This window comes from Vicugna pacos, chromosome 12, assembly GCF_048564905.1.
Source record: "Vicugna pacos chromosome 12, VicPac4, whole genome shotgun sequence".
NCBI lineage: Eukaryota > Metazoa > Chordata > Mammalia > Artiodactyla > Camelidae > Vicugna > Vicugna pacos.
Window position 1 is genome coordinate 21,715,995 of NC_132998.1, and position 134,033 is coordinate 21,850,027.

Consider the following 134,033-nt stretch of genomic DNA (forward strand, 5'->3'; position numbering starts at 1 on the left):
TTATATATGTGGTTGAATGTTTTTAATGGGGCCAAAATACATGCCTTTTAATTCCTGTCATTTTTCCATGACTTAAAAAATTTTCAATATGCAAAAATTTACTATGACCAAAATAAAAAAAAATGAAGGTTATAACACAGGGAATATAGCCAATATTTTATAATAACTATAAATGGAATATAGCCTTTAAAAATTATTAATCACTATGCTGTACACCTGAATCTTACATAATATTGTATATCAACTATACCTCAATAAAATTTTTTTAATAAAAATAATAAAAAATAAAAAACTGAAGGAAAAATTAGAAATAAGTATGCTGCCTATTGAAAAACAGTAAAAGAAAGTATTCAAATAATACCAAATATGTTAACGGAAATCAAAGAACAAGGACAACGTGGGGATTTAGGCTGGAAGTCAGTTCTCTTTTTCACTTTAGAAGTGTCACAGTCATCAAAAAGTTAAAGACGACACTCCACAATTAAAGACTAAAGATGGCAGTCCTGTAGTTAGGGCTTTCCCACGTGCTAGTATTGCTTCAACAAACATGAGTATGATTTTAAAACACTTAGGGGCGCTGTTTTGGATCAACAACCTTTTTTTCCCATGAAGAAAAGATGTTCAAGACTTAGGCTTGCCCTGTAATAATGCATTCTACGATGATCTGGTGAACATTAACCTGGTGGCTCAATTCTTCCCTGCAGAAAGAAAAGGGGCCAAGATAGCACAAACACATTCAGTAACTACTGTGTTCCACCATGATTACTTTGTAGACATAAGCCCATGAACCTGACTTTCAAATAAAGGGGAAGGGGCATCCTTGATTTCATAGTAGTGTTGACAAGGAAGACAGGTGGACGAACACACACACACACACACACACGAAGCAAAAGCCCAAATGCACTGCAAAGTTTTGAACTCGCTCTAGACTATTCATTGCATATGAAATTTAGGGTTTTTAAGGTGATCTTTCTAATGTGTATACTATTTAACCAGAGTGCTGAAGTGAAAGCTAAAATATTATGAGTTTAATCTCATCTTTTGATGTTAATTTCCTCTGTAGCTTGTGTAAAATAGTTGAACGAGCTGATAGAAAGCCTCAGTCCCAGTGTCAGTTCAGCTGTGAGCATGGACCCATCTCTGAATTTCTCCAAGACTTGGCGTCCCACCTGTGAAGTGGCAGTAATTACAGAGCCTGTAGGTGAAGCTGAGATAACTATGTGAGAAAGTGCCATGAGCATTTAAAACGGCATGGCCCAAGATACATCAAGCTAGTATTATTATACTCCTGTTGCTTAATTTCTCCATGTAGAAATGCATCAGTTAACTGAAATACCCCTCAATGGCACAGTGAAGCTCTACCTTTAAGATTTTTAAAGAGCTTTGAAGATGAAAGGATGCTAAGAGGTTTCTTCATAGGAGTTCTGATCTGAGCTGAATTTGATTTTAAATAGTGTAAGGAGGTTGGTGATTATAGTCAAGTGGAGTTACTAAAAATAGCGTCTTTAAAAATTTTTATTATTATTAAACTTAGCTTGAGAATGAATTATATAATGAATTCCCATATACTCATATCAGAACATTCAACAACTGTCAAGATTTGCCACCCTTGTTTTGTCTGTTCCCCTTTTTCTTTTTCTCAAGCAATTCCCAGACATCTTGTCATTTCATCCATACTTCAAAATCCATTTCTAAAAAATATGAACATAAGAAACATTGCCATCATTATCAATTACTTTATCCTACAAATATTCCTATAATCATTTAAAAATAACAATGCCATGATAACACTTTTGCAGCTTAAGATTACTTGGTAAATATTTCATACTTAACATCTCACACTAAGGGACATACAGTCAAAATACTATTTTAAAGACATTCAGAATGATTTTTTTTTTTGCTTGTCTGTGATGCTGAATGTTCAGTTTCATTTATTTCATTTCATTTATTTTAATGTGTTTTCAATTTGTAGGGGTTGTAACCCCCTTTTTGATTTAACTTACATTTTAATTATGTAAACATTCACGTAATTTCAAAATCCAAACCATATACCAAAATATGTTCACATAGTTGTGATTTTATGCCCCCTGCTCTCCACTAATTTCCCTCCATCCCTCTAGAAGTAGCTAATTTTTATTACTTTTTAGTTTGTCTTTCTGTTGCTTCTTTTTAAAAAACATTCTCCAAGTAGACAGCACATGACAAACTGTTCTGCACTGTTCTATTGGAATGATTAATCCTGGAGCTCATTCCATGTCAGTGTGTTGAGACTGTGCTCATTCCTTTTTATAACTTAGATAGTATTATTTAGCCCATTGCCCAGTTGATGGATATTTGTGTTGTTTCCATTTTTTAATTGCTATTATAAATAATGCTACAGTCACAACCTTGACCATTAGACGCTTTGTATTTTTTGTCACTGCTTCTTTGAAATTGTTTCCCACAGAGGAAATCCCTGTGTAATTTTGCTAGGTATTGCTAGATTGTCCTCCCCTGGAGTTGTACCCATTTTGCGCTCAACCAACCACATGTGATGTACAGCATGGGGAAAAATAGCTATTATTTTGTAATAACTTTAAGTGGAGTACAGCCTATAAAAATACTGAAACAGTATGTGGCACACCTGAAACTAATATAACATGGTAAATCAACTATACTGCTATTTAAAAAAGAAAGAAAAAGAGGATTGTATCCTTGAAGACAAAATATAATGACAAGAATTAATTGAGTAAAAGACAAAATACTCTCACACACACACACACAAAGTCGCTGTGATGGTTAATTTTATGTGTCAACCTGACTGGGCTAAGGGATGCCCAGATAGCTGGTAAAACATTATTTCTGGATGTGTCTGTGAGGGTTTCTGGAAGAGATTAGCATTTGAGTTGATACACTGAGTCAGGAAGACCCCCTCAGCAGTGTAGGTGCGCATTATCTACTCCATTAAGGGCCCAAACAGAACAGAAGAGTCAGCTCCCTCTGCTTGAGTGGGGACATTTATCTCCTCCTGCCCTCAGACAGCGGCACTCCTGGTTTATTAGTCTCAGACTGGGACTTACATCATTGGCCAACCTGGTCCTGAGGCTGCCAAACTTGGACTGGGACTAACCGCTGGCTTTCCTAAGCCTCCAGCGGGCAGACAGCAGATCATGGGACTTCTCAACCTCTGCAATCTTGTGACCCAATTCCTCATAATACATCTCTTTTTTTATACCTAAAGAAACAAAACCCAAACCAAAACAAAAACCAACCATATGTGAGAACGCCTATTTCCCTGTAACCTCAGTAACAAAAATGGTCTGATTGGGATTTTTTTGCCAATTTAATAGAAAAGGAGTATCTTGCAGTAGTCTTAATTTGCTTCTTTTCCCTTCCAGTTTTATTGAGATGTAATTGCCATACAGGCCTGTGTAAGTTTCAGGTGTACAGCATGATGATCTGACTTACACACATCATGAAATGATGACCACGGTGAGTTGAGTGAACATCCCTCATCTCATACAGACACCAAATTAAAGAGAAAAAACGTTTTTCCTTGTGTTGAGAACTCTTAGGATTTACTCTCTTAACAACTTTCCTGTATAACATACAGCAGTGTTATTTTTATTTATCGTGTACATTACATCCGTGGTATTTATTTATCTCACAACCGGAAGTGATGTAGGAAAATGGGGCAACAGAGGATGGCCCTGTCCCAGGTCTCAGATGAGTTCACGGGACACGCCCCATCAAGTGAGGGTTTTTGGCTTCACAGTTAAGAATTTAAGAGTGAGCCTTGTGGAGTAAAAGTAGATTTATTTAGAGAGATGTACCCTTCATAGACTGAGTGCAGGCCATCTCAGAAGGCTGGAGAAGCCACCAGGCATGGGGGTGGGTGTTTAGTTTAAAGTACAAGCGGATACACACTCCGTAGACAGAGTGCGTGCGAGTCGCCTCGCTTAGAAGGGAGAGCGGCCACAAGGTGTGGGGGTTGTTAGTTTTTATGGACTCGGTAATTTTATATGTTAATGAGCGCGAGGATTATTTTAACTATTTTGGGGAAGTAGCAGGGATTCCCAGGAACTGGGCCACGGCCCACTTTTTGACCTTTTATGGCCAGCTTCAGAACTGTCGTGGTGTCTGTGGGAGTGGGAGTGTCACTGACCCTGCTGGATATTACAGTAAGTGTACAATGAAGCTTGAGGTCTACTGGAAGGCAAATCTCCTGCCATCTTGGGCCTTAAGGTGTACTGGGAATTGAGTTTTCCACCATCTTGGAGCTAATTTCTGTGTCATTCCTTTAATGGCTGTGCCCTGCCCCCTTCCTTCCTGTCTTAACTTTGACCACCTGTGTCCAATTCCCTTGCCTCCCACCCAATTTACATTTTTATTCTGAGGTTGAGTATCTGTTGCTGAAAGATCGGCCCTGTCCCTGATGAGCCAAGTAACTCAGAGACCAGGCCCTGGAGCTTAGAAGAAAAAAGGCAGCTTTATTACTTTGCCGGGCAAAGGGAACGCACAGCAGGCTAGTGCCTTCAAAACCGTGAACCCACTTTGGGGATGGGGTAGGGTGGTTTTATAGCCATAGCTCAAACAATAAAGCATGGATAACAATCAACAGAATCATTCTCTCATCAGAAGATTTAGAATGGTGTTGTGATGCCTCCAGGCGACCAGTTCCGTAGAGGCTAGCAGTTAGCTCTCTTTATCTAAGCACTCGAGGTGTGGTCTTCTTGGTGATTCAGGCTGTTTTTGTAAGGTGTCAGTCCTGTGACCTTCTCCTTGGAGAACGACTCTGAGACCAAGCATGATTACTACTTTCAATTACTGGAATAAAGTAGAAACAGTAAGATCAATAGCTTTAGTTTTAGCAATGGGCCTGGAGCTGTAAGTAGCAACCAGTCGGTCAGGTTTGTTGATCGTTCTAAGGGCAAGCATAAGAATAAGCAATCTGTCAGCCTAAATGTGGCCATTTTATTATTCCTCCTTCACATCTTTTTGTATGTTTAAGGGTTATTTTCCTCTATTTTTCTGTGAACCATCTGAACTTATCTTTTGCCCATTTTTCTGTTGGGTCATTGCTCATCCTGGTGGTTAATAGTGCTTTACAGATTATGGGTATTTGCTGTTTGTGACAAAATTTGCATTACTTTTACCTGGTTTATTAATTACCTTCCCTTCATTTTAAAAATTAGGGCACAATTTATATACAGCAGAATTCGCCCTCTTTAGAGCACAGTTCCACGAGTTTTGACAGACGTAGGCAGCTGTGTGACCCACCCTGACCATGGTCAGGGTTTAGGACAGCTCCTGTAGTTTATCTTTGACTCTGCCCACTGTATTCTATTTTGCCGTAATTTTGCACTTTTTTAAAGCCACTACAACCATGACTTAATGTAAATGGTTTCTTTCAACAAATATCTCATAATTCTCTTCTGGGTTTTAAATAAACACCACACAGGCTGAATGTACATTCTACCTGGGGCGGGGGGGTGAGGACACTTCCCCTAATGAAATGCATTTTTTTCTGTTAAAGCAAAGCTGAATAGGATGGCTCTTTCTTCCTTCCTTCCTTCCTTCCTTCCTTCCTTCCTTCCTTCCTCCCACAGGGACAAGCAGTAGGTTGAAGATGCAAAAGGAATACGGTAGCCTTTAAAAGACTTTTGGTAGTTTTGCTATTTCCAGCGTGCTACCCAAGGGGATCAGGATATCCCCCCCAAAAACTTGCCCCTCTGGCATCAAGATTGTTTTGAGTGGACGGCAACTGAGGAACAGCCAACTCGGCAACAGCTTTACAACCAGAGTATACATTTCCCTTTTGTAAAGGAAATTTACATTTTTATAAAGGAAATTTCCATCTGTAAAGGCACCTTCCTCTCCGGCACAAGAGAGAGGAGAGTGACCAGAGACTCTTACCATCTGAGATGACTTGAGTCAGTTTAACAGACCTTACTAAACAACCCTTGTTTACCAGACATTTCCTGGTGACCTTCCTACAAGGTCCCCCTCCTCCCCAACCCAGGACCCCAGCCCCCTTCTGCACACTGATATAAAATTAAATCCTGGCTCTATCCGTCTCTTTGGGCTTTCACTCCTTTTCTGGGAAGCTCCCATAAACCTATGTAATAAGGTTTTCCTGCTAATCTGTCTTCTGTCAGTTTAATTTGTAGGGACCAGATCCTGGACCCAAGAGGATAGAGGAAGGAGTTTCTTCCTCCTCCATTACTTCCCCAGGTAGAATGCACATTCAGGTTGTATAATGACTGTTTGAAGCCCAGAAGAGAATCATGAGATACTTGTTGAAAGAAACCATTTACATTAAGTCATGGTTGTAATGGCTCTTTTTAAAAAAAAGTACAAAATCATGGCAAAATAGAATACAATGGACAGAGTCAACAATAAATGACAGGAACTGTCCTAAATCCTGATTGTGGTCCTGGTGGGCGACACAATCATATACGTTTGCCAAAACTCATTGAGCTGTCCATACCACGTGCATTCTTTGAGTTTAGCAGGAGATTGAATTTTGCAGGAGGTTGTTTTTGACATGCACCGTCAGTGATGTCAGTGATACAAAGTTCAAGGATTTGGAGTCCTGTTTCTCAATGCCCAACCAGTACTCATCCTCTCTGCACTGTGTGAGTCCCTCACAAAACCACAGGAAGTTTCACAAGAGATTGTCAAGCTTGTTTGTTTCTCTCAGGTTGTGTTACAACACGAGCCCCCCGCCCCACCCCTCAACACTACCCCCAACTACCCAGACTGCCGGTTCCCAAGGTCCTGGCAGATAAAGTCGTAACTTCTGGACTTGTTTCTTTTTTTTTTTAATTATTATTTTTTTAATTTTTGGGGGAGAGGTAACTTATTTATTTTTGGAGGAAGTACAGGGGATTGAACCCAGGACCTTGTGTATGCTAGGTGTGCGCTCTATCTGCCGCTTGAGCTATACCCTCCCCCCATGGACTTTTGTTTCAACACCTCAGCCCCTCACCTCTCTGGTCAACTTTTCTTCTAAGTATTCAAGCCGTGAATAGGCTGTGCTTATGTTTTTGCTGGTGACCTTTCCTCTTGCCCCTGAACTTCCTCTGCTTGTCTCTCTCCTTTACGACTCACCAAATCTCTTCACCTTTTCTGATCTTTGGTTTATATGTTGACACATTCTTCGTGGATTTGTTGATGGCTTCGGCACAGTCTACCTGTCATGATTACATTCTTCTTCCATGGGGTGTGGTTTTCTCACCAACCAAAGTATAAGCTGTTGGAGGGCAGCGAACCTCTCTAACCCTTGTGTTATGCCTTACCTGGTTCCCCCGGTGCTGTACACCTAGTGAGAACTGACTTAAGTATTTACTGTACCAAAGAATGGAGGTTACAGAGCACCAGAGGAGAACAGGGGAGGGCTTTAACTCTCCTCCAGAAACCTATCCTTATCAGCAATTCTTCCCTTATTTTCTATGGATAATGTAAGCAGCCCAGTTTAAGCTGCCACTCAGGCCTCCTCCAGAGAAATTCTGAAGCCACCATTAGGTTTCTATCTGTATTTAAGGTGGATCAATATCTTGCTGGAATGTCTTTCCTGAACAACAACAACAACAAAAATTGATGTTCACCTAAAGCAGTTGTCCTAAGACACAGATTTCAAAGTCAGATATTTTGGGCTCTGTGTACGGGGACTATTTATTGAAAAACAATCATCAGATCTCTGCCTTGTGTTTGTGATAAATGTTCCATATTTAGCCACTGTTGAGGAGAGTTTTCTTCTACCTTTCAAAGGTTGTTTTGGCTGGTCTAATAATCAAATTGACACCAGAAAGTTAACAGGAGAAAAGCAAATTTAATTTCCTAAGTATGCGATCCCCAGGAAAATGGGGCGGGAAGAGGATGGCCATGTTCCTGGGATACATACCATCAAGTGAGGGTCCTTGGCTTCTTACAGAAAAGAATTCAAGAGTGAGCCACAAAGGTGAACAAAGGTACATTTATTCAGAGAGATACACACTCCATAAGACAGAGGGCAGGCCATCTCAGAAGGCCAGAGAGGCCATGAGGCATGGGGGCGGGTGCTCAGTTTAAAGTAAAAGTAGATACACACTCCATAGACAGAGTGCGGGCCGTCTCTGAAGGTGAGAGAGCAAGGGGCTGCAAGGCACAGTGTTGCTAGTCTTTATGGGCTCAGTAACTTCATATGCTAACAATGGGAGGATTATTCCAACTATTTTGGGGAAGGAACTGGGATTCCTAGGAACTGGGTCAACCCCCACTTTTTGACCCTTTATGGCCAGCCTCAGAACTATCATGGCACCTGTGGGTGTGTCCTTTACCAGGCTGATGTTTTATAAGTGTGTAATGAAGCTCAAGGTCTACAGGGAGTTGAACCTTCTGCCATCTTGGTGCTAATTGCTGTGTCATTCTTTTAATGGTTGTGCCCTGCCCTCTTCCCTCCTGCCTCAAAATGAGGTGTATATGGCCTCCCGAGCTAAAGAATGGGAAGGGAGCCTGGGTCTTCAAAGGGGAGGAGGGCAGTTCACAGGGCAAGAAAAAGAAGAGCAGATGCTTGGTAATTGGATGTTTGTCCTGCTGTGCTGATTTAGGTCCCTTAGATAAATTTCTTTCTGGTAGGAATTCTCATTCTGGGAAAGACCCCCAATTTAAATTCTTGTAGCTAGTTCAGGCAAGGGCAGAAGTGTCTCTTGAGCCCACAGGGTCTCGATTGCCTTTAGCTCAAAATAACCCATATACCAAAGTGGCACATTTTGGCGAGGCTCGTTCTGAACCCCTTCATCCCAGAACACTCTATTTCCCTGTTGCTCCCTCCACCTCCCAGCCCCCTGAGACTAGTTAAAGCCCAAGCAAAAAATAGCAGGAAAAAAAGTTCTTTTATTCTTCATAGTTGTAAAATGAACATGTCTGCAGAGGGAACATTGCTTGACAAGTAGGCTCAGCAGTGGATAGTGGCTCCTTTCTTTTAATCTCCCATTCAGCTCTGCTTTTAGAGGCCCGGGAAAGAGATGATGCCCATGTGAATGGTCCACAATAATGTTGATGAGTGCGTGGCAGAATGGTGTTCTCCCTCACTGTACTCAAAATAAAGGATGGACAGCTACAAGCCCTTGGCAGAAGTGTGGGGGTAAGGTGGGGACTTCAATTAGTTGGAAAGACTGGTAAAAATAATCATGGGAAAGTTCAAAGACTCAGTCAGTAGAATAAAAACAATCTTTTCTCTCATTTAAAGACTTCAAATAGGGGGGAGGGTATAGTTCAAGTGGCAGAGTGCATGCTTAGCATACACAAGGTCCTGGGTTCAATCCCCAGTAAATCCTCTAAAAATAAATAAATGATAAAATGATTATAACTCAATAAAAAATGTTAAAACAAACAAATAAATACATAAAAAATAAATAAATGAGTAAACCTAATTACTTCCCCCTCCGACAGCAACAACAACAATTCAAATAGCAAATATTTTTCACATAAATACACTCTACTGTAATGTACTTCAATGTGTCAGTTTCTGGTGTACAGCACAACGTCCCAGTCATGCATATACATACACATATTTGTTTTCATATTATTTTTCATTAAAGTTTATTACAAGATATTGAATATAATGACCTGTGCTATACAGAAGAAACTTTTTTTTTTTTAAATATGATAACGTACTTCAAATAAATTCACAGCAAATCATTTCTGGCTGGTAGAAACCTGGTTTTTCTCCAAGGCAGTCTAAGTAGACTGGCTAAGTCCCGAGGGCAGTGTAGTGCAGTGGTTAGGAAGGGACCGTAGGCTCTAAGACTGCTTCGCTGGGGTAGCTATAATAGTTACTCCACGCTTCTTTTTCATCAGAGGTTAACAAGGAGCTGTTTGGGGAACTAAATGACTTAATTTGGACCAAGCATTCAGAATAGTGCCTGGCACAGAGTAAGAACTCAGTAAATGTTCAATGAATTTTATTTATTTTTTTGCCTTGTCTGAGGGATCCTCTATAGTAATAATATCTTAGAAATTAAAAAATAAGACATCCATTGCTTCAGGGTTTTTTTTTTTCCCTACAGGACTTCTTTTGTTGGACATGATTAAACTTGTACTTTAATGAAGGCAAACAAAGTGTGTTTACTTAGTAAAATTCCCAGCTATTTGAGGAACAACCCACTTAATTAAGTTTTAGTTTCAAATGCCCTTTGGAAGTCCTGTACCTTTGCCCAAATGACTCAATTATGTTTCATTTTGTTTACATTAATGCTTTGTTTTGGGTTTTTGTTTGTTTGTTTTTGCTTATTTGAGGGCCACTGGAGCTTTTGTTTTAGAATTTTCATTTACCATGTATGCATCCATCTTTTTAGCTTGGCTTAGAAGAATTTTTAACTGACCCATATGTAGTTAATAGTAAGTGGAAATTACCAGCGAACGTCTTAGGCCCACGTGGTTTTGTGTGGTGTTGGTTTTTTTTTACAATTTATGAAGCTATAACTTAAACAAAATTTTATTGTTACTGTGTTTGGTTTTTCAATCTTAAACTGATTTTTGCTCTGGAATATTTTTTGCTTATTTTCTGCTGAGATTTCCATAAAAAAAGAAGTTTTTTAGACATAGAAGTGCTAAATGTCTTTCCTCCTGTTTTCACAATTGTGTTTTAACACCATATTGCAGTCCCTCCAAAGTGCCTAAACCAGGGTCATATTAGATTTTTTTATCCACACAGGCCTTATTGAAACTACTCTAGTATTTACTGCCATTTTAAAATAAAATATTTTTTACAAAATTGTTAGAGTCTACTTCACTATCATGACTTAAGTTTTCAGAGGCCACCTCCTCTCATTCCATAATACATGAATGAAGTTCTTTGCGGTATAAAAATGTAAAAGCTGCAGTCATTCTGTCTTTTAGTTTCCTTCTGATTTTAAAAAATTAAGAAATAGTCCGGGCATACAAAAAATACAGGCAATACCATAAAAAATTCTTTACAATATCTAGATAAAGTACTTATTAACATTTTGCCATACTTGCTTTAGTCTTTTCCTTTTTAAAGAAATAAAATGCCACAACTACAGTTACAGATTGCTCCCCATTTTTCCTCTTCCCTTCACTCTGCCAAATTTGGGGTGTAGCCTTCCCATATATCTCTTTTGTTTATCTTTTAATGGAGACAAGTAATTATCACTTGAGAGTTAGTGCTAATGTCAAGGACTTTGAGGGTCCGAGATAAAAAGTAACACGATAAAGTATCAGAATGATGAAGGACTTTTTTCATCAGATAGGTGCTTTCCCTTGGCCAGTTCTTATGAGAGTAATGAGGAAATGCAGAAGCCTAAGATGGAATCTACTTAGACACAGACATCAAACTATGGGTTTAATTTTAGAATACTCACACCAGCTAGCATCCTTTGCATGAAATATTTTGGCTCATTCCAGTAAGGTACAAGATACGTTGGGCCGGCAAATCTAGAGATGGGAAAGACTGTTTCTGTTTTTCCTCCACCTTGTCCTATATACCTGGGAAACCTCCAGGTTCATAGGTAGTGTGCTGTTTCCTTGGGCACTGGGAGTGTGTCCGAACATGAAAATTTTATCCTTACATGTAATCATATTAGCTAACGTTAACTGAGCTTTTATTATGTGCCGGGCGTAGTGTATTATAAGCCTTATTTTTTTGTTCCCTGTAAGAACTCTTCAAGGTATAAGGACTATTATTCCTCATTTTCCAGACATGGAACTGAAGCTTAATCAGGTTAGACAACGTGCTGTCGGTCACACCATCTTAGCCTGCGTTTCAACACAGGGCAGTCTGATCCCCAAACCCACATACTAAACCACCAAACGCAATAGCCTTCCAGGTATTAAACTGTTCATCTCTGTTGTCATGAACAAAATGGAAGTAACAAGAGTGATAGTTGATGACGCAGGCCCTGTTTTTGTTGAAACAGAAGAGATATTGATTGTACTAGTGTCGCTACCCTGGTGTACATCCTCTGAGTATCAGCTCTGAAGTTACCAACTTCTATCATCTTTGAGTGTCATAGAATTTTTCAGAGAAATTTTAGCATATCTCTTTTTCTTTTTTTAAAGCCATTTGAAAGACCAACACTTTGGGACACGTTCTGTTTGTTCCAAAGTAGAGAATGACCTTTAAATTATTATCAGGGGAATAATTGCTCCTTTTGACAATCTTATTTCTGATTCTGTGTCTCTATTGATTCTACACAATGTTGACAAAAGACAACAGAACTTGGCAGAAACATGATGAGAGGGACTTTTCCAGCAGGAAAAAAAAAAAATCAATGATGGAACTGTATCAGGATAGTATGGGTTGACTCAAATGGCTTAAACAATTAAAAAATACATTATCTCACATATCAAGGAGTTCAAATTACAGCAGCCTCAAAGTTGTCTAATTCAAGGACCCATGCCAATTCTTTGCATCTTCTGCTTTGCCACTTTGAGCCTATCAGGTTTTTTTTAAATTTTTATCTTTTATTTATTTATTTATTAGGGGGAGGTAATTAGGTTTATTTATTTGTTTGTTTTAATGGAGGTACTTGGGATTGAACCCAGGACCTCGTGCATGCTAGGCATGCACTCTACCACTGAGTTGTACCCTCCCGCCTTAGTCTGTCAATATTCTTCACAAAACGGCTACGGAATTCCCAGGTACCACATTCAGTTCTGACAAGGTCCAGTGGAGGAAGAGACAGTCTTTTTGTTGAGTCTCTTTTCAAGGTGAGGAAACTTCCCAGAAGCAGACTTTCCCTCAGGTCACAGAGTCTCAATGGCCAGGTCTATAAGACCAGTTCACACCTAAAGCCATGCCTGGTGAGGGCCATGGGGCCACTACAACCTCCTGAAAATCAGGCCTTACTCCCACACTGGGGTTAGTCTTCCTTTGCTGGGGGGGGAGGATTCCTGAACTAAAGTCCTTGTTTGGTTAACAAGAAAGTGAGTCATGAAGGTTGAATATGTAACAAGGTCTAATATTTAGGACACGAAAGACTAATATTTGCTTGGCCTTATTCTATGCCAAGGGCTTTGCATGGATTCTCTTGTTTAATCCTTACAGTAAACAGAAGAGACCAAAACCAGACCATTGTTATTTCCATTTGACTCATGATGAACCTGAGGCACAGAGAGGCTAATTAAATTATTAAGGGTCCCAGAAGAGGAAGTGACAGTGTTATTCAAATTCAGATCTGCCTGACCTCCAAGGCCATGCTTTTTCCATTTGACAAAGGTATTAAAGTCACAGCTGTTTGTCAATGTGACCTTGATTATAAATCTCCCAGATAAATTATGTTACTTTTTAGCACATCTTAAGAATACTACCTATGGCTGTAGTTACACAAATGTAATCATAGCATGCACGCTGTTTTATGACCAGCTTTAAAAAAAAATTTGCTAATCTCATGAGTGAAAAATGTACCTTGTTGTGGGGAGGGTATAGCTCAGTGGTACAGCACATGCTTAGTATGCACGAGGTCCTGGGTTCAATCCCCAGTACATCCATTAAATAAATAAATAAATAAATAAATAAATAAATAAATAAATGTAATTACCTCTCTTCCCCCAACAAATGTACCTTGTTGTTTTCATTTGCTTGAGCTTTCATAAGCCTTAACAGTTTATTCTCTGCCCAGCAACCAATAGGGTCCTTTAAAAAGATAAGTCAAATCATGTCATTCCTCTGCTGGAAACCTCCAGTGGTTTCTCATCTCAGAATGAAAAGGAAAATCAAAGTCACTATAATTGCTTTCAAGGCATTATAGGACAGTAACCTTTCTGCCCCTTTATCTTTTGTATTGCAATTCCTGTGACCCTGTCTTCCACTCATTCTTGTCAGACACCCTGAATTCTTTGCTTTTATTCAAACATGCCAGTGTACTTCTGCCTCAGGTCCTTTGCACTTGCTGTTCTCTCTGCTTGAAATGCTTTCCCCAACGATATCTGCATGGCTAGCTCCCTTACCGCCTACATATCTTTGCTGAAAAGTGACCTTCTTGGTGAGAGCTTAAATAACTAGTGTATTAAAAACATTCTTTATCTTTCTTCCATGATTTTTATGTGAGAGTACTTACTACCTTCTAATATACTATGTGATTTCCTTATTCATTTTGCCCGTCTCCTCTAACCTGTACTAATGCACATGATCTACTAAAAGATTTTTGTGTTTTGTCCAGTGATGTACCCTGTGCTGAAATCAGTGTTTACCAGATAGCATGTACTCAGTAAATATTTGTTGATTGAGTGAATGTTTTAACATATAAATAAGCGATATGTTATTTCTGTTTCTCCTTTTATTAACTGTCATGTTCCTTGCTTATTTTTCCATTTGGTGTTCAAAGTTTTCATTGATTTATATGAGCTCTTTGTATTTTAAGGATACAGTTATGCAGCAAATATTTCCCCCAGTTTCTTACCTGTCTTTTGCCATTTTGTGTGTTAAATTATTAAAAATTTTACATAGTCAAATCTAGAAATCCTTTCCTTTATGATCTTGTATTTTATTAAGACAAGTTGACAAAAGAAAAATTTTACCTCTAAATATATTTGGTCAAAGGGTGAGCTATGACTAAATTTTTTCCTACATTTATTATATCTAAGTTTCTACTATTTGTGAATATATAATACTTAAAGAATCTGAATAATGATTTAAACTGATTTATAATCATATTTATATGATTTATAATATTTATATGAATTATTTTTCTCATGGGTAGTTTATTTGGTGAGCAAGAAGGGTTGAACTGTTACTAAAGTCTCTCCTTTTACATTAATTCAAGGAAAAAGATTTGAAGTACAGGATGATTAAAACTATGAAACATTTGTGTGCATTTATAATACTTGCATGTATTTTTAAAGTTTTAAACATATTTTCCATTTAAGATCAAAATAAAAGGTTACTAAACAAACAAAAAGAAAGAAATAAAAGGTTACTAGGCTATTTCTAAATCATTAGGGTCTTGTGTCAGTAGAACATTTATGGTAACGGAGTTCACTTACAAATTCTACTCTGTATTTGACAGAAGTCCATTCATAACAGCACTTGGTTGCATACATTTTATTTATTCCATCTGCTTCTCTGAATTTTAAATGTTAAAAATATCTAGTTGCTTAATGTGACTTTTTGGGGTGGGGAGAATCAGCTTTACTTATTTATTTACTTTAGTGGAGGTACTGGGGATTGAACCCAGCATCTCATGCATACTTAGCATGTGCTCTACCACTGAGCTATATACCCTACCCCTCTTAATATGACATTTTGAAGTTTTACAAATTTTAAATTCATAATATTTTTTATCATGAATACTATCAGAAAAATATAGATATATGATTACTATGCTGCTTTTAGGAAAAAGAATGCCAATTCTTCCTTTATTTATTTACTTATTTTTTGCTTTTTATTGTTTGAGAGGGGTGCTTCTACTTAATTCATTATTCAACTATGCCTTTTTATTATAACTGATTCTGATGATGTGCTGACAAGTATAAAAATTAGTTCAGTCCTTTGGAACTTCAAAATAATACCATGACCAAAAAATCCTATTTATGGTATGGAGGGTCACAAAGCACTTTAAGGTATTTTTCCTTTCAATATTTTTCTTCAAAATATTCAGAAACTTTAAAATAATTTGTTCTGGGTGGGGGAATTTCCTTCTTTCCATCCATAATAAAACAAGTTATTTAAATTCTTCAACCTACACATTACTCTTGGAGTGTTTAATAAGGATTATGTTAATGAGATAATGGAAGCCAAAGTACAAACATCTATCATAAAATAAATAAATCATGTTATTCCTTTACATTGGGTTATATATGTGGCACACACAGGGATACCTTAGATTGGGTGAAACAATATAGAATTAAAATTCGTAGTTTCTAATTGTTCAGTATTTGTGAGGCTGGGAAGAAATCTTTAACGTTGCAAGATCTTTAAAATGGGCTGTAACTCCAAGGCCTGCCTCCTGGAGTTGCTGCGAATCACTTGGGTTAATAGACAACTTTGTAAGCTGGAAGTGTAAACCTGAAGGATGATACAGCAGGTTAGCAAGCCTTTCTGCCTGGGTATAGGGTGACTCAAGAGCCAGTTCTCTCCTGTTCTGTCATCTCTGGGCCAGCTCTCTCTCCCACTAGTCCACAAGTGACCATCGTTGACCACGGACCAAGCACAGGACTTAGAAGGGTATCGGAATGATCCCAGCCCTGCCACCGACAGCTCCCTTGCTCTTTCAGCCTCAGCTGCTTTAGGTTTAATATGAGCATAAAATAGTATTAACTACCTTACAGAGTTGTTTTCAGGATTATAGGCGATAATGCAAGAAAGTCTAGCTATCGTAGGTGAAAATTTTGTTTTCTAACCCTTCTCCAGCCCTTCTAATGAACCCTCTCCTAAAGCCGGCTTACTAGCAGGGCTGAAGCTTCAAAACAATCTTTCAGTCAGGATCTCTGCAAGGAAATTAGTTTGATTTAAATCAACTCAATAACGCCAAGGTGTAAATAACTATCAATCACCCACAGGTGGCTTGGAGGAAAATTCTGCATTTTAAGAGGATTAGCTGACTGGAAGGATTCAGAAAATAGGGAACTTTTTTTTTTTGAGGAGGGCGAATAGAGTTCCCTGAACCCTTCACCCCAACACTAAAACCGTGCCTTGTAAGTTTAAAGCGGATTGTGGAAGGGGACAATTAAAAAGCACGTTTAATTAATCAGTACTCGAACTGCATAACTAGATCACCCCCCTTCGCACCTGGTGGCCTCTAATGTCATAATGACCTTGGCCGTCCTCATCTGGGAATGAATCCTCACTAGAAAGAAGGGCGAGAGGGAAAGACCGAAGCTCAACTTAATTTCCGGAAAGGATGTTTTCATTTGAATAAACTCGACCCAGTCGTTACCTCCCCACTCATCTCAGCTAACTTTAACCCTCCTGGAGGGCCGAACTGCCGGAGGTCAGGACCGGGCGAAACGGCGGTAGGACCCCCGAGGGTCTGGGGGTCCCTCAGCCGCGCTATCTCCACCGCCAGCCGCTGGACCCCGGGAGGGGGCGAGCGGGGCAGGGACAGCGGAGAAAGTTCCCTGCTCAGCTTGGGCCCGCCCCCAAGCCCGAGCGCCGGGCGGGGGACGACGGGTGGACTGAAAGCTGAGGAATTGGCAGTTTCCGGGAGGTGGGGGAAGCAACCCGGAGCACAGCCGCACCGGACGCAGCCATCGAAGTGGGATCCTCGGGCTCCCCAAACTTGCTAGGGAAGAGCAGCGCGCCTAAAACCGTCCCGCCCCCACCTGCGTCCGCGCAGGGAGTGCCACGACCGCGTGGAGAGCGTCCCTGGCCTCAGGGGGCGGGGCCCGCGGGGTGGGGGCGGGGCCCTGGGGGGCGGGGTCGCTGGGCACTTCAGGGCCCGGGCAGAGCGGGGAACCGGGCGGGGAAGCCGGGAGGCGGCGGGAGGGGCCGGCACGGCCGGATTGAGCGGCGGCCGCAGCTGCAGCAGGAGGACCCGCCGGCGGCTCGGGGCCGCGCGCCGGGAACCTCGCGGGGCGGGCGGGCGCGGCACCCCCTGCCTGGCCGCCTGCGCCCCGGGGAGGCGGCCCGCGCGCGACGGGACCAGCAGCATGAGCAGCGGCTACAGCAGCCTGGAGGAGGACGCCGAGGACTTCTTCTTCACCGCCAGGACCTCCTTCTTCAGGAGAGCGCCCCAGGGCAAGCCCCGCACCGGCCAGCAAGTGAGTGGCGTTTCTGGTAGGCGCTGTAGTCCGCGCCGGATCGCTCCCGGGGGATCTTGAGCGGCGGGACCCCAACTCCACGTGTCTCCGCGGGGCGCGCGGGGGATGTTCGTGGGGAAGGAGAAGGGGCCCGTGGAGAAGGGGTTTCTGCCTTTTCGGATCCCAGGGTAGTGCCCTGAGCTTGTGCCTGCCGGCGTGCGCTGGGCGTCCTGGGGAGGGAAGCTGGAGGAAGGGCGGGGAGGCTGCGCCAGATGGCCACTGTGGCTCCGCCTCGGGCGGCAGGCGGCTGGGAAGCAGTTCTGAGAGCCAGAAGGCGCCCCTCGGCCACTCCCCGTTTCCCCTGCGCCCCGGGACGCCCTTCGCGCCCCTGCAGAGTCAGTGATCCGGTCCTCACGCCGGCCCCCACTATTAGTCCGTTCACTGGCCTGTGGCCCCCTAATTAGTTTGGGGGCCATGGAACAGCTAGGAGTGGCCGTGGAAACCTGGCCTCCGCTACCTTCCCGGTCCGGGAGCCTCTGGAGGCGGGGGTTGGGGGTAGTGCTGAGAGAAACGCGGAGCCTGACCTTAGCAGGCGCTAAATCTTGGTGGCGGGAGTCAAAGTTGCGTTTCCAGTAAAGTCAAGTTTATAGGAGCCTCGAATGTTTTGCAAACAAGTTCCGGTGCTAGGTAGGACCAGCCGGAGAAAGCTGAGCCTTAACGGCTGGTTTCTTCCTTTTTTGGAGGAAGTGTGCGGTGAGAAGCATGACTTGGGAAAAGATGGGAAGGGAGCTTGGGCCGGTTTTACCGACCGTGACAGTGTCTTTCGGGGAGGCTACTCCGAAACGGGACACTTGGGCAGACTTCTGAGTCTGGAGCTTGAACCCGGCGGCCTCCTGGCCCTGGAAGCCACACCGAGGAAGCCTTGCCAACCCAGACGTGCTCGTAACAGATTAGAGAAGGCTGGAATGGAACAAATTGGGTGCTCTTCAGAAACAGCAGGCGCACGCCGAACATTGCCGTCAAACTTAGTTCTGGATACTAGAAGCAAGGAAAATCGTTCAGGGCCGGATGATGGGTTATGGGAGTGGTGAGGACAGAGTAATATGTCAGAGTTTCCTTGCCAGGCCTTTTAAGTTTATTTAAGTACTTTCTGAGGTCGAATTTCAAAATTTTTAGGATTCGGAAGTTCTAGTCGTTTGAATCTCTTAACTACCAAAGCAGAAGGAGGGGGAGGGGGATAGGGAAGGGCAAGAGTGAAGTCAGGTGCCCTTACTCAGTAGCAGATAATCCCGCGTGAAGTCCTGGTTCAATAGGCCTCCCCTCTTTGTTGTTTCCAAGGCTTAAGGCCGTACTATTTACTAGTCACTTTAAATGCTGGCTTAGTCAGCCGTGGCTTCTATAACAAATGCCCAAGGCTAGGTGACTTAACAACTTTGTATTTCTGACAGTTCCGGTGGCTAGAAGTCGGAGATCTGGGTGCCAGCATTTTGCGTTCTGATGAGGGCCACTTCCTGGCTGGGAGACAGCTGACTTCTGGCAGTGTCCTCACATGGAGAGAGGGCTGCCTCTCTTCCTCTCATCCTCAAGACCTGATAACCTCCCAAAGGCCTCAACTCAAATCCTATCACATTAGGGCTTCATCATGTGAATTTAGGGGGGCGGGGAGCACCCCCCATAGCAAGTGACACTTTGTATTCAGTAGAGTGTATTCTAATGACATGAGTTTGCTGTGAAGTTTGGAAGTCAGAAATACCTAGCCTCCCCCCACCCAGCCCCTCGCCAAATTATTCATTAGAAGAATTGTATTTCCTTATGCACTTTGCTTTTCTCTGTCTTTCTTGGCCTCCCCTTTCTTTCCCTTCTCTACTTTCTGTTTTCTCCTTCCATTTATGTAGCTGTTAATTTTTGACACTCTCAGTAGACATTGTCAGAGATGGTTGCGCTAGTTTGAAGTCTCTTCCAAAGGTGACTAGCATCTCCAGAAAAACTGGCTGGTCTTGGATTCTCCAGGTGTGAGATGCTTCTTGACAAGGGCCAAAGTATCCAGGTTAAACTTGTATGAGAGTGCTTTAGTGCTTTAAAAAGTAAGTATTTTTTTCTGGATTGAAACACATACAGTGTTATACTCATTAATTTATGTAATATTCATCTAATATGTATGATACTTATGTTACTTATTTAGCATTTAGAATTAATTTAACATCAGTATGAAGTCTGTGCTGAAAATCAGGATGGTTAAGACCTAGACCTTTGCTTAAAGAGCTTCATGGTGTTTTGTGAAGCTTTATTGCCTGTGTGTTTCCCCTTCTAAACACGGTACTGCACGGTACTGAGGTAGAGGACTTAATTTGCCAGTTGGAGAAAGTGTTCTAACTGAATTTTTGTGGGCATTTTGGTTTATTTAAAGAGTGAATCTGATAAGATTTGTGAGTTAAGGAAGTAAAACTTATCATAATTTAAAGCAAGGAACTCTTAATACCGAACATTTCTTTTATCTAAAGTTAGAGAAGCCTTTTTTTCAATTTCTGTACTGGTGATTCTGAGAATTGGGTAAACACATCTGATGTATAGTGTGCAAGTGAAATTTATCATTTCTCTTAGAGGTGTTGCCATAAGGATGTACTGATAATAGTGGTATCTTTGGTTCTGTACCACCTGGTGCAAAAGCCAGGAAAATGTGGTTTCTAGAACTCCCGACAATATCCGGAGAAAGCAAGATGTTTGTGGTAAATGCAGGATGGAGAGAAAGCAGGAGGGAAGGTGAGAAATTTCTTTCTTCTCTTGCCAGGCAAAGGAACATAGCCCAACTTCTTTCTGTCTCCAACAATAACAAAAATATTATCATTTTCTTTCTTATTTTGTATTGGTACCCTCTTTAAGAAAAAAAAAAAGAAAGCAAAGGCTTAAAAACCTGTCTGAAGGATGTAAAGGGAATGAATGCATTCCCCTTTTTGTGAGAGTTTGAGTGAATGTCATGCTTACTGCTGTATCCTCAGGGCCTCCCTCAGTGGTTGGTCAGTGAACGTTGAATGAAAATGGAAGAGGGAACCATAGCTGGGTATAGCTCAGTGGTAGAGCATATGCTTAGCATGCGTGAGATCCTGGGGACTAGTACCTCTGTTAATAAATAAATAAATAAATAAATAAACCCACCGTCCCCCCTCAAAAAGGATGAATGCTTTCTTGGTTTGATAATTATTGGCTCTTTACGGGTTTTCATTGTACCCTGTCTTATGATTCTCCCAAGAACCCTCTATCAACATTAACCTAATGAAGGGTAAGGCCTTGTTAAGTGATTCGCCAAAGGCCCACACTTATGTAGGAGAAAGGCAGAGCTCAAGTTTTGCTGACTCAAACTGTGCTCTCCTTTTTGCTGCTTCTCAGCTGTAAAATGTAATTTTAAAATTCCGTTTTTCTTTTGCAAAATGGACACCTGTAATTTAGGAGTTTCTTAAAATTTTGACCCCCCTGTCCTGCACACATCTTCATTACAGTGTTCCTAATTCATACTTGTGGGTTCACTTTTGTTTCGTGCAGAAACAAGAACGCAGCAGTTCTGTAATTCATAATTTTCCTTTTCTACACATTCAGGCTTCCAAAAGTAGAAATGGACTAAACTTTTAATGTAATCTACCGGAGCATGCCTGACTCTGTTTTTTTCTGTAAGCTGAGGGGTGATCAGGTTTCTTCTTGAGCCTTTGACAGTTAATAGGAATCAGGAAATGACACTGTGTTCGCTTTAGAAGTTGAATAGTCAAGAAGTATTGAAGAACTTGAAATTTTTCTGAACCGTCCCCACCTTTAAAAAAGTTACGCTGAAGAATGGTTTAAATAGGCAAGACTGAGATTTTTCATATAACAGGACTCAAGTTTGCCCACGGGTTTTTTAAAATTATAATTGAAATATTTTTGTGGTTCTCTGTTTCTGTGTCTTATTGCTAGAATCAACAGTAATGAGTTGCACTATTTTATTCAGTGTTTCCGTTAGAAGTTTTGGCTATAGATGGCTGGTGGGGAGGAGCAAAGAATAGTAGTTTAAAACATCAAAGGTATTTTGGATCTACTTTTATACTAACATTGCATCCCTATATGTTTATTGAATATAAACATTCCCAACAGTCATTTTGCCGGGTGCACAGTCACTTGCACATCTTGTCGCCATGTCTGATGTATTCTGTTCTTACACAGTATTAATCCACTGGAATTTTGTGTTTGTGTGAGCAGGACTCACAGAGACTCATTCCTTTAACTGAATTTCAAAAGAAAATTAGTCACCAGTCTTATATACCCACATACATAAACAATACACTCTCTGCCCCCATTTCTCCTTCTGGCCAACTTGCAAGATTTGGAATTATTTGGAAAGCAATGACACAAAACATTTATGAAAAGAAAAGCTAAAAATATCCAATAATGTGGTTATTCTTTTTAGACTTCCTTTGGCAGTCAGTGCATGTCATACTGTAAACATTCCTTTTTCTGGGATGAAAAAAAAAAAAACCCCAAAACCAAAAACCCGAGGCTGACCGAGTGCTTTTAGTGTGGCCTGATCACCCTTTCCTAGCCTGGAGCATCAGGGCTTGCTTACTCTCAGCCTCTCACTTGAATTGCTGTCTTTTGATAAAGGCCCCAGTTTGCGGCAAGCCTTTCACTTCTGATTTGTCCCCGGGCCATTAGCTAGCTGGGCCCCTCTTCAGAAGGGATGGTGAAAGACAGCATAGGATGTTATAAGATAGATACTTGCGAAGATACATCTTGGCTAACTTGGCTGGTTTGCATCCTGGTCTCATTGAAGAGCTGATATATACGTTGTCTGGTAGGTTTTAATCTGGCTAAGCAAGCATTGCCTGTACCACAAGGCCCGCCCGCTGTTCACTCTTTGATGCAACAACATTTAAATAACAGCCCGTATGAGGACTCTAGTCAACATGTTAGCCTTCTTCAGTTCTTTTCAGGATCTTGGTTATTCCCCATCACAGAACCTGGGCCTGGAATTGCTTCCCTCAGTTCTTTTTCCCTTGTCAGCTTCCATGTCACCTTCTCAGAGGCATCTTCCCTTGCCACCAACCCAAAGTAGGAACCCTTCCCTTTTAAAGTCTTCTGCTCTTTCCCTTCATAGCAAGAGATATAATTTGTTATTACACTTTGCTTAGGACAGAGACTAGCCTATTCACCCAGTGTGTAAAAGAAATGCCTGGCACTTGGTAGGCGCTTGAATGAATGAAACCCTACTCATCATTTTGGGTGGAAGTCCTAGTACTTGGTACTGTGAGTTTTCCTTTATACACAGATGAGCACTATTTCCCCCTCTCCCAACTGGGCCATAAACCTCCACAGTATCTTACATATGGTAGTCATTTAAAAATGGACAATGATGGTGATATATCTGTTACTATTAGTTTAAATATGACTCACTTTATATATATTTTCCCCTTATTTTAATAAAGCCCATCATTCATTCATTCATTCAACGACTGAGGTTATTTTTGGAAACTATTTTCATTATGAAAGGCAAGAGCAGAGAGGTGAGGGGATGGCTGCCTGCTTGGAATTGGTGATTCAGGAAGACTTCTCTAAGAAGGTGACATGTGAGCAGAACTGCCTCACACCTACAGAGCAGTGAAAAAAACAATGTCCCTAGCCTCATTTAGTAATATTTTTAGGGTTTTTTTTTTGGGGGGTGGTGGTGATAATTAGGTTTTGAAAATTTATTTGCTTATTATTTTAATGGAACTCCTGGGGATTGAACCTAGGACCTCGTGCATGCTAAACAAGCACTCTACCACTTAGCTATACCCTCCCACTTAGTAAAATTTTTTAAAAGCTTATCAAATAGACAAAGTAAAAACATCTCTCATTTTTCTTTACAGAGTTTGCTCCTTTAGTAAAAGGCAACTTCTATCTGTGAACGGTTTTTCAGGAACACTCCTAGTGTGCAACGTCTGGTAAAGCTATTCCGTCTATTTAGATGGAAATGTTGACAGATGTGTATCCCTGTAAAATAAAACACATTTCTCTGTTGACATCTGTCTTAAAATTGGGGATGACTGTGTTACAGCAGAAATGTAATCATCCTATAGTTCTGGTTTGGCTATCAGTGGCTAGTCAAGTGGTTTTTGTTTACTTGTTAACTTTTTATTTTTTTAAATAAGGTCAGATACCCACCAGGAAAGAGATGTCAGAGCCCATTAAAAAAAAAAAGATTAAAATGTGAAATAAATGTAAAGATGTCACAAAATAGAAGTTACCATTATTCTAAAACTGTGTTGCCCACATAGGGGTAGTTATTAGCCACACATGGCTGTTGAGCACTTGAAATGTGGCTCACCTGATTTGAGAATTGCTGTAAGTCCGAAATACACACTGGATTTCCAAGACAAAGGGAAGAGAATGTAAAATGTATCACAATGACTTTAAAATACTGATTACATTTTGAAATATTTTGGCTATATCGAGTTAAATAAAATTAATTTTTACCTGTTTATTTTTTAACGTGGCTATTGGGAAATTTAAAGTTAGTGGCTCACATTATATCTCTGTTGGACAACGCAGTTTGCGTAAACAGCGCTAACTCTTGCCAGGGGTGTGAGGCTCCATCCTCTAGATGCCTGCAGATGGATGGTGGGGTGCAGCTGGGCGCCCTGGGAGGAGTTTTCTGTGTGGAGGGGAACTTGCCCTTTTCTCTCGGGAATAGTTTCAGCCTGGCTTGGGTCACACACACCAGCATTTTGGGGTTGTGAAACTTGTTTGTGTGGGACTCACCTTTCTTCACTTATAAACTGATAGGATAAAACCATCCTAATGGCATTCTAGCTGCAGCTCCGCCTTCAGTGTGTAGAGGAGAGGGCTCATCCTTTCATAGCGTATAAAAACAACTAGAGTAATCTGCGTTTTATGGGCTGTAATTGCTCACTGCTGCTACATGATTCCATCAGCTAAGATAATTTACTAATTATATATTGCAGCACTCAGTTCTTTTTCCAAATACTAAACAAAGTGAGGTAATTAGAGGAGGAAAAAGGATGAACTGGGGAATTGGAGACCAAAAGAATAGCTTTAGAAGATCCTGGATTGAAAGTTTACAATGTAATCAGCAAAATGATTTCATGAAATTAGTGCAGTTTGGGTAAACTGTTTGTGTGTGTTAAAATTGTGAAAGGAGTTTTCTAAATTCATTTCTCAAGTGTTTACTGAATATTCACAGTGGGCTAGACTGGTGCTAGGGATTTGGTGAATAAGACCTTGAAACCTCTTAAGGAGTTTAGTTAGATCAACTCTCATCCATAATAAAGAGCAAGATCTTAGTTCAAAATTTGGCACCATCTTTGTTTTGTATATGCTAAAATTAAGTAATTTCTCATAAGCATGTTGTTAGTAATAGAAGGATTTTAAGATTTTATAGGTAGCTAGAGCAATAAGTTCTTACATTTTTAAAAAATAAGAGTGCTCAAAATCACATCACAGATATTAATATATATAAATATTATTTTGCAGAATTGTTTTCCAGTTTTTAAAATTTGTTTTGCACGTGTATAATCATACTGTACTGACATCTTAAAAAATTGTGATGTAATACACATAACATAAAATTTGCCATCGAAACCATCTTTACGTGTTCAGTAGTGTTAAGTATATTTACACTGTTGTGTATCCAATTGTCAGAACTTCTTCATCTTGGAGACTGAAAGTCTGTCCCCATTAAACTATAATTCCCCATTTTCTCCTCCCTGCCAGCTCCTGGCAGTCAGCATTCTTTTTTCTCTAAGTTTGACTGTTGTAGATGTCTCTCACAAGTGGAATCATATCATTTGTCGTCTTGTGACTGGCTTATTTCACTTAGCATAATGTATCTGAAGTTCATCTATGTGTCAGAATTTCTTTCCTTTAAGTCTGAATAATACTCCATTGTGTGTGTAGATCTCACTTTGTTTATCCATTAGTCAGTCCGTGGATATTTGCTGCTTCCACCTTTTGGTATTGTGAATAGTGCTGCTATGAACATGAGTGTACAGATACCTCTTAGAGACCCTGCTTTCAGTTATTTCAGGCATATACCCAGAAGTGGCATTGCTGAGTCGTATGATAATTGTATTTTTAATTTTCTGAGGAGTGCTGTACTGACAGATTTGAATCCTGCTATTTCAGCATAGAATTATGAGATACTGCTGCAGGATTTCAACCATCATTTTATTGTCTACGTTGTATTTTGTTGAATAGGCATTATTCCTCAAGTGAGGGCAAACATGGATGTTTCTAACTTTTGCTCTTATACATAAGACTCCAGTGAACATCTTAAGCAAGAAACCTTTACCATTGTGGATTTTTTTTTTAAGGATAGATGTGCAGAATGGAGGGAGCCTGAGGGACTAACCATTTTTATGGCTCTAGTTATTTGTTGCTGATTTAAGGCTATATTTTGATCTAGTTTCATTGCATCCTTAGCTCCACTGAATGTAGTCATTAAGATAGAGGAAAAATTTCCTAAAGACATCCCATTGTTATTTGATTTGCATTCCTTTAACTAACAGTGAATTTAAATTTTTTTTTTTTGCACTTCTGAGTGGATCTTCCTCTTGCTGTGAACGCTGTTCGTGGCCTTTGACCATTTGTTGGGTAGGTGGAAATCTTGAGCGAGCTCTGTGAGTCTCATGCATATTTAGCTGGGTAGATGCTTCCCCTTTTTTGTGGTCAGCTGAACTTCAGGTTATTTTTGACTTTGTTTGTACCAAAGGGACATTGCATATTCTGGCCTTTTGAAATACTTTTAAGAGTGTGTTTCAGGCTGACATCACTGAAACTCAGAGCAAAATACTTTCTATTCCTATAATTACAACACAGGAAAGGCATGGCTAAGAAAGCATCAGCGTCCTGTGAATACACTGTGGAATACAGAGGATGGGAGCTGGATGATGATGTGTCGCTTACTAACCATGTGGCAAAGGGTGACTGGGAGTGCTTGTTTCTCTTTGAATTTCAACAAATGTAGCGTCAGTTTTCCAACCATGATGGTAGAATTTGGAAGAATCCAAGTTCTTTTATAAATAGACTAGGAATTGATAAAAGTTTAGGACAAACTACTAAAAAACTCCACCTACAAAAGAGGGTCTTTATACTGTTTACTTATAAGCTGTTGTCTTCGGTTGAAAAACTGCAATTGGATGAGATCTGGCCTCACAGTCTACATTAAGGTTCACCTGTGTCGAAAATGGTTGCTTAATCTCTTATAATCTGATTAACAGCTAGTTTGCCCTCATTTAATTTTTTTCTTCTTTCAGGATATCTTAAGTGAATCTTAATTAAATCTTTTATAAAAGGATGCGAGGAGTTTGACTTTAGGTATGTTATTCTTAGACAACTCAAACTTACCCTGAAAATTTCCCCCAAATGATTGTTTCCAGGAATATTTTTTGATAATTTGCTAATTAAGCCATAGAAATTTATGTGTCTCTGGTATAGTTCTCAAATGGCAAAACAAACAAACCAAAAAATTTTTATGAAAATAGAAAACAACATAGCTACACACGTTACATAGGAGAAAAAAATACCAACACCAAAATGAAGTTGAACATTCCATAGTGTTTTACAGTTAAAGGAGCTTTCCAAGGGAATAAAAATTGAATTGGTTTATTTGGATTCCAGTTTCAGTGGAACTTTGAGAAATTAAACAGGAGTTTTATTGGTTTAGGCCGTAAGCAGATCCAGGTTTAATAGCATGGCAGAGGTGAATTCAGGGGTTACTTGGCTGTAGTCAGTGATTTCCCAGCTATGGGAAAATGTAAATATTATGTAGGTGGTTTAAAGAAACAATAATATTACTTTTGTCCACTTAAGGCCTGTTTCTGTTTGTTTAAATGGGCTCGTGGACTGCTCTTTCTTGCCAGTTTTCCTTTGAGGGGAAGTACTGCCCTTTCAGATCTTTCTGAAGTTTGAAAATTCCTTTCTTGCTTTCCCTAATGGCCTGTGCTGGCCATGTGGTGCAGGCGGTTGGATTGAGCGGGGTGGCGCTGCTGTGCTGAGGTGTGGGGCCTGGTCCTCTGCTGCCCTGTGGGTCTTAGCTGGAGGAAATGTGTTCTGTAAACTGTACCCAAAGCATAATTGTTCCTGCCGTTTGTTGGAGAGGATTTGGAGGTGGGTCATGTAGGAGGAGTACCTTGCAAGAAAGGCAGACCTAGCAGCAATATCAGCAAATCAACGTGAAATCCATTCTCACCACGTGTAGTCCTGGGCAGTTTTAATTAAAATGGATCTTAGGGGAGAAGGGCCATATAGGGATAGGGGGCAATGTAGGGGTAAAGGAGGGGCAGTATAGGGGTAGGGGACTAGGAGGTGCAAACTTTTAGGTATAAATTAAGCTACAAGGATATATTGTACAATGGGGAATATAGCGAGTATTTTATGACTATAAATGAGTATAACCTTTAAATATTACGAATCACTACATGTGTACCTGTAACTTTAGAATATTGTACATCAACTATACTTCAATAAAAATAAATACATAAATCTTTATAAAAAAAATAAAGTGGATCTTGATCTTTTCAGGTGAGGCTATTACTATTTAGGTAAAAAGGGACTGGATTTTGTTATGGGCTGAAAGGACAGTGTGTTCTTGATCGATTTATAGATTGATTGGTTGATTGATTGCAAGCAGTTGTATGAGGCAGCCTGAGTTCAATCAGTGCTACCTGTGTTGTCCTGGGCAAGTCATTGCACCTCTTTAAGCCTCAGTTTCTTCATCATGGAGCAGTAGTGTTCCTGGCACATAATTAGCAGTAATAAATATTAGCAATTATTAGTTTTAAAAGCTCTTACTGTACATAATCATGTACTTTGAAGGTACTAGGTTGAGTGGAGAACTGACAGTGGTTGAGAGAGATTTGAAGTGAACCTAATAATTCAACCAAAGAATGAAAGATGGCAGGAAATCAGGTTGTGTCTCTTTGATTTTATGGACCAAAATAAATGGAGAGCCTCAATGTAATTGATCAGGAAGAAGCTTCAGTCATTCCTGGACGTTTCATTTTTCTTTTTCTTTTTTTTCCCCTTCTGTATCACTGTAGTGCCTTTGTTTGCTGGTAAAGGGGCTGATTCCTCCTGACCAAGCCTGAGGCTACCTATCAGAGTCTTCACCCACTTCTTTTTCCTTTAAAGCAAGCCACCCCAGTGGAAAGAGAATGAGCAGGCATATGACAGTGGAGTTCTTTGGCCCACGCCTTTATGTAAAAGTTAACATATGGTGTGAAAGCTTTTTTCTTTTCAGTTTCCTCTGTTCCCCCCTCTCATCTGCCTGTGACTGCCGGATTCTAGCTGCAGTTTTGCTCAAGGCTGCTGGATTGACCCGGTGACCACTGCGGGACTAGTTCTTCCTAGGGGCTTTCCTTTTTCTTCCAGAAGGTCTAAGTCGCCTGGTGCTCATTGTTTAGGGACTTAGTCACTTCACTGTCTTGTTTCTGGTTTTCATAAGGTCGAATCGGATGAGATAATTTATGTGAACTGTGTAATGTGTTGCAAGGGCGTTGCTGTGGCTGTTGCCGGGTCCCACTCCACGCAGGGTGGCCGGCTCTCCCGCCCGCTGCGTCATCTCCTCTCCAAGGCATTTCAGTGTTGCTGGATGCATCCGCAGTTTGGAAACAAGCTTGCTTATGCAGAATTTGAATGCACCCATTAAAGAAGCTCAGCGAGTCATGTGGTCTGCTTGGCTAACCCTTCCGAGGTCATTTATGCCCTGTGAAACTGGTATGAGTTTTGGAATCTGATGGGAAACCTCTTCCTTTGGGCCACGTGAGCCTCCTGGGGTTTGCTACTCCCTCTCTGCCCCCAACCTCCCCTCCTTTTGGTTGTGTGTTTCTTGCAATAAATTGATTGCCTGAAACTGGCTTTATGTTAATTCTGAATACTGTCGTAAAGACTTTTAATCACTTTAAAAGCTTTTAATTTGGGACAGTAAATGGCATTTGAGTACATGTTCAATAAACTAATATTAACCAGTATTATTTCTACTGTTATTAGCATGATCAGTTTAAAACAGTTCGGTAGGAGCTTTTACTGAGACAGTGGCTTCAATAGAAAGGTCCAGGGATCTAAGATTGGGAAGCTATTGCTTTCTGATCTGTCATTTACCAGTTCTGAGAGCTGGAGCAGGTTCCTTAACTTCCTTGAGTGTCAGTTTGGGACTCTTTAATACAAAATATTATAGAGGGGGTTAAATGAGATAATGTGTGGGGAAAGTTCTCCTAGATTATAAATTGTTACAATAATTGCAAGTATGATAATGTCACAGGTATGTTTAGAGATTACTGTAAAATTATCTCCCTTTTTAATATATATCTTGTCTCATATAAACTGTAAGTTCTCAGCCTATCACAGTATTGGAGGTGACACTTGATAATTTTGAAAAGTGAATTTATTCCCTCATCTCACTCATGTATGTCTCTTTTTATCTGCAAAGTGGTGATATGTGTTTGGGGACTTGAACAGTTATTTCTAAGCAAGTTTAAATTACTTTATGAATTGATTGTGGTGTTTATGAAGTGCTTGGATGCTTTGGAAAAAGATGACATCCTAGTTCATTATTGGATGCATCAGGGACCCGAGTAAATTTGGTTTTAAGCCTTCCAGATTGTCCTGTCTGTGAGCTTCCCGAGGGCAACCACGTCTGTCCTGCCCACCGCTGCGTCTTCATGGCTCGTGTGGTGCTTGGCTCAGGCACAGGGGGGCCTGTCAGTGTTTGTTAATTGACCACCTGAGTTTCATTTGATCGGACTTGCGTCTGAATTATAATCAAGAAGAAGAACTTGGGTGACGGTAGTGAAACAGATTTTTATTGGTTTCAAGAGGAGTAATGATAAACAATGGTCGTAGGTTCTGTATCGTGTGAAAGTGAGACATTTAGGTGAAATGGAAAGTACCCGGGGCTGGGGACGGGGAGACCTCAGCCTGGCCCTTTGCTAACTAGCAGATATAACGTCGGGAGTTACTTAGCTCCTTTGGGCTTCAGTTTTCTTCCTCAACGGCCCTGTCCAGTTCTGTGACAAATAGTTAACTTAGTCTAGCTCTAAATTCCTCATTGGAAGGGAAGGTAACAGAGATAAGGCTTGAAAGAGAGTCCATGAAATGTCTCGAGATGCCAAATGAATTTGTTTGGAAACAGTTATCTTAGGTCATATCTGGTCGGGTGGGGTTGAAGTGAAGTGAATTGGCTAATCATTGTTTGAGAAATGTGTAGACTATGTGGAATTATTTCTTTCCTGATGAAGGAACATCTTGGGAAAGAATCAGAGAGGGTCCGTGTATGGTGTATTTCATTTACCCATATGTACTGCCGACAAAAACGGGCTTCATGCAAGCCAAAGGGAATACTTCATTGTTGTGAACGTCTGTATTGCAGGAGTTATAAATATAGTGTCAAGAACTATTTAGGAAAGAGCCCACCAGCAGTGCCGCATTCCTCAGAGACAGGGCAGGATGAATGTGGGAGAGTCATCTGCTCGCCGAGACTGCGCGGGGTCGGGCCCCTGCGCTCCCTGAGGCTGAGTGCTTGCGGGCTGGTGCTGCGTTTGTGGGTGAGGAAGTGCGAATTCCTTTCCTTTGGAAGAGTTAATTTTTTTCTTTTGTTTCTAGTATCTCCTTTATTCCAACTGCACGTATCCTTGCCAGGCATGTTCCTGGAAAACTTCTGGCAAGTTAAGTCCTATCAGAGTATTGTCCACTACAACATATCCAGATGCGAGGCTTCCAGAAACTTCTATCCCCTTGTCCACACTCATAACCAGCCTCTCCATTCGCTTATCCTGAAATACCCAATTCAAGCTTCATTTCTTACAATCTCTCAGCCTCTGATTGCTCCAGGTGTGTTTAAGCACCGCTGTCCTGACAAGAGGAAAATTCTTGAGGGATGGGGGGGTCTTTGCTTCCTAGAGGCCATGTCAAGTGATTCATGAGTGTGAGGATTAACTTGGTTCATTATTGAGACATTATCTTTCCAGAGAAGAATTATTTTTAATCTGGGCAATTTAGAACCTTCCTCTCATATGTTTCTAATTTCATACATACTTTAGAGGGTATTTCAGCAAGACCCTTTGGGGGAAGATATTTCCTTAAAATTGGACTTTTACATTTGAGGGATTATCGGTAATTTAGAAGGATATATATATGTCTAGGTGGGGTGGGAGTGGTTCCTTTTAACTTAAGGAAACTCGGAGATTTTGGCTATTTTAGCTGGAAGGAATACGCTCAAATGCATAATTACATCAAGTTTTGCTTTCTGCCATGGAAATCATAAAAACTTATTTTTCTAGCAACAACTGTTCTTTTCATTAAACGTATCCTAGTATCCCTGAAGTTTTTGTGATGCGTTTTCAGTTTGGAAAATGTGTGATGTGATGATATGAAAAGATGGCTGATTTCATTAACTGCTCACATTTTGTGTTTGTTTTGATTTTAAACGTTGGCCTTATAAAAATGAGTATTGTGTCAAAAAATTTTAATTTTTTGTTGAAGTGTAGTCGATATACAATGTTAGTTTCAGGTGTACAGGAAAGGAATTCAGTCATACATATACATACATACGTATATCTATTTTCAGTTTCTTTTTCCTTACAGCTCATTACACGAAATTGCATATAGTTCCCTGTGCTGTCCAGTAGGTCCTTGTTGTTTATCCAAAATGATTTATGTGAACCAAAATGTTTGCATTTTGTGGTCAGAAAGCACTGAGTCTCCAGATCCTAAGTATCACAGTCATTAAATACTGTTTGAAGTGTCTCTGAATTTACACATAGGCATTCCATTCATTTAGACACTTGCTAATTTTAACAATTTTAGTGATCAAAAGGGAAGATGTAGGCTTCATTATAAAGTAATAGATTTCTCCCAGATGTATAATTTATGTTTCCCCCAAAGACAGAAATATAAAGTTAAAAAGCTGCTTGGAAATGCAGAACCGTTCTTGGTGGCTATCAGTACATGTTGCATCCAGTCACGTCCACCTCAGGAGTAAGTTCTAGCTAGTCCCCAGTGGCTGTTGAGTTATTGAGGAGGAACAGGCAGGGAGAGTGGGGAGAGAGAAAGGAGGTGGGGCCAGGCTGGAGTTCTTGCTGACTTGAGAGGGTTTGGTAGCACTGAATGTGGGTGTCAGGGATGAATCGGGGGCTGCTGGTGTGGGTGACTGGGAAGAAGATGCCGTCATTCACTAAGAAAGGGGATATAGAAGAATGGTCAGATTTGGGGGGGAGGGTGAGTTCAGACAATGAATTGACCCCATGCAGTCAATAAATGTTGAATGGATGAATGTGGGAATGTGTGTTGTAAGATGCCTGTGGGGTGTCAAAGTTTATTTGGTTTGTTGTCCGTAAGATCTGGAGAAGATAGATGGTGCTCTGGAGAGAGCACTTTGGGATTTGTTGAAGCCATGGGGTCTTCAGACAGAAGCATGGAGGACACCAGTGCTTAAGGGGTGGGTAGGTGAAGCAGAGTGTGTTTGCTGAGATGAATCAAGAAGGAGTGGCTACAAACAATAAGTGCTGGGGAGGGTGTAGAGAAAAGGGAACCCTCCTATACTGCACTATTGGTGGAAATGTAATTTGGTGCAGCCACTATGGAAAACAGTATGGAGAGTCCTTAAACTAAAACTAGAGCTACCATATGATTCAACAATTCTACTCTAATTCAAAAAGATATACCCACCCTAGTGTTCACAGCAGCATTATTTACAATAGCCAAGATGTGGAAGCAACCTAAATGTCCACCGACAGATGACTGGATAAAGAAGTTGTGGTGTATGTGTGTGTGTATATATATACATACACACACATATACATATACATACACACACAGACACACACAATGGAATACTACTCAGCCATAGAAAAGAATAAAATAATGCCATTTGCAGCAATGTGGATGGGCCTAGAGATTATCATACTAACTGACGTAAGTCAGACAGAAAGACAAATACATACCACTTATATGTAGAATCTAAAAAAAGTGATACAAATAAACTTACAAAACAAAAAGAGACTCACAGAGGTAGTAGACAAATTTATGGTTACCAAAGGCAAAGGGTGGGGGAAGAGATAAATTAGGAGTTTGGTGGGGGGAGGGTATAGCTCAGTGGTAGAGTGCCTGCTTAGCATGCACACGTCCTGGGTTCAATCCCCAGTACCTCCATCCATCAAGATATAAAAATAAACCTAATAACCACCCCCCAATAAATTAAAAAAATAATTTAGGAGTTTGGGATTAGCAGATACAAACTACTATGTATAAAATAGATAAACAACAAAGTTCTAATATATAGTACAGGGAAATACATTCAATATCTTATAATAACCTATAATGAAAAAGAATTTACATATATATAACTGAATCACCCTGCTGTACACCAGAAACTAACACAACACTGTAAATCAACTATGCTTTAGGGGAAAAAAAAGGCTAGAGAGATAGGAAGAGAATCCGGGAGCCGAGGCAGGGTCCTGCCTCGAGGCCCCTTGGTCAGTAGGACAACTGCAGAAGAGCCAGGAAGGACTGGGGGAGCCTGTAGGAGGTCTGTGGAGACCTGGAGGGGTGCCTCTTGCCTCCTGGGGGAACAGGGTGTGGGGATGCAGTCAGACCGCAGTGGGAGGAGGAGAGGATCCTTGCAGTTGAGCCGGGGAAAGTGGATGTAGGCTGCTGCTCCCTGAAGCTTGGCAGGGAGGGAGAGGACAATGTAATGAAATGAGGAGGCCGCAGGTAGAGGAAGCTTGTTGGGGTGGTGTTGTCATCAATTTTAGATGAGAGACTTGAGCAGAAAGAGTCTGGGCAGTGAGGATGCAGGTGAGGAAGAGGGGATTGTTGAAGAGGGTGGCTGCCCTCGCAGTTGAAGGGATGGTATTTGGAGCAGAAGTGGAAGAGGACTGCTTAGAAAGATGGCTTCTTGGAGAGCTGGGGAGGAGTGAAATCTGGAGACATGTCCGTGATTACCACAGGTGTCTAGGAGTTTGAGTTGGTGGCAGATGGGCTTGGATGGAGGAGGGGGTTTGCGTGGCTGGCTGGCGGGGCGTGGAGAAACCCGCAGAGGCAGAAGAGGGAGTGCTGTGTACCTGGATGACTAGCCGGTGCTGTGGGCGGGGCAGGTGGTGTCACCCTATGGGTGTGGTGAGAGTCAAGGCTGGAAAAGGAAGGTTGGCTGGTTCTGAAGGGCTTTGCTTCCCAGCCTGAGGACTTGGGCTTTTGTTTTCTGGGAAAGGAGGTGCTATTCAGGGAGGAGTAATGGAATGTGTTCTCTGATTTTGAAACCGAAAGCAGTTTATGGCAGAGTTGAGAGAAGCAGTGACCTTGTCTGGTAGGCTGCTGCAGTGACGTGGGTGAGGTCATCAGGGCTAGAGGTTGGGCAGTTGCGGTGGGAGAGATGAGGATTCCAGAAGTTGAGTGGGCAGATTGGCACCTGAGTGACCACACTGGGGAAGGAGAGGAGGAAAAAGGAGCGGGAGGTGTGGAAAGCGGCCGAGAGGATGGCGGCGCCGTTGTGGAAACAGCACAAGAGGAAGAGAAGCAGGTTTAGTGAGAAGGTGGGACAGTTGAGTTTTAGGCACGTTTATAGAAAATTTAAGTAGCCATCCAGCTGACAACAAGAGCCAGGCGTCTGGTGCTCAGGAGAGAGGTCCAGGCAAGAGACAAAGATTTAGAAGCATGAGATCATCATCCTTGAATTGGAAGTGGTTAAGATTTATTTGAAAGAACAAGAGAAGAATAAATCTTGATGTGAATGTGGACTGTAAAAGTAAATTTCTCAGATCATTGCAGTATATTTTTAACTTTCTTAGAATAAAGCCTTTGATGACCAGAATGTGGACCTGTCTCCCAAAGAGCTCAAAATTAACATGACAAGAAGACGTTAGGAAACACATTTAACCAAGTTTCAGTAGAAATGCTGTTGTCTTGATAGTTTTTTCTTCTCTAGTTAAAATCTGTTTCTTCAGTGCTTTTTTTTTTGTTAATTGAAGTATAGTCAGTTACAATGTGTCAGATTCTGGTGTACAGCATAATGTCCCAGTCATGCATATACATACATGTATTCATTTTCATAATCTTTTTCATTAAAGGTTATTACAAGATATTGAATATAGTTCCCTGTGCTATACAGAAGAAATTTGTTTTTTATCTTTTTTTAAAGTTTTTTTTTTTTTAGGGGAGTAATTTGGTTTGTTTGTTTATTTTAAGATGCGGTACTGGGGATTGAACCTAAGACCTGTGTGCTAAGCATGCACTCTACCACTTGAGCTATACCTTCCCTATTTTTTAATCTATTTTTATATATAGTGGTTAAGCTTTGCAAATCTCTAACTCCCAAATTTATCCCTTCCCACCATCTTTCCCCTGGTAACCATAAAATTATTTACTATGTCTGTGAGTCTGTTTCTGTCTTGTAGATGAGTTCATTAGCGCCCTCTTTTTTCTTTTCTTTTTAGATTCCACATATGAGTGATGTCATATGGTATTTTTCTTTCTCTTTCTGGCTTCACTTACAATGATGATCTCCAAGTCCATCCATGTTGCTGCAAATGGCATTATTTTATTCTTTTTATGGCCGAATAGTATTCCATTGTATGAATATATCACAACTTCTTTATCCAGTTTTCTGTTGATGGACATTTAGGTTGTTTCCGTGTCTTAGCTATTGCATGGCTTTGCTGCTATGAACATTGGAGTGCATGTATCATTTCAAATTAGAGTTCCATCGGATATATGCCCAGGCTTGGGATTGCTGGATCATATGGTAAGTCTATTTTTGGTTTTTTTGAGGAATCTCCATACTGTTTTCCTGTAATGGCTACACGTCAGTGCTTTTGTTTATTCTTTTTGGGGAGAGTTTAGAAGACTGATGGGGACTAGCTGGTTGCATTTTTGAAAAAGTCTTTGAAGGTGAGATATACTGTCTTGTGTGTGGTAATATTGCATTTTATTCCCCGGCTTTGGCACCAGTGGATGCTTAATAATTAGTCTAATGCAGTGTCCAGAGATGGATTAAAAAAAAAAGAAAAAACAACTAAAGTGGTTTATATCTCTTTTCGGGAAATAGGCTGATTAGTTTGCATTTAGCTAAATACTAATTTGTAGAGCCTTGCTTTGGGATCTCCCATAAAATCCACATTTCCTGCTCTCCTTCCTAAAATGTATAAGCAGGTAATACTGTTGTTCTGTAGAAATGTTAGTGACGCAGAAGTTAATTCTTTAAATCTCTGGGATCTCCAGCAATGTGGTGGGCGGTCTAGAATTTGTGTGGGGATGTGAGTGATTGTTCAACCCCTGGCTCCTCTCTGTCGAACTATCTTACTTCCATTTTGATTTAATGCCTCAGAAGAGAAATTACTTTGCCTGCTTCTGTGGTATCAGCAAACAATTTACTGAGGGCCTGCTTTATGCCCAGTGCTGTGTGGCTATGGGGATTCAAAGAGGAGTAAGCCAGTGTCCCTCCCCCCAAGAACACCATGTCTAGTGGAAAGTCGAAAAGAGCTGTTGTGATAATGTGACATAAAAAGAAATGTGTATTTGTTCCTGGTACAAAACTTCTAAAAACCCTTGGAATTTCCTTAAGTGTTAAGAGGGATAAAAGTGAAAGGAGTGTCTTTCATTATTCATAATAAGCCCCTTTCAACCACACCTGAGTTTATGTTAATGTGGTGGCTTCTGAAAAGCCCCTAAGTTTTGAGGGGCTGGTTGCCAGGGGCACCAGGCACCTGATTAGTGGGTCTGGGGAGGGGAGAGGGGCTGGAGATTGGGTTCAGTCACCAGAGGCCCATGAGATAATCAGTCATGCCAACGTAATGAAGCCTCCATAAAAATCTTAGCTGAAATGATTTGGAGAGCCTCCCGGTTGGTAAACAAGGGCTGGTGCTGGGAGGGTGGCAGGCATGGAGAGGGCATGGAGAGGGCATGAAAGCTCTGAGGCCCTGACCACATACCTTACCCTGTGCCTCTCTTCCGTTTGGCTGTTACTGAGTTTGTGATAAACAGGTAACAGTACATAAAGTGCTTTGATGAGTTGTATGAGCCAGTCTAGCAAATTATCGAACTCCAGCTGGGTGTTGTGGGAACCCCTGATATACAGCCAGTTGGTCAGAAGCACAAACAACCTGGACTTGCCGTTGGCATCCGAAGTGGGAAGGAAGTCTTGCGGTCCTGAGCTCTTAACCTGTGGGGTCTGCGCTGACCCCAGGTAGATGGTGTCAGAATTGAATTGTAGGACACCCAGGTGGTGTCTGCGGAGAATTGCTTGGTGTTGAGGGGAAGCCCCCACATGTCTGGTGTCAGAAGTGAAGCGCTGTGAGCAGTGGAGCAGACAGTGCAGAAGAGGTTTCCTTTCAGAGACCATTGTTGATGGACGTGGAAGAGGCACCCTGACTGTTGATGACCACGATGGCTCGTGGTTGTGGCCTGCTTACAGTGCATTTCACTTTTATTGATTCATTTCATCCTCACGCGAACTCAGTAAAGTCGGCACGGTGGTTCTCTTTGTACAGGAGAGGCACAGAGAGGTTTAGTAGTAGCGGATGAATAGAGGAACCAGGAATGGAAACTGAGCTGTCAGGTGTTAGAACCTGCACTTTAAAAAGGTGGTGAAGAGAGTAGGGGAAGCAGCAGCCTAGTTAGGGGGCCTCTGCCATATTAGCAAAATCAGAGGAGGCCTGCGTGGAGCTTGGGCTGAGGGTCTGGGACCGAGGGACGGGAAATCTCATAAGGTTAAGGTTAACCCTGGATGGACCAGTCTGAAGTCAGGCGATGTGGAGGGGGGACGGATACCAGATTGTGAAAATGGGCAGTATCTCCTTTTATATTAAGGTTTACCATGAAACTCCTAAAAATATATTTATAGTTTTGCATCTATTGCACATTTGCCATGAACATTCAGAAGAAGCTTTTTGAATTTATAGCGTTCTTGTCTTCATACTGATTGTACTCATTGTCATCTTAAAAAAAATGCGTGTACCACATGGGTGGAAATGATCACGATCGTGATGGTTGCTCACAACTCCAAAGAAGCTGGGGATGTCTGTGGGTTGTTGTAATTTAAAGAGTAGCCTGTAACTAGAAGGCTTTGGAAATTTGTTTCAAGGAGTGGGACATGAAAGAGCTCTAGAGGCTGGTTGTATATGGCTCAGTGTTTATTTTCCTTTCAGGTCAGAAAGAAAACTGAAAGGATCTGGGTGAGCTCCAAGCATTAAGTCAGTCACTCACACCCTTACTGGCACACTGAGATTGCTCAGATGTTTGCACTAAGGGTTCCTGAGCACAGAGCGTGCGTGTGCAGAGCTTGGTAGTACATACGAATAGGTTATTAAAAGTGCCCTGCTCCCTCCCTGTAAGGAACTCTCTGGAATTATATGGGGAGACCACATCATACGATGCAATTTGTGAGCAGTTAACAGCTGTATAAATGAGCAGACAACAACCCAGAAAAGAGTAAAATACATTTAGGAGACATTTAAAATAAATACATTATTTAAAAAAAAAAAGCCCACATTCTAATAATACCCCTGATCTATTCATTTGTGTAACTCTTTTTAAGTGTGTGGGCACCAGGAGGCAGAATAGAAAAGGGCAGACCTAATTAGGAGTACCTCCCAAAGGTTGCAGAAGGTTGCTTGGATTTGGGTGTTGGAAGGATGAAAGCTCAGTGACAGAGTGGGTGTCTTTTATTTTTCTGTAGAAAAAGCACTGGTGTGTGTTTTGAAAAGCTTGTGATTGCCTCTAAAATATAATGAGTTTTACAGGCTTACTTCCAGAAATGCCATGTGTGTGTCTAATAGAGATTAACTCCAGGGATAGGTGGGTAGTGTGAGTAGTTACTTTCTAGGAATGCTGCAGAGTCTATGAAATTGGGATGGATCTTAAATTGGGATGTTCCTTCCCACTCTTTATCCAGAGTTAACAATTCAGATACTTCTACTACAGAACCCAAGATTGTAATTAAAAAGGAAATGATTTTTTAACTATTATATGGTTGAAGTAACTATTTCTGGAAGCAGGTCAAGATGCTAGGAAAGGATTTTTTCTTTTTACTGTTGTAAAGTAATTCAGAAGACAGTAATTGCGTAAAAGAAGTGAATACCTTTGCAGCTGCCATCCAACTTAAAGATAAGACATTGCAGATAAGAGTCGAAGCCCTTGGGTCTCACTTCTGGCCCCATTTTCTCTCTCCCTCCCTTTCTCTCCAGTTCTTTTTTTTTAATCATGGCTGTCCATGAATTTTATACTTTTACTGTGAAGTCTATGCAAATACTCCTCTATGGTGTTATTTTCCATGTTTTTAGAACTTGTAGATGTGTTACAGTGCCTGTTTTTGCCTATAGCTCCATTCTATTGTTTAACCTTGTTTTTGAGATTCTTGTTGCTCCAGTTCATTCTTTTTAACTGCTGAACACACTATAGTAGTATATCCATTTTCCTGTTGATGGACATTTAATTATGATTTCCTCCCATTTTTCTCTCATACAAATGATCCTGCAGCACACATTTTTACGTGCCTCCTTTCATGTGTGAGACTGTGTAGGTTCTAATCCCAGGAAGGGACCTGCTTACTCACAGGGGAGGGAATGCATCTTCATGTCCTTTGGGGATAATCTTCAATTCCATCTTTGAAATGGGAAGCTTGAGGATCAGGACAGGATTTCTGTTGAACTTGGATACTGATTTTCTTGAAACTGTAATGGACCTCTGAAAACTTGTGGTTTGGGGAAAAATTGGAATACAGAGTAGGTAATACTTATTATGTGTTAAATGTTTTGTAACTTTGGTGATTTATGTGAAGTTTCATTTAATTGAATAATACACGGTTACAAATCTTCACCTAGGACCACCATGAAAGAGTACAAAAAAGAATTTCCTTAACTATATTTCTTTGGTTATCAGTGGTCAGTTGAAGTTAACAGTGAGCCTCGCTTGGTAAGGCAGGGATAGATTGAATAGATAGTTGAAAAGATTATAACTTTTTTTTTTTGGTGGTGGCGGTGAAGTTTTCTACAGTTCGCGCGAAAATCTCTTTAAAAGCATTTTATTGAGGTAGAACTGACATACAGCATTATATTGGTTTCAAGTGTGCAGACATTATGATTCAATCCTTGTATATATTGTGACATGATCACCGCAGTAAGTCTAGTTAACACTCATCACGTATGTAATTACAGATTTTTTTTCCCTTATGATGAGAACTTAAGACTTAGTCTCTTAGCAACTTTCAAATATGTAGTATAGTGTTAACTACAGTTGCCATGCTGTCCTGAAAATCTCCTTTTAAGTCCTCATTATGTCTCAGGGTGAAGGGAACAGGCGCCTGAATTATCAAAGAATGGTGTAAATCACTGCAGGATCTTTTTGAAATGCCCTGGTGTGCTCCCTCTGGGTGAAAGAGGGTTCTGTTTTTTTTTATCGTGTTCTTCCTGCTCAAGCTGCCTACGTGAAGTTGGTGGCTTCCAAGATACCCGTTGGACTGGCTTTAGGCTGATAGTATCAGTTCCTTCACATTTTCCTCCACTTTTTTTAGGGGGGGGGATGATGACTTTTTTTTTTTTTTTTGCAACTCTCTTTTCAATAAGATCTTAAAACCATTTGCTGTTATGGTTTAGTTGCTTCTCCAAACATTTATTTCCTTATGGCAGGAATCAATGAGAGAATTACTTCTCACGGTGTCTGGCCACAAGTTTTGTGTGGTGTCATTATGGACCTTTCGAGACCTTTCGAGCAACATGGGAAGATCTGTTATTTTTTGATGAAGAAATGAGGGGTATGCTTTGCATTTAGGGATTGAGGTAGATCACAGACTAAATTCATCTGAGTCTTCTGAGGGCCTTTTATTTTTATTTTGTACTCTTTTAGCTTCAGAAACAAGATAATTTGTCATTTCCAGTAACTAAAAAGCCCAGGTCCCAGAGGTAGGCAGCTTCAGGCGTGGCTGGGTGCACGGGCCCATAGGATGTTGACAGAAGTCTGTTTCCCTCCATCTCTAGACTCTGCCTCTGTGATGGTTTCATTTTCAGACAAGCTCTCCCAATGAGGTGGTTGCCTCCAGCAGCTCCCAGGTTAGGAAGCCAGGCAGTAAGCAAACCTCTTTCCTAATAATCCCAGCAGAAGTCCCGGCTTGAGTCTCATTGGACCATTGAGTCACCTGCCCACCTGGAAGCCAATCACAGAGGTGCATGTAGGATGGTGTTAGAGGTGTAATACATTGGCTGGCAGGGCCAGAAGCCTGGGGCTTGGAATGCCCTGAACCACCTGGGCTGGGTAGGAGCAGAAGAGGGTGTGTGGTGTGTTCCCCAAAGAAAATCAAAGTTCTCATACCAGAAACAGGGAGAATGGATGTTGGGCAGGAAAAACAACAGATGTCCTCCTCTGCAGCAGAACCCTTTGGTCCAATAAAACTTGGAAGCCAGACGCGCAAACCAGATGAAAAATGGGGCTGCTCTGGGGATGTCAGCTTGCAGGATAGGTTCAGGGGACTTTACTCCCAGGTCACAGCCCGTGCATTTTTAATGCCACATTTTTGCAACCCCCAGACCTGAGGGCCTTTTAGGTTCTCCTCCACTGTCCCACTTGCTTGGACTTGGAACTTTGGAGCTGGTGATGATCAAAGTTGACAACAAATGGGCTGTCCTGTGGATGTGGGGTCCTGTGAGTCGGCATGGTTGTTGATACTGGGTTTGAGAAGTAACTGACTCCAAGGGGTGTTTATTTAAACAGTTAATCTGTTCCTGAATACCCACTTTTCTCTAGTCATGTGAAGTACATGGTGTTTCTTATCCCTGTACTGGCAGCCATCTAATTACAAATATTTGTTGCAAATCATCTTTTCTGCTGCGTTAGGCTTCCTTGTAAGCTGATCAAAGTGAACTCTGGTTGACAGCTCACCTGGTTATTTGAATTCCTAGCTTTATCCTCTGACCTAGCACTTCTGCTTCTAAAAATGTATCCTTAAAAAAAAAATCTGTGGAAAGTTCTCCTACAAGAAGTCTCGTCAAAGTCTTGTTTTTAATAGCGGAAACTTTGGAAACAGTTTAAAGGCCGAACATCAAACCTGTCAGATACATAGAGGTTCAGGTATTCTAAATTATTTGTAGAGCACAGTGGTTAAATGTACATTTCTGGATCCAGAACCTGTGAATTCTAATTCTGGTGTGGCAGTCACTTAGAGCCGTGGGACCTCGGACAAGTTTCTTTTTTTTTTTTCTTCTTTGAATTGTAAAATATACATAACAAAATTTAGCATTTTAACCCCCTTTAAGTATAAAAATAAGTGGTATTAAGTGCATTCACATTGCTGCCTGGTCAAGTTTTGGAATTGATAATTGCAATTGTTAACTTTCTTTCGGTCATTTTGGTTGTCAAAGAAATTAATACATGTAAAAAGCTTACACTGTTCTGGTTTATAGAAAATTTTCAAAAAACATTAGCTGTTTTCATATAAAAATAAAATGTGTATATATATATTTAATATACTCATTGTTTAAAAATAAAAATTGTGTATAAGTTATACAGCACGATGATTTGATATACATACTGAAATGATTACCACATTGAAGCTAATTTACATGTGATTTCCTCACATAGGTACCGCTTTTTTCGTGTGCGATGAGAGCATCTGAAATGTACTCTAGGCGTATTTCCTGTGTTCAGTACAGTATTATTAACTACAGTAATCCCGCTGTACAGTAGCTCTCTCGACTTACCCTATATAACTTAAAACTTTGTACCCTTTGATCCACAAATGTTAGTAGCTATTCTTGTGAAAGAATTCAATGCACAGACATTCATGAAATTTTATTTTATTTTTTTGGCCTGGTAGCAAATGGGACAAAATTTTTTAAATGGAAAAGATTTTTAAAACAGCATGTGTAATTTATCACTAAATACAGGAAAAGAAAAAGATCCACAACTGACAGGATCTACCTCTCTGGGTGGTAGGATAATCTCATTTTGCTTCTGTGCTTTTTTGCCTCCTATAATTGTCCAGTGTTTCTTTCGTAATAGAAAAAAACATTTTGCGTACAAATTTTGGAGTCTTTGGGCAAAAACACCCAGAGGTTATTGGCAGGTTAATCCTAAAAAGGACAGTTTGATCTTTCACTTCATGTCAATTTCATTTGTTCCCTTTGATTGACTAAGTATTTAAATAAAATTAAGGTTTATTGTGGCATGCGCACAGTTGTGTTGAAAATACACTTGCATACAAAGGCAGCTTCCTTAAGGGTATCCTTAAAATTGTATGTAGTTTGTTAATCTTATTGTGGTATTTTGTTTTTCTTAACTGTAGTTTCCTGTTCTTTCAATTTTGCATGTCAACGTTGCTGAAAATAAATATTTTGTTCTGCAGGGTTATTAAGCCAGATGGTGTTTATAATTCAAGGAAATAGCCCAAACCAGCATTGGTTAAAATTGCATAAAAAACCAGGTACATTGATTAGGGGAAGGTGGAGAGCCAGAAGTGGTCTAGATTCCCTGTGCCCAGGCTGTGAAAGCTGCTCCTGAAATAAAGGTACAGGAGTTGGTGGGGAACCAGGTAGCAAAACTTGCAGGGCCTGACCAACCAGCAGCTAAAAAGCTCAAGATTTCTCAGCAGGGCCATGTGTTATCGTAGCAAATGTTGTAGTCTTCTTAATACCTGTTTAAACGTCAATAAGTTTTCTTCTCAATTTTAAGACTGTTTCGGGCACATACTCCATATTTGTCCTGACCCCCAGCATACCTGGGAATGAATGCCCAGAGGCTTGTGGATGCTGGTAGGGGAAGCAAGGCGCAGACAGCTTGGGTATCTTCTTATGGATTCAGGTGAGAACTGTGTATGGTTTGCCCGCTTCTCTGAATGTATTCAACAAATATCGAATGCCTGCTGGGTTGAGAATTTTTGTGGATTGGCCCAAGAGGGAGTGAAGGAAATGGACAGATGATTATAGCAAACAGTTATAAAGTGCTGAATAATATGTACTGTATTAATACATACTGAATGAATGAATGATTAAGTGATGAACAGGTACTGTATTAAGTGCTTCGTGGTATTATCTCAGTTAATTATCATCACAGCAACCCTGTGAGACAGGTCCTATTATCATCATCACTTACAGGAGAGAGTACCTGAATTTATCTTTTCTGTTTTTTTGGCGGGGGAGTAATTAGGTTTATTTATTTAACTATTTTTATAGGAGTTACTGGGGATTGAACTCAGGACCTCGTGCATGCTAAGCGTGTGCTCTACTACTTGAGCTATACTCTACCCCCTGAATTTATCCTTTCTTTCCATCTCAAGAGTTTTCATGTACTTTGGTGTATACTCTGTTTATAAAGTAAAACTTTTTATTACTAGCCTTTTATCCTGCCATCTCTTATCAAAAAAAAAAGAAAAAATTTTATTCCTGAGGTTATGAATGGAGTATGTTGTATCTTCAGACACAGAAGCTTCATATTTGCTTGTGTAGATACTTGAATTTAAAAAATTGAGGTATAACTAATATTAAGTAAAATGTACAAATCCTTATGGTACAGCTTGACGAGTGTCTCTCTCCCCTCCCTCTCCTCTCCCCACCACCGTCACCCAGATCAAAATACAGTACATTCTGTCACCCTAGAAGTTTCTCCTGTGTCCATTCCCAATCAGTAATCTTCTCAATCCTTGACCAGAACCACCATTCTGACTTCTATCCTGGTAAAGTACCTTTGCCTCACCTTGAACTTCATATAAATGAAATCAGGCACTCGCTATGCCCTCTTTTGCCCAATACAGTATCATGGGATTCACCCATGTTGTTGCGTGTGGCACTAATTCTTTATTGCTGTGTGGTATTCCATTGTATGACTATGCCATAATGTACCCATTTTCTTGATGAACATTTGGATTGTTTTCAGCTGCTTTGAACGTTGTACTACTTGTCTCTTGATGACCATACATCCTCGTTTTCATGTACATACCTAAGAGTGGAGTTGCTGCATCAGGGGGTATTTGTTTGGCTTTAGTAGAAATGTTTTCCAACGTAGTTAGACCAGTGTACGTGCCCACCAGCAATGTGTGAGAGTTCCCCTTGCTGCACAGCCTTGCCATCAGTTTTTTTTTTTTTTTTAAAGATGTTTGAATTTTTGTTGAATCTTCAAGTAGGGAGGTTGGGAGAAGATTGTTGGTTGTTGCAGTTTGGATAGGATGAAGATAAATTAACAGTATGCTGTCAGCCGTAAGATTTTGCCCAGCAACTTATTCAGACGTAGCGGTTGCTTCAATGACAGCCAAAAAAAGTTGGCTGGATCCCACCCATCCACTTTTTTCTTTAAGCCAACTTTGTCAAAATTCTAGCCCAGTTATGCTTATGTTTTGCCAGGATAAGAGACTCATCACTTCTCCCCCTTGTTTTCATGCTGAAATATTAAAAAATCACTGTACTTCAAATTCCTGTTGGAAACCTTGTACTTCAGAAGGGACCAGGGTTTGACTTCTTCCCTCTCCAACTCATGCTGCTTCTGCTGAAATGGAGTGAAAGACCTAGGAAGGGAGCACTGCCTGCATCTGTGAGCTTGGGCGATCTGGTAACAACTGGTGCAGCTGTTGCTGGGGCCTCCTCTGGTCCAGGCTCAGTGCTCAGTGATTTGTATTCCTTGACTCCTTTATTCTCCATCACGACCCGGTGAGGGATGGGCATGCTTATTATTCCCATTTACAGATGAGGAAACTAAGGCCCTGGGAGGCTAATTTCCCCAGGATTATCCAGCAGTAAGTGCAGAAGCTGGAATTTTACTCTAAGTCAATTTAGCTACCGAGCAAAATTAGGCTCCCTCTTCAGGATGACTGGTTTGCCAATCTTTAACTGAATGATAGCTCTCTACATAGTGAGGATTTACTAACTCGGTTTCTTTCTGGACTTCCCTCTCCTCATCCCCATCCTAGCAAAAGATGAATGAAACCCACATTAGTTTTATTTCCAAGATTGTTTTTTGGCCCTCTGAGGAGTGTATAAAACAGAATGAATGGGAAATAGGCCCAGTCTTCAGCAGTGCTGTATGTAGCCCCCAAGATGAGAAGTGCACGTGGCCGACTGTGGCCTAGAAAGTGCGGGACTCGGATGGAACTCTGTGATTGTGGTGGTACCAGGTTTTGTATAGGAGGTGTCTGACCTGTGCTTTGAAAAGTGGCTGGACCTCAGACAAACGGGCACTACAGTCTGAACCAAATTGCAGATGCTTGTGTTTGATGGGGGTTGAGATACGTGATGGGCATAAACTTTATGAGTAGGGGGTGCCCCGGGTCCTGATCAGGTCAAGGAGGCTCATGGAGTTCTGGCCATGAGGCCTTTTGAGGTATTTCCCACTTGGGAAAGATGAATTGGGCAGTGTTACAGCAGCCCGTGGAGGTGGAGAAGCCGGTGAAAATTTGGCAATGGGATGTTGGCCATGTGGGCGGAAGGTCAGTTGAGAGATCTGGGCTGGAGAAAATGGACACAGAACCGGCTGTAGGAGCTGTTGCGGTGGATGGAAGCGCCTGGCTGGCTCTCTGGAGTAGTGGGGTTGACCAAGGGTGGGGTCAGAATCACTCATAAAACTCTTGACAATACACAGACCTGGGCCAATCTCGGAGCTTCTGATGGGGTGGTCCTGGGACTGCGGCTGCCGTCTGAATTTTAAACGGAGCCTCTCCTTATTCTAATGTGCTTTCCTTCCCCACCCTACAGGTTAGCATCAGTGGGGAAAATGGGTCTAGGGTACCCTTCTGGGACCCGCTCACATCTGAGAGGGCAGGAGAGTCAGAAGGCAGAAATCCTGCCGTCTGACCAGGCAAGGGAGCAATGTTAAATGTCTCCGAGAGGTCTTGTTTTCAAAGTGGTCACGCCGTTCCTGCTCAAACACTTTCAGAGCAGAGAGCTTGCCAACTTCCCAGGCAGCCGTTTTTGGACAATTTTGAGGATCAGAGAAGCGTTTTTGGTGAACTATGCCAAAGTGCCTCCTTCCGTAGCTTTCCCAGGGTGGGCCTTCCTCGCAGGGGGCACAGGCTGGCCCTGCCTGCACGTGATGCGCGTTGTGGTCATGAAGACGGTGTTCACGTCTCCCTTGCCTTCCTTTCTCCCACCCTAAACAAACACCCCCACTGTAGTCTCGTGTTATTTTCAGTGATCCCTTTTGAGCTGTCCCTCTTTGCCACTTTATTGCTCTTCACATAAGGCCTCCCCAGATTTAGGCATTTTGACCAGCCCAAAATAGAGTGGGGCCATTTGTTCCTCTCGTTCATGTAGATAATACACTTCTGCAGTTTTTTTGTTTTTTGTTTTTGAGGGACAGATCCCAAGTGTAGACCTTCAAAGTACCTTTAATTTCACCTTAGATTCATCCTGTTCAAGCCTGTGGATCTTAACTGTGTCAGCTGGCCCACCTTCCCTGATGTCATTTTGCCTGTTTAATAAGCACATTTGATCCTCTCTGAGCAGATGAGGAAGCAGGCCTCAAAGCCAGGCGGAGGCGGGCCCCCCCATGTCTTTTAATCACGTGACCCGCGCCATGTGTACAGTTAGGAGCCGACAGACCAAATTGTGATATTTAATCCATACTGACCAATGAGTTGTCCTCCACATGCTAATGTAAAAAATTGCCTTTGCACCCCAAGAGATGTTTACTAGGAAAGGAGTTCTAGGGGTCTTGCCTTCTCCTGCACCTTAAAGAAGCACTTGGACTAAAAAGAACTGCTATTCTGGATGTCTCATAGAGATTCTTACACATTTCTGCTTCAGGTAACACGCACTGGAAAGTCCCTGCACTGGGTGTTTACTTTGAGTCACACTGTTCTGCAAACGTAATGACTTGGGCACATCATATAAGGTGGTGTGTGTGGCTGATTCTTTGCCTTCTGCCTCGAGTGCCACTGACACTGATGTCTCAACATGCTTTTAGGGAAGTTTCCAAGAGGTATTTGCTATATGTGCTTGGCTGCATTTGATATAAATAGATTTGAGGTTGGTGTTTGAAAGTGCTCTATAACCATATACAGAGCTAACTTATTAAGGATTTGCTATTGCACTGCAGACACTTAAATCTAATAATAGAAAAAGTCTCTTAACAGGCTGTCCCTCTCTCTGATGCCCCCTCTTTTTTATGTTTTGAAAGTGCTGACTAAATGTCAGGAGCTTTGGCAGCTTACCTGATTTAAGGCCCAGGATATTTGAAGAGGCAAGAAAAATGATTATGACCACGGTGCCTTAAGATGCATATATTGAGAGCTATTTTTAAGGTCTCATTTAATGTCTAATTGTCGACTTGGTGATTGTTATGTGTAAATTGTTAAACATTCGTGCTTTGCATTATTGGAAGTGCAAAGGCAGTAGTTCTGCAACTTGGAGCAGCAGACTAGTTAGTGGTTAGGTATTAGATTACCGTGCTTTTCAATGTGTCAGCCGTTTCCCTTTCTTCACTTGCTGCATAGAGATGAGGAAGGATGGGATCTTAGCTATAAATTAGAGGTTCATTGTATAAACATTGTAACCTTACGGTTTCTAGAATAATATAATTTCTGAATAGATAGTACATTTTTACTTTGCTTTATAGAACCCAATCTCTGACTTTTTTTTTTTAAGAAGTTCATTTAAAAGTTTTCTGTATATATACATACATATCTCAATGCTTTCTTCATGGCAGGTGCTCGGTCTTTTTTGACCCGTCTCCAGACCGAGGTTTTACAGGCATTATGTCCATTTTGTAGAGGAAGCAGATGAATTTATTTGCCTGGCCAGTGCTTGAGTGGCCCTCAGACCTGGGGACCATCTGGTGCCGAGACGAATCAGGCCTCTGCAGTTTTCACTTAGTGTTGCCTTCTGCTGCCTCTTACCTCCAGGAGAGGCCCTTGAATATATGACAGAGTTACGTCAGGGTTACCGGGGTCATCACATGTGTATGCTACCAAATTGTGTGGTGCTTGGACAGCCTTGTTTCAGTGTACAGTTCTCAGCATAATTCTCTTTATATTTGAAGTCCTGGCATTTTCTGAAGCCACCAGCAGCATGTCTATGGAATGATGTCCAGGGATGATGACCATGGAGCCCAGTTCAGGCTGACCCTCGGGGATCAGCATGTTGGTGAAGGGCAGCTGTTAGTGGACTTCCTTTCCTGCATGATGAGCAAGTTCATTTTGGAAAAGGATCTTGCTGCTCTGGTGCCAGATTGCCAATCAGTAGCACCCGGAGGAGTCATTTCTACCTTGACACGATAATCTTGCCAAGAGTTAATTTTTAATTAACACTCTATATTCCACTCAGAACAAATTCACCAAGATTGCCTCCTCTCATTTCCAAGTAAATCATTTCAGTCATGTTCACCTTTGTTACGGCATTAGCGTCTGTGAATGCTATTAAAAAAATTACTTCTATGCGGTGTTTACTGACCGTCAAGAGCAAATGACACCGGTACCTGTCCCAGGAAGAATCAGCTCCCAGGTGAAGTGGGGGCAAGGGGAGGTCTCTAATTCAACACTGGTTTATGGACGAAGCCCATGCCTTCCTCTAGGCAACACTGGTATTGATCCACAGAGGTTTTGAAATCTACAAAATGCTCACAAGTTTTTAATTTAGTATTTCGCTCTCTGTGATTATAAGTGAATAATTTGCCTTTCAAAGCTCTGATGTCCCATTTCTTTAGTATTGCTTTATTTAAGAGGACGCAGCATCAGAATTTTAAATCGCATTGGCAACTGAAGTGTCATTTCATAGCCTTTACCGTTGTTTTTGGTGGGAGAGAGGCAGGCATCTCCACAGAACGAGTGAGCAGATCTAATCTCGCATGGTGCTGGTGAGGAGGGGACAGGAGAGCCCTGGACAAGCTGGAGAGGAGTCTTATCCTGAAATGCTTATCTTAGGCGCTGTTACTGCTTTAAAATGATTTAATTGTTCAAAACAAAACAAAACATACAAAAAGTTTGTTTTGGAACATACATTTAGTTTTTTTTTTTTTAATCAAATTCTTTTAGTTCTAACTAGAATCTCAAGTTATTGGAGGAGGAAGAAATCTTGGGATATGGCTAGCAACAAAATTTCTGAGCACAGTGTTTAGCGGAAGGAATTATTTTTGAGGTTATTCGTGGTATGTGTATATACGCATTTGATGGTAGTAGACAAGTGTTTATGGGACCTTTAAGTACTTTGGGGGATGTGGAAGGAGTATAATTCTATCAACTAGATATAAACTTGAAGATGGTATTAATGGAAAGGGGTGAGGTTCAGCTGCTAATGGGTACAGTGTTTCTTTTTGGGTTGATGAAAAGTGTAAAGTCGGATCGTGGTGGTGGGTGTACAGCCTTGTGAACAGACTAGCACCATTGACTTGTACGCATCAAGGGGGTGCATTTTATGGTATGTGAGTGCTGCCTCAAGGGTGTTTAAAAAAAGATCCTATTAATGAATTCACAGTGCAGAGGAGATTCCAAAATTGCCTGTGATTTCCTGCTTTCCTTTTTCCATTCTCCAGATCTCCCAAAAGTAGTTGAAATGAAAGATAAAGAGGACCAAACACTCTTCTCTTCTGGCAGCGGGGGAATGCCGAGTGCGTGGCCCCAGATTTGTACAGTGAAAGTTGTTTACACGAGCCTTGAGTCTGTAAGCCCAGAGATAAGAGAAGCCAGGCTGAAGGCCCACTCAGGCAAAACCTGACCAGAGAAATGGGCCTGTTTGCCTTCTGGGAAATCTGGAATTTCCTGAAACTGGTCCCTTGATTTGTAGACAATGCAAGGCTGTCAACAAAGGAGTAGTGCAAAGTTGGGGTAGAATTGTGGCACGTGCGGCAACACGGGGGAACCGTGAAGACGTCATGCTAAGCGCAATAAGCCAGGCACGGAAGGACAAGCACCGTGTGAATCCACCTGCATGAGACGCCTAGAATCTTCAGCAGGTTCACAGAGACCGAAAGTAGCAGGCTGGCTGCCAGGGGGCTGGGGCGAGGGGAGCACGGGGGGCTAGTGTTGAGTGGATATACAGTTTCCTTCCGGGAAAATGAAATCCTGGAGATGGATGGTGGTGATGGTTGCACAATAACGTGAATGTGCTTAATGCCCCGAGCTGTACACTTAGAAATGGCTAGAATGTTAAGTTCTTACTTATGTTTATTTAGCCACAATAAAGAAATAATAAAGTAAAAGTAAAATCACTTAGAGGGGAAAAGGATAGGACAGGGTACTTGGATTCTCTACCAGACTGAGCATCTTTTTTGGTGGCCTTGCCTCTGCTGCTGTCCTACGTGTGTGTGTGTGTGTGTGTGTGTGTGTGTGTGTGTGTGTGTGTGTGTGTGTGTCGGCCAGGGTGCTTAGGGAGGCTCTACCTGCTCCACGTTCCTTCTGGTCCTTCTGCCCATCCCTCATGGAGCATCTCCTCTGTTCCAGAAACTGAGCTCCGCACTGAGGAAGAAGGAAAGTGTGCCCCCAAGACATTTATAGTCCAGAAGGAGGCTAGGGGAGATGCATTTACTTTACCCCCCTCCAAAAAGTGACATTGCCTTGTGCTCAGCTGTGGTAGGAAGTGTGGGTGGCACTATTTAGGCAGTACTTGGTGTGTGTGTGGGGGTGACAGTGAGATGTCTGGAAGCCTAATTTAAAGTAGTAAAATCAACATGTGGCTGAAATCCGATGCTTGCAGACAGTACGGACTCTTTAAAAAGACAGTGTTTCTCTAGAAGAATAAGACTTGTCTATGGCTTAAAAAGTTCTTCATGGAAAAAAGAGACCCTCATGGGGCTGGAGGAGCCAGCAGGATGAGGATGAGGTAATCTGTGTGATGGCAACTGTTTCCTGAGGCGACAGAAGACAGACATAGCTAATTCTTTAAGGAACTGTGGGCTCGTCCATGGAGGAGACTAAAACGCAGACGTGAAACAGAACATGTCTACAGAGTGTCAGTCCTTTCAGGAAAATACCGTAGACTGGGGGGCGCGTATGAACCACAGACGCTACTCTCTCAGTTCTGGAGGCTTGGAAGTCCAAGATCAAGGTACCAGCAGATTCAGTGTCTGGTGGGGCCTGCTTCCTGGTTCACAATATTTTTGCTGTGTCCTCACATGGCAGGAGGAGCGAGGGAGCTGTCTGGGGTCTCTTGTAGGGTCACTAACCCCAGTTGTGAGGGCTCCACCCTCATGAGTAACCAACCACCTCTCAAAAGCACCACCTCCTAATGCCATCTCTTTGGGGTTAGGACTTCAACATGGTAACCTGGACAAGGTACAAACATTCAATCTGGCAGAGCAGTACCTATGTAAGAATTAATTTGGTAATTACAAATTGTGGAAGAGAAGCATGAACGTCAGGTGGGTCAGTGACCATGAGCTCTTAGGAGAATCTAGTTTCACAACACATTTAATGTTTTTAGAAAGAGGTGGTTCTGAGGCTGCCTTCTTCTGCTAAACAGATTCTTTACTGGGGAGGAGGTGGTGGGGGAGATGGAGTAGAGGTGAAGTGGGGCAAGTATGTGATATTTTTGGAACAGTGTGAGATGCTAAGTAATTTCCTGATAAGATTAGTTTCCTCCTAGGTTAAACCTGCACTGTGGTCATTCTCTTACTAATGAAAACGTCAAAGGGTGTGTGTCCTGAGCCCTGAGCACCCTCGAAAGAGCTGGCTTTTTGAGATAAGGGCGGAATCAGTTTTCGTGGAGTACCTTATTTTGATTTGAAGTTCGTGAATTTCACAATAGAAGTAAGTCACCGTCTTTATTTTCCATGTCACTTTCCCACTGTATGTGTGTGTTGTGTGGAGGGGTGGAGGTATTGCAACAGTTCAGAATATAGCAAAATTTGAAAAGTCAAACACTAAGAATTATTAACCTAATGTTGCTGGAAACAAGTCCTTTTATTTTCCAGAAGAGGAAAACTAGAAAATAATTACACTAGTGAAAAACACTTCTTCCTTCCTGCTTGCTCACAATTCCGTTCTCCTTAACCGGTTACATTTTTAAAAAAACTTTATTTTAAAGTGAAAGCAAGTTTATGCCGGAAGATACACACTTCATAGACAGCGTGCAGTCCGTATCACTCAGAAGGGAGAGCGGCTTAGGAGATACACACTCCATAGGCAGACTGCGGGCCATTTCAAAAGGCGAGAGGGAGAGAGACCCAAAGGTGTGGGGTGTTTAGTTTAAAGTAAAAGTAGATACACAGTCTATAGACAGTGCGGGCTCTCTGAAGGCAAAAGAGAGTCTGTAATAGGTATATTAAAGGAAACGAGTAAAGAGCTGTCTCATTGTGTTTAAGGCAGTGAATGTTACCGAACCAAAGTTGGATCCTCTTCCCCGGGCGCGGTAAAGCCAATCTGTTGACACCGGGTTGGGGTGAAGGAAAATGCAGCCTTTATTGTTAGGTACTAGACAAGGAGTCCTGGACAGCTAGTGCTGAAAAAGCCCCAACTCTCTGATGGGTTTCAGGGAAGCATTTTTAAAGTCCAGGTGAGGGAGTGGCGTCCCAGGGTACATGATCAGCTTGTGCACAGTTCTCCGACTGGTTGATGGTGAGGTCGAGGGGCCGCGTCACAGTGGGTAACGTTATCAATCCTCTGGCTCCTTTAGGTCTGGGGGCTAAGTGTTCATGGTCATCAAGGAGTTAACGTCTTCCATTTGGTGGGGTTTTAGCATCTGTAAAACAACGCAGGAAGTGTGCATCAGATACCATTATCTGGGTACTTCAGAGAGAAATGAGAGCAGAGGAGATGGGGGAGGGGTCTGTCCCGGGAAGGCTCCATCAGGTCCTGCTTGGTTCCATGAAGACTGAGGAGTTTGTATTGGCCTGTATCTTGAGAAAACTGCCCCCCGCCCTGGCTTGGTGCTGTTAGCTGTGAGGGACAAATACAACTTCACATTTTGTAAGTAAAGCTAATAGTCTGTCGTTGATCTAATTTCTTGACTTTTAGGGCGTAGGTTACAAATATATATGCATTTTAAAAATAAATGGTGACACTTTTCATTTGTTTTTCTTCATAAGAGCAGGGGAATTTCTTTTTACAACAGATTTTCCCCAATGACTAAAATAATACACACTCAAGGCAGAAAACTTGGAAATTAGAAAAAAATGGAGAAGTTTCTGGAAAATCTCTTCCTTTCAGGGAAACTGTTGGTTTTGTTTTGAGCAAAATTCATTCCTGCTGATTTTCCGTTGTCGTCCCAGCAGTTCTTTCTGGTTTGGAAATCTGGCTTGTGGAGGGCTTGTCAAGGACATGGCTCTCCTTCCCTGCCTCCTCTCTGGACTCTTGAATTTGGAGGACTTGGGAGGCAGTCACCTGGCCTTCTCACCCTGTCAGCTTCCTGTCTTTGAATTTGTTAAACATTGAATTCCATGGTCTGGTTAATGGAACATCTTGGAGCCCTTGACTCGTGAATGTGTGTCCCTAGGGCTTGTGTCTAAGTTTGGGGTTTGACAGTCAGAATGACCTTATAGAGGAAAGGAGCTCTCATGTGGGAAGTGTTGGGTCCACACTCTGGCCCCAGTACTCATTTGAACTGTAGCGGTGACAAGTTCAACTCAGCTTGTTCATGTGTGAGTGGTGTTGACTGAAGAAAAAAAAAAAAGCACAACCTAAAAGTTGAGAATTATGTTTTATTTGGCGGACGCAAAGAGGACTTACGCTCAGGAGACAGCCTCTCAGATAGCTCTGAGGGACTGTTTCAAAGAGGTAAGGGAGGAGCCAGGATATATAGGCGTTTTTTCCAAAAAATAAATAAAAATTAAAAACCCAAAAAGCAAGAAGCAAAAAACAAACAAAGAACAAACAACCCCCCCCAATGAGATAGCGGAAACATCAAAAGATCAACGTTAATTAAAGAAAGCCAGACATCTCAAGTTAATGAATTAAGTACTTTTCTCTGTGTGGGAAGATGCAAGAGCCTAGGCTTATTGAAATCATTCCTTTGATAAGCACCTTGAATATTAGGGCCAGTGTCCTGTTTTTCTCCATCCTGAATCCCCTCAGGGTGCACAGCTGGGGGCAGCTGCAGTGGCTGATGGCTTGATGGCTGCAACTTCCTTTGTGTCCTGATCAGCAGGAGACATTCTTTGTCCACGGTGGTAATTCTTAGATAAAACATCTGCTTTATCTGGTACCTAGCAGATTCTCAGAAAGAATCCTTTCCGTGAACTTTATGCCCACCAAAACCAGTTTGTTTCTTCCATTAAGCAGTATTTACTGAGCACCACCTGGATACCAGGCCTTGCTCGAGGTACCAGACCCCAGAACAGAAAAATCCCTACCTTCAGGGAGCTTGGATTCTTGTGGGGGAGGCAGTAATAAACAAGGTAGCTAAATATGTGGTATATTAAATAATGGTAAGTGCTAGAGACAAAAGAGTAGAGCGTGGAAGAGGAGATACGGGGGGTGTGTGTACTGAGGGAGAAGGAACATTGAGTTATTTAACCTGTGATGTAGCTGCATGTTGTCTCCATGTGTAATGGGGCTTTATGCTCCAGCTGGAGGCCACAATTTACCCCTGTTGAATATAACCACCTTGCTGTCCCCGACATGGTGTTTGAGGAGGAGGTGGGTTCTGGATCTTGCCTGGCTGGGAATGAGGGCTCGGCAACAACGTTTAGGGTTTGAGAGGTGTGTGTGTGTGTGTGTGTGGTCTTTGGATATCCATGGAGCGTGCTTAGAATAGTGTCAAGCATTCAGTAAATTTTTGCTTTTACATGTTAACACTGTATTATGTCTTATGTTATAAAACTCAAAGCTTTAAATAGAACCCGGACGGGCCACTTTCTTGGAAAAAGTGCCCAGTACTGGAAGCAATAATTACATAAGTGCCAAATTTGGAGCACAGATGTAATGTTGAACCTCCCACCCCCATCTTTCCCACACTGGTACTTCTCTTTTCAAATCTCCCATCTTCTCTCCTCCTCCCCCTCTTTCACCCCTTGGGGCCATTTTGGAGAAATAGGTTTTAAGTCAGGAACCACAGTTAATGTATGTGACAAAGGCCCCTTGTGAGATTATCTACTGAATCAATAGGCAAAAGGAAGAAACTGTTCTCAAAGAATAATCACGCTTCTAAAATGCACATGGATAAAGGGAAGAGGATGAAAAATCCAATAAAGATGTGCTTGCTGACTGATGCGGGGAAAAAGTACAGTGCTTTGCTAAACCCTAGCCATATCTTATTTAGTGACCAAATTTGGGTTTTGGAAAATATAGAAATCCATTCAGGAATGCAAGCTTATTCTATGTGATTTATACCGGCACTTTCTCATTACTTCTCAGTGGTGCTTTTAAATTTAAGGAAAAGGAATCATTTCTGATATTAAACTTCAGAAATGTTATTGAAGACTACTGCTAATTATTTCAGTTTTCTATGCAGTGAAGTATTGTGGAGAGTTTTAGAATTTACATGGATCTGGGTTAGAATGTCAGATACTTATAATGATGGCTGACTACCATCATCATTATTATTACTATTACTACTATTAGTAAACTTGGTGTATTAATAACACTAAGTGAAAATATGACATTAAAAATTAATGTTTGAGGGGAGGGTATAGCTCAGTGGTAAAACACATGCCTAGCATGCATGAGATCCTGGGTTCAATCTCTAGTACCACCATCAAATAAAGAAATAAATAAGTAAGTAAACCTAATTACCTCCCCCTGCAAAAAAAAACCCCATAAAATAAATTTTTTTAATTAAAAAAAGAATAAAACTTAAAAAAATATTTATAGCTAAGGCATGGATGTAATCTAAATGTCTTTCGACAGATAATTAGAAGTTGTGGTATGTATGTATACAATGGAATACTACTCAGCCATAGAAAAGAATAAAATTATGCCATTTGCAGCAACATGAATGGACGTAGAGATTATCATACTAAGCAAAGTGAGTCAAAGACAAATATGATATCACTTATATATGGAATCTGAGAAATGACACAAATGAACTTGTTTACAAAACAGAAACAGACTCACAGACATAGAAAAACTCATGGTTACCAAAGGGGAAAGGGGAGGGGGAGATAAATTAGGAGTTTGAAATTAGCAGACACAAACTATTTTATACGGGATAAATAAACAACAAGGTCCTACTGTATAGCACAGGAAACTATACTCACTAACACATAATAACCTATAATGAAAAAGAATATGCATATGTGTAACTGGATCACTGTCCTGAATACTGGAAATTAACACGACATTGTAAATCAGCTATACTTCAGTTTAAAAAAAGGAATGTGTACCAACTGGGCAATTGGATGAGGTCTCTCAAAGTCAATATTAAGAATTAACTTAATGGAAAAGACTCTGAAGAAAATATAGATGTATGTATATGTGTAACTGAATCACTTTGCTGTACATCTGAAACTAACACAACATTGTAAATCAACTATACTTCAACAACAACAAAAAAAGAACCCAAAAAAACCCACCCAAAACTATAAAACTTTCTGACAGAAGCCAAATCAGTCAGGTTAAATTATAGCATCTATGTTGTGCCAAACACTCACACACATCGATCCATTTAATCATCACAACAACCCAGTGAGATGATAATTACTTCACGTGTAAGAAGACACTGTGAAATCACTATAATTTCTCTGCGTGTTCACTCAAATGTCTTCATTCAGAGAGAAATAAGCACAGATACAAGGTGTGGGTGGTGTGATGCTGCATTCTAGAACTGTAAGATTTTCATTTCCAGGTAATGGAGTTTTGGGTGTATCAGAAGTTCTAAATTGCTAAGTGTAATGACGGGCAGCCTGCTGCTTCCCTTCAAGTTCCCAGCTGCCTGGGGAGCCTCTGTACCAGGAATCCCGGGGGAAGAGAGAAGGAGAAATCATGACTGTCTCAGCCTGGTCACCAGATACCCCATCTGGGCAGGCCTATCCACGGGGATTTTCCAACCTGTTTCCTTCCCTGCAAAACAGAGATTACAGGCTGGGCTCTCATTCCTTTGGGAATCCAGTTTATTTCCCAGGTCGACATATCAGTTTAGGAGAAAGCAAAGTTAGAAACTTCCTGGGAGTTTTCCGGAAGACTCTGCAAACACACCAGACCTTTAGGATTCCATTCAGTCGGCACTCACAGGGCCCAGTATCGTGGGCATGAAACATAACGGTGGTTCCGTGTTGTATCCCTAGGCGGACTGGGCTTCTGCCCTACAGAAGGCTGAAGTGCTTCAGAATGCTGCCCTGTACTAGTGACCTCCTATGACTTTTCAACTCAGTTGTTATCTTGATCAACAAAAGAAATCTTTATTTTTTAAAGGGACGCAGTTTATTTAAATGGAGGTACTGGGGATTGAACTGAGGACCTTATGCATACTAAGCATGTGCTTGCTTTACCGCTGAGCTATTTCCCTCCCCCCAAAAAGTGATCTTTTAAGGTAAATAACATTTTTCTTTCCTTACTTTCTAAATCTCTTAATCTCACTAAGCCTCAGTTTTTTGTCAGCAAAATGAACATGATATAAATACCTGCCCTCAGGTGGCCATTGTTCATTGTAACCAAGGTAACAGATTTTTCTCCTGAATTCTAGAGGCCATTTGGTATGAGTAGAGAGGGCAAGGTTTTGGAGTTGGCCAGGCTTCACGTTCACGTGCTACCTCGGTTCACACATCTGTACGGTGGGGTTAAGCTTTCTGCCGCAAGTGTTCTTGAGGGTTACCTGAGGTCTCACCTTTGTTTAATAACCTGGGCCAGGACGCCGTTTCCTTAGATCAGTATTGCACCCTTCACCCTGAAAGCCTTGGGTGTTTACCAGTCCCCCAGTTCTTTCTTTTTCAATCCTGGCTCAGAGCCTCGGAAGACTTGGTGGTTAGGGGATGGTTCTCAGCAGAGGGGGACTTGGAATTTGACTATTTTAATTTTGTTTTTTTTTTTTTTTTAGGAAAATTGTTCTTAAGGAAGTAAAGTCCTAAACTGAAAGAATTTTAACTTGTCATACACACCCTAGAAAAACTTGCATCACACCTGGAATTGATTTTGTAGTCAGGAGTTGAAAGTGGCCTCTTTTAACCTTGGGGGAACAAATGCCTTTCAAACCTCAATATTCTGCTTTCTTTTCTAGGACATTCTTTAAGCAGCTGTTTGAAAAGTTTTATTTTGTTACGCGTTAGAGGACTCTATGAAAAAGTTCTGGGAGAAGAGGGGTAATTAGTGGCTTCAGTGAGGGGATGAAGCATTGGCACATTTGTGCAAGGGATTTGGCGCAGAACTTGTACGTTGTGATGTCATGTCGTCCCTGTCTTCGCCTTTCCTTAGGTGTACTAGATGAAATAGGTCCCCCGCCCCCCCACTGTTGTTTCAGTGATGACACACGGGGAACAAGGATGCAGCTCTAAGCAGGCGAGTATCCTTTGTTGAATACTGTGGGTTGACCCTCCACTTTCCGTGTCTGCTGCTTGCTTCCTGTCCAGATCGTTGGTGAAGCACACACAGCTTGATCCGCATGTTTGTTTCAGGCCCCTAATACGTTCATTAAAGTAAATTCTGTTTCTCTTCCTTTCACTTCAAATCAGTCTTTCTAGTCCACACTTCCCAGCTGAGCTACCCCTCTCCCTTCGTTCCCCTCCCTGCCCCAGGCTGTGCAGACCTGGCCCCAGGGGGTGGGGCAGCCAGGTCACTGACCCCTAGCATGGAGGAAAGGTGGGGCGGGAGGCCGCTTCCTCCAGGCCTTGGACTTCCTGTGCAGCCTGGAGGGAAACGGAGCTGGAGGGTGTGCGAACCCTCAGGTCATACAAGCCACACAGACATTCCTGCACAGCAAAGAAAATTTAAACCATTGCGCCCTCCCCCCCCAATTAATGGCAATTCAGTTTCCAGGGCAACTGGAATGTAGCTGTTATTTATAAATTGATCAACTGATAGGGTGATGTTAAAAAAGCTACTTTTCCTTTTGTCAGTCCTTAGCAATAGCAGGTTGTTTTGGTTTTTTTTTTTAAATAGCTGGAGCAGCTGTCTTTATTTTCCAGACTGCAGTGGCCTATTTTCACCTGGGAGATCTCTGGTTTGCTCTCTCTGGCAATTCCATACGTTGACCTTTGTACGTGCATTTGGCTGCCAGTGCCAGCTTTGGCACCTTGATGCCTCTGTTCTCAGTGTTGGAGTTGTTTATCTGGGGGTGGCCTGCCCTGTGAGGGCAGTCGGCACATCAAAGCATGTCCAGTTATTCTAGCAGCGTGCTAAACTGCTTGTGTTTACTTTTGTTTCCAAGGCTGTCATTTAATTTTATTTTTTTAATACATGAAAGTCTTTTTTCTCTCACTAGATTTTACTCCCCGCTTTGCCCCCTTCCCCATTAACAGTCACAGACTAGAGAAGTTTTTGAAAATCTTTGTCAAAGTTTCGTACAGAAAGAGAGGGTAAAAAAAAAAAAAAGCCCCAAATCTCACCAATCAGGCATAAACTCTCTTAACATTTTGGAATCCCTCCTTCTAGTTTTCAGGCACATAGTTTGTTATACTGGATGTACAGTTTCCCCTCTAATTTTTTTTTTCATTAAAAACTGTAGGTTTCATGTTAGTAGCTCCTCAGTGCACAGACCCGAGGCTACCCCAACCCCGCCTCACCACCAACTGCCCTCGTCCCAGTTTCTTCCCTCCTCCTTTCTTGGCTGACTTGGCCTTGAGTCAGACAGACCTGCTGTGAACCTCACTTAGCCCCTGTACTAGCTAACTTCATGTCCTCGGGCACCTGCATTCTTCTAAGCCTCCATTTTCCTATTTGCAGAACAGGGACCAGGGTGATCCCCAATTACAAGTTATTAGAATTCTGAGTCAGGCTGTGAAGGGTGCGGCGTGGGGTGTGGAGCAGGGGTGATGCGGCTGCCGCCGCCCTCCTGCCCACAGCCCCTTCCAGGATTTGGCTTGGCTGGTTCTGCTTGTCTGGTTTTGGAAGAAGAACCAGAAAGGAGAGGGAAGCAGAATGGGGGAGGTGTTCCAAGAAGCCTCCCTCCCCCTGCCCTCGGCTTTTAGGTGTAAAGTTCCAGCGTTTGCTTAGGACACTGCCTGAACCCTCCAGGGCCGGACGTCGGGCGGGATCAGCCTCGGCAGGTTCAGTGAGGTGGGAGAGGTGGGCCGGGGGCGCCAGGCCCGTGGGCGATCTCCTTGCAGGGGGGTCTGCCTCCCTAGTCTCTCCTCTTCTGGTCTGCCTTTGGGTGGCCCCCACCCAACTCCCCCCCAAGCCTCTGTCATTCTCCTGATGACCTGCGTGTTTCTCACCCCATCTGCGCCTAAGCAGGAGGGCAAGAAAGGATTTCTGTGGAAAGGAGTCTCTTTACACACTGCTGACATGAGGCTCTCCAAGGTACTAATCCACCTGATTTGTACATGAATTGCTCTGACTTAGCCTTTAATTATTCCAGGGGACTTTCACCTCCTTGGTAGGTAGGAGAAAGGCCATTCCTCAGATAAAACCAATGAAACTGGACTCGGTGGTGCTGAATATGGAAATGGTTCTTCTTTGCCCATTTTCTGCAAGATCACTGTCCTTCTGAGAGTGGAGGGCCGTGGAGGGGTGTCTTTCTTTTTCTTCATGTATTGCCCGTGAAGAGTGAGTCCCGTGCACTTGGTACTTCAGCTATGCCGTTTAAGGACTGTGAACAGACTTAGTCAAAAAAGCCACCTTGAGTGTGGTGGATGGCGGAGGAGAGGAGACTTCAGGAAGAGGCGGTGGGTTGAATTTTATGAGAGCAAGAGTGAGATGAAACAGCTTAACGCCTCATGGCCCCCTTCAGACTCCCAAGTGTGTCTGTTAAAAAAAAAAAAAAACCTTTCAAGGTCTGGTCTTGTGGCTTGGAAGGATTGCCGATTCTCTCCCTACTCCGGTGGTGCCATCTGTGCACCTCAGATGGTACGAGAGCCATGTCTGCAAATGTGTTTGAACCTGTGCATTAGTAAGCCTGCACTGAGCAAGAATCGAAGGTTTACAAAGCCAGGCCTTAAAAGAGCTGAATGTGACTGTCTCCCTGGACACTGTCAGCGTGAACACGTTGCTGTCATCTACATTTTAAAACTCTGTGTTGCCTGAAAACAGAGAACCTAAGCTGCTTTGAATTTTTTTACTCGGCAGTGGCAACTTACACTCCGTAGTACAGCTGGCAAGGAAGAAGACCCCAAGAACCTTTCAGATGACCTTGCTTCTGGTAGTTCTTCTTGGAGTGCTGGTCTACAGACATTTCTTTTTTTTTTCTTGAGACTCTGCGTCCTCTGTTCAAATGAGGTTTCAGCTCGCAAGGTGACAACATGTTTTGTTTGCAAGCCTGTGCCCTTCGTTTTCAGATTCCTGCTGTTGGTGGAGTGGGAGCCTGCTGAGTTTCCCAGATGGGAAAACTGCCTCCTGCCTCCTGCTTCCGGTCTGCTTCTCTCCAGACGAGCCTGCTTGTTTCCTTTCTCTGGAACCTCTCCTTGTGGCCAAAGGTTTCATCAGCGATGTGGTGGTCACCAGACCTGACCTCCACACTCTGAACTTTGTAAGCGCCTCTAGTCGCTAGGCTCACCTCAATTAGGGGGACTGTGGCTTCCAGAGCTGTGACTGTTAACTGCTGCCAAGGGGGGTGGACGGCTCCTGGGGGACCCAGAGCGCCTTGAGCAGTGACCTATTTTAATCTAGAATTTAGGGTGAGCATCAAGTCACTGCTCGCCATTGTCATGTCAGTCTCTCTTTGCTCCTGGCTTCTCAGCCATCTCTTATGCTTATTTTTCCAGTTAATTTTCCTACTGCCCAGTGGACTGACTTTGTAAATACCTGATTAGGGTGGTGTTGTAGATGGTACCGAATCTTAGAAAACTTACTGCCAGGAAAAGGACCGTAATCCAGTGGTCTCTTAGGAAACCAAGGAAACCAAGGAACTCAAGGAAACCAAGTCCTGGAGGCCACACCTTTCTTTGGAGACCTGAGAATCCACTGCCGCCTCCCTTCTGACCTCGGAGAGGTGGGTGGGGGAAGGAGTGCTGGCTCACCTGAGGACACATTCTTTTTCTAACTATCAAAGCTGATTAGCAGGATTTGGATGCGCTTGGCTCTGAGGCCTCTCATAATCTCTCCTTTCTTCCTTACCAGGCTCACCTAGAATTTAAAGAAGGTTAAGCCAGTTGTGAAATGTATCACCTTTCAGAAACGAATAGCATCTTAATCAACTCCCTTTGAAAACACGTCAGACTGGGATCTGTAAGCCTGGGTGTAATCTGGTATGCCCGGAGGTTGGGACCTCCAGCTGGGGCACGCTGGGGAGACTGGTCCAACTCCAAGTTTGTTTTCTGGCTCCAAACAAACGAGTGGCTGTTTGACGATTGGCACGAGACCCGGTTTTAAAAGCACAGCCATATAGGGTATGGCAGGCTGGTAACCAGGGGGTTTAACGAGTGAGGTCATGGAAGGCCCAGATGAAACGTTTAATGTGTATCACAAGTGCAATTAATCTTCTTAACGTGCTGGGCCCAGGCCTGCTCTCCCTGCCCCGGCGGTGTGGGGGTACTGGAGGGGCCCCTTTGAAGGACTCTGTTCTTTGATGCTACAGATGGGTAACAGAAGCGTATCACACTTGGTATCTGGTATCATAAAGGCCTTTTGTGTGCCCGTGCTGATGCATTCTGCTCTGAGAAGCAAACAGAAAAACCTGATGCAGATTGATAAGAGATACAAAAGAGGATGGATTGCAAATGCAGTTTGATAGCTGTGGACTCTAGGATCAGACTGAATCATGGCAAAGGAAGGGAGTCCCCTCGGTGCCCAGTGTGCTGCTCAGTCCAGCACAGTATTCCAGGAGTAAGATTTAGAAACACAGGAAACAAACACTGGAGAAGGTGCTGAGATGCTGAATCTGAACTGATAGGTTAGCGTAGGGGTTCCAGGGAGAGAGAGGTGAGTGAGGGCTGCTGTGGTGAGGATGGCTTCCTGGGTGGGGTGGCCTTGAGTAGGAGGGTCACAAGGTGGGGGGGCAGGGTCGGGGAGCACAGGATGCTCCTGGGGGAGAGATCAGCGGGCCCAGTGTATGGTAGGGGAAAGGCTGGAAGAATTTAAAAGCAAGGGGTGGCACACTTTGCCTCTTTCACAGTGCGTGGAAGAGAAGGCCAGTGCAGGATCGCGTCCTTATAAGGCTGCTGCCCGGTTGTTTTTCAGCCCATTTTTTTAGCAGTCCTCTAAAATCCCAGCTAGACTCCCTCCTGCTGTTCTCTCTGTTGTGTAACAAGTAGCCTTGGGGACAAAGAGGTTTAAAATTGTGAGTTCAACAGATGTGGTTTGGGTGTGCTAGGATCCTCTAATGAATACAGAATCTACTCGCTAAGTGAATAATTGATAAGAGAAAAGAAATGTCTGTTCCTGTGTAATGTACCCATTTGCTTGTAATTAATGAAGGTCACACTTGAACCACTATTAAAATTCTGTTCTTTCCAAGTTTCCTTGCTGTGTGCTTATGCGGGTCTGTCACCTGCAGGACTTCTTAGAGCCTTTAATGTTTGAAAGTACATTGGGAATCTGTGAGGGTGGGTAGTGGAGGAGGAGGGGGACGACCCTTTCTGTCCACAGGGCACCTTGGAGGCTGAGCGGTCTGTGGGGCGCGTGCTGCTTGGCAGTGCTGTGTGCTCCGCCCGGGCCCTCTTACTGCCCTCTGTTTGTCCATTTACTTTTCCTGCCCATAAGATAACAGCATCTCTCAAACCAAGGAGGGTCAAGGGGCTTTACATCCCCCCTTCCTTTTTCCTTGCTCTGGGAAACAGGAACAGCAAATGTCTTTGATGGCTGTACAGAAAGGTTGCCTACAAGCTAAATTTGGGCAGGATGAGTCCCTGAGTCCTAATATAAATGGAAACGGAGCCCCAGTTCTATATCCTGCCATTAAAAAAAAAAAAATCTTCCCGTGTGGCAGGGGGAACAACCGGAGAGTGGCTGGGATGAATCAGCATGCCTTGGCCGGACACCAGGATAAGCGTGTGTCTCTAGACGTGGCACCCGGCCGACTGTCAACCCTGGTGCCACGAGAACACAGCAGCAAGCAGCACATTGTGCTTTTAAGGTCAAGAACAGCAGCGCCGAACATCCCAGAAACAGGAGTTCTGGTTCTTTCCTTCAGGAGTAAGGTCCTCCTTGCTCCAGAGCAGTTGTCGTTGTACTTTAGCATAGCATTCTGCTGTGCTTTCTGGCAGGTTTTCCTTCCTTTTTGTTCATTTTCACCTGCGCGCATTCCAGGCCAGTACCGCTCACTGTCCAGTGGAGTCCCACAAGCTGCGTGTGGCTATTTACATGATTTAAAAGGAAATAAAACTTAGAACTCTGTTCCTCATTTCAAATTCTCAGATGCCACGTGCGGCTGGTGGCTACTCTTTTTCGGACAGTACAGATACAGAATGTTTCCATCCTTGCAGATAATGCTGTTGGATAGTGCTGATGTGTATCAGCCATGCTGATCCTCATTTGGGAAAACTTTCTGGGTGCCCTCAGCGCCTCTACCTATTTTAACATCTTAGGGGTTGCAGCACCAAAAGTGAGGAACGTCTGAGAGACATGGGCTGTAAATACGAAGCTGGCCCCGGTGGCCCTTCCTACACGCATTCATTGGGGCAGAGCAATACATGCTTTCAGCCTAAAAGATCTTGGGGCTCTGTGGGTTTAGCAGCCTGTATTCATCACAAGGTTTTCACTTTGCGCACCTAAAAGGTATCTCAGGACAGTGTTTCCCTGCTCATCACACTTTAAAATCTAGTTCAGGAGCCTCTAACCCAACTTGTTGAAAATTTCTCTTGAGCCCTCCCAGTGGCTTGCTGGCTTGCTCCTGGAAATCACCGCTTCCTACTGTGCTTACGCGCAAGGCTGCTTTGATTTGCTGGTTGATCTCTCCCTGATTTTGTAGAAGGATCTCTCCCAGCAAGATTTTTCTCTTTTGTTCGGGTCTATGATACTTTATTTGATGTCTTTGCTGGAACAGAGGCTGGAAGGAAGACGTGTGAAGGAGTCATTATCTAGACTCCCTTCTGCTCGAGCTATCCCTGAATTCCACTTGCAAGGGAAGTGCGGTCTTAGGATGAAGGGGGCTTGGCGTTTCATTCCGCACACAGTATAAGGCTGGTGCTTGTTCTGTCTGTATTGCACTAGGTTCCCCAGTCTGTTTGGGACATCAGTAGGTGACTGCCTGTTTCTGCAACTGGAGAGGAGATGAAAAGTAGGAATCCCTGAGTTTGGAATTGAGCCTCACTTAGAGAAGGCACCTGTTGACTTGGCAAGTTTACCCTTCTCAACTGACACAGGCTGGACCTCAAACTGGCCAGGAGTCAGAGCAGCTGAGTGTCTCTCGTGCTCCTGTCATGGGCATGGTGCATATATTGTCCCTGACTTAATTGGGGTATCTATGCCATTTGCATTTTTAAAAAAGGGTCAATAGTTTTTTTCTTAAGAGATATGTGATGCAAACAAAACACCCCGCACAGGCAAGGGGGTGGGGCTGGAAGTAAGACAAACTTGATTAGGCTATGAGCCAAGAAAGGGCAGAAAGGCAGGGACCACACGGTCTCTCCCAGCTTTAAGTGCTTGGTACAGAGCCAGGCCCCAATAGGCACTCAATAAATAGTTGTTGAGTAATAGGTTGTATTGTATTTTCAAACAGTTGTATAAAGTATATTGCTTGCACATTTTAAAGAGATGAAAGCTGACTCAGAGAGGTTAAGTAATTTGCCGGTCACACAGCTAGGACATGGCAGAGCTGTGATTCAGACCTAAGTATGCCTAAGCCATGGACTGTACGCCTTCACTAGGATCATATAGAGGGAGTGGTAGGGCCAGATTCATCGTGCCTCTCCCCCCTCTCTTTCTCTTCCCCCCTCCCCCCAGGTAGTTACTCTCAGATGTTTTATGTTTGTTTGCTTTTTTATTGTTATGTTTTTAACTTAAAAATATTTTATGCTGTGCACCTTAAACTTATATAGTGCTGTCTGTCAATTATATTAATAAAACTGGAAGAAAACTCTAATTTTGGTACAATTTCAGAGTTACAGGAGAAAGTTAGCAAGAAGGGCATATAAACAGTGTTCAGACCCTTTGCCCAGGGGTGGGGGTGTGTGTGTGTGTGTTCTTAGACAGTCTTGCTTCATGAGCCCGGGGTGGGGCCACACTGCCTGGGATTCCTGTGTGTCTGGGAGGTAGGGCGTGTCCCTTATGAAAGTTCACCGGGTGTAAAAACAGCGATGTGACCCCACCCAGGAACTGGGGCAAACCCCAGCGCAGCCCTCCAGGGCTTGCTAGATGTAAACACGAGAGAAGTGTCTGGGGTTTATAATTCTGCAGGGGAGAACTCTCCCTCTGAGAAATTGGAGGGTTTGGGGACTATAAGAGAAAAGTGGCTTGTAAAAAAGATGGCTTGTAACTTCCCAAACAGACGCTCTCAGGCCTGATGGCATCATACCCTCCCCGGCTGCCAAGAACAATAACGCCTGCGTTCGCAGACGCCAGCACCCAGGCCGTTTCCTCTGCTCGCCACGCAATTAAACATGGATGTTTGTGCTTCGCTGTATCGGTTCCACGCCCACTGCACGGATTTTTTTTTTCTTTTTTAAACCCTCTCCTTCTTGTTTTCACCTTAGTGCTGTTTTGTCCCTACTCTGTCCCTCTGGGTCACATCCTGCTAGGACAGCCGTGTTCTCAGAGGCACTGTGTTTGGAGGGCAGGCGGGAGGGGAATCTCTTCTAAAGGGGTAAACCCTCTGGAAGTTTTCCCAAATCAGGAGACTTTCTCCGGTTCTTGACACTGTCCTCCATTCCAGGGCCTGAGCTTTCCCTCACCTGCCAGCTCCTTCCCTCGGAGCAAGCGTGGTTGGTAATCATCTTGGAAGCCTCCTTTCTTTGACAGTCCTCACCCTCACTCGACCTGTGCTGGACAGAAAGTGCCGGGAGGGTGGAGGTGGCGGCTGACGTCCCCACTTGGGCAGGGCAGGGCCCACAGCTTCTGATCAGCAAATATTTGCTGAGTGAATAGGCCTCGGTGTACAGTTGCTACAATTACAGTTGACTTAAAAATAGGAGATCACAGAAAAGAGTGTAGATCTTAAAGGTTCTCATCACAAGGGAAAGAAAAGTTAACCATGTGTGGGGATGAATGTTAGCTAATCTTACTATGCTGAGTGTTTTTATACACATAAAATCATTATGTTGTACACTTGAAACAAATAAAATGTTCTATGTCAATTATCTCAATACATTGGTGGTCATTTTCTAATGTATGAAAATATTGAATCACTATACTGTACACCTGAAACTAATATAATATTGTTTTGATTATATTTCAGTTAAAAAAATACAGGATCACAGCCCTTTAGGTTTTAGCTGCTTCTCTGGGATTTGCTTTCCAGTTCATTTTGTATTAATGAGGTTTTTTAGCTTTGGAAGGGATCTTGGAGACCTCTGGGTCCAACTCTTTTCTGTTATTGCTTCCTACCGTTTCCTGGGTTTTTAATCTCTGAGAAGGCGGGAGAGCTGTTACACACGCACGTCCCAGTCATCCGTATGTGGACGACCCAGGGCGAGTCTCTCTTCCCTGACTGGCTTGCTCCTTTGACTTTCCTCAAGATCCTGGGAATGCTAACATGAGGGGGTCTCAGGGTGGGTGAGAAGTCCAGCAGCATCACCAAGACATGTGATTAAGGACTGACCAAAATGACTTGACCACGCTGCTCCTTGCTCAAAATCGCTCCCCTCACCCCTCCTCCTTCCCCCTTAGACTCCTCCCTTCTTCCTTAAGCGGTAACCCCTAGGGCTACAATATTTGCGCAGTTCGCTCTTTTGTATGTTTTTAATGGTGAGTCTTTGGTTTGCTCCATTGCTTGAATGGAACCACCTTGTCCCATTGGTCACACCAGTGGAAGCCAGCTCTGCAAACATACCCTATCAGGCCAGGGGAGATGTCTACTCCAATCCCTTTATTTGGTAGGAAGTGAGGGTTCAGACAGGCAGGTTCCTAGCCCAGTGCACGGGATTAGCTGGCCATAGACCCGGGCTGGACCAGGGCACTTTCCACAGCATCCTTGGCCCTGCCAGCATCACACCCCACACCCATGAAACGGAAAATCTCTTACTGTATACTTTTTAGGATATGCTTGGAAGAGTCCTCGGACAGTTCAAAGTGAAAAATGAATGTTGAAAAAAGACCGTCTGACTTTGTCCCTCAGCTATGGCCTGTAGCGGCTGAGTGTGGACTCGAAGGAGCAGGGCAAGCAGAGAGATAGGAGACATGTTTTAAATTTCCTTGGAAATAGTCATCGAAGCTTCTACAAAAGCTTATTTTTATCTGCAGGTTTTTACCCCCTCCTAACCAGTGATACCAAAAATAAGAGTGCTTTCGGGTTTTACATGGGCAGATGGAAGGCTCCCAAGGGACTTGGAGGCCCGTTCCTGCAACTGGGCAGTGACCATGCTGTCCTGCGCTGCTGCTGTCCCAGTGCCACCCACCACTGACCCCTCAGCCCTCACGGGGACAGTGTTGGAATCCAGAAGTTACCGAGATGACTTGTAGTCAGCACACCCCTCTGGGAGTCTACAGTTAAGGAACTTGAGACGTGAGTGGATCTAGAGCCACTGTATACCTTTAAAGTGTTCCTGCAAGTCCTGCTGTGGCCGTTCTCTGTGCATCTCTAACCCCAGCTCACAGCGTAAGGTGGGGCAGATGCCTGCTTGGAGAACATCCAGCTGTGAGGATGGAGTGATGCGTCTGGCTGGAGAAGAGGTACCTTTTAAAGGTTGAGGAGTGAGTCATCCAATCTTGTTCTTCCTCTTTTTTTTTCGTTTTTTTGGTTTGTTTGTTTGTTTTAAAACAGTTGGTAGTTTCTTTTATTTAAAAAAAAACTTTTTAAAAATAGAAGTACTGGGGATTGAACCCAGGACCTTGTGCATGCTAAGCATGTGCTCTGTCTGAGCTATTACCCTCTCTTTTCCTCTCTGTCTTGAAGATTGTTAGGACCCTTCATCTTTTCTGAGTTGCTACTCAGGTTTGAATCTGATTATGCAGCCTTTCTTTAAGTTTTCAAACACCCGGGTGGGAATGGTGGGGACCTGTTTGATTTAGTGGAAACAACATAGGGGGCCTGGATGGAAATTGAGCTTCATCTCCTAACCAGTTGGGTGGTTTTTGGAAAAGGCACTTGACCTCAGTAAGTCTCAGTGTCCCTGTCTGTAACGTGGCGATGCTAAATGAGGACCCCTGTGGAAATACTTGGAAGTCTCAGAAAACCGTGGAGTATTTGGAGGTCTCAGTTGGAGTCACTGAGGTTGGCGGGAGGGAGGCTTCGGGATCAAGGTTTCAGGTGAGTTCCAGCATGTCTACGGAGCAGTGAAGTTTCTACTGGCAGATTAATTTCCTTCCTAGAACTTGATCTCATCTGGAGTAAAGATGCCTGCTTGGTTGGGTTGTTGGAAGAAGTACATGAAATACAAGTCAGGTGCCTGGTATACCTGGCTTCATGGGGCCACAACACTGAGGAGTAGCCGTCTGTGGTCACATAATAGCCACCGCATGATGTCACACACTGGTTGAGCTCTTCAGACAAAACCAGTTAGTGAATTCTCCCCAGAGACGATAGGGTTCAACTAAAATCCTCCCCTCCAGAGTATGGGGAGGCGAGGATGGGCTGAGATTGGAGGGGTGGGGGTTGAGAGTGGCTGGATCCAGGAAGTCTGGCTACTTGTATCTTGACCTGAGTATTTGTTTGGAAAATTAAATTACCTTCTGGTAGTTGTGTAGAGTTTGACAGGTCAGTGATCAGTGCCAGTTGAACAGTTAATAACTACCATACTTTTTGCTGATAAAGATGGTAAAGCTATAAAGGCCATAACGTTCATAGGATTTGTTGAAGAGAAAAGACACGCTTTTGGTACGTGTCTTTTATTGTTTAAACTAGAAGCAGCGAATCTAGCGGGCATTCTTGGGGAATGATGTTTTTGCAGGAGTCAGTTTTTGCAAAATAATATTTAATGAAGTACTGCTTTTAGTCACTGACAAGTTAGTTTTATTTGATACATCCCTCAGGAAGGCTGGTCTGAAGGAACAGGGACCATAATTGGTGGATGAGCCTGGAGAGTTGGACAGTAAGGGATGTGCGTGCATGTGTGTGTGTGTGTGTGTGTGTGTGTGTAGGTAAAGTGCTCCACAGTTCTTCCATGGAATGTAAAAAGAAAAATGTTAGTTTATCTATGTTTTTTTCTGTGATTGCTCATGTGTGGCATGTCTCATTTTTCTTTAGGATGTGGAGAAAGAGAAGGAAACCCACAATTACCTCAGCAAAGAGGAAATCAAAGAGAAAGTTCACAAGTACAATTTAGCAGTCACAGACAAGCTGAAGATGACCTTGGTGAGCACGCATCATAATAATAGTGTTCAGGTTGACACATGTTGAAAGATAGATGTGAGATGTTGGTACTACAGTCTGTGTGTCTTAAAATCTCCAGGTCACACCTGCAGGTGTTTAATGGTCAAGGTATGCAAGATCGGAACATAGGGTGTTTCTGCATCATTCAAATGAAAGCTGTGTTTTGAAGCAGCTTTATCTCAGAATCAGCCAACACTTATTAAAATTTTACTTTAAAAGATATTATGACACCCCCTCTCCCCACCAAAGGATTTTTAGCATTGAGTGTAATCCTTGCCTGGTTAACGTATGGGCGGTAACTCAGATTCTAATGAGGCCCTAGATAAGTTTTATCTTGTGTAAATAAATTTGGAAGTGTCAGGAAAAGGATTTTTGTGCCCATGGATTGAAACAGAATTGAGCTCAGATTTTTCTCAGCTGGTTGTGGGTGTGAGATGAAGTTTGTAATGTTCCGCTTCCGGCAGTGTTGGTTCAGCCTCCTGCAGCTTTGTGCTGATGCTGTTTGAAGCTCGGTGGGGAGTGAGGGTGTAGGAGGGAGCAGCTTAGGCTGGGTGACAAGGAAAGGGAAGCTGACAACAGAGCTAGATGCACGTTCCTCTAAACTGCTCTGGCCTTACCCGTCCACTTGGTGACTTTCCTGGAGGCACCTGCCTTCCCTTGGTGCCAGCGCCCAGGGCGCTTGGACCCCTGCCTTGCCGTCTGTTGACTGTGAACTGACAGGGTTGAGCAAAGGATGGGGTGACCCAGTTAGAAGAGGCCCTCCTGAGTTCTGTGACCCTTGGGGAGGAGCTTTTAAATATAAGCCCTTGTGATGAAGGATCCCCCCCTGGTGGGGCTCCCCCACGAAGGGGAGACAGTGGCTGATCTCAAGATCATTCCTCATTATTTTGGCAGTCATATTTCTCCTTTTTCAAACATAATTTTCATCAAAGTAGAACAATTCCACATCCCACCCACTCTTGGGAGATTAAAACAGATGCAAGCTTCCATGTTGTTTCAAAGATAAAAAATGTTAAGTGTTGTATAATTTCCATAAGAATGAATGAGTGAATTAGCATTATAAAGTGATCTTGTAGAAAGGAAGAAAAATAATGGATCATAAAGGAGGGCTTCATGTTCTCTGTTAACTGTGTTAACATTTATAGATGACACCTGATGATTCGTTTAAATAAAACACTACATTTTTTTCTAAACATGCTAAAACTAAAAAGTAAACAAGACCATTATGACAATCTTTAGCACTAAGAAATAATTCTACCACCAATTAAGACAAATGTTAAACTCATCAAACAGTGCATTATTAAATATGCAGGGTTTTTGTATAAAAGTTATACCTCAATAAAGCTATTAAAATACACGTATATGTAGGAGACATCAGTACCACGTTACATCAAAAAAGACAAGTGCTTGTATTATAATGTCTTCAGTTTACATGGTAGCTTGAATTTGTTTTAAAACTACGGCTGCTCGAGGTGCCTGAAAGGCCTCGTCCTGTAGCCCATGCTGTATGGGACGTGTGTGACAGGAGGAAGTTTAAGCAAAGTGGGTAGTCTCTGGTGTGTCTCATCGTAGCCACTAGGGATGAAAATAGCTTGTTTTCTTCCCGTCTGCTCCTCGTTGCTTGAGTATTTCAGTCCTAATTGTGACTTTCCTTTTTGGTGTAATAGCCGGTCATCAGTTGGGGATGTTTCCTCTGAACAGTTAGCCCGGACACATCCCCAGGCTTTAATGAGCCTGGCGGTTTGGCTAGCATGTGGCCTGGTGGGTTGTAACCTTACCCTTGGGCCCTGACCTCTCACGTGTAGCTTCAGAGGCGTGAATCCTGGACTTCAGTCCCCACATCTGCCCCGCAGACCCGGCCTCTGGAAGCACTTTCCTGGAGTGTGTTGACCTCCCCCGAGTCACTCCCTGGTGGGCAATCTTGAGTGACATTCTGCCCCCAAACTGGAAAAGAAGAGAACAAGAGAGTGTTTCCCCTTCCTTTTTCGGTTATTTTGTTTTGTTTTTGATATACCCCTTCCTTAAGATGCCCAGCTAAGTGTGTGTTTTTCTTCCTGCTTCAGAATTCAAATGGGATTTACACTGGCTTCATCAAAGTACAGATGGAACTCTGCAAACCATCACAGACTTGCCCGAACCCTGGAAAATTCGCTCCCACTAGCAATGGCTGTATGAACACGCTTCATATCAGCAGCACCAACACTGTCGGGGAGGTGATCGAGGCCCTGCTCAAGAAGTTCCTTGTGACCGAGAGCCCTTCCAAGTTTGCACTTTATAAGCGATGTCACAGGGAAGATCAAGGTACCTCGCCACGCTTGAAATGAAACTGGTCTCTGCTTTTATCTGGTGTCTTTTGGCCTCATGAGCAGGAGGGAGACTGATGGGTGTATCTCTGTCAGTTATGTCAGTGCCCAGTCACGGCAGGCGCTTAATGCTTCCTGGCTGTCCATGTTTTGGAGTTGGACAGTCATGGGTCTGAAGAGCTGAGACGTGTCCATATGTGATGGGTATCTGTTGAGGATTTTGTGATGTGCACAGGGGGATAGTTTTTTGTTTTGTTTTGGGATTGCTTTGATTTTTTTTTTAATTCTTTTTTTGTAGAGAAGGTACTGGGGATTGAACCCAGGACCTCATGCATGCTAAGCATGCGCTCCACCACTTGAGCTATCACCTCCCCCTGGATTGCTTTGATTTTAATGCTGTTTTGGACAGAAAAGAATGCCTCTGGGCTCAAAGCTTTCAGTGGCACATTCTACCTCGGATGTGCCTCTGAATGTGAAGTGGCTTGTTGGACTTGGATTCCCCGAGACCCAGGATGGGGAAGCACACGTGTGTTAGTGCGCATTTCACACTTACACATAAATGGCATGCCCGGACCCTGCCTCCCTAGGTGTTGCCCTGGGGCGTTTTGGCACCCTGCCCCCGCAGGGGCACATGCAGTAGGTGAATAACAATTTGATCTGAGGTCTGCCTGTCTGAACTTAATACCCACATTCAGTGGCTAGAAAGAGAATATTCAATTACTGCATGAAACTGAATAAGCTGGGTCAGGTACTCGCGGAGCAGAAGCTGATACCAGTGGTAGACAACAGTGATTCAGTGATTCACTCAGTGCTAATTCGAACGTGGCATGTATGTGTGAGCAGTCAGCTGCTTGAGCTTTCTCTAGTTTTTCTGGGTAGAGCCAACAGCAGCTGTAGCAGAAAATACACTCATCTTGACATGATGGGAGTGTCCTGGAGTCACCTGGGGCTGAAACCCAGCCAGTTACTAAGTATGCGCACGTTTCTTCAACACGTACTGTGGGCTGACATGTGGGCTGGCCCTGCCGAGTAAATACAGAGATGAATAGGCCAAAGTTCCTGTCCCCTAGAGGCCACAGGCTCAGCAGCATGGGGGAGGTTTACATCCACAAGGAAATTGGAACCTACAGTGCACTTGTATCTGGAAGTACCAAAATGATACAGACCAATTCAGGTGACTTTTTTGTCCTGCCAGCTTCTGTCCCTGCTCACCTGGACTTCAGCTACATAATCTGACAGTAATAGCCTCCTACTGATATGTTACCCACAAGAACAAATCTCTTAACCCACAAGGCAGTGAATGCCAGAACCTGTGTGCCTGCGCGCACATACACACACACAGCATGAAACACCCACAGCTGGGCTTAAAGCCGCCAGAGCTTGTATTCAGACTGCATCATTCTGTGGCTGCTAATTTTAAATTAATCTGTAGGGAGATTTGCTTCTAGACCTCCGATTTCATGTTCTTGAGATGGTATATTTTTATTGTTTTTAAAGGAGTGGCAGATCCTTTTTAAAGTTCATCTTGCTTTCTAACAGGAGGAGCAGAATTAATTATAAGCCCATTTTGGGAGCAGTACTCATTTACTTTCATTCTTGAAAATTATTTCCTTTTTAATCAAGGCACAGTTTAGATTGTGCAGATAGAGTGGAAATAGTATAGCATTCTTTCCACTGTGGACTGTTCATTGGTAACAGTGAGGAGGACGGTGCAGTTGGGTAGCACGGACTGTTGCCTTGGTCTGAGGGAAGGGCGGTGAGGGTGCTGGTGGGGTGGGGGAAGGATGTAACGCTCTGTTTGTGACACGCCCTTGCTTCCTCACCCAGTCTACGCCTGCAAGCTCTCGGACCGGGAACATCCACTCTACCTGCGTCTGGTAGCAGGGCCCAGGACAGACACACTTAGTTTTGTTCTTCGTGAACATGAAATTGGAGAGGTAAGTGATTGTTCATTCTTGCTTTAAACTCTACAGACCAGCTGGCCCTGTTTTATTGCTCTGATCTGGTGACTTTACCACTGTGGAGGAGGAGGGGACAGAGTTGAGAGGGAACGTGTCTGTCTGTCTGCCTATCTGCCTGAGCTGCCTGCCATGGGATGAGAGATGGTCCTGTGGAGGGAGGGCAGCTTCCTGAACGTTTTTGAATTGCCAGAAATGAGCCCGAAGTTAGCCTACAATATAATTCTTTTATAACACTCATTATATTGGTCTGTAATTTTCAGAGGTGGGAGGAAATAAAATTTTTTTCACTTGATCCCCACCCAGAGAGTCATTTTCACTCCTGTCTCCAAATTACTCGAATCCAGCTGAGCTTTGAAAGTCGACACTCTCCATATGTTTGCTGCTAACCAAGGTCCCCAGGCTCCTTCGCTCTAAAGGGAAATCAGAGGAAATGCAATCTCTTCACCAGGAAAGACGTTTAACTTTCTACACTCTTTCCTCTTTGCCCCAGTGATTAAGAAATCATGTTTATACATGTCCATCGTTGGCCATTTTCTCTCCATGGAGGACTATATTTGGGTCAGCTCAGTTGAAGGAAAAAGCACTTTAGACTGTCCTTCTAGATCAAGTGTCACATGAGTAAATCTCTCAAGCTCTGGGTCTCAGCCTTTTGTCTGGAATAGGAAATGGGATGACTTGTCCACGTAGAACATTCTGTGAGGCAGTGAGAAGAGTGTTTCTAGGTTAAAAGTTAAGAAACCGAGACTGTGTTTCCGACTGCTCCTCTTGTTAGATCAGGAGCGTGACCTTGGGTAAATCTAACCTTTTCAGTCCTCAGTTTTAGAATCTGTAAAGTGGGAGGAAAGCCTTGAAAAGGTGGTTTTGTGTCGCATTTTGTGCCACATTAGAAATATATATAAACGTGCTTGGTAAAGAGTTATGCTTATATGTCGGTTTAAATTGGAACTTTCCTTAGGCAGTTTTGGGAAGACAATGATTTTGGACATCTTGAAGTTTCTCTGGATTCTCCGTGTTTTGAAATTTTTAAAATTCACTCTCATTTTGAGGAGAAGGCTGGGAGCAAAAGTCTAAAATCTGGCTTTTTAGTTTGGTGCGTGGTAGCCTTCCCTGGAAGCCTAACTAAGCCAGACTTGTCAGCGTGCTGTCTTTCTCGGTGCTGGTTTCTGAGTGTTGCACGTAGTTGAGGGCAGTTGGAGCTACGCCGTCAGGAGGGCATTAACGTTCGCTCAGTTTTGAAATTGACGTTGTGTTTTAACGTTCGGGACGGCTGTCCCGGGCCTCTGTGTGGTGCAGTTGTTTCAGGTTTTTAAGGTTGACTGCCTTGAGGGAAGCAACTTTCCATAGCTGTCAGGGAGTGGAAGGGAGGTGATATTTAATAATGTCTTACTTTGGGAGAACGTATGTGAAAAGTAAAATGTTACTTTTTAAATTAACAGAATATTCTAATGTGGAAAGTTCTGCTTTCGTGCTTCATGGTTCTCATTTTCGTTAATAACTGGCTCAAAATCAGTCTCCGAGAGCTTTCTGTCATTGGCCCACTTGGTGGTTTTATTCTTGCTCCTCTCTATGCACTTGCTATATTAGGTTCTCTCGTCTTTTCTGTCCCGTACACCCCTGAGAATCCCCCATCAGAAACTGCTCCTGGCCGAGACTGTGATTCTCAGCCCAGGACCCAAGGACTCTTTTCTGGGAGGGGAAGACATAGTTTGGAAAAACGCCTCCCAGGTGATGTCAAATGCCCTCTTTGGTATTTACTGCTTTAATTTAAAAATAGATTTAAAAAACCCACAAACATACATTTGGTGCCTGCAAAGTACCAGATGCTGTGAGGGAAATAGAGCTCAGAGACTCAAGGGCCAGAGAAAAAAGCCCAAATAATTCACAGCAGCTGTAGTGAGGGTAGGATGTGGGCGAGAGAGATGCTCAGCTAAAAGCGAATAATTATAATAATTGAAAAACCGTTTGTGGTCAGGGCTTCCAGTGCTGTGAGAGCTTCTAATAGACTGAGTCCTGGCTGGGAAGGAAGGGAAGGAAATCATGGAAGGCTTCTTAGAGAAAGTGGCATTTGAGCTGGCACTGGAAGGTTGAGGAGGAGTTCGCCAGGGTAAGTGGAGGAAGGGGGAGCATGTGCAAAGCCATGTAGGGTAATGAATGAGGGGCACAGTGTGAGAGAGATGGGACTGGAGAGGTTAGCGTCATTGAGACTTAGCAGAAAACAACCAAGGGAAGCCGTTGACTGATTCCAAGCAGGGGCGGGTCATGCCTTGATTCACATTTTATTTCAGGCTGGCTGTTTGGGGGAACAGACTGGGGAGTGTTTGCACGGAGCTAGGAGGCTATCCCAGGGATGGAGGAGAAGATGGTGGTGGGTAGCACTAGGGAGAGCTGCTTAGGAGCTGGTAAGGTTGATCGTGGGAGGTGAGGAGGGGGGCAGTGATGACGCCACATGGAGGGAAGATGGAGTGAGCTGTTTCTCCTGCGTCTGGGGGTCCAGTTGGGATGAGAGTGTCTCATGGACTTAGGGGTACTGAGGTGAGAGCCCCTTTGGAAAGGGTGGGAGGAGGGGAGCGGAGAGGGTGGGAAGGCTGGTAGGGGGCTCGGCTTTGGTGAACCAGGACCTCCCTGACCACTGGGCAGCATACTGCGGGAGGGGAGGGCACCCACGCCTCCCTGTGCTTCGGGTCCGCATTCCTAAGTCTTCACACTGAATGAAGCACCTGGCATCTTTCATTTTGGGTATTCTCTCGCAGTGGGAAGCCTTCAGCCTGCCCGAGCTCCAAAACTTCTTGCGGATCTTGGACAAGGAAGAAGAGGAGCAGCTACAGACCCTGAAGGAGCGCTACGCGGTCTATAGACACAAGCTGGAGGGAGCCCTGAGCCAGCTGTGGAAACCCGGGTAACGCGCGGGCCCTGCCCCTCGGGGACGGGACGGCGTGGGACCTGCGTGCACACCGGCCGCCTGTGTCCCTCTTGTCGGAGGGCGGTTTCCTTGCCCCATGATGCCAGCGCCTCCCCCCTTGAAGAATCTCTAGGTCTAGTTCCCCAGAGTGCTCACGCGGCGTCCTCTGCAAGGGACTCTGCAAGCTTGTTCTGTTCGGCACTGCGGTGTTACCTCTTGGCAAGCTGTGAAACTAGTCTCATCTGGAGCCTTCGAGAGCGCTTTGAAGCATGGACTCTGGGTTGGTTCCCCCCACCCCCTTGTTTTCTTTTAGTTATTTTAAGTATGTGATGATGATGTTAATTAAGCTTAAGGTTGTGCAAATGATTTTTTAAAAGCTTAACCAGGAATCTGTCTGAATACTTGTCCTGTGTTGAAACTACCTGTCTTTTTTTTTTTTTTTCTTAAATGTCAGAGGAAGTGATCCGTGTGAATTGAAGGGCACGGGAAGCTAGGAAATCTGAGGAGTTGGTGAAGGAATTTGGAGGAGTCTGACAAAGAAAGGAAAGAGCAAGTTTGGAAGAAGGCAAGAGTAGGGGTGGCGAGCCCTGGGGGAAAGTGGTTTGGACGGTGAGTGGGTGGGTGGTAGAGGAGGAGAATTTGCTTGTGAACGAGTTAAAAGCTTTTTCAGTTTAGCGATGTTAAACCCATGGTCATATTGCTTGATTTCCTGGTGAGTAAGAGGTGGGAACAGAACCAAAGACAGTAGGAGCTGGGCCAACAGGAGGGACTAAGTGCGGCTGACCCAGAGGACCCGGCGTGCAGATGGGTGCATGTTCCAAACGGGACAGAGCTGCCCCCTGGGCGGACCGGCCCCGGTTCTGCCTTCTCTCCTACGAGCAGAAGGTCTGACTTGCGTGGCTTCTCTGGCCAGTGGGCAGCGAGCATGTGCTACAACTCCTGTGAAGTTACTGTTTTCCCCTGAGAATGCTTTCACAGTGGGAAAGGAGTTTGGGGAGGAGGCAACTATTTCCCCCTGATTGTTGGCCGGGGGATTTGTCAGGTGAGGGGTGCCCAGCACACTTTTGTGACAATCACGCCCTCCTTTCCCTGTTTTCTTTTCCTCCCCTCCCCTCCCCTCCCCCTCCTTCCCTCTCACTTCTTTCCCTTCTCACTTTGTCTTATACATTGAAGTCTGATCTTACATAATGTAGAACAGGGCTATGGATTAAAGACCCAGGACCTTCAGATCCTCAGTCCAAAGGGTGACCTGACTGTAAGGAGGACGGCGGCATCCGCCCGCCGCGGACCGCACAGGAGGGGTTCTCGATGGAAACTTTTTAACTAAAGAGCTTGTTCCTGCAAAACCAAAGAAATGAGAGTGCAATAGAAGCCCTCCTTAAAGCTGGTTAAATAACTGCCTTTTACGCAGCAGTTAATCTGAAAACAACAGGAAAGGTGTGCTGTGGTTCTCCAGGGGCCTTGCAGTCTACTTTCAGTCTCGGTATTGTTTGTTTATAAATTCCCAAGGAATTGTTAACACTTTGGTGACACCTAATGGATTCTTTATGAAATTCCAAGGTGCTTCAGTTCTTTGCTTCTTAACAAAACGGTGCCTTTTAAAAAAATTGCATTTCTCTTCCCCTCTTGGTGGCTCTTCTGACTTTTCAGAGAGCACCTGTCCTGTTGGAGGCAGATGGAAGTGTCGCTTATGCTGTGCCACACACGTTACTGAGACAATCGTATCTTCCTAAGCTTTTTAAGGAAAGTTGGAAAGAAAAAAAAAAAAGTAGAACTAGCTATAAAATATGTAGGGCACATCTTGTTTAATTTTGCATGTGACTTCTTTTTAGTGCGTCAATGAGGTTTTAGTGACGTTGCCACCCAAAACTTTACCTTCATTGTTCAGGGAATGCCTTCATGGTTTTTATACTGGTTTTACTATTCAGACTATGGCTTGGGTGTGAGTATACTGTTATCCACCACCTGGTCTTTTAATTACCCATCCTAGTAAGCTCATATTTGGTGAAGCCTTTGTTTCTCAGATTAAGACACTGTTAGAACCTAAAGTAGTAGCTGATGGGTATCTGTGAATTTTTTTTTCTTTTTTTACTTGAAATAGATCGTCTGAATTAGGCATCCTCATCTGTATCATCCAGGACCTCGCTCATTGTCACGTGCACTGCATGTTGCGATTTGGAAAACTTACTGTGTTGAAATTCTGTCAGTTTGTGGTTCTTGAAGACTGACGGTCTCTCCCAAACACTGGTGACTGCAGCAGCATTTTTATTGTGTAAAAGGCCACTGAGGCCAAAGATTAAAAAAAAAAATCATTGTACAAATTCTTATGTTAAAATTAAACTATTGAAGCTTTGCTGTAATACTGTTTTCTCTTCAGTATGTGATGGTACAGGAAAGAGTTAAGTTTAAATGAAGGGGTAGTATTGCAGGGGAGCATTTGAAATTGCAGAAGTAGAAAAAAAATTATAATATTTATAATTTTGATGAGTTTAAGTTTATTTTTATGGGAAGATATTTCTTCCCCTGAAATTGTTTCTGGAATGGCAAGTTGTTTCCATTATTAAAAGTTGAAGTTGTTAGTTGATGTTTGTGTGTTTTTATTTATGGTGATAATATGCTAGATAAAAGGTCACAGGAGTGGGAGAAGCTGCTTTTGTGGAGATACTGATGGGGAGAGGGGAGAATGTGACAGTTTTCACTAGGTTTGAATAGGGCACATTTGTTCTCCCAAATGTCATTTTTCCTTTGCCTTGTTCTCTGGGAAAAAGAGTATCCATCTGTGTGACACATATCTAAAACAATTGTTTTGTAAAATATACATATATTTACAAGTGTGTAATGCGTGTGAACGGTTTAAGGAATTACTATAAAGTGGCTGCCATGTGACCACTACCAAAATAGAACATTGTCCCTTTCTTAGAAATCCTCTTCCTTCACCCCCCATTCCTGCCGAGGTCTCCCATCCCTAAAACAGACCGCTTGCAACATTGTAAAGTATCCGTGTGTTTTGGTCAGTGTGACTGTCTCACACCAGATGGGTGCACGTTTCTCCTCTTAGGCCCCCACGCCTGCTGCTGGCAAGTGTTTTTAGCACTGCGCTGCCCCCTAGAGGCGCGGGTGATACAGGAGCGAGGCTGACCGGCCCGTGAAGGAGAACACACTGCAAGTACTGTAGCTGCTTTATAGGTGAAAATAATGATGATGGAAATGACGGCTCTGTATAGATCTTTTTCGTCAAAATATCCAGAAGAATCCAGTTTGGACGTTCAGCCCAAGGTGCAGTGGGAATGTTTTGGAATTTTTATCCTTAAAGGAAGTTAGCTTCCTGTCCTAGGCTTCCTTTCAGAATCTGTCACCAGTTGATAATTGTTTAAATGAATGTTGTTATGTTGCAAAATTATTTCTTAAGGATTGTACACTTTTGGGGCTCTGTAGGTAATTCTAATTAAAAGTGTTGTGTTTTTGAAAGAAGGGGGAAAGTCTCTATGTACATCTTCCTTGATTTATGGTGGGGTTATGTTCTGAAAAACTCATCGTAAATTGGAAATATCGTAAGTCAAAAATGCAATCAGTTCACCTGGCTACCGAACCTCATAGTTCAGACCAGCCCCCCATAAACGTACCCCGAGCACGTACATTAGCCTACAATTGGGCAGAATCATCTGACACAAAGCCTATTTTAGAATAAAGTGTTGAATACTCATGTAATTCGTGGAATACTGTACTGAAAGTGAAAAACAGAATGGTTGTCTAAGTACAGAGCAGTTACATTTGGTGTTTATCCTTGTGAACACAAAAAAATAACATTAGTCTGGGAAAAGATCACAATTTAAAATCCTACTAGTTTCTACAGTTTCTACTGAATGCGTGTCACTTTCACCCCATTCATTGTAAAGTTGAAAAATCATAAAATCAAACCAACCATCATAAGGCGAAGACCTTCTGTACTATACACGTATTAACCCATTTTCTCCCTCATGAGATAGGTATCGTCAGCATCCCCATTTTACAGATGAGGAAACAAATGCATCGAGGTCCAGCAACTCGCCCATGGCCCCTCTGGGAGTGAGTGGCAGAGCCGTCCTGCCAGTCTGCCGACTTTTCCTGTAAGTTCTACCCAGTTTTTCAGTAAAACTGCCTATTAAGTACCCATGAGGACGCCCTCTAACGGGCCGTTCATTTGAAAGCAATCCGGTGCAGTGGGATTTGTGGGAAAAGAAAGGACAGGCTTGATGTCAGGGTGCTCAGCCGCCTTTTTTTGGCGGGGGGGAGGGGTGTTCATTTAGCATTCCATTTAAGTGATTATACTAAGTTACATAGAGGGAGATGCCTACCTGTTTTCATTTTCAGGTTCTGTTGTGTGGGAGAAACTGACAGGACAGATAACTGAACCCGGTGTTTTCACTGCAGTTAGTAAGATAATTGCCTGGGACTGCCAGAAGAATAGCTTCAGGGAGAAGTCAGAGCTAGCTCCCAGGAGCCACCAAATGCTTGCAAAGGCTGGAGTTTGTTGTTGTTTTTTTAATTATTAAAGTATAGTCGATTTACAATGTTGGGTTAATTTCTGGCATACAGCATAGTGATTCATTTATACACATACATACATTCTTTTTCATATTTTTTCATTATAAGCTATTGCAAGGTACTGAATATAGTTCTCTATGCTATACAATAGGACTGTGTTTATCTATTGTATATATAGTATTTAGCATCTGCAAATCCTGAACTCTCAATTTAACCTTCCTCCCTCTTCCCCTTTGGTAACCATGCTTGTTTTCTATGTCTGAATCTGTTTTGTAAGTAAGTTCATTTGTGGTTTTGTTTTTAATTCCTCATTAGTGATTATCTTATGATATTTTTCTTTTTCTTTCAGGCTTACTTCACTTAGTATGATAATCTCCGGGTCTATTCATGCCACTGCTAATGGCGTTATTCTATTCTCTTTTTTACAGCCGAGTAGTATTCCACGGTGTGTACATATGTGTGTATATACATATACATATACCACATCTTTATCCAATCATCTGTCGATGGACATTTAGGTTGCTTCTATGTCTTGGCTATTGTAAACAGTGCTGCTGTGAACATTGGGGTGCGTATATCTTTTTGAATTAGTTTCCTCTGGATATGTGCCCAGGAGTGGGATTGCTGGATCATATGATAAGTCTTTCAGTTTTTTTAAGGAATCCTCCATACTGTTTTCCATAGTGGCTGCACCAAACTACATACCCACCAATAGCATAGGAGGGTTCCCTCTTCTCCCTCTCCAAGGCTAGAATTTTACACCCTCAAGGATGATCCTCTCCCAAAGGAACACAGAAAACTAAGCATTCAAAGCCTTGAAAGTCTACACTTGTCTGGTGTGAATCACTACTTAACTAAGTGTGCAAGAAAGCAGCTTTGTATAAATGGGCCGGGGGTGGTGGTGGAAAGGACTGGCCAGGTTAAATAACTTTATTTTTAACCCCAGGGTGGGCAGGTGAAATGTATTAATTCCATCTGCAGTTTTTTTGTATTTTAAATTTTTGTTGGTTTTTGAGGGGTTGGTGGTTTTTTGGTTTCAATTTGGCTTGCTTTTTGGCAAATCTTTCTCTTTCATTCCACAAAGTGAGAATGGCAGGGTGTAGAGGATAGACCCTTTCGATCTTGGTTTCCAAAGTCACTTGTGACTCACTTGGCGGCAGCTGATCAGCAAAAGCTCCTCTCTTCCCTTCTGAGAAAGGTGAGTACTGGAATTTTTAAATGTTTACACACAGAGAACATCAGGGCTCTTGGTAAACTTCAGAAGTTGGGGTTTTGGCTTTGTGTTTGGGAGGGAGTTCCTTTAACCAGGAGAGTTGGTTTTTATCTTTCTAAACAAGGGGGCTCACCTTGCACGCACCTGTCTTCAGCAGCACAGAGCTACTGGTTTGCCTGGCGTGTGTACCCTCCCCTCACTTAGCCACCCTGTGTGGACCCATGTGGACCCTGTGTTTCCTCTTCTCTGAAATGGAGTTCTAGGGGGCTCTGCTCCAGGGGGCTTTTTGATTTTCAAGTGCAATGAAATTTGCTGAGGTTCTGGTAATTCCATAGTGTGCTGTCATCTTGCCGGAAGTTAGAATCCTTGAATTATTACTCTTGCAAGTGGGGAGGTGACAGCTTAAATTCAAATCTTTTACTCACAACTACAAATGGTGTCTACAGATTCTTTCAGAATAGCTAACATGTCGCATGTTTTTTTTTTTTCTCGCGTGTGTGATCTCTAGAGTGTTCCAAATCAGTGATTTTTGGGTAAAATCGAGCCTGTCATCGAATGCCTTATCAATAAAAGTCCCTTATCTGAGAACACAAGGGCAGCCACCGAAATCGAGAAACTTGGCTGTCAGCCTTCAGAAATGTCCAAACCTCGTTGCCTTCCTTCCAGATACACTTTCTGTGGGAGAGTTTGTGCTGGGGAAGGGTGTGTGCTTCAGGGAAGATAATTCACGTGTAGGGTGTGGGTGAGGCTGGGAACATGTTCCTGTCCCTGGTGTCATGCCTGTGTCACCCTTGTGCCACCCACCACTCCAGCCTGCATTTCAAATTTTTGTTCTTTTGCAAGTTAAGGCGATCCAAGCAGAGACATGGTAGGTTGGGGTGGGGAGATAGTTAGGAAGCCAATAGTGGGGATGGGCAGTGTTTAAGATCTGTTGCAAGGTATTTCAAGACAAAAATGAAGTTATTACTCCGTTTCTTTATAGACAGCCTCAGAACTACTGGAGGTGCTGATGTTTTAAAGCAAGATGTTTCTGTGCCCCACCCCAAAGCTGGTACTATGCCCTGAGAATCCACTGCTTTAACGAGCACCCCATGGTTTTTCAAATACTAACGGCAAATCTTAGAGCCCTCCAGAGTATTTCAGAGACTGAAGAGGTATACATCCATGTGCAGTTGTACCCCACTCTTTTTAATTTAGAGTTGTCTTTCAAAAACATTTTATTTATTATTGTATTAGTTATTTTATTTGGGGGAAGGCAAGTAGGTTTATTTATTTTTCGAGGAGGTGCTGGGGATTGCACGCCAAGCATGCACTCTACCACTTGGGCTATACGTGTATCTCCTGCCGTACCCCTCTTAAAAATTTTTTTTAGACAAGTTACTTCCATATTGAGAGTAATGGCTAACCTGTGAAGAGTCTCCCTGACCTGCCTCATTTAATCCTGGAAAGGATAATTCCACATACAGTGTGACCCTGCGCCTCGGACCATGGCTAATTGGATCTTAGACCTCTGACACAAGGCTGTTGGTCAATTTGACATTCCTAAAAATTTTAAATAAACAAAGGAATTCCAGTTAGTGATGAGGACTCAGAAATCAGGGGACTAAGCTCACCATTGGGCCTTGTGTCAGGGACAGGGAGAGACTGCAGAGAAAGCAGGAGAACGGAGCAGAGAGCAGCAGAGGGGAGAGGCCATGTGGCCTCTGGGAGATGGAGAACATAAATTCAGTAATCTCCTTGATTCTTGTTAGCTGCTGAATGCCTCATCGGTCCCTCTTCCCTCAGGAAGGAACTACTTTTGTTCACATAAGTTCTGCACTCGTGCTCACCTCTACAATGGGATAAGGGGGAAATTTATAGTACTCAGTGCCTCTTAGAAAAGATAAAAGGACTCAAATGTGACCTCAGCCTCCACTTACAGACATAAGAAAAAGAATAGCAAACCCAAAGCAAGCAGAGGAAAGGAAGTGACAAAGAGTGATTATTAATGAAGTAGAAAACAGGGACACAATCAGTGAGACCCAAACTGGGATCTTCGAGAGTGTTGACAGAATTGATAACGCCTCTAACCAGACTGATCAGGCAAGAAAGAGAAGATGCAGATGATCAGGAACAGGACAGGTGGCATCACTACAGGTTCTACCAACATACTTGATATGTTCATATTTGGGGGCCTCATGTTGCACTAAGTTTCCTTAAAAATACTGTTATTTTGTGCAAAAAAAAAAAAAAATGGTGAGCTCTATACATTCCTAATTCTGCCCAGTTCTGAAGTTTGCCAGATGACAAGCGCTCATGTTGCTGCTGCCACCAACTTTGTGCTTCCCTCAGAAATTTAGTTTACAGTTGTCTACAGTATAGGACTTCAATGCATATGGTCAATAACATTCTAACTTAATTTGTCTTCCTTTTAGTCTTTCACTTCTATTAGTTTGTTCTGTTCTTTGCACAAAAAGAAACTTGAGTAGAACACTGAGTGTTTTGACTTCTTTCACATAACATCCTCAGGTAATTTATAAATATTAGGTTCTGGGTAGATTGTGGTGAGAACGCTATGGTCTTGTCTCCATGGAAACCAGACTCCGTGTGTGTAATGCATACTGGTAAGTGTCATGAAGATAAAGTGCAGAGTGCTATGAGAGTTTATTACTGAGGCGGTTAGAGAAGGCTTCCTGGAGGCAGTGATTTAGAGCTAAGATCTTGAGGGTGAGTAGAAGTTACCTGACATAATTCATGATTTACATGAAAATTTTCTACGTAATGGCCACTCACATCTGTTCTTTGGCAGCATTTTAAACTGGTATCACTTTTGCTGTTTTTTTCTCTTATGAGGAAAGAACTGTAACCAAGGCTAAATAATTTTCCCTTGTTACAGTAAGAGTTCGACTTTGGGAGGAGCAGTTTTAATTTACAATGGCAAATGCTCTGGATCAAACAATTTTTCTCCCCTGTGAAGTGCAGAGGCATCACCTGTTTGCTTACCTCACAGGGTTCACGTGAGGAGCAAATAAGATGTGGAGGTGAAGATCCTCTGTATGCTGTAACGCCTGGTACAGTGTGAGGTGGTGGTGGTTTCCAGAGTCTCCTTCCTAGAGTGGTGCGTTACTACCCCGCCAAGATGTTTACCTGTCATGCTGACACTAAACTTCATCTGAAGCATCACCTAGGATGTAATTTTCCAAGCAGGACAAACAAACTGTAAAAACTCACACTTAGGGAAGGAAATGGAATTATAGGCAAAACACTCAAGATTCTAGGGCAGTTACTAGACCAGGAAATCGGCATTCAGTGCCATCCCTTGTGCGTCCTGTAAATTCAGCAGCCAGTACTAGATGTCTCTGCACAGTGCTTTCAGCTTGGGGCCTGTGGGCTCTCTGTTCTGGCCACAAGAGACTTCAGTGTACACTTAGGACCAGACCCATGGCTAGTGGAGAAAGATGAAACACTAAATCAGGAGGTTGTCTGCTGCTACAGGGCAGGATGTAGTCTCGGGGGGAACAGGTGGGATGTAAGCTAGATAAGTGGAACTAGCAGAATCTGTCCCTTGCTGTGAGGGCCTGTGCAAATACACTTTCTCTCTCCTCGGTGGCTGGATATTTTGATAAACACAAATTATCTGTTTTCCTGACTGTAATCTGGAAACCTCATGGCCGTCCGCTAACAAATTTTTCTACTTGGTCTTCAGAACTTAGAAGGGGGCAAACTACTAGGTCTGGGGTTGGCAAATTATGGCTTAAAAAAAAAAGTTGCTGGAACAAAGGCATACATATTCCTTTACATATTGTCTATGGCTACTTTTGTACTGTGACAGCAGGTTTTAGTAGTTGTGCCAGAGACCACATGGCCTGCAAACCTCAAATATTAACTATCCCCTTAAGAAAGTTTGTCAACTCAGTATGAATTCATTTCTCATTTAGGGCAGTGGATCGCATGAGTGGTCATCTAGGAAAGGCACCTTTGCAGGTGAGCTTACCTGATCTAATTTAAAGCTGGCTAAGGTAAGATTTTTTTTTTTTCTCCAAACTGTAAACGTAAAATATTTATCAGGAAGGATTTTCTTCGTGGTGCTCATTCAGGGATCAGCAGGGACCATGTGTACAGGAGCTTTCCAGACAGACACTGTGGTACCCAATGAGCAAATGGCCCGAGATCTGCAGTGCTAGTGAATGATTAAAACATTAAACAGTATAAAGGGGAAAAAACAAAAAAGCATCTCGTCAGAATTTTACTACTTGTGGACTAAAACAAAGGACACATTCCCACGAGAACAGAAATAAATTTTAATTCATTGAAAAGTGCAGCAGTGAACAGGGTCCTTTGAAGGGCACTTTCTAAGTCAATGAGTGAGATGACACAGAGCCAGGGCAGAATCGCTTCTCGGAACAGATGATGCGACCACAGGAATTCACAACACTCAGTGGGACCTAAGTGGTGATGAAACTAAAGATCCAGATATTCCCACCTAGTTCCACTGGTAGATCAGTTTAAATACCCTCTGCTTGCTCTTAGTAAGGATCCTGGGACAATATATCTTCTTTTGTTAAAACTATTCCTTACACACTTAAACTTAAGAACGGTTCTCACAGATTAAGGTATAATCTTCCATGGCTATCATGACTATTTTGTACAAAAACCCTAGTATAGTCAATTAAAATGTATTTTGCAACAGCACCATTGGTCAAATTCAAAGATGCTCAAAGGCATTCCCTACTTTGTAATTGTAGGAAATGTAACTATTTGAGAGAGCTTTTGACAGGAGATCTTAATAAGGCAAAAATCTCTATTCATCCCCAAGGCCTCTGTTCATTCCTAATGGTTACAATTTTTCTATTCTGAAGGGCACCAACAGATAGGGACTCTGTCTCAAAAGGGAGAATAATCAAAATTCTAATCAGTACACAAGAGAAAAACAAGGCATGCCTCCTGCAGCAGTGGGGTCCTTGTACATATCATTCTGAGAAATTCAGTGCATTTTGTGGGCTGCTAGTCTATAAACTGAGGCCTCTTTATGAAAGATGAGTTTAGCCTAGATCCAGAATGAAACCAGTCCAAGAGAAAAAGTCAAATTAGGGCTCATTCAAAAATTAGAGGTACAAAAAGAGGGCTTCACTGCATCCCGCACCCAAACAGAAGCCAGCTGCAGGTAAGCAGTGTGACTGGAATCTGCTGGCAGCTCATCTGTGTCACTCTTATGACTCGACTCCATCTCTTTTCAGGAGCTAGCATAAAACAACAATATGACATCACAGTACGAGACCTGGTAAGAGTTTTTCTTTTTATTCAGGAACAGCTATGGTCAACTTTCATTAATGTGGAAGCTGACTGATTACTGTTAAGAATCAAAGTGTAGAAATAACGCCGATCCCCATATTCAACACTGCAGTTTGCTTTTAGTTACAAAATTGTTAGAATGTCTTTTCCTAAAACGTTCACAGCAGAGGTATTCATTTCACTTGCCCATTTGACCTCTAAATACCACCACAGTTACTGGGACTGTGAGGTAAAGGAATAAACCCAATGGCTATTAACCCAACGTGGCAATTTGGAATTCTGAAGAAAAGTGACCTGTGGCCATGTCTTACAAAGTGCTTAAAGCTCAACCTGGGACCTTAAATAAAGCTAAAATCGCTATTGCCTGAGTTGAACAGGTTATAAAGCGCAGTTCTTCCTCCTCTCCTACAGTTAGCCTTCTTGTGAAGAAAACAGTGGAAAATGGCCTTGGTCTTTGAGCCCAGAAACAAAAATGCAGTTCTATGCAGGAAACCTCAAGAAGATCTGGTTTTGACAGAGGAGTAGTGAATGAGGCCCCAATCACACAAGAAACTCAGGAAGAAGTTATCTTAAAGGGAAGAAGGTAAGTAGCTGGTACTTCGCATCAACTCTAAGAAATTTTTTACCTTTTAACGAGTGAAAAGAACGTTTGCAAAATGGAGAGAAAGTCTGCCAGCTTCACCCGTGGGACTGAAACCCAGGGTCCCTGCTGGGCAGGCACTTAGTCTAGCCCAGTTTACAGCCCTTCCACCTGTCACCCCGAGAGCCCTACCTACAGAAGGCCCTCAGAAAACAACCTTCACCAACCCCTGAAGTTCTCTGCTGAAGTACTTCACCCACTTTAGTCCAGGAGAGACACTCCCTAGCTACCCCTGGTGCTAACTGACACTCCACGTGGTTAGCAGCCACCGCAAAGCAGAGGTCCGTCACTTTCAGTAACTACCTGGAATCAGCCTTTACCAAAAGCTTCCCACTGTCCTGCTTCATTGCAGCACCAGCCCAGAATTCCTAAAAAAATGAACAGAGCTTGGTTGATGTGTTTTGAATTTCTGACCTTATCACATTGTGATGGATATTATGAAGTGTATTTCTACTCAAAATGATGGTACTTAGTTCTGCTCTGGTGGTTAGTCTTCAAGCCATATGATATCTGTATTTTTGATAGTGAAGTGCTCAATCTGGAATGTGATGCAAGTCCTTTGAATTCAGGTCAAGCTGTTTACCAAAAACATCCCCCCACCCCCACCCCAAGCATTGCTATGTATCTGAATGGGTTTACAGATTCAGACTTTGACCACATGGGGAATATAATCAGGAACTGTGGCCCCAGGACAGAAAGGGTTTGGTGAGAACAAAGACCCCGGGAGTATTGTCATCAGCTGAATGAAGGGACCAGGGACAGCCACTCCTGAGACACGGGCAGAGTTCACAGTTTAACACATTGCACAAGGACGTCAGCTGATTGGGTTGCTTTTTTGAACAGGACTTGAAGCCAGCCCAGGAACCCTTCCAGGTGTGGTCTTGAGGACTAGCTACAGACACCTACTACAATCACTTCATCAGAAAGAGGCGTGCGGGGATCCAACCGCCGAGGTGCTACAGAAGATGTTTTGAAAACCTTCGAGTCCTGACACTGCCATGATGGTTGAACATGAGACGAGGGTCAAACCTGTATCTGGGGACAGTGGCAAAAAAAAGGTATCGCATTAACTATCATTAGCCCTTGAGTATTCAGTCAGAATATACACTGGAAAAGGATGGCAGGAAGGGATGCAGCAGGAACAATTAAATCACCAGAAGGGAATCTAGTACAAAGCACAGTACGTAGTAAGTAAGAGCATTTCCGTCACAAGGCAGCGAGCACAAAGTAACACAGTAAAAGTGAGAGGAGAACAAACAGAAGGTGTTGCGAGGAGGCAACGTCTCAGCCTTTTGGTGGGGGGAGCGATGCCTAGAGTATGGAGCGGCCTAGGCCTTGCTGGGAGCCCCGCCAGCACTGTTAAAGCCCTGCCATCTTTCACATCTGGACACACAGCCTGGGAGGTGAGTGCATCTCCGACAAGAGCTTGAACCTGGCTCATGAATTGAGGGGAGTCACCGACCTCTCTGGCCACCAGTGAAACAGAGGGGCAATTCACATAAAGTGTCTGGCACATGAAATCACTTCACCACTTGAAAGGAAGTTCGAGTCAATGCCCAATAGTGGCTGGAGGTGAGACCTGGCAGACACAAAGAACACACACTGGCTGCAGCTTTCACGTCTGCAGTCTGGAAATAACACTGTCTTTTAGTTTTAGTTTTATCTGTCGACTAACTCTTGGCATTATTTTAGAGCAGGGGTCGGCCAACTTTTTTTTAAAGGGGCCCAGTGATAAATATTTTAGGGTTTGTGGGCCACAGTCTCTGTCCCAACCACTCAACTTTGCTGCTCAAGTGCAAGAGCAGCCCCAGGCAACACGGAAGTGAACGTGTATGTTGCGCCCTGACAGGTAGTGGCGGGAGTGGGCCCCCATTCTAGAAGGGTCTATAGGCCTAAACGTTTGGTAGGAGAGAATAAGCTATGGCTAAGGCATTTAAAAGAAAATAAGGTAGAGTTTAAACAGCTCAGGCTAACATGAGTAAAGCCAGCCTCTGACCAGCTTCCAGAATGTGAGCAACACAGCTATAGTTTAAAGAACAAAGCTTGCCCGGAAGTCAGAGCTTCTGTGTCAGTTCCTAACAGGTTGACCCATGCGCCAATTCCAATGCCAAGCTCTATTTCCTCATTGGAAACGTACCTGTTTGGGCTCTAAGGGCCGCATGAGAACTCTAAGGTGGAGTCCTCCTAACACTGAAGGGGGCCGCGGCATCTGCCCTGCTCTGGCCCAACATCACCGTCCACGATGTCCAAGTCTCATGACCTTCCATGCAAGATTTAGAGGTTGGCCTGAAGTTCCAAGAGGCAGCCAGAGACCTGCTTTAGACATCTAACTTTTTCAGTTTCATAAAACATTCTGAGCAAAGCGGCTGCTGCAAAATCAGCACGTGCCGACTAGAGGTCTTGAGCTTTTTACCTTACAGAAAAAGCTTCCTAGTTCAAGGAACTGGCACCAAGGGAGGGTCCATTTCACTAACTTGGAGGAAAGATCAAAGCTGGGTGGTTAGGATGCTTGATCACTGACTAATTATGCATTATCAGGATCATCCCCTGTAAAAGTTAGCTTAAGTGATAAATAAAATGATGATAAACTAAGTAACAATACAAAGACAACATTCAAGTTGCTGGCCTCCGTGTCTTTTTGGCTTGTATACACTACGTGAAAGCAACAGTGCTCCCTTTGATAAATAGCCTACAACCCAGTTTCTCTACTCGTTCACCATATATTCTCTAATTCGGACTGAAGATACACCACCTCACACAAAGGTGGCTAAGTAATCAACTTACTACTTTCCATCAGCTTAGGACATCGTTCTTCCTCTCCTAAAATCAGTATAAGAACTGAAAGCAAAAAATGACAGGCTTCGTGCCATAGGCTGCTCAAGTGCGTGGGGTGCTGAGACCCATGTTACAGGGGAAAGGTTACTGTTGTAAGAGGAAGGAGAGTGGGAGGAACAAGGCTGACTTGGGAGGTGAGTTAAACATCTTTCCTACCTTCATCTACTTCTATTTCTATTTCATTTTGTGTATTTATTAGAGTTACTGGCAAGTACTCACATTTCTATAACTGGGGTTTCTGAGAAATGAAATGAAGGCATATGCTCTCAGAAGTGCTAGGGAGCAGAGTAACTCTTGGTCAGCTTACTCTAAAGAAGCCCCAGGTGTCACCAGTGAATCGAGTGGCACCACAGGAAGGGGGGGAGCAGGGCTGCCCTCCAGCTAAGGCACCAGCTGGCAGGGGAGAGCAGGAGTTTCCAGCAGCTCACACTTTCCCAGCCCAACAGGCTGCAGCACTAAGACACAGTACCCCCTTGAGAAGCAGAACAGAGCTCAGCTCAGAGCGAGGAAGACCGAAGAGGTAGCCCTGGCCTTCAAGAACAGCAGGAATGCTGGAGACAGCTGGGCAGTCACTGAAGACGACACTTACCCGGGGTCGAAAACCCCTGGAGTGCGGCAGGTCGGCCCAGAACAGGACTGTAACATCATCAGCCGGTAGTTCATCTTTCCCAAAAGCTCGGGGTCTATACTCTTGGCAATGTTGCTGATTTGGTGTGGGTCTGCAGTCAGGTTGTAGACTTCTACGAACACCTACAGGAGAGGAGGGAGGGGAGCAAGGGTTACGCCTGAAGAAATACTCCTCCTTTGAGTTATTGCTAAATGGGAAGGGAGGAAGCAGATAAAACCCAGGGCCAGGAGAATTATCATCCGGTCTCAAGACTCTCAAGGAGCCCAAGGGTATACAGCAGACAATGGAGCATCTGTTCTGGGGGTTAAATTGCTTCAGGTCTGTGGCCCAGGCTGGAAAGGGGACCCAGTGTCCCTGTGCCTTCAGGCAGAGTCAGGAGGGGAGAAGGGAAGAAACTTACATGACCTTCCGTAATTAACGGAAGGCAGGACCTTCTCATGACAAGGGCTCAGAAACTAGACTTGGCCGTCACCCCGTAACCTTATTACTGACATTTGAAGTCTTATTTTTACCTCAACTGAGAATAGATATGAAAGTACCCTAACCTGTGTTATAAAAACGTTGAGTTCTCCTATTTTAAAAACCGGTTTTGGAGGTACAACTCCAACTGAGGAAGAAGATAGTACTTCTAACATTAGACACGGCTAATACCACCATGCTTCCCCCAGTCTGTACCTTGTTCTCCAAGCCGGAGTCAAGGATAGGCTAAGAAGATGTAGATAAATTCTGGCCGTCAGGGCTCTAAGTGGCTTCCCTCAGACCATCAGTAACAAAGGGGAAGGACCCGCGGCTGAGGGAAGCCCTCCTTTGTTGTCCCAAGTGCATACAAGCTACAAACAGTGAGCGAGTCAACTTCTGAGAAACGCGATGAGCACTGGCTCCACGTGGCAGAAAGCGGGTTGCCAGATGGGGTGGGCGGGCGCTCGCCGATAAACAGTAGGAAATCCGAGGGCTGGGGTCCCTGTGATCCTGCAGATAATCCACTGATCTGGGCTGGCTAAAAGCCACCTTCCTCCAAGGCTGCCACCTCTGACCTCCACTGCTCATGTACTGCACCAGCACTGGACTCTGCGGTGGTAGGGGCAGAGGGTCTGAACAAGCTGGTGGCCAGTAAGCTTTCTAGGAAAGGCCCCAACTCCGTTCCTCTGCACAGAAATTGAGGTGTCTTACTCTCACCCCAAACTATCAGGGAAGCAAACAGACCAGGCGTGCAGCATTCCAAAAAAGTCAACTGTGTGCATTTAAAGTGTCTGCGGGCAGTGCTGGGAGTGGTAGAAACCACCGAGAAAGGTCAGAGAAGTCTGGCCTCGTGGAATTCCGGTTCCTTAACTGAGGGGAACCTAAGTGGAAGTATAGGTAGGAAGCACATCTTCCCGGGGAGCATCCTGGGAATTGCTCTCCAGCCACCACAGCCCTGGCCCCAGACACAAGGGGTGGAGGAGGCAGCAGGCCCTCTTACCTCCTGGTCATCGAACTCACAATACTGTAGATTCCACAGTTCTGACATGGTCCTCACGCAGGCATAGGTGTTGTTGTACGCATCTTCGCATACGCAGTCTGGGAAACATTGCTGGAGGGACATTAAAAAAGTTAAACGAAGATCATTCTTCTATAGGAACAAACACAACTTGCTTACAGGGGCAACCAGGTTGGCTCCAGACAGATATACGACTGGACAGAAGTGAGGAAACCTTCCACATAGAAGTAACTGAAGTTAGACGTGAGGCTCTGTCTCCTGCTGATGGCTAATTCAATGAAGGAACACGGGGTGTGGTGGCTCTGGTTGTAGACTGTTGCCATCCCTGCCTGCTCATCTCCTGACCAGAGCTAGTCGTGATGAGCACCTCTAAAACGTGTGTGGTGGTAAAGAGAAGAAATCAATACTCAGATGAATCACGACTAAGTTATACTAGGATCTGTCATCCTAAAGGATGGGAGAAAGAGGCTAAAATGAGCTTTGTGGAATCATTTCCAATTACTTACGAGTGTTCTTATCAGCAAATAGGACAACATATTTCATCATGTCTTTACTACATCGGAACACTTTGGTGTTAGGGTTCTCTCTGAAGCTGACTCCTATTTCCCATTCTCTAAAGAGAGGCTAATGTCACTGTTGCCACTTCTAGGACCAGCCTGGCTGCCACCAGTGAAAGACACAAGCGGTGGCACAATTACAGGCTGGAGCCCCGTCTCTACTGGAGGCCACTGATAACATCCCCATTAAAAAATGGTACCACGACTAGGACGGGGAGGGAAACAGAAAGGGGTACTGACGAGGTTAGGAGACGGGCAGATATGTGCCCCTGTTACGAAGACTGGAAGATTTTGAAGTGCACATTCTAACAACAGGCTGGCAATATCATTTTCAGGATTATCGAGTTTACCTCTGTCCATCTCCTAATCTATAATCAAGTGACAAAGTCAAGTGGCAGGAACAGGATTCAGATTAAGGGTTTCAGCACCTGGCCCATCTAAGCCCTGCTGTGCTGTCAGTGAGGAGGCTGGTAAGCCCACTCCGGTGTTACTCACAGACACTCCAGGACTCAGGGAAGGACACGTTGGGTCCGTGACGTTACGGCCTTCTCCTTGATATTCCACCAGGACGTCTGATCGCCAAGTCAGGTTACTGGCTCCTGTCTAGGAAGAAGACCAAAAGTGGTTTCTGTGAGGTGCACAGACTGGTAAGGATCAGGATCACAAAGTTATTCACTCCACTGCTAAAGGGGAATTGGGAGTCAAAACAAAATTGGACTGTTCGTTCAGTAACTACAGGGAATGACTAAAAGGGAGGCACATGATGGCTACCGAGGGTCGTGTTTGGTTTCTATAGACCCCTCACAAGTGAGCTCAAACGCTTTGAGCATTTGCCAGTTACTTCCCAAGACTCCTTCCATAAAGCAGGTCAGGAATGGGGAGCAACCAAGCAGCTAAGTGAGACTCAAAGTCACAGTGCAAGGTGCTCCAAGTTCAGATCAGAATAAACGGTAGTCTGTAAACTCTGTAAAAGCTGTTCTAAGCGCCTGCTGAGAAGTTAAACAGGACTGGTGTGCTCGGGACTGTAGCAGGTTCAGAGTACTTCTTGATGATCAGAATGAAGGTATCACACAAATATGAACACATTTAATTTTCACCGCACGTTAGTGGAGCAGGAGAAGGGAACTGGCAGCATTTGAAACGGGCAAGTTTAAGACAGGCACACAATAGTGAAAGGGGGAAGGACCTGGGAGTAAGAGGACGTTTGGGATCAAAAGAACAACACGAGCACAGGATGGAAGCAGAATGCCTGGTGGGTTCCCCATCTCCAGCCTTCAGACCAAGGGGCAGTGCCAAGGCAGGGTGGAGAGGCAGGCAGGTAACCATCCAGGAAAAGGCCCTGACAGCAGGCTGCTCGCTGGTTCTATAAAGAACAGCAGGTGACAGGAAGCAACGGGAGGTTTTTGAGCAGGGAAGTAATGTAATTAAGGCTGTGCTTTTGAAAAATCAGCCCAGCAGCAGAATCTAGAGATGGGGTGAAGACATGGAGGTAGGGAGGCCAGGTGGGAGGAGCTCTTAAAATGGTCTACACCCGAAGTCTGGTCTGCGGTCTACCAGCAACACCTGGGGGCTTGTCAGAAATGCACAATCTCAGGCCCTACTTCAGCCTTCATGGGCCACAGTCTGCATTTTAATGACCCTGTAGTGACTCACATGCACAGTAAAATTTGAGAAGCACTGCTCTAAAACAGCAGCACTCAAAGCGGGGCCCCTCCCCAGCAGCATCAGCGGGGGAACTTGTTATAACAACCCCCACTGCTGGTGGGGGGGAGCGATCCGCATTGTAACGAGCCCCCCAGGCACTGCTGAGGGACGCTAGTTTGAGAACCACTGCTCCAGGACTGGAGTGGGCCTGCTTAACTTGGGGCCCACAGCGGGGGGACGGGTGATCACCCGCACAAGACCGTGGAATGCCACAGCTGCCTGATAAAGGAGAGTCAGAGAGGAATGTTATTTCCGAACCACTGCTCTATCATGAAACCCAAACAATCCTGAGCAGATGAAGGTCTCAGAAACCCTAAGTCCTGGGAGACCTCCGAAGCCACCAACTCCCGTCTATGTTCCCACTCTGCCAACTCCGAGCCCTGGAAGTGGGGAGTCAGGGCAAGAGCTTATCTGTCAGACTTGAGTCAACCTCAAAACCCCACACTTGAACATCAAAGTACGCAGAGGAGACGAGCATCTGGGAAGTCTAGGGCAGCGGTCTCCAACGTGGCTGCATATTAAAATCACCATATTAAAATCATTTGGGGCGCTCTGAAAATCCCAGGGGGCCAGGTCACCTCGCATGCCAATTAATCAGACTCCCTGGGGCTGTATTTTAGTTTCCCAGGTGATACGAATGTGCAGCCAAGTTTGAGACTAACGGCTGGAAGGGATCATTACATTTTTCCTGCCAAAGGCCAGACAGTGTTTAGGGTCTGCGGCTGCAGTCTCTGTTGCAGCTTACTCAGTTCCGCCCGCTGTTGTAGAAGGAACGCAGGCCCAGACATACAGGGATGAGCATGGCTGTGCTGTGACACAACGATGTACAAACGCTGAGCCTGGGCTAGATCTGGCCACAGGGGTTTCCGCCCCCTGCTCTACAGCAGCGCTATACAACGGCACTTTCTGACTGAACTGTTCTCTAACTGCGCCGCTCAACACAATGGCTTCGGAGTACTTGCTACGTGGCTAGTGCTACTGAGGATCTCAGTTTTTCACTTTGTTCTGGTTCATTTAAATAGCCACACGTGGCTAGTGGCCGCTGTATCAGGGCAGACTAGAGGCAAGACAGTCAGGAAATGCTCTGCAACCCTGATACATCAGAAGTTTCACTAGACCAACCTCCAAAACAAAACAGAACTAAGGAAAAGAGCCGACTCCTAAGTGTCATTTACAAAACCGTGCAGAAAAATTAACTATAAATAGCACAGTGATTTTACTCCTACAGTGAAGTTTTTCCCCCTAATTAGAATTAAGGCACACAGTGTAAGATATATATGGAGAGAGTTAAATGATGTAAATTTCCCTCTATCGGATCTATAGATATCAGTGTAATTCTAGCCAAAAGCCCAAGATGAATTTTTAGGCAATCTGAAAAGCTGTTTTAAAACTCTACATGGTGGGAGGGAAATAGCTCAGTGGTAGAGAGCATGCTTAGTGGGTATGAGGTCTTGGGTTCAATTCCCAGTACTTCCAGTTAAAAAAAAAAGAAAGAAAAGAAAAGAAAAATGAAGTTTATACAAAAGAGAGGTGGCAGGATGTCTGTAAGAACAATGAGAGAGGTGTGCCCATGCAAAAAATTATGCAGTTTTATAACAAGATAGATCTGTGGAACAAAAAAGACAAGTATTTATACAGGAAAAAAAAAAAAAGAAATTGGATTCCTGACCCCCCATGCAAGAAAACCAATTCTAGACACATCAAGCACTTCAATGTAAGAGGCAGAACTATAAAACTTTTAGAATAATGTTTGGGAGAATTGTTTTCTGACCTCAGGATTCAGAAGCATTTGTATAAATAAGATACAAAGAACGCTAACCTATTTATACATTCAGTTCCTGTGTTTCCTCAATGTAGGGAAAAGACAAGTCATAAACAGGAAGATGATGGGCAAAAAGAGGCATTTCACAAGGGAAGAAACACAAAAGGTGTAAGTGAAAGATGATTCGCTGATCAAAAACTCAATTTTTAAAAATGGGCAGGGGGCGCGTATAGCACAGTGGTAGAGTGCGTGCTTATTATTATTAGCACACAAGGTTGTGGGTTCAATCCCCAGTAGCTCCATTAAAATAAGTAAACCTAATTTACTCCCCCTAAAAGAAGATATTTCAAGAAATCATACTTACAATAATTAAAACTTAAAAAAAGGCAAAGGATCTGAACAGACATTTCTCCCAAGAAGATATACAAATGTCCAAGAAACACATGACAAGATGTTCAGCATGGTTAGTCATTAGAGAAAAAGCAAATCAAAACCATAATGAGTACCAGTCACACCTACTAAGATACAATAAAAAGACAGATAACAAGTGTTGGCAAGGATGTGCAGAAGCTGGAACCTTCTCTTGCACTGCTGGTGGGAACACGTAACATGGTGTGGTCACTTTAGAAACATACGGGCAATTCCTTAAAAGGTTAAACAGTCTTCACATGACCCAGCAATTCTAGTCCTAGGTATAGACTCAAGAGAATGGAAGACAAAAATTTATACACAAATGTTCACAGTAGCATTATTCATAATAGTCAAAAAGGGGAAACTCAAATGCCTATCAACTGATGAATGGATAAATAAATGTGACATATCCATATACTGGAATATTATTCAGTAATAAACAGGAATGAAGTACTGATATATGTTACAGTGGGGATGCCCCTTGAAAACATGCTCAGTGTTTTCAGCCAGTCACAACAGGCCATATACTGTATGATTCTACTTATAGAGAATGTCCACAATAGACACATCTACAGAGACGGAAAGTAGATTAGTGCCTGCCTGGCGCCGGGAGGGGGAGTACTGGGGGAGTGACTGCTAATGTATTTGGGGGTTTCTTTTTGGGGTGATGAAAATGTTCTGAAATTAGATTATGGTGTAGTTGGTTTTACAACTCTGAATACATCAACAACTAGTGATCTCTAAACTTTAAATTAGTGAATTGTACAGTACGTGAATTAAGCTGTTAAAAAATGATTCATCTCATTAATAAAGAAATGCACAGTAGGACCAAATATAATTTTGGTCTTTTTCACCTGCTAGATTAACAAAAATTAAGTTGTCTGACAGTCTCACATAGAGCAAAGGGAATTCTCATACATCGCTGGTGGGAATGGAAACTGATGACAGTTTGGTACAGTAACGTGGTACCATCTGTAGGAATGAATATGCGAGGTTGCTGTAACCTTGGTGCGTGCATACATGCCCACTAGGAAACATGGATAGTAATGCTACGGCAGCACTGTTCCTAAGACAAGCCAGAACACCACAAATGTCCACTGACTGACAAGAAAACAGATAATTAAGGAGTGATGCGCTCATTCTTACAATGGAATATTCGGTATCTGTGAACAAACCGGATCAATTTGGAAATAATGCTGAGTTGAAAAAAGTTGATTACAACCAGTAGGATGTCATTTTCAGAGTGCAAAACAAGATAGGATCTCCCCACCTCAAGACAGGTATGCTGTTTAGGGGTATGTACATGATAATTACTAAAAAATAAAAGCCAGAGAATAACAACTAGGAAATTCAGAAAAGTGATCACTCCTACGGGGCAGGGATGGGATGGGATGGGATGGGCAGAGAGCATACAGGAAAATGCACCAGAATGGGGAATATTTCAGTTCTTACATGGAATGACAGGCTCGTGGGTATTTCTTGTGTTCCATGACTTATGTGAGTTACATGTATTCTCCTGTATGAATCATTATCACCTAATAACAAACTGACAGATTCAGACAAATCAAAGAGGAAGAGTTACCTATAATGAGTAATAAATGGCTAGAACATTCTAGCATTGATCCTTGCAAACTTCTCTATGCTTTAACATGTTTACACGCATTTTTAACAGGGAAGAGACGCTGTTTTAAAACCTCCTTCTCGCCCTACAGTATGTGGGTAAGCATCTTCCCAAGTCCGTGCACACAAATCTACATCAGTGTTGGTTCAATCGTCTACTGTTTAATTGTGCCACAATCTAACCAGTTCCCTACTGGGTATTTAGGTTTTCAGTTTTCTTGTATTAATACATCATGGACAGTTTTGACACTTAGCTCTGTGCAGTGCCAGGCCCAGTAGGTACTCAAGTATTTCCTGAATGAATTTTGTTCTCTTAAAACGCATTCTCAGGTGGAACTGCTTGACATGTGTATTCTGAAGTGATGTGTCTTGTTAAGTTCGCCTACTGACAGCTTATACTGATTACAATTCAATGAACCGGCTGAGAGGCTTTCATTTTCTCAGACTTCTGTAAATACGCAGTATTAATCTTTTTAATCTTCCCTGTTCTACAGGCAATAAAGGCCTCCTTCAGTTAAGCCTTTTTTTTTTTTTAAAGAGTGAAAGATTTATTCAGGGAGATACACACTCTGTAGACAGAGTGCGGGCTGTCTCAGAAGGCAAGAGGCAACCAGTTAAGCCTTTCTTTGATCAGCACTGAAGCAATCTTTCTGCATCGACGTTGGCCATTTCTAATTCCTCTGGGAGTTGAGTAGCCACTTCTTTTACCCCTTTTTATACCAGGATATTAATCTGTGCTAAGAACTCATCTACCAGGACTAATTACCCTTTTTGATACATGCTGCAAATATTTTCCCAACTGGTCACTAGTCTTAATTTTGTTTATGATGGAGCTTTTGGGGGGAAGAAGGGAAAAAGAGAGGATATAGAACTCTGCTTTTATGTGTCTGGTCTTTTTTTTTTTCTTCTTTTTTTAAGAAATTCCTTCCCACTACAGATTAGAGAAAAGTTCTATTTTCTGTTCCCCAAATTTAGTAGTTTTTAGATTTAAGCCTACATTTATACAACCTGAATTTATTTCAGTCTTGGCTCAGGCCTGCTTGAGGGCTTTCTACTCACCAAAATGGGCAATAAAGACATCCCATCCATCTGTGTTCTATTCAGGCTATAGCCAGCGATGTCCAAAATAGTAGGACCCAAGTCAATGTTGGCAACGAGCATCTAGGAGAAAGAGGAAGAGACAATCAGATGATCTAGAACACAGTTGTCCCATTTCCCTTTTCTGTTTCTACTGGAGCTCTCTTCCCCCCAACTCACCCATGAGGCAGACAGCACAGTTACCTTTTGCACAGCCCAGATTTACTATTGCATATATTCAAGTATAACTATAACAATTTTAAATACAAAACAAAGCCTTATAAAGCTTATAATACATGTCCCCAGGAAGTTACGTTTATTCCACCCATACTGTTATTGATTGAAACATTTTTCAAAATTCCTTTAGGACTGTCTTGAGTCTGTCATGAATGATGAGAAAAATGTTGGGCTATTTTATACAAAATATTTTCCAACTTGATTATTTTTATCAGTTCAATAAAAATTTGACTTCAAATTGACTCCTGACATTTTTGAAAGGCTCAAAGGTTGAATCCTTGTCACCAAAGAGGATATCAGTTCTTTTTACAATTTCTTAAAGTGACAACACTGCTAAAAAAATGTTTGCAGTAGGCTTTGAAGACTTCAGAAAACTTGTTCCAACAATGCATCATAAGCTCCCTTAAAGAGCACAAAACTTAGATGTTAAACATACATTCTAGAAACTGAAGACACTGCCATGTGTTTACACCTCGCCTTATCTCCTTCGTCTACTGGACTTTTCCCTCTGCATACAATATGTCTAAACTAGCATGGTCCAATGGAGATAGAATGAGAGTCATATGTAATTTAAAATTGTCTAGTGACCACATGAGAATGAAAAAAAAAACAGGTGAAATTCATTGCAAATGTTTTATTTAACCCAATATATCAAAAATATTTTGACATATAAGCAATACAAAAAAATGGATGATATTTTATTTTTAAAATTTTTGAACCAAGTGTTTGAGATCTAGTACTTCATACTTGTAACATCTCAATCTGGACTATCCTGTATGTTTTGGCTCAATGATCACACAAACTTTTGCAGCAGAGGGTATAGGTCTAGAAGGTCTAGTCATAAGGCTAGAAAAAGCCTTGGAGTGATGGAGACAATCCACTAGGGAAATGAAGGGAAACTAGAGTCTCCCCAGCACCTATTCTGGGCCAGTGCTTAACTCTTATCCTCATTTAATCCTCCTCCCCACAATCCGAGGAGGCGCTATTTTCCCCGTTTTACAGATGAGCAAATGGAAGAGAAGTAACTGAAACCAAGTCAGCAGCTTGTAATGGGAAAAGCTGTCATTTACTGAAAAGAAACAAGTCTTCAAAAGTGTTGGGAAAACTCAGATCATCTCAGAAGAAGCCAAACCGGGATTAAAAACAAAAACTACTAAGCCTGCTATTTTTAATTTCAAAACAAAACCAAAAGTACAGACAAGAAAGGCAAGAAAACATCTTCAGAGCACTGTTCATCAGCAGCTACCAACCTCCTGGGAGCCAGGAGGGCTCCTGGGGGACAGCGTGATATACATCTCCTGGCTCTGAACCCATGAGCATAACTGCAGCTGTCGGAAAGTACCCTTCCGTAGCAGGCAACTCACAGGAAGAGCAGCCCGTGTGCCACTGAGGATAAACACAGACACACACACACACCCTGCCTCTGGGGATACACAAGACCTTCCGTCAGGGGTGTTTTCCCAGTTCCAAGTCCCCCAGGAAGACTGAGAAGCTTGGAATCAGATAAAGGCCACAAGAAACCCCAAAGTGTGGCTGACAGATCTCCAGTGATGTCCAGAACACGAATGGAGTGAAGCCAGTCCCACGGGTATTATTAACATGTCCAAGGCACCAAAATAATAAAACCTACAGAGAGAACGGTGAATTGCCAGTCTCAGCAGAACTGCCTCCAGAGCCGCCAGCTGTGGGTGGGAGGCTCCCTCTAGTGGCAGTTTGCTCTGTGGGGTGAAAGGTCTGTGAGATCCAGGACAAGGAAGAGTCACTAAGCTTCGGCACAAGTACCATAAACATCACCCCAGGACTCTTTCTTCCCAGATATCTACAGTGATCACATCTTCCCTAAAAATGATGGGCAAATTCTCTTCTTATTAGGGTTTTTTTGGAATAAAAAGGAGCATCTCAAAATTAGCATACAATGTCAGGAGATGGGAGACTTGGCATACTTAGACACCAAGAATGAGTGAAAAATTCAAGAGGGAATTATACCTATCTCTGGTTTTCATGCAGCCAAGAATTAGAATGGATACTGTGGGACCAGCACCATAATGACTTCTAGGAATATTAGCATTTCAAGTTCCGAAAATGGCACTGCTTTTACCCCTAAATATACACTTAAAGATCCAGAAAAGGCTTTGGAATGTCATGCCTTGAACCTGCTTACCTTTTAGCTCTGGAAGGACAGTGCTGCAGAATTACCCAGAAGAATAAGGGCTCCCAGGAGGATACACCAGGTTTTCAAACAGACATTTAAGCCCTGATGTTAAAGAATTCATGTAGGGCTTTCAAAGAAAAGCTTCAAAGCACACCAGAGAGCATCCCAAATCCACTCAGTGAAAAGCAGTGAAAGCAGAGAACTCCACACATCTTGGGCTGCTTCATCTGGACCTGCCCCTCACCCCCAGCTTCCCTAACAAGGAGGAAACCAGGGCATCGCCTAGTTACAACTGAGAATGTGCACTTAGTATCCTCCCAATTCACATGGGGAAACCAGTCTTAAAGCCAATAGGCGGTCTTCCTGACTCCCAGTTCATTTCCATTTCCCTCCCCCAGATCATGCTGTCATTTCCCCTTTCCTACTAACCTTTTCATTTCTTAAAACCCCTTAGAAGAACTTCTACCACCAAATCTAAAGTTAGATTAATTTCTAGCCAGAGAAGAAAACCTCAACAGCCAATGTCTGGCACCCACGCATACCACCTGCCCCTGCTTCTCCCCAACAGCCAATACAAAGCTGAACCCACTGGTCACACGTCCCCCGTTTTGGCTATCAGGCCGCTGCCAGCTCAGCCCATTATGCCCACTCACGCCATGTGGCACTCCCCACAGAACAAGTGCATGGAGACAACTATGCTGCCGGCGCGTGCTGACCACCCCCCACCCAACACTGTGTTAGATGGAAGCTGGGCACTTCATACTTCTCCAATGACATTGGTCAGCACAGCAGTGTCCAAAAACATGGATTCTAAGGGGGCAGTATAGCTCATGGTAGAGTGTGTGCTTAGCATGCATGAGGTCCTGGGTTTAATCCCCAGTACCTCCTTTAAAATAAATAATAAATAAACCTAATTACCTCCCCCTAAAACAAAATAAAAAACTAATAAAACAAAGTATTAAACAAATGGATTCTGAGAACACAGTTAATTTTCCGACCTGGTTGTGCCACTTACTGTGTGACCAGGTAATATCCAGTCAACCAGTGTGGATATTCTAAGTTTGGATAATACTGCTCATCTGGGGACTCCTAGAGTCAACAAGACACTCAGATGGCTTGTGTGAGGCCAGCCGGGAACCTGGGCAAGGCACTCAGTCCACGTGGGGGTGGCCTGTAGTGACATCCTAGAGGGGAGCCCTAAACTGAAACCCTGAAGGGCAATGAACTTAGCCAGGGCAAAGGGGCATGACGTGGGCATGCAGACAGGAGCGGCCAGCCGTACACAGGCAGGGAGGGGAGAGAGAGGTTCATGTAGCAAGTGAGAGCAGCTCAGTACAACTGCCACCTTCTGTCCCTTGAACAAGCCGCGCTCATTCTCCTGCCTGTGCCTTCACAGTAACTGCTGCTCAGCATGCCCGCCCGCTGGTCTCTGCGTGACTCCCTCCACACCCAGGTCTCTGCCCCAGTGCTTCAGAGCTGACAACTGTAGCTCAGCCATCCCGCTCTCCTTGACACAGGGAGTTTAGAACTGAGCCTCCCTGACTGCTCCTGCTGTTGTCTCCAAGGCTGCTGGTGTACTGTGCTTGCACAGGAAGATGAATACTGTTGTCTGAGCTACAGTGCAATGGTTGCGTGTATGGACTCTGGTTATTCTTAGCTACACTATCTTGGGCCATTGTACTTCTATACCTCAGTTTCCTCCATCTGTAAAATAGGGATAAGCATCTTTAAATCTAATAAGGCTGTGCAGGTTACATGAGTCGATACAGGGTATACACTTGGATTAGCACCTGTCACAGCCTAAGCATTCAATGAATGTTAGTATTGTTGAAGTGGCTTCCTAGGAACTGGGTTCACTTAGATGGCTTACAGAAGGTGAAATTTCCGATTTTAACATTTAAATGGAACTGTTAACACAGGGAAAAAAAAGAAAGGGCTTGTTCCCTGGGCAGCTGCTGACACTTCACTCTGTCCCCAGCGGTCCCGCACTTGCTGGATGTGGCCCCAGCAGCCCTGCTCCTGCGCTCTCCTCAACTGGCTCCCAGCACCAAGATCAAGAAAATGTTAAGAGTTAATGATCTTTCAAACGCACCTCCCTGCTTTGAAATGAGAGGCCTATTTAAAAGGTACTGAATTTGTAGTGGGAAGTGACTGGTTTGAGGAATGTGGGTCTTAAGAGAAAAAAAACTCAAAAGGCAATTATGAAAGCCATTTTAAGTTCCCGGAAGAATTTTAACAGAATTCCATTAAGAGCACTGTGAACAGAAATGGGTAAATGGCAGACATTTAAACGAAGTAAACATTAAACTCCAAAGTGAATTAAAGTACTGAGTATACCCAGAAAGTCTGGCCCATTTTGCAATGATAGCTTAAATGATCCATTTGCTTGCTTGCTTTTGTCTCACTGAGCTGGGACTGAAACTGGTATCAGGGAAGAGACAAAACATAACTGGTAGAGGCCTATCAAATCTTATCTCCCAAGCATCAGACCAAAGTGTCTTGGATCAAGGTACTCACGATCTCTAAGAACAAAGTGCCTCAGTATTAGGTACCAAGTCTGAGACCAAATGGAAATGACAACAGAAGAACGTGGTACTTTATAGCAGCTCTGGAGAGACAATCAGTAAACCAGAAAGATATTAATAAGGAAGAGACCCACAGAGAGGGGAACCAAATTCTCAGATGACACGCCTCCTGTGGCCTCATACTCAAAGGGAGGTCAGACCAACAGCTGACATCACCTGGTAACACCTGTGAGCAGGTCGAAATGCAGAATCAGAATCTGAATTTTTAACAAGGTCCCCGGGGATGTGCACACACAGCAAAGCCTGAAGAGCGCTGCTCTACAGGGTTGTGGGCCTCAACCCAGGCTGCCTCTCAGAATCACTTGTCAACTTAAGAAAAAAAGGAAGAGGGAGGGCTCCTATTCCAGTCCAGGTTGAGTCAACCAGAACCCTTCTGAATGTCGAGCCTTTCAGTTTCAGAAGGTGGTTCTGATGAGCATCCTGGTGGACAGCCACCACTCAAGGACCAAGTAAAAATCTACTCTCAAAAGACAAGCAAAAGATATTTATGCCGATATGCATATTTGAGGGAAAATACAGTTAATGGTGGGTGGCCAGGAGTTTACTGGTATTATGAGAAGTAAAATAAGTCAGACAAAGACAAATACTGTATGTTATCACCTGTATGTGGAATCTAAAATATAAAACCTGTTAGTGATTATCTCAGAAAAGAAACAGACTCCCAGATATAGAAAACAAACTACTGGATACCAGTGGGGGGAGGAAGGAAGGAGGGAGAAGCAACATAAGGGTGGGGATTAAAAGGTACGAACTGTTACTTATAAAATAAGCTACAAGGATGTACTGTACAACACGAAACATAGCCAGTATTTTCAAATAACTATAATTAAAAATTGTGAATCACTGTATTGTATGCCTGTAACTTATATAATACTGTACATTAACTATACTTCAATAAAAAATAAAAAATAAAGAATAAAAAAAAAAGAGTAAAGAAAGAATCACTATTTGCAAGGCTTATAAAGACACTTGCAAGATCTTAAGCCAATCAGCCTTCATTCTTGCAGAAGGAGAAACTGCACCAGCCTCCTCTCAGGAGGAATAGCTTGCTTTTCTCAGCAAGTGCTACCTGTTAACTGCATCATCCTCTCAGGCACCCACCTTGCTCGTCTGATTGGGTTTTACCCCAGGCCCTCGAACCAACAGTGGAACTTTGATGTCAAACTCATACAGCTGTCTCTTGTCTATTGGCAAAGAAAACTGTCCTGAAAAAGACAAAAAATGCAAAGGGTAAAGACGGAGCCAAGACAGAAGTGTCAGTCATGCATCTGTTCATTTAATTAACAGTAAAAACGAAAACAACCTTGTTCTACTAATTGTGGTGTTTTAACGGAAAGCTTAAATTTGCCTGGGTTTCTTATCACTACAAGGCAGGAAACAATGAGCTCATCTTCTTTAAACAAATGCCTAGACTCCGTAGTCTAACACAGGCAAATTCAGCAAAAGGAATGGCCGGAAAGTTTTGAAGCAAAAATGCATAATTTATGCACGATACTCCACCTGCTCACAATTGAAGGAGGTTACTCTAAAAGCTGCTAAGTAAAGGAGCAAAATCATTCACCCAGCCTTTCCTGAATAAATTGCATTTCAAGGTAACCAAAGGACAAGGGGAATTCTCTAAGGAGGCGAAAGGAAGGAGTTACCAAGTCAAAGCTTGCAATTTCTGAGGTAACAGTTTTAAGCAATAATCATCAATGGAAACTTTAGCCACCAAAAGGTTCAGAGGACTGGCTCCGGTTGAAACCACAGGAGCCATCAATCAACATTAGCATCTCTGAAGTGGGGCAACCAGACACCACAGGCGTCAGCGTCATGCTGTGAAGACACAGGAAGTCCACCGCAGCATCAACAAGAAAGCATTCTTGCTGAAAACTTGAATTTCTATTAAGACTCTAGCTCTAACTACCAATCCATAGGGAATGGTCAATATAGATAAACAAGTTAAAGCAATCAGCTAAATCTAGAATCTGAGATATTTAGGAAAAGGTCAGTTCTTCCAATTAACCGGTGGCAAAGCACAGCCTTAGAATACACAAAACCTAAAAACAGCATGTGGACTTTGTCTAGATCCTGATACACAACAAACGAGTCGCGCACACAATCAAGGGCTGATGGGTGGAATCATAACATCTGGAGTTCCTTCAGAAACTTCCAGCTAAAAAAGAAACACAAAGGTGGGAGGAATTCAAATGACTGGGCCCATGCAGCTGAAAACTGGAGAATGGTTATTTTACTAGTCTCTACTTTGAGCGCCTAAAAATAGTCACAATAATACAATAAATGCCTAATTGATCTGCTTCTGTGCAAGCAAGCCTCAGATAAATTCAAGTTTATGAACTCTAAACGTGGAAGAATACACTGACTTTTTTTCACTAGAGAAGATCCAAGCAGAAAGGATGAAAGTCGAGGACATGGGGCTGACTCATACTGCAGTCGTGAAAAGACAAACAACAATTCATAAACCACACACCCATACACCCACACCCATCAAGAAAGCTAATTTCACAAAGCTTCGCCTCAAGACAACGCTCTCTTGGTCTTTCTGTGTAAAATGTCTTAGTCCTATTTTTTAAGATTGACTTGTCCTTTAAATCTAGTTCAATTTCTCACCCCGATAAAGCCTACCTCCAACCCGTCAAGTTCAGACTCCTAGAAAGCCATGCAAAGTCAGCCTGTGAAATAGCCAATTATGAAACCTGGTCTCTCCACAGGGGAATGAATTGGCCCTCAAACCAGAGAGGCCCCGAGGGCAAGACCCTCCAGCTGGCCTGTCTACTGCTGCAAAAGGACAGGAGCTCCCCGGCAGCACTACTGATTGGGAGAGAAAGGAAAGGCACCTCACAAAGGTCACGGGACCACCTAGCCCTGCCCCTTGCCTGTGTGATAGGGACCACCTAGCCCTGCCCCTTGCCTGTGTGATAGGGACCACCTAGCTCTGCCCCTTGCCTGTGTGATAGGGACCACCTAGCCCTGCCCCTTGCCTGTGTGATAGGGACCACCTAGCCCTGCCCCTTGCCTGTGTGATAGGGACCACCTAGCCCTGCCCCTTGCCTGTGTGATAGGGACCACCTAGCTCTGCCCCTTGCCTGTGTGATAGGGACCACCTAGCCCTGCCCCTTACCTGTGTGATAGCCGTTGTCTGAGGTATAAAAGATGTAGGTGTTGTTGAGCTCCCCATTGAACTCCAATCGCTTGATTAGCTTCTCCACGAGGTCATCCACTGAGAGGAGAGTCTGCCACCTGGATGTGAACAGGGGGTGGCAATGGGACCGCAGAGACAATGGCTGAAGTACTGCTCTCTTGCCGAAACAGCAAACGCGATGTCCCAAAGCTCCCCAAACAAAACCAAACCCCCAAAACACTCCCAACCTTCCTCCCAAAAAACCCGCTCAAAGCCACTCTCCCCAAAAGCTCGAATCCCAAACTCAGAACAAAACAGAGATGAGGAAATTTCAAACGTATTAGTTCATCCCAAATTTAACCGATTCCAAAGAAATAGAGACTTTTTTTTTTTAAAACAACCAGTTTTATTATTTATCATTAACTGGTGATAAGAGTAAAGATTACTGGAAGGGGAAGTTGTCAACTTAGCACTGATTAAGAGAGATTAATTCAGACAGACCTGTGCTACAACAGTGTTTAATAGTCTAAACGAGGAGTCAGCCAACTACAGTCACGGGCCATAGCCTGACCACTTTTTGTGTTTTTAAATTGTGTTACACACAGGTCAGTAGTGTTAAGTATATTCATATGGTGAAACAGATCTCCAGAACTTTTTATCTTGAAAATCTGAAACTCTACACCCACGAAACAACAACTTGCTGTCTATTTTACAAAAAGTTTTGTTGGAACACAGCCACGCTCATTCATTCACATACTGCCCAGGGCTGCTTCTGCACTCCAACAGCAGAGCTGAGCGGCTGCAACAGAGACTATGTGGCGTGCAAGCCTATCATACTTACTATCTGACCCTTCACAGAAAAAGTTTTCCAACCCCTGATCTAAAACTGAATTCACCTTAAGTGTCGTGCTTTAAGAAACTGACTTTGGAATTTCTTGAAAACTGAAACCGACAAAGGCAAATATTATGCTCTAGTCTAAGCCCTTGGGTCTTATGCAAATATTGGGGCTGATATCTCACAAAGTGACCTTTTCTGTAGACATAGGGAAAAAAAATTTTTTTTAACCAAATGGCTCCAGTTTGCAACATTTTAATAAGTCATAAAAATGAACTGTTTAATTAGTTCTAGGGTCCAAAGGCCACCTCGTAGATGAATGTAAAGACCTCCCATCAACTTGCTACCCTCTGAGAGATAACCACATGGTGCAGCCCGTGCTCATGGGCTGCTTCAGAGGGTCCTCAAAGACCACCTTGACTGAGAAAGGAGCAGCTCTTACCTTTTCCTAAACGCATTATCTAAAAACTGTATTGAAGAATTAGTCATCGGGGTCTTGGCTTGCCTAATGAGCCAGTGCTTGTTCTAAAATTTAAAAGGAAAAAAAAAAAGTTAACAGCAAGTCACCATAATGAAATAAACTGGGTATCAAAGATCATTTTATACTTCAGTGAAAAGGAACTCCCTGGAGCCTCCTGCTTAACTTCATCCTTTTCCTCTGCCACCCACACCCACTTCCCTCCCCCACGTTGGTAAAAAAAACTTTGTGCAAATCATCACTCATTCTTTAGCTTCTTCCCATCAACCTCCCTAACAGCAAAAAGCCTGGGCTCCTTTGCTAGTAGCTTTAATAAGAGATTTAGTGAAAGTTACTCGAAGCTACTGACTAAAAAGACATTAAATTTATAGCCTGGAGTCTATGCTTTGGGTCTACCACGCAAACCACAAAAGGGTAAACACTAACTTTACCTTCCTCTAAGTTTTGCCTAATAAGTCATCATTCTGTCACCCTCTATTTTCCTACCTAAGGTATCGATTATCCTTGGACCTTGGGGAAAATCTCATCACAGCAATTTCCTAAAACTTCAAGTCCAAATCTGGAGAGTTCTTCTCATTTAAATTAAGAAGTCACAGTTGAAACCAAAACATTGCCGAACACCAGTGTCTCCTATTCCTATACCCTAAGCCACCCTCTCCCAAAATCATGATCCTCCAAGTGTTCTTTAGTTAACATGCCTGATAAATGCTGTAGAGCATTTCTTGCTGCAAATTCACATTGGAACATTAACTGAGAAATTCTGTAGCAGAGTCTTATTTAACCTGATGTTTCTAAACTCACTTGGTCATGGGAACTTCTATGAACTTCTTTTGGAACACAGTTAGAAAATGGCCCTCTGGTTTAAAGTTCAGTTCACTCAGCTTTAATGTCATATGTAACAGGCACAGGCCGATAATGTTAATCCACACAGCAGTTGCATGAGGGATCAGGATCCCCCACTCTTAAGAGAACAATGGAAGTTAAGCATCTTGCTCGTGGTCAGGTCACTTAACTAGGAAGTGGTAACACTGAGTCGAATTCCAAGACTCACTCTTTCTACCACCTCACAAGCAACTAAGATCTCTGGGTAACAGGCATGAGGCAGAAGAGGCCCAGCGAACGGCCTCTCCCCTGTGCCAGGGGAAAGGTAAGTTAAGTGGCATGTGAGGTGAACAGCAAGTAGGTTGTGGCCCTTCATTATCCTCCCTGCTCTGGCTCATTTCTCCGCTCAACTTCGCTTCCCGGTCACACTGTACTGCATCACCCCTCTTCATCCTACGCCTGGTGCCTGGTGAGTGCCACCCAGAAGAGACTGCTGCAGGCCCAGCTCAGCCACAAGGGATGTGTCTCCGCCACTGCCAGGCAGGGGGAGAGCCAGCACAGAGGTTATCAGAAAACCCTGCATTCAGAGAGGATGACATGTCTTTACCATTCCCTATGGACTCTCCAGCTGCTCACTGGATGTGTGGCAGGAATCTTATCTGTACCCCTGGAGCAAGTTTATACTACCTAGTGTACTAGAAACAAGTGTAATTACTGTTAAAATCTTTAGAACGAAGACTAACTACATGGCTCAAAGGCTCCCTGCTGAGTGTATTTTACAGTTAACCACATCAAGCATGGCTTAATTCAAGGGTCAGGGGAAACTACCGTTCCATGGATGTTGAAGTTCTTGTTTCTTGGCGCAAAGACGTTCTGGAAGGTGTTCTGGTACTGAGGTGCGGCCGTCCAAGGAGAATGAGGCGCTGGAGTGGAGATCATCATGAAGAATGGCTCAGAGTTGGACTTGTACTCCAGGAAGTCCAAGGAGACATTGGCCTGACACATACAAAGACTTGTCATCTCTTACCCTACCCGACAGCTGAGGTTTTGATAGACACGTGTTCTCTGGGGAACAGAGGGTATGGGGCCCTGTCAGCTTTCAGCCAGTCTTGGCACACAATTTACATCACAGTCACTTGCAAGCATGTTGCTAGAACAAATCATGTGGCTTTCAGGGAAATACTTACAACAAGAAATTGAAAAGCACACCATCCTAGGAAAGCAACTAAGAATTGTTGATTTTACAGGACCTGAAAATTGTTTTGCCTTCCATAAGGGAAAGAAATGTAATTTGGCCATTTTAGTATTAACTTACATTAATGCACCTTAGCGTATATACATTTGATGTCTTAAAAGAATATAAAAAGAGAACCTAATTCACAACAACGGGAAAAGTGAATTAAGTTACCTTAATCTTACAAAAATATGTAGAGAGTAGACAGACCCTAAGTTGTGCCAGCTGAAGTAGCTCAGCAAAGTGAATCGTATTCAGCCCAGATACATCACACCAGGGTTTTAATTTATATGGACTGACATTTCTCATTTGCTTCTCTAGAGATACTTCATGAAAATGAAAGCATCCCACATCCATGCCGTTTTTAATTGTTCTAGTTGATTTATATCTTCACTTATTCACCGCCCACCTGTTAAGACTCCAGCCCTGTCGGAAACCTTGTGCTTTCTCCACCATGCCACGCACACTGCTGCTTCAACATCCTCACACTTTTGGTTCCCTTTGCCTGTGGTGCTCTTTCCCCTGATCTGTAGAGCTCATTCTTACCTCCTTCAGGATTTTGCTTTAATGTTATCTAAGTAACTCCCATTTCCTGCCTTATTTTTCTAACTGATCACCACCTAACAAAACAAATGAATGTGTGCATATATACACACATGTGTAAATAAAATCTACCACTGAAAAGTCACGTTCCACAGAGTCAGGGACTTTGTTTAGACTTACTGCTGAACACCTGCTCTACTGGGTGCTGAAGTACTTGGTGAATGGATGTTCTGTGGAGGGCTGGCATCAGAAACATCTTAGACAGGAAAAGAACAGTTCCAAATTCACCCAATTTCAGTATTTTTTATATATAAACATACAATGCCTGAAGGACTCCCCATTCCTATCCCCCACCCTCATGATGAATCTTGTAGCTTGTGAGTAAAACTGGGGTCAAGAGTAGGAACCCCTACAAAGTAAAACCTGCTCAAAGTAATCTCTATAGGCTTAGAGATTAGCCTTTGGAAAACGGATTTGCTGCTGGAATTTCACGAACATTAGATCTGAGTCTGGCTTATATACAAAGAAAAACACCCTCAGGAGTTTTTAATCAGCTGGAAATATTCCTTGGCGGTTAGACCAAGTTATTATTCATTCATGTTACCCAACATGAACAAATACGACTAAAGGTTTTCTCTGCGGAGTCTTTAATCAAATGTGAGCTAAACCTGCAAGGACAGAGCTCCAGTAACTCACCAAAACATCCGTCAGGTAGTCCACGCTGTAGTTTTCTCCATGCTTCCGCGCCTTCCCATTGATAGAGAGGGTGTAATTATAATATTTAGAATTCTTTTCCTATGAAAGAGAGAAAAGTAAAATCTGTTATGAGGTCAGCACACCAAATTAAAGTTGGAAACCATGCTGGGCTAAACTAAACTCTGTTTAAATAGTGGTAAGAAATTTAAAAAACTGCTCTAGTCAATACTGAATTGGATTTTTTGACTATGGTTTTTATTAACTACTAGCACAGTTTCAACAATATGTCCTAGTTTAAAAAGCGAGAAATGGATCAGGTACAACAGCAAAATACATTGCTAAACCCTGTGCAATGCAGGAAAAATATCCCACAATTCACAAGCCAACAGACTTTCTTTTAAAGAGATAAAAAGGCCAATCATAAAAGCAAACCAAGTTATGTCATTAGCAGGGCTACATTAGAAGGTAAACATTTTGCATCTGCAGAATTGTGTTTAATTGTCACTGACTTCAATCATCACTCACCAAGGCATACCAGTAACTCCAGCCCAGAGGGACGTGCGCGAGCCCACCTGCATCTGGGGCTCCATACTGAAAAGCAAGACATGCAGCGCGTTAGAGGAGTCCTTGCACGTGACCAGACCAGAAGGAAACAGGAAACGTTTAGAATCTCTGTAGATCAGTACTTGAAACATGGTAGGCGCTCAATTTCTCCAAACACACACATCAGTCAAAAAGTAAAGAACACTACAATCCTAGGACCTTCTGAAGCAGGAGTTGGCAAGTTACAGCTGGCAGGCCAAATCTTGCCTGCCAACAGTTTTGTATGGTCAGCAAGCTAAGAATTTTCTTCCAACCATTAAAAATATAAACACCAATCAAAAAAGGAGTATTTCTGTGACAAGTTACATGCCATTGAGATTTCAACGATGATGACATTTTACTGGAACACAGCCATGCTCCTTGGTTCATGTAAGTCTATGGCTGCTCTCATGTGACAACGGCAGAACCGAACAGTCACAACACAGGCACACCACCTGCAAAGCCTAATGTGTTTACCTCTGGCCCTGTACAGAGGAAGTCCGCACCGCTTAGGCCGCAGGGCTCATCTGCTGAGCCACTGACGGTTTAGACTGAATAGCCAGCCAAACCTGTGGCTAACAGCCCAAATGAATCAGAGTATGAGCTGTATCAGCCTATCGCTTCAGCTGTCCCGCTGATGAAATCTGCTTTTGGACTCAAATTTATCTGATGAGATGAGTAAGTGAAAAGAGTACAGAATCATCCCATTTTATCTCAACAAGGTTTAACCAATGCCCATTTAAGGCAGTATCCCTGAGAATGAAATGTCTGTATTCTGAAGAATTTCTAACTTTGTAAACATGTTCGATGATCTTTAACATGCAAAGTAGTAAAAGTTCTCTTTATGACCCATATTCTTAACCCAATAACCTGGTATCCATACCTACTGCTTATGATTCTTTCCAAACTGACTTATTTTCCAACAAACCCACAAGGTTGCAAATCCCCCCAGTAGCTGCAGGGAGAGGGAGAATGAACAGATAATACAGATCAGAGATTAAGATCTCTAGCAACCATGGATAAATTATCTAAGAAAATGGGCATCTTCTCTTTGTCCTGAGTCCCCAGTCTTACTGCAAGAGATAACCCAAACCCTCTCAAACACACTATTTCCTTTAAACTTGAACTCTGAATAAACGCTAAGGCCAATGTGGTGGATTTGAGGCCCTGAAATGTGGCCTTGGCCATTCACAATGAGCTTTTCCTCCATCCAGGCCCACAAAGCCAGCTCACTAACTACTCAGTGGTCTGCTTTAAAGGCTTAATGGCTTGAATGTCCTAAGGCTCTGGGTGTTTTCCCTTTGTCACTGATTTCTCCACAATCTCTTCCCAGTTCTCAAGTTAGAAAATGGGAGTTAAGTATTAAGTTTTATAATTCAGGAAACAGACTAAGAGGAAAAAATTCTTCACTCTGGTCCTGATCAAGGGGAAATGGAAACAAAGATACCATGACAGCCACAAGACAAGCAGAATTCTTGAGGAAAAAAGGGGAAGATGCAACAGACAACAGTAGTCCTAAGACAGTTTTTAAATAAATGCTCCTGAGACTCTTTAAAAAAAGAATAACACAGTATCCAAATCATGTAAATAATTCATGTATGTAAGTTCTTGTTTAACAGGGAGATTAGGAGAAAACAAAATACCAAAAACCTTGTAATGTGACTTGAATGGATACTAATTAAAAAACAATTAACATGAATTATATTAATTCACAGTTAATAAGCTATTATTAAAGAGAAAAAAAGGGAATAATTAGACCATCTAACATACCTCATTTAGGTATTTCCCTGCAAAAAAGGTCTGATAACCACACATTGATCTGAGAATTGCTGGGAAAGTATTTGGTTCTTGGATCTTCTGCCAAGACTTGCTACTGCAGTTTCCCTCCAAAGTGTTGTTAACAACGTGATGATTATGTGGGTACTTCCCTGTCAGGATACTGGCTCGGCTTGGGCAGCAAAGAGCACTTGGCACATACTACAAAGGGAACAGAAGCAAGAAAGACAAAGTTACACAAGACAGATTTCTCACCATTTCTCAAGAGAACAAAGAAAGGTGCTAAATACTCTAACTTCAAATTTCTAGTTTCCCATGAAACAGAGATCTTCTTTACCTGTGACACACATCATCAGAGTGGCTTTAAGACCCAAAGCGGAGACCATCAAGCAGATAAAACAAACCAAGAGAACAGATTTCTTTTTCAGCTGGTTTATTTCTACAGGATAACATAATAGTTGTTCTACTCTCATTTGCTAAAGAATATTTACATGCAAGCAAAACAGCAGAGCAGGACTTGCAGCTAATGTTGCTGAGAAGTAGAGGTTCACTCAGGCTGATCTGTAGCTTTATACATTACCCGCATCATTTTATAAATTGGACACATTCTATTTTTATTCTAATTATATTTCTACTAGCTCCTGTCATTAATAGAATTACCCTATTTTACTCAATAACATTTGTCTAGGTCTTAATGCACATCACCGATCCACTTTACAGAAGGGTAACAGTAGCTTATACTTGCACCAGCAGGGAAGGAATGCTCATTGAAGCACACCCCTGCCAAAATTACATAGTATCCCTTTGAGATACTTAGCGTTTCTTTGGCCTTTCAAATTAGATTTGGCATTTTTAAGTACTGGCAAGGATGAACATTTTCCGCATGCATACTGACCAACTGCATTCATGTGAATGGTTTGTTCATGTGCTTTGCACATTTCCCCTCTTGTTACCTAAAATCTGAGTTAAGGAAGGATTCAATCATGTCACAAATACTTCCATTTTTTACTTCTGCTTTTTAATTTTGTCAGATGTTTGACTTGTTAATTTTCACACTGGCAACTCTTAATTGTTTCTCTTTTTTATTTTCTGACCTATGTTTTGGCCAATGCCATGCTGTTCAATGGATCTTCATATTACATTTTAGTATATTTAGTATTTTGGTAAAGCCATCTCTTCCTTTAAAAATTTACCTTGATTATTTTAACCTACTTATGATTCCAGATAACTTTGGAATCACTGAATTCAGCCTAAAAAATCTTGTTGGGATTCTGATCAGAATAATCATTTTATAATCTTGTGTCTTATCACAAAAAATGAAGTGGATATCTACATATGAAGTATTTTATCCCTCACAAAATTCTGTAACTGTATTTACAGGTCTTAACCATTACTGGCCACCAGTGGCTCTTCCTGGAGTCGATATTTTCCTGCTGTGTAAGTGGAATCTTTTCTCTCCCCTGCCCCCACCATATTTCTCTAACTGGTTACATGGAAGAAAGGTATTTCTACTTTTTCATTTCTATCTTACTCAACTGTATTAATTTAAAAATCTTTCCAACAATTCTCTTGTGTTTTCTAGGTAGAAAATCCAGACAAGTGGAAATAATAATTTTGTCTCTTTCCAATAGTTTTACCTCTTAATTCCACAAGATTTATGCCAATGACTGGACAGTTCAGGAGAACATTGAGAGGTACTAGGCCCTTGTCTCTTCCCTAAAAGCAGTGCTCTGAGACTTTCATCTTAATTTTAAGTTGTGCTATTTGTTTAAAATATTCATCATAGTAAGGATGTAGTCTTCTAACAGTTTAATAAATTACAAGGAAAGGATGCTAAAATTTCAGAGGACTTTAAGTCTCTGCTGAGATGAGCATCTAATTTTCCTCCTTTTAATTACTGATGATATGCTGGTGGACAATATAACAACCACCGTTATGTAGTGGTACTTGCTTTAAGTCGGACACCGGTATAGGTGCTTGCTTTACATGTAACAATTCATTTAACCTCTGAGGTAGCTTTTAGTACCCCTATTTACTAAATGGGGAAACCAAAGGCCAAACAGGTTAATAACTCACGCAAGGTCACAGAGCTAGAAAAGAGGCAGAGAGGACATTCAGAGCAAGGTGATCTGGTTCCAGAGTCTGTGCTCGTCACCACAACACTCTGCTGCTGTTCAAGGAACTTCCTGACATTAAGCTAGGTAAGATACCACTTAGTTGGTCATGAGCATAGGTTTTGAATTTGATTTGTATTTTATTTTGGAGCTTTCCATTTATATTTTTATATAGACACACATAGACATATGCACACACAGTTGTTGTTGGGTTTTGTTTTGTTGCTATTTTCTTTGTTAGGTTCGGCTACCAGGGTTTACTGGGCTTTGTAAAGTGGCCTGCTAGCTTTTACCATGGAACAATTTATACAGTATGAATGTTACCTGATTGTTACAAGAGATTTTCAAACCTCCAACAGTGGAGTTTTAAATAAAATTCTCTAGTTCTGTTCTCTAGTTCTGAGTTGTAGATCAGACTGGCTCGGAAAATACCTGCAATTTAATCTTCAATTGGTAAGAAGTAATATTTCAATTAAAAGAATTTACATTACATTAAATAGAGTCCTTCCATCAGATCAGGCACTTACCTAGGAAAAAAACCCCACATACATTACACTAGACTACCCCAAAGAGAGTGTTTCATCTTAGAACATAACACAAATGAAACCCCAAAAAATTAAATTAGCTTCAAAACTTACAGCACTGGAGAAAGTCATCCCCATCTCTCCGATGAGAGCCTTGGTTTTCTTTAGTGGTGTCTGTAAAATAAATAATTATCTGTTAAACAATGTCTTTTAATAAACTAAAACACACAGAACAAAATTTGTGGGTTTTTGGGTATCTATTCTTAACCTTTTATTCCCAAATGATCAGCTCCACCTGACACTAAGAAACAGCCAAGAGAGTTCTGTGGGATTCTGGAGATGAACCGAACACGCTTGGTTACGGTCAATTATGTCCTGTGCAGAGTTCAGGGAGTTATAACTCCTGCAGGAAAGGAAAGTTCACAGCTGACGGAATTATTCTAGCAATGTTGATTTCAAAACAATAAAATTTTGGTGCCCTTTTCTCATCTGTCACCAGCCCCTTACAAGTAGATGAAGAATATCTATCTCCATTAACTCATTCATAGAAGCAGGATGTAGAAAATGATGTGAAAGGAGCCTTCCGCCCTTTAAAACACAAATAAGACAACACTTAGGTTCTGAAAGCCAGACAATGCCCTGAGGCTCAGAGAATGACTCAAATATCAGACTCGTAGTGGTGAAGCCCAGACACACACTCTTACTACAAGCTCAGGGCCCTCTGCCCTAGACCAATCACCTCTTCAGCTAAAGACGTGAACCAGGCGGCAAACAGACATACACAGAGCCTTGTCAGGCCAAGGACTAGTCAGAAATTTCTTTGTTTATATCCTTGCTTTTTATCTTTTGTTCAAAACTTAAGAGTCTGACAGGTATAGACAATAACTAATTTCAAATCCTAGAGTGAGGATTAAAAGTAGGAAGACTGTAATTTATATACAAATAATAACATTTTAAAAAATCACCAGTAATATTTATTCAGATTCCAGACAGCAAGAAAGGACAATCTGAAGGAGCTTGTTTCAATTCTGAGTCAGTTCATGACGATTCTGAAGCACCTTTGAAATCTGAGACCATTCTAAGCATGACTACGTTAATAAGAGGGTCATTTTCAACATTGCTATCTTATTCCCATTGTTTTATACAGATGGTAGGAAACCTAAGGAACCCATTAGCTTGAAAGGATAAGGATTCTAACTTATCTGAGAAGAACTTTTAATGCTGAAAAAGTATTTGACAAAATTCAAAATCCATTTATGATAAAAACTCATAAAGTGGGTATAGAGGGAATGTACCTTAACATAATAAAGGCCATATAAAATAAATCCACAGCTAATATCCTACTCAACAGTGAAAAAAATTAAAGTTTTTCCTCTAGGATCAGGAACAAGACAAGGATGCCCACTCTTGCTGCTTTTATTCAACATAGTATTGGAAGTCCTAGCCATAACAATTGAGCAAGGAAAAGAAAAGGAATCCAAATTGCAAAGCAAGAAGTAAAGCTGTTACTGTCTGTGGATGGCATGATACTATACATAGAAAATCCTCAAGACATCACCAAAAACTACCAGAGCTCATCAATGAATTTGGTAAAGTTGCAGGATACAAAATTAATATACAGAAATCTGTTGCGTTTCTATACACCATACAATGAACTATCAGAAGGAGAAATTAAGGAAACAATCCCATCTACAATCGCATCAAAAAGAATAAAGTATCTAGGAATAAAAGTACCTAAGGAGGTAAAAGAATTTTACTCAGAAAACTGTAACACACTGATGAATGAAACTGAAGATGACACAAACAGACGGAAAGATATACCAGGTTCATGGACTGGAAAAATTAATATTGTTAAAATGATCATGCTTTTCAAGGCAATCTACAGATTCAATGCAATCACTATCAAAATACCAATGGCATTTTTCACAGAAGTGAAAGAAATAATTTTAAAATTTGTATGGAAACCTAGAAAATCATGAATAGCTAAAACCTTAAGAAAGAATGGAGCTGCTGGTATCATGCTCCCTGACTTCAGACTATACTACAAAGCTACAGTAATCAAAACAGTATGATTGTGCTGTACACCAGAAATGGACACATTGTAACTGACTATACTTCAATTAAAAAAAAAAAAAACCAGTATGGTACTGCCACAAAAAAAGACACACAGGTCAATGTAACAGAATAGAGAGCCCACATATAAACCAATACACTTACGGTAATTAATCTATGACAATGGAGCCAAGAACATGTGCTGGAGAAAAGACAGTCTCTTCAATAGGTGGCGCTGGGAAAAGTGGCACTGGTTCCAACGACATTTAAAAGAATGAAATTAGAACATTCTCTAACACCATATATAAAAATAAACTCAAATGGATTAGAGCCCTAAATGTAAAACTGGAAACGATAAAACTCCTAGAGGGAAACATAGGCAGAACTCTTTTTGCCATAAACCATAGCAGTATATTTTTGAATCTGTCTTCTAAAGCAAGAAACAAAAAACAAATGGGACCTAATTAAACTTAAAAAGCCTTTGCACAGCAAAGGAAACTACCAGCAAAACAAAAAGACAATGTACTGAACGGCAGAAAATATTTGCAAATGATGACTGATAAGAGGTTAATATCCAAAATATATACAGTTTATACAACTCAGTATCAAAAAACAAATAACCTGATTGAGAAACAGGCAGAAAACCAAAATAGACATTTCTCCAAAAAAGACATACAGATGGCCAACAGGCAAATGAAAAGATGTTCACCATCATTAATCAGTGAAACACAAATGAAAATCACAATGAGATATTACCTCACACCTCTCAGAATTCTATCATCAAAAAGACCACAAATCCCAGAGGAAAACATAGGCAGAACACTTGTTGACATAAATCACAGCATTATTTTTTTTTCAAACCAGGTCCTAGAGTAATGGAAATAAAAGCAAAAATAAACAAATTGAACTTAATTAAACTTATAAGCTTTTGCACATCTAAGGGATACCATAAACAAAATGAAAAGACAACCTACAGACTGGAAAAAAATACTTGCCAATGATGCAACTGAAGGGACTAATTTCCAAAATATACAAACAGCTCATACAACTCAATATCAAAAAAAAAAAAAGCAACCCATCCAAAAAATGAGAAGACCTAAATAGATATTTCTCCAAAGAAGACATACAGATGGCCAACAGGCACATGAGAGGATGCCCAATATAGCTATTTATCAGAGAATCAAAACTACAATGAAGTATCACCTCACACCAGTTAGAAAGGTCATCATCAAAAAATCTATAAATAAATGCTGGAGAGGGTGTAGAGAAAAAGGAACCTCCCCACACTGTTGGTGGGAATGAAAATTGGTGCAACTACTATGGAAGACAGTACAGAGGTTCCTTAAAATAACCAGAAACAGTTACCATATGATCCAGCAACCCTACTCCTGGGCATATAGCTGGAGGAAACTAATTTGAAAAGACATATGCACCTCAATATTCACAGCAGCAAGACTTACAATAGCCAACACATGGAAACAACCTAAATTTCCAAAAACAGATGAATGGATAAAGAAGATGCAGTATATATACAAAATGGACTATTACTCGGCCATAAAAAAGAACAAAATGCCATTTGCAGCAACATGGATGGACCTAGAGATGATCATATTAAGTGAAATAAGTCAAGGACAAATATCATATGATGTTACTTGTATGTGGAATCAAAAAAAAAGACAAATTTTATTTACAAACCAGAAATAGACTCACAGACAAAAACATTCTGGGGGGGGAGGGATAGATTAGGAGTTTGGGATTAACAGATACATTATTACTATATATAAAATAGATAAACAACAAGGACCTACTATATAGCACAAGGAACTATATTCAATTTCCTGTGAGCTGTAATGGAAAAGAATCTGAAAAATATGTATGTGTAACTAAATCACTTTGCTGTACACATGAAACTAAAAACACTGTAGAGAGGCTGACTTTTTTTATGTTGTTGTTTTGTTTTGGGATAATTAGGTTTGTTTATTTATTTATTTAATGGAGGTACTGGGGATTGAACCCAAGAGCTCATGCATGCTAAGCATGCACTCTACCACTGAGCTATTACCCTTCCCTGAAATTAAGATTGTAAACTGACTTCACCTCAGTAAAAAATAAGAAATTTAAAAAAAGACAAAAAAAGACCATAAATAACAAATTTTAGCAAGGATATGAAGAAAAGGAACCCTTGTACACTGTCAGTGGGAATAAACTGGTGCAGTCACTGTGGAAATCAAAAAACTAAAAATAGAACTATCATATGATCCAGCAATTCTACTCCTAGGCATATACCTGAACAAAACAAAAACACTAATTTGAAAAGATACATGCATCCCAATGTATGGTTAGTGAAATAAGTCAGAGAAAGATAAATACTGTATGTTATCACTTATGTGTGGAATCTAAAAAATAAAACTAGTGACTATAACAAAGTAAGAAACAGAATGACAAATATAGAGGACAAACTAGTGGTTACCAGTGGGGAGAGGGAAGAGGGGAGAAGGAGAGAGGCAGGGGATTAAGAGGTACAAACTACTATGTGTAAAATAAGCCAGCTATGAGGATAAATTGAACAGCACAGGCAATATAGCCAATATTTTATATTAACTATAAATAGAGTATAATCTATAAAAATTCTGAATTACTATGTTGTACACCTAAAACATATAATACTGTAAATCAACTATACCTCAATTAAAAAAATAGTAATCAAAACAGAAACAGTATTGGCATAAAAACAGACATACAGATCGATGAAACTGAAGAGTCCAGAAATAAACCCACACACTAACGGTCAATTACTTAATGACAAAGGAATCAAGAATATACAATGAAGAAAACACAGTCTCTTAAATAAATATTGCTTGCAAAACTGGACAACCACATGTGAAAGAATGAAACTGGACCACTATCACACACCATACACAAAAACTAACTCAACATGGAGTAAAGGCATCCTTGAATGTAAGTCCTGAAACCATGGAGAAGAAAACATAGGTGGTAAGCTCCTTGCTAAAACTTGGCAATGAATTTTTAGATCTGACACCGAAAGCAAAGGCAACAAAAACAAACAAGTGGGACTACATCAAACTAAAAAGCTTCTGACCCCCACACCTACAGTCAATTAACCTTCGACAAAGGAGGCAAAAAAACAATTGAGAAAAGATAGTCTCTTCAGCAAGTGCTATTGGGAGAGCGGGACAGCCTCACATAAATCAATGAAGTTAGAACACACCCTCATACTATACACAAAAATGAACTCAAATGGCTTAATGACTTAAATATAAGACATGACACCATAAAAACTCCAAGAAAAGAACACAGGCAAAACATCTTCTGACATAAAATGCAGCAATATTTTCTTAGATCAGTCTCTCAAGGCAAAAGAAATAAAATTGAAATTAAACAAATGGGACCTAATCAAACTACAAGATTTTACATCGCAAAGGAAGCCATAAATAAAATGAAAAGACAACCTGCAGACTGGGGGAAAATATTTGCAAATGATGTGACTGACAAGGGATTAATTTCCAAAATATACAAACAGTTCATACAACTCATTATCAAAAAGCAAACAAAATCAATCAAAAAATGAGCAGAAGACCTAAACAGACATTTCTCCAAAGAAGACATACAGATGGCCAACAAGCACATGAAAAGATGCTCAAAATCATTAATTATAAGAGAAATGCAAATCAAAACTACAATGAGGTATATCACCTCAGACCAGTCAGAATGGCCACCATTAAAAAGTCTACAAATAATAAACACTGGAGCGGCTGTGGAGAAAAGGCAACCAACCTTGCTATGTTGTTGGTAAGAATGTGTATTGGTGCATTCACCAGGGAAAAACAGTCTGGAGATTCCTTAAAAAACTAAAAATAGACTTACCATATGATCCAGCAATCTCACTCCCCAGCATATATGCAGAAAAGATGAAAACTCTAATTTGAAAAGATATATGCACCCCAATGTTCACAGCAGCAACATTTACAACAGGCAATATATGGAAGCAAACTAAGTGTCCATCAACAGATAATTGGATAAATATATCACAACTTCTTTATATACATATACAATATATAAATACATCTTTTTATATATATATACACACACAACATATATATATTACTCAGCCATAAAAAAGAATGAAATATTACTATTTGCAGCAACATAAATGGACCCAGAGATTATCATACTAAGTGAAATAAGTCACACAAAGAAAGACATATTAAATTACTCATATGTGGAATCTAAAAAAATAACAGAAGTGAACTTATTTACAAAACAGGAACAGACTCAGACACAGAAAACCAACTTACAATTGCCAAAGGGGAAAGGGGGGTAAGTTTAAGTTAGGAGTATGGGATTAAGAGATACACAAAACTATACATAAAACAGACAAACAAGGATTTACTGTATAGCACAGGCACCTATATTCAATATCTCGTAATAATCTACAATGGAAAAAATCTGAAAAAGATTCTATATATGCATCTGAATCACCTTGCTGTACACCTGAAACTACCACAATATTGTGTATCAACTATAGTTCAATTAAAAATAATAAAAAACTTCTGCACAGCAAAGGAAATTATTAATGAAAAGGCAACTTAGTGAACGGAAGAAAATATCTGCAAGTCATATATCTGATAAGGTGTTGATAAGCAAAATATGTAAAGAACTCATACAATTCTATAGCAAAAAACACTGCCAACTGAAAAATGGAAAGAGGATTTCAAGAGACATTTTTCCAAAAAAGATACACGGATAGCCAATAGGTACGTGAGAAGATGTTCAACATCACTAGCTGTCAGGAAAACGCAAATCAAAACCATAATGAGTTTATCATCTCACTCCTGTTAGAGTGGCCATTATCAAACAGACAAGAGATAACAAGCGTTGATAAGGCTGTAGAGAATAGGGAAACTTGTGCAATTGTTTGTGGGAATGTAAACTGGTTCAGCCTGCATAAAAAATCATACGGAAGCTCCTCAAAAAATTAAAAATAGATCTACCATGTGATCCAGCAGTTCCATTTCTGGATATCTATCTTAGAAGAAAATAAGCACACTAACCAAAAAGATAATGTCCCCCTATGTTCACTGCAGCGTTATTTACAATAGCCAAGATATGGAAACAACCTAAATGTCCATCAATGGCTGAATGGAAAAGATGCTGTGGGATATAAACAATGGAATATTACTCAGCCATAAAAGAGAATGAAATATTGCCATTTCAACAATATGGGTGGACTCTGAGGACACTATGCTAAGTGAATTAAGTGAGAGAAAGACAAATACTGTATGACCTTATGTGTGGAATCTAAAACCCCCAAAACCCAAGTTTACATACAGAGATCAGATCGGTTGTCAGAGACAAGGAGTGGGGTGGGGGTGGCTCATGTGAGCGAAATGGGTGTAGGGGGTCCAAAGCACAAACTTACAGTTATAAAATAAATAAGTCATGGGGATGCAATGTACAGGATGACAACTATAGCTAATAAAACTGCATATTTGAAAGCTGCTAAGAGAGTAGATGTTAAAAGTTCTCATGTAAGAAAAAAAAATTCTGTAACCATGTATTGTTATGTTTATATTTACTGTGGTGACCATTGTTTGGCAATATATATATATATATATATATATATATATATAAATGCTGAATCCTTATGCCGTACACCTGACACTTACATAATGCTGTATGTCAATTACACCTCAATTAAAAAAATTTAAAGAAAAAAAAAGATCTTTGATGATTTCAGAGTGGATTCATAATAGGTGCCCAGGGGAAACCAGTGATTTATAAGGTCTTTGCTGAGCTTTAGAAGTGATGTCACCAGCCGTGATCTACCACGAACATCACTGGGTGCTATCCTCAAGTAAAAAGTTGGGCTGAATGAAACATTGGTTGGATGAAGAATCTGAGTTACAGTAAGTACACAGAGAGGGGAAAAAAGGACCATGTGAGCTGATTATAGGGAACTCAATGGTCAAACTGGTAAATATGTGAAGCTACTGAAGAACATGTGATTTACAGTAAAACAAAACTGTGTGATTACAATGCATTTATTAAACACTTAATGTGTGCCAGGCACTGATCTAGGCAATGGAGGACAAAAGATAGATGGTCCCCACTCTCATGATCCTTGTACTCTTGGGGACTTAAACAACTAACAGGTAAATAATCATTGCTACAAACCAGGACCATGTGCCTGCAGCTGGTGCAAGGAAAGGGGGAAAACTACTTTAGATGGGTGGTCAGGAAAGGCCTCTTTCAGGATGTAACTTCAGTACTGAGTCACATGATGAGGCAGCTACACAAAGGTCCAGGAGAAGATGCTTTCAAACTGAGTGAACAGCAAGTACAAATGCTGCCAGAGAAGGAAAGTAGCACACGTGAGGGCAGGATGAAGGCCCGCTTGTTAGAAGCAGCACAGTGAGTAGAGTGGTGGGTGGGGTAATAAGGCAAGGTCAGAGAGGCAGGCAGGAGCCAGATGATTATGCAGGGCTGTTCAGGAATTTAGATTTCAGCGTAAGTAAGAAATGTGTATTAATAACCATCACCTTTACACTGCTAACAGTAGTATAGGTGATAACCATAAACTGTGCTTAATCAAGTAAGTCCCAAACAAGAAACCACACTGTACTGAAGATGTGTACGTGTGTTCATGCTCATCGGAATGATAAGGTAGATCCTTCAGATCTAAGCAAAGATAGTGGCTGGTCAAGTTAAAGCCAAACTACATTATTTAAGCAGCAGCCAATATTACATTTGCATGTGGGTAAATGTGTTACTTTACTTATCCGAAGCCAAAAAACCCCTAAGGAGTCACTTTCCTGGGCCCCATATATAGCTGCTCTGAAATAAAGTTTTGACAACTCTGATAATTCTATGGCTAACTTGTCTTTTAACTATGGAAGATTGCTTTGCTTTAAGTGAAGAAAAAACATGATGCATTTACTCTTCGCCTACATCTTTGTCCCTTATTTCCTTTAAGTTTTGACCAAATGTCACTTTTTCAGGAGCCAATGATTTTAAAAAGAGCAACCAGCTTTCGTGCAGAACAGTGCGTCACACTGCAACAACATCCAAGTAAAATCAAGAAATAGATGAACAGTTCTCTGGGCAAAAAACTAAAAACGGAGTCCCGTAGATGAAATGTGCACCAAATAAAGTGAAAAGTTAAAGATGACGCTACCACATAAAAGACTACTTGAGAGACGACTGAAAAATTCCACATCCAACCACGATCATACAAAAGCCATAATCCTTTGACCAGAGTTAGTCTGGGGGATTGACACTTGTCGATTTTGCCAACTAGGGCAGCAATTTGTGATCTTTTTTGGGTCAGAGACCTCCTCTCCACAAAAATGAAGGTAATATTACACAAGGTGTTACTGTAGATTAAGCAGTTCAATGACCCCACTGGGGTTGCTGAGTATCACCTGAAGAATCTCTGACCTATGGTGTAAGTGACTATGCTGATGTGAACATGTGGAATGACATCTGGTAAGTCAGCATTTTCACAGTATTCTAGAATAGGAGAAAAAGCATGGGGTGCCGAGATTGTTAAGACTCCGGGGTTTGCCCCTTATTACAGCTATATGAACCCTGGCCAAGTTACTTAACCTTCTCTAAGTTTTATTCCCCACCCCCTTTTAAGATACGGACAATGCCTACAGCAGAGGACTCTCTGTAATGACTGAAAGACACGTATAAAACACTTCACACTCTGACTAGCTCAAGTAGGTTCTCAAACGCTGTTATTATCTTAGTGCTTCCCCTTCAAGTCCTGTCTGACAACTAGTGGTAGAATATTCTGTAAAAGGCTTCTCTCCTAAGAAAAGCCAGAATTCTCCAGAGAACTGGGAGTATTAAATTTGACTTTTCCCCCCTCCACTTAATTTTGGCTCTTCTCTCAGCGCAAACATCTATAAAAAAGAATTCGCTACTAGTTTAAAGCAGCAAGGAGGATTAACATGTTCAGGGAAAGACCTCAAATATACACAGACCACATCCGTGGTCTATGAGAACTGAAGAAACTGAATTCTGAAAACCTTATATTTAAGTGATGGATTTTGTTTCCAGCAGGGATGCGAAAACTTGACTTTTTAATTAAATCACTAAACTACTATTAATTTTTAACAGAAGTAGTTTGCTTTTTCTGGACAAAACACTTCAAAAACACGCGCACAAATTTGTTTCAAAAGGAGTTTTGTGAAGTGTAACCGCTGGAATGGCAGAAAAAACAAAGTAAAATCCAGGAGGGCAATTAAGTCAAGACTCTTCAATGTCAACACGGCTGGGATGAAACTAAAAGGCAATGAGGTACATGTGGCAGGAAAAAGTGTGGAGTCAAAATGCAAGCATGTTATAACATCAACTAGAAAAGACTCTCACTCTTAACACAGCCCTGAGTAAGAAACACGTATTAATGCACAACCCAGAAATATCTACATATGGATAAGCTTGCCTCTACCACGTTTATCACACAGACATTTTCTATTCTACTCTATTCCACAGGGAAATGAAAATGCTGTAGCTACTCACTAAACCCACTTCACAACTCACTTATGGATTGACATTAGCAGTTTGAAGGACACTGAGCTAAGGTGTTCCCACAGAGGCAGAGTTAGAAACCTCTTGCCTGAAGTGTTTTCACAGTAGCAGCATTTAGCTGAAAACAAAAAGAAAACTGAAAGGAAGAAAACAATAATGCACTTGTTTTTAAAAAGATAAGAGGAAGGCCATACCCAGGATCAGAGCACTAGTCAGGATTTTGCGTGCACCGCCACAACCACTTAGGTCCCTGGGGCAAGCCACTTTCCGGGCCTCCGTGACTCGGGGCTTGGGTGGATGTTCTTAAAGGTCACAAATTCCAGAACTCAAAGACACAGAAGCAAAATTCACTCTGGGAAAGAATGAATTCTCAAAAACAACACCCAATTGGTATAAAATGGAACACCGACAGTATCGAATGCATCAGCCAGGTGTTCAATTAGGCTAATTGAATTTTCTTGATTCTTGTGAGGGAAAGCATACCCTGAATAGTTCGACAATCTACCCACTAGATTAGTTCACTTCAGCACTTATTTTTACAAATATCAGGCACAAACACGGTCCACAGGGACAAATGCAGAGGTGGCCTAGGTCCCTCACAGAGGGGGCTGGGTTTGTCCTTTACTCGAAAAGAAAAACAATCAAGGCGTGCATGCTCTTAGCCAGCACCTGCTCCTCATTGGTTCATCCCATCCTTAAGTGGCGTCCACATGTTTGTTTTGAGCTAGGAACGCGAACTCCTCAGCAGTAAGGTCCAGACTAGAAGCTCTGTGCGGTGCGTGCATGTGTGTGGATTCAGAAGACACTTGGCAGAGAGAGGAAATAGTCTTGCAGCTCCATAAGCCTGCGTAAAGGGCTTGGAGAGGCAAAAGCAAACCCACCTAGGGTCAAGGCAGCTAGTTCAGGGAGTCGGGATGGGGAACAAGACCAAGAAACCACGAACTCAGCCGGGGAGGTGGAGGGGCGGGGCAGAAATAGAAAGAAGAGTTACCATGCCGCCGAGCACTTCGTCCTGGTCGTCGGCGAGGAGCAGGACCACATTGGGCCTCCGAGAACCCGCCGCCGCCCGCGAGACCCCCAGGCAGCCGGCCAGCAGCAGCAGCAGCAGCAGCAGCGCTGGGCTGCAGGAGGGCAAGTGGCGGGGGCTGCCCTGCCGGGGCCCACCTGGGGCCGGAGGCAAGAGCCGCATGGCGGACAGGGCTCCGGGGGCACCCCGGGCGGACTGGAGAGACGCGCAGGTGGCTGGAGGGCTAGAGGCCGACTAGCCACGGGCAGAAACGGCAGTACAGCGAAGGCCGGCGGCTGGGGTCGGGCGTTTTCTCCCCGGGCGCGATCACGTGAGCCAGGGGCAGGGGGCGGAGCACGCCGTGCGGCCACGTGAGGAGCGGCGGGGCGGGGCTGCGGGCGGAAAGGCCGCGGAGGCGGGAGCAGCCGGGAGGGAAGCCGGGAAGTGGGTGGGAACGGGCGAAAAGTGCGCCGGGAGCGGGATCTGCGCTTGCTTCCGGCTCCGGCCTGGGCTGGGTGCTGGTGGGACCCGTTTCGGAGCCCATTGTGCAGGGATGAAAATGGAGGGAAGATGAGATGAAAGGAGGAGGGAATCAGCCACCTGGAAACAATTAAGAGAAAGGAGGAACATGCCTATCAGGTAGTAAGACTGGCTGGTGGGCTACGTCTGGGCTCTACCGTATTTAATCCCCGAGTCAACAAGCACTTATTGAAGGCCCATATAGTTAATCGTTTTAAATTTTCCCTGCAACTCAGCTGTTAAATTTGGAGCTGGATTCCAAGCCTGCTCTCTTAATTGTAAGTCTGGTTATGCTATTTCTCAGTTGATCCCGTGGTTTCAAACAAACAATTTGGGGATATTCTGACAGCCTAATTAATATTCCTTGGTGAATTTTTGAAAATTTAATATTCCTTGGTGAATTTTTGAAAGACTTCTTGAAAGATGTTGGAGAATGTGCATATTGAACAAAAACAAGACGCCTGCAACATGGTCACCAACCACATTATTAAGTAATCTTTAGGGAAAAAATTCTATGAAACTAGGGCTCCAAATGTTTCTGTGGTAGCTCTAGAACAGCTCTGCTCTGCTCCTCTGCCCGAGTCTATGAAAACTGAAGTATCTCTGGCATTGGAGTGTATTATGGTTAGTGAAATAAGTCTGACAGAGAAAGACAAATACAGTATGATATCACTTGTAGGTGGAATCTAAAACAAATAAACTAATGACTATAACAATAGCAAAAAAAAAAATATCCCTGACAAGGTGGACTGCCAGCCTTACTCCCAACTGAGAATAGGCTGTATGTACCTCCTGGTTCCTGACAAATAAGGTGTATTTTCTCTAATCCATCCAACTCAAAGTCTTTTAAAACTTGTGAAAGCACTATACTATGACAAAATAATTGTAAAAATAATTGTAGAAGTGTTTTGGAATGTCATACGAACAAATATCATGTTTATCCAAAAGGAAACATTGCCTTTGTTTTATTACATTTTTTAAAAAAGTAAGTCTACAGAAGAGAAGAGAGTCTTTTAAAAATGAATTAGATTTCCACTGCAAATAAGAGTTGTGCTGGGAATCTGGTCAAGAGTACTTCCCAGATGGCCAGTGTACTATGTTAACAGCCTCAGGCTAGGCTAATTTTGCACACTGATAGAATAACTAACCCCTATGTATTCAGATTTTAAGACTTCCGGTAAGACATTTTGCACAAGAAAAGAATCTGTTCCATCTTCACTGATGCTCCAAATTATAAAATTTTATCACCGTTTTTGTTTCAAAGCTGGATTGTAAACTATTTGAGGGCAGAGATTGTATGATTAGGTGCCAACTATGTTCCAGATGTTAGGCTAGTGTTGGGGAGACACTGTCCCTCTGTCATGCAATTTGCAATCTAGT

At 42.5% G+C, this 134,033-nt stretch overlaps 2 protein-coding genes and 1 long non-coding RNA gene across 4 annotated transcripts; 1 reads left to right on the forward strand and 2 right to left on the reverse strand.

The window, feature by feature from the left end:
* Nucleotides 1–17,348: 17,348 nt before the first annotated feature.
* Nucleotides 17,349–81,686, forward strand: RASSF3 (Ras association domain family member 3). The gene is made up of 5 exons (XM_031683115.2): nucleotides 17,349–17,682; nucleotides 71,814–71,921; nucleotides 74,003–74,240; nucleotides 76,070–76,179; nucleotides 78,954–81,686. Exons 1-5 carry the CDS (start codon nucleotides 17,572–17,574, stop codon nucleotides 79,101–79,103), a joined length of 717 nt encoding a protein of 238 aa, XP_031538975.2. The 5' UTR covers nucleotides 17,349–17,571; the 3' UTR covers nucleotides 79,104–81,686.
* On the reverse strand, nucleotides 53,950–58,261 carry LOC140700156 (uncharacterized). 2 transcript variants are annotated; one of them, XR_012078418.1, is made up of 3 exons: nucleotides 58,152–58,261; nucleotides 55,535–55,647; nucleotides 53,950–54,254 (listed from the first exon to the last, which is right to left on the reverse strand). It is a non-coding gene; the product is annotated as an uncharacterized lncRNA (long non-coding RNA). The 2 variants fall into 2 exon arrangements; XR_012078419.1 differs by lacking the exon at nucleotides 55,535–55,647.
* A 7,413-nt stretch (nucleotides 81,687–89,099) lies between the features above and the next one.
* Nucleotides 89,100–132,475, reverse strand: GNS (glucosamine (N-acetyl)-6-sulfatase). Its single transcript, XM_006205818.4, has 14 exons — nucleotides 132,120–132,475; nucleotides 120,635–120,694; nucleotides 117,877–118,083; nucleotides 116,050–116,115; nucleotides 115,525–115,623; nucleotides 113,880–114,047; nucleotides 112,194–112,276; nucleotides 110,917–111,035; nucleotides 108,897–109,000; nucleotides 102,804–102,905; nucleotides 96,743–96,850; nucleotides 95,673–95,783; nucleotides 94,175–94,335; nucleotides 89,100–91,785 (listed from the first exon to the last, which is right to left on the reverse strand). Exons 1-14 carry the CDS (start codon nucleotides 132,315–132,317, stop codon nucleotides 91,707–91,709), a joined length of 1,665 nt encoding a protein of 554 aa, XP_006205880.2. The 5' UTR covers nucleotides 132,318–132,475; the 3' UTR covers nucleotides 89,100–91,706.
* Between the last annotated feature and the right edge of the window lie 1,558 nt (nucleotides 132,476–134,033).

What these genes read in the sequence shown, in the direction of transcription:
- RASSF3 (XM_031683115.2), top strand. Translation starts at nt 17,572, where the DNA reads ATGAGCAGCGGCTACAGCAGCCTGGAGGAGGACGCCGAGGACTTCTTC. An exon ending in ATGTCACAGGGAAGATCAAG is followed by an intron (nt 74,241 to 76,069) that starts GTACCTCGCCAC and finishes TTCCTCACCCAG; the next exon opens with TCTACGCCTGCAAGCTCTCG. An exon ending in GTGAACATGAAATTGGAGAG is followed by an intron (nt 76,180 to 78,953) that starts GTAAGTGATTGT and finishes ATTCTCTCGCAG; the next exon opens with TGGGAAGCCTTCAGCCTGCC.
- GNS (XM_006205818.4), bottom strand. Translation starts at nt 132,317, where the DNA reads ATGCGGCTCTTGCCTCCGGCCCCAGGTGGGCCCCGGCAGGGCAGCCCC. An exon ending in AGACAACGGCTATCACACAG is followed by an intron (nt 109,001 to 110,916) that starts GTAAGGGGCAGG and finishes TGTCTTTTTCAG; the next exon opens with GACAGTTTTCTTTGCCAATA. An exon ending in AACCCAATCAGACGAGCAAG is followed by an intron (nt 102,906 to 108,896) that starts GTGGGTGCCTGA and finishes TCTTTCTCCTAG; the next exon opens with ATGCTCGTTGCCAACATTGA.